A 144179-nucleotide genomic window follows, 5' to 3' on the forward strand; every position below is an offset into this window, starting at 1 on the left:
TGGAATTCAGAGTACAATTCCAGTCTTGAATTTGGTATTCCAAACCATACCACATCACAGGATAGTGGAAGTCCTGTGCTCTGAGATCCTGCAGATGAAATGCCAAAACATACAGAGATAAAGAATTTTGGCAGTCTGAGTTTATTGTTTGTAATGCTGGAGAAAAACTGACTTGTGGAGTGCTGTAGCCTTCCAGAAATAATCCATGTGACCAGCATATTGGCTGGTAACTGGTTCATATTAAAAATTATTTTCTTAGGAGTTCAAAGCAAGAGACACTTGTAGCCAGTCAGTACAACTGACTGTTGTACTTGTAAACAAAAGACTGCTGGAGATTGCTTTGACTCCCAGCTCAGCTGTACTTCACCTAATGAGAAGCTCATGCTGCTTGTGGCTGTTTAAGGCTGGGCTGAAGGTCCTTGTTTCTGAATTTTCAGTTTAGATTTGCGAAGCTCTACTGGGTACTGGGAATTTTCCATTTTCCTCACCTTGTATCTCAAATTCTGCAGTTAGAACATGAGTTTGTGATTTTTGATGGTGTTGTACAGCAGAGTATGTAACTGAGGAGTTACAGGATAAGGGGCTTCTTTAGCCCTGTGTTGAGGGAGGAGGTCATAGCTGAGCTCTTATTACATCTGTTTTGGGGTTAACTTGGTGTAATATGCAGAAATTCTGTGAATTTTATAGCTCATGGGGGTTCTTTATAAAGAACATGTTGGAGGTGAGTTGTAAGCCCTAAAAAGACACTGGGAAGCATGACTGAACCTGTCTGTGCTCTGCAAGAACAGCTGGTGTGTTCAAAGTGCTCTCACAGCAGGAGTTAAGAGGCAGAAATTCCTGTGTTGTGGGGAGATCCATGAGATATGCAATGGATATGTATTTGCCATATGGCAGCATAGTTGGTATACTGCATTTAGCATCTGAGGCATAAACACTTTAGATTACTTCAGTCAAGGTGTTCAGGAATGTGCAGTGTTGCTAGTAGTTACCTACTAAATTTTAGTCCTGCTAAAGCCAGGGCTAGTGCAGAGAAAAAAGCCAGTTTCGAAGTACTGAAGCTGAGGGATTGATCTGATAAATGCTTCAGTCAAACCGTCCCAAGATGATTCTTCTCCAGAGGTTCACATCCACGAGGAATTGCAAAGGACTCTCAGTTGGCCTGAGGGCTGTTTCGTGTGGAGCTGGCACACCTGCAGTCGGCTTCCCCACATCCCCTGTCACTCTGGTGTTGTGTTTGCTGATAGGAACTGCCATCTCTCTTCTGTCAGGCGGGAGGGTGACGTGTTGGCTCCATTTTTTAATTCCCCAGATGAGACATTACCATGCAGTACATAAGGCATAGTTAAAGATGGTTTGGCTGAATGGTTTTATTGGTTTGTTAAAGGGTTTACACAGTACAGTCAAAGAAGCCTGTGGCACTGCTGTGTTTGTGGGCAGGTATTTGCTGAACAGGTGTGACAGAGCACTGGCCTTTGAATTAACAGCAGAGTCTGGCAGGGAGCAAAGCACAGCTGCCAGTGCAGAAACATGGAGACAAGACTAGCACTAATTCATAGCTGTCATGTATAAACTCCAGTTTATGACGTGGAACACTTCCTTTAAGTGTGGAGTCATCTGGAGGTTTTTTCTTTTGGGGTATTTTTTTACCCTCACCCCTGATGGTAACTTCTGTTAGCCCTGCTCTGTGTAAGTGATGTCTTGTACATGCCCTGTGTGCAGGAAGGTGCTCTGGGTCAGTGGGTGTCCAGCCCAGCCCAGGGGGTCAGCGAGGTTTCCAGCTGGCCTGTGCCTCTAGGGTCAGAGCAGGGTTCCTGCTGAGCTTCAGGGCTTGGGGCATGTCCCAGGGCTCTGGGAATTCCTGACTCTAAGGAGTATTTAGGCAGGAACTGTGTGCACAGAGAACCTGGGAAGGAGCCCAGAGATACCAAACAACTGGGCTGAGTGAAATGGCTGCAGTTAAAAATGTTTATTGGTAGTTAAATAGCTTCTTTATTACAAGTGACATTATATGCAGCTTTTAGGGGAGACCTGGTGTGTGCATCCATCTCAGTGTTGCTGTCTGCAGTTAGCATTTAGTTAAATTCCTGTATTTCTGACTAAGCTCTTCTCAATCTTTTCCTCTACTTGCTGATGTTTTCCTTTGTTCCTGAAACTCACCACAGGACATTTTTTGGAGGTGCTTGGTATGCTTAGCTGGGATATGACGTGATATTCAGTGACTGGGGAGAAAATTCTGTGTTTTTTTAATCAGTAACTGGTATAAATATTCTTTAACTTCCAGAAATACTTCATACAATTTCGGCTTTTTACAAGGGTGCAGGTATAAAATTATTACAGAGAAAGACGATTTTTAGCATCTGATGTGTGTGGGAATCCTAAAAATTGCAGGATTTTTTCCTGACTAGTGTAGGAATCATTGTTTTAATTGGTATCAAGCTAGAGAGTAAGTGTTCGGAAAGTGAGTGCAGCTGCAAGCATCGTAAAGGAGATAAGAGGCAGCTGCTTGCTTTGTCTGTGAGCCAGTCAAACCCTTCCAGTTCCAACTCTCCAGGTCAGTACAACTTTTGTTGTTATGAATAATCAATAAAAATGTAGTCCAGCATAAAAATAAGGCAGTCAAATGTTTATTAGCATGATATCTTAGTACAGAATATCATTATTTCAAAGTTTGCATATTATGCAAAGACATTGGATGGATTTTGCAGTGTTACCTTTACCAACAGCTGCATCCCAGGCACTGTGTGGAGAAAGGTAATGCAAATTTTAAATCAAGTGACCTACAATACAGAAAGGGATTTAACAGGTGGGACACTCACACAAGAGTAGCTATAACACCCTAACGTTACTTCATGGGTAAAGTAGACATGGGTCACCTTTTCCCAACACATCAACTGACTGCTGACAAGGGGGTTCGAGTGGTACAAAGGGAAAATGTAAAACTGCTGCACAGAAACCAAGAAGCCTGTTTCTCATTTAGCAGTGTGTACATTAATAAGGGAAAAATCAACCAGCATAAAAATGAGAACAATGATTAACTGCTTTCCATTATTTACCCATCTTATTTCTGTCTTAGCCTTTTTGTGAGTTGGAGCACTTCCCTGGAAAAAAGATAGATAATTTTCTCCAGAACCGCTGAACAGTGGAATTTCATTTCTGGAGAAAAAAGAAGTCAGCATCGCTGCTGACTCCAAGCTGATGATGCTGCTTTCAGTAGTCCAGTTATACTAATCTGAGCTGGAAGAGAGCTTTTCTCAGCTTTTCAGTGTATTTTTGCTATGGTTCAAGGCTTGTGGAAAGGCAATTTTGCCACCAAATGACAGAATTTTTTTAGAGTAACTGATACTTTCATGTCCAGTTTCTTTTGGTTGATTATAGTTTCTTGTCAATATACTGAAATAATTCCCCTTGCCCTCAGGGGTTCTGAGTGGAAAGCTTTCCTTTTATACTATAAATACTTCATTATATTCACAGTTAACACTAAGGCGTTCACACTTCTATTAGTTCTCTCCCTGTTCTTGCCTCTAGCTTGTCTACCTAAAATAAATGTTCTGTTTTGGGTGCTGAAAGGGTTCTTCCATCTTCAGGGCTGGTATCTGCCCTTCAGAACTGGCTCGAGCTGAAATGAAGAGATGAAGTCCAGGTAAGTGGTAAGTAAGTACAAGTCACATGTAGTGCAGCCTCTTATTACAGTGAAATACAAAAAATATCTGAAGGGAAGATAGCATCAGATACATTTATGATATAAAAAATTGTGGGGAAGGTACTCCAGTGTTTTAGATACAGTTTTATCTTAAATCACTAAAATGATATAAAAATGTAAGGTTCTCTCATATTTGATAAAATTCACATTTAGGAGGAAAGGGGCAGCATTATTTCTAAAGTTTATGAGGTCTGTGAGTTCATCTATTCAATGGAAGATCCTTGCCAAGCATGAATTTCTAAGAAATAGTGCAGAGGTAGTTTCTGCTGACAGCCACTTTCTGTTTTGCTCTCATGACTGTCACTGGTTATCAGTTACTGTGTATGAGAAACCCAACCATTACAGAATCTTTCACTGTGTCAAACCCAATTCTCCCTTAGTTTGGTCTGTTCAATTTCCTTCTATTTAGAGTGTTTACATATTTAGAGACTTAACTCATGTCTGTCCTCAAGCCTTCCATTTTTTCCCCAGGACTGTTCTCAACTTGTTCACAATTTAAGCAAAACATACTGTCCAAAACTGGATACTTAACCTAAATAGAGATGTATTTCTTGTCTTAAATATGTTGATTCATGTGTACATTCCCAATGTTATTTTGCTTCTTTAATGGCATTTTCTCATTAACTGAGTTTGTGATCCACCTTCATTCCAATCCTTTTCCCCAGAAATGAGATAATGTAAACTAGCAGCACTAGCTGACTTCAATCATTCAGCTACCAAGCTATTCTAAAACTTTATTTTCAACTGAATAATCTGTGTTCTAGATTTAACAAAATTTGTCTGCATTTCATATTTATATGTTGAAGTGTTGATACAACTACTGGAGCTAAAACCACTCGCTACCTATGAGATGCTACCCGGAAATGTCCTGATCATCCACTGCGTAAGAGCTGAGTGAACTGAACAGCTCAGGCACATACTGACACACAATAGTGCTTCAGCCTGTGGGAGTGTGATGTGATCACTTCTTCTAGGTTTTTATTTCATGGCCAATAAACCCATCTACAAACACTACTCCCTTAATGGGTAAGAAATCAGTTAATAATTATAATTTTTTTAAGGCACACCACAAATAGGTTTGTAGTCACCAAATCACTCCTTTGAGATAGTAGTGAGTTTACAAATGCAAATAAATAATATTTCATTACATATATTAAAAACCCCACCCTTTTTTCATTACTAAGCCTCAGTTATGCATTGAGCATAACAAGAATAAACCCATGTGCTTCATTTCAAGCAAAAGCATAATTAGGTCTTCTGTGTGATTCTGCCACTTATTTGGTGTAAATGTTTCCATTGCAGTCTTTTAAAAAATACAGTGAGTTACTACTTGGGCAAGAATATCAATAATGGAACTCCAGTCACTTCTGGAATGCACAAATTGGCCCAATAACTACAGAAGTGGGAAAAGATTGTAATTATAAAAATTTCAGGCAAGTGCCACTACTCTATTCAGGCATTACATCTTCCTTAGCTGTATTCCAGGAATCCACTTAACAGTGCAATCTGGATGACAGCTGCAAGTATTGATAATCTGGATATTTTAGGTTGAAAAGATAGATAAATTTCATTGTTAGAGACTGAAAAGTACAAAAATAAGTCTCTGAGTATTTTGTGTCTGTATATGTTTTGTTGTAATATGAATCCAAATGCATTATTCAGACCAAAAAAAGATGGAACCAGAAACAGTATCCAAGAAGAGAAACTCCTGGGAACATCACACAGTATTATGCAGGTGTCCTTCTGCCTCTGTTACACAGCATATTAGGACAAAATAAGAAAGGCAGTAGAGAGTGTGCAGTGGATGGGCTCTGGTGTGCTGGTGAGTGAACAGCAGGAAGGGGAGGTTGCCAAGAGGCAAGAACATTTCTGGAAATATGATCTGTTTTGCTCATGGCCACAGTCCTATTCATTAGTTTTATTTTCTCATGTCTCCTTGAATTACAGACATGTAAGTACTGGAGTAATGCAGTCAGAATATTCGAGGTGGTAAAAGAAATGAAACTTACCACTGTGGAGGGACTTCCACAGGGACAAAATTCCGGTTGCACAAATGAACAAAAGCTGCTGCTAAAGTGCAGGCAGCCCCCAAGGCCGGGGAGTCACAGGTGTCCTGTGTACACATGGTGTAGAATGGCTCGGGCTCCACCTGGGCACAAAGGGGTGGGTTAGGGGAGCAGGGGGACCTGCAGGTAAACCCAGGGGTTTGGGTTGTGTCCCCTCCCCTCTGCCTGGTTAGGACCATTCATAAACTTTTATTCCCTTCATAACAGCAAGGAGGTTATTTCTGTTTCCAAATTCTAGACCTGTATCCTAAAGAGCAGTGCAGTCATGCCACTACTCCATGAAGGTCAAAAACCTCCATTTATATTTATATATTTTATACACCTTTTTTTTCTGTCTGGATTGCTGTTTTGATTACTTCTAAAGTTCTCTGCAACTAAACTTCTGTATGACACATAATTAAGACAGTGCTTCTGGCTGAAGTTCTACTTACAACTTTGAAGCAGTTCCCAAGAAGTGAATGTGGTTCTTCAAAGAACACTTTACAGATGTTCTGCTTAGCTGTAATTGGACATGGCTTCTCTTTCTTCGGTACGAGACTGCACTTACTCACCTGGGAAAACATAACTACTGAAGTTGGTGTATTTTGGGGGTTTCTTGCATACATCAGGGTACAATGAGTTCTTCAGATTTCCAGTGTGAGCTGGTTTGAAGGATGACTGGCAGTTCAGTACCCTGCTCTAATGTTTATTCTTCATTAATATTGAGAGGCACCTTGCATATTAGACCTTGCTTCCTTTTGCTATTGATTCTATTATTCACTGAAGGATTTTAGTGTGTAGTTGCTGACGTAGCAGGTAGTTGGCTAGTTCTCTTTTATATAGGCCTGACAGGTCAAAGTTGTTTTACTAGATCTTTCTGATGGAGAAAAAAAAATCTTCATGCCCTTGCTGGATTATTCATAGGTAAAGGTGGTTTTAAAAAAAAACAAAACAACAAAACCACACCACCAAGTTCTTTAAGCAAGTGTAAGTTGCAGTTATTTTAGTTGCGAAGAAAAATGAACTGGCAGTTTACTCTATTCTAAGCCTCATCCTGCAGGAGTCAGACACTCAGTCCCCTCCTGTTGTGCAGCCCTGCATTGTGGTGGTGGAGCTCTGCTGACGTCCGTTGCAGTGTCAGTGCTGACAAAGGCTGTGACAAAGTTCCTGGGAGCCAGCTGCAGTCAGAGTTTACAGTCAGTGTGAGCCCTTCCAATCAATGGTGCAAGTGCAGCCGTTCTGCCCCTAAAGAAGGGCACTTGGAACTGCCCTGCTTCTGCCTGGCACTAAGTTTCTTATTTACTGCTTTTAATTGACTCTTTCATTCAATGTCCCTGGGGAGTTTTGCATTTTTATGAATATATCAGAAGTTAATAGCTGTAGCAATTAAGAAAATTGTGCTTATGATCAGTCACATTGTGACCCTGCCCCATTATATATTAACATAAACATAGGCTGCAAGCTCATTAACTATCTCTGCAACAGCAAGTACAAGACACTTGAAGCAATTCTCTTTTACAGTAAAGTACTGACATAAAGCTAAAAACGAGATTTCTGTTCCCAGAACTCGGACATGTTCTGTGAGATAGGATAAATGGAAGAATCCCAAAATCTTTGTGGTAATAAGATGCTGGTTCCTGTTCTTTTTGTTAATAGGTTCTTAAAATTGGACTTGGCAGGGATTTAGAGGATCCCATCAACATGGCTTGAGAGCATGTTAAGGCTACTTTTCTTGGTTGATTGCATTCACAAATGGTTCTGTACAACTGCATGTTTGTGTATTTAGCTTATTTTCAGCTGATGACAGAGTACATGAATTAAGCAGAGCTATAATTTTACTGGTATAAAATTGTTACATTTATTTATTATACTTACAAGAGTCTTTTTATGCACATCAGTAACTGAGAGCAGCAGCTAACCTTCCAAAAAGGTCTGAATACTTAGTGGTGAGGGGATGGAGAAAAAATTTAGTAGTTACTTGTTTCTAAAGTTTTATTGATAAGATGTAAAATATGAAGAACAAACAGGCTCAACTGACCCAGCTAGAACTACCAGCTCTAAAGAAAACTTCAAACTGTGGCCTGAGTGATGAATGTACAGATTTGGCCCAGACCTATCCTGTAGCACCTGTCCCTGCATTCCAGGAAGAGGTGCTCTAAGGAGGAAGATATCAAAGATACTTGGCTCCAGTATCAATTTCTTCTAAAACCAGCAGCAGCCACCTCTATGGTTTTACCTTACCACCTAGGCCAAAAATATGCAAAGCCTATTTATAGGGAATTCTTGAACAGTTTTTAGCAAATATGTGCAACCTTTTCCTTGGTTAGACACAGAAAAACAATGTAGTGTGCTGCTGTTTTCACTATCGAGCTTTGGTTATCTAAGCCAACCCAGTGTGTCTTACAGTGCACTGTGTGCTCAGCAGCCCTGCCCACTGGAGCCCCTCAGCCCATTACCTGCCAGCTCTGTGTGAACTCTTGCACGTTGTCAGTGAAGGAACCATTAGGCACCATCCATTCGTTTCCAGCTTCATTATCATTGGTACCAAAAAGCCCAGCTGAAATACCTGGGAGGAAATTGAAATGGAGTAAAATAGGAGTTGTCAGTAGGTGCAGGAAAATTACAGCAGCTGTCTCTGGGTTCTGATTATTCTGTCCAGCAGAGCTCAGCTCTATTGTGGAAGAGGGGAAGCTGCACAGCCTGCTTTGCCATCTCGTGTCTCAGCTGGTCATGGGCTTCTGAGCATATCAAGGCATCAGATCAATTCTCTGCTAATCTTTGGGGGGTGACTTTTAGAGTAGTGTGGGGTACAGGGATGGTACACTGACTGCATTCCAAGTATGCCAAAAAACCCTGTGAGGTTTTTGGTCTCCCTCTGTAGTTGTCTTGCAGGTGTGACAAGGTAAGCCTGCTCTAGAGCAGATTCTCAACCAGGGTTTGGAGCTGGGCTGACTGTAGTACCTCTGATTTCTGCCTGCTTTATTGCATTGAATTAACAGTAACTAAAACTTGCTCCTCTCCCTGGAATGGTGCATTCTGTGCTCTATTTGGCAATTACTGGGAATGCCTAGTGCCATTTCCAGGGTGTCTATAAATGAAGAGGGGAAAAGCAAGTGAAAGCACAGATGCTGGTGCTAGCAGTAATACAGATAATTGAGACAGCAAAAATGAGTAACAGCTGACAACAGCTGTATGATTGATACTCACCGTGGTGCCACCCAGCCAGAGTGATAGTACAGAGATCATACTGAAAGTCACAAGAGACAGAAACTCCTTTCTGATCAGATACTTCGATTTTGTTGGTTCCTCGCCTTGAATTCATGGTACTGTTTTCAAGGGATTGATCCAGGACTTGGCAGTTCTCTTCCACAGAGAAGTTATACAGCTTGGATATCTGTTTTAAAATGAGAATGCAGTTTCAAATCTGTTGTAGTGAAAGTTCAGTCACAGGCAAGCACCGTGGATTTGCAAGTGAGATGAGGCCAACTTAGCCCAGAGTTAAGGGAATAAGAACAGGGTTGTGTTAAACTTCTGAAAGAGCAGACAGCACAAAGCATCCTCTCAATGCTGTTTTCTTAGACCATATCAGAGGAAAGTTGAAAATTTGTCATTCACAGAGAGCAAAGAGGCAGCCCTTGAGTTAAACTGGTTGTGTTTTGGAGAGGTATTTTCTTTTTAAGAAGTGGTTACTTTAAAGCCATTGCCTGAGGGTACTTCTGATCTATGTTTTGAGTGTTAATATTTTAAAAACTAATTTTTTTGTCAGTTGAAGATTTTTTTTTCCATAAATAAAATATGTTTGACTTCATCTTCCTACCTTTAGACGTGGATAGATAGTGATCACAGTCTGGTTCATCTCCACATACAGTGATCTTGAGTTCCTAGTTTCTTCATTTAGTATTACAGTGAAAGCACTGTGAACAAAATCCTTGGCAAGAAGTACACTGCACTTTGATGCCAAATCATACATTTTTCCATCAAAAGTCACAAGATGCTTGGTCCCCACTAACATAGCATGATCTGGAGAATGGTATTTCAGAAGAAATATCAGTGACTTTTACACAGAGCAGTAAATGCTACACATACTGCAACACACACAGATTCTTGCTGGCATACTCTTAAAATAATTTCTCAGCTTATTATTACACTGACATTACTACACTTACATTTTAATTAGTTACATTGTAGTTGCTCTGCAACAAACCTTCTCAGAAACAAAACTATTTAATGATTTATTTTTTGTTATAGATTTACCTCAGTGCCATAAAACTTTGATAAACTTGAACTGGGATTCAAAGCTCATTGATTTGTCATTGTGCTATTTGACAGTCATATTTATAAACACAGATACACGTTATACATTCTTATGCAGAAAACACAAGCATATTAATTCTCCAAAATTGTCTCCAAAAACGTCCCTTCCAAACCAGTGCATCAAACAGCTGCAGTCCAGGAACCCGTGCTGATACATGACTCAGATTACTGGGTCACCAGGACCTATTTCACAGCCCTCTGTCATGTCTCTCCGTACTGGGAGGAAACCATTAAAAGGGTTTTCTGGAAAAGCAGTTATCTCTAAGGGACAGTTGGGACTGTTAGTGCATTCCTTCAGCATTTAGCAATTCTTTTACAGGCAGTACTGTCGCTGAAGTTTTGGTAGGGCTGAGCTTGCTCATCTTAGAGGCAGCAGAGGTAAAGTCACCAGTTCCCAAGCCTCTGTACCAGGACACAGCCAACAGGTGTGACTGGTAGCAAACCATAGTATCAGCTGACAGGAGCATATGGGTAAGGCAGATAAATACCACCTGCTGTTTCTAGTCTCAAGAGTAGATAGTGTAAAGAGTTGCAAAATTTGCATGAATATTAAATAGAGCAGTGTTACTGCATGTCAGCTTTGCCCAGAGTGTTGATCTTATACATACCATCACTATATTACAAGAAGGACTATATGTATGTTGATAGGAAAATTTTTAATTAGCAACCATCTCTATGTAAACTCCTATTCCAAATACAATTTTAAAAATAAAGAACTAAGTGGAAATAGACCCAGATACAAAACAAAGCAGCACTTTGAAAGGACTCACATTCAAAGGGGCTCTCCATCATCCTCCGTTTGAACCTATAGTATTCTGCAAGTATGTTGAGATTGTAGAGGTCTTGCAGAGGCCTCATCAATTTTTCTCCAATGATGTAAGTGGTAACATTTGCCAGCTGCAGGGACAGGTCTGCTTTAGGCAGTACTGGCAGCTTTCCTGCCACCGAACAGTTCCTGTGCAATACAAACAGAACACCCCTTATCTGCTGAACTGATGAAATGCTGTTGCTTTATTATTAGAAATGTTGAAGTGAAATAAGAACTGTAGTCTGGTTAGAACAGCAAAACACAACCCGACTCTGGCCAAGAGCTGCACTGCTCCAGGCCCTCTCAGGCCAGTTACCAGTTACTGATGCCTTGTTTGCTGCCCAGTAGCTCCTTTCAAACACAGTGGGCCTAGCAGCCAACAGAAATAAACATTAGGATGTGATGTGACCAAAGCAAAGAGTTGCTGGGTAGCTGTCCAGCACTCTCAGCTGCACACTGACAGGAAGAGTAACTATGCATATATCCTTTTAGAACACTGCCCAGAGCAGGTATCCTGCAAAAACACCAGTTACCTGGGTGAAAAACTGTACAGGTTCAGCAAGGGCTTCCGGATCTTACTCACAGCTCTGGAAAACGTGGCATCTGCCCATCTGAGCACCTGCTGTGTAGCCTGTTGGAGAGTCACAGATTATAAAAGCAGTTTCAGTATGGCTTCAGGGCAGGGTCAGTAATTGCAAATGAGTTCTGAATCAAGTGTGAAATACCACTTTAGTGTCTCTTGCATTCGTCTCATGCCTGACAGCCTCTTGTCACATAGAGGGTTAATATTCAGAGGACAGATTCTAGTCACAGCACCAGGAAATAATGGACAGAAATATATTCTTCCTAAATACCATGATTTAAAGTGTAACAATACTTCACTAAGTTAATGTGCTTCTGTAGCTTGGAAGGGACTGGTATCTTTAATAATATAAATTAGCCTCCTGATATATCTTTTATGCTTTTCACTTCAACTAGAACAACCCTGATTTATTTGTACACTGTTTATTGGAATCACAATTTCTCCTCTCTATGAAAGAAAAGTAAAAGTTACATGAATGACAGATTACTGGTGCTGTGATTTCAACCAGAACTAGTAAAACAACCTCTCCTCTAGCTGGAAAAGTACTCTTTCAAAGCAGGACAAATATTGCAAGAACAGTAAGCTGGCTGTGCACAAGCTTATTATGTGGAAAGATAACTGCACTATTTCCATGAACAAAACTAGTTAAAAATAGTTAACTATTCTGGTGTATCCATAGGTCAAAGCTAAGACTTAAATTTGTATGCCTTGTCTTTCAAACCATTAGAAACGGAGAAGTGAGTTATACCAACCATATCCAAGCCTGCTTTCACAACCTTTAATGCCACCTGGATTGGTTCCATTAACCACACATCTTTTACAATCTTGGGTAAGAAAGCCTGGATTTTCTTCATGAGCTCTTCTGTCTTCTCTTTCCAGACTTCATCCAGTGGCTTCAAGGTTACATCGTAGTAGGCGTCCTTCAAAGTTGCTAATGGCTCTGAAGCAAACACATTAATGAGACAAACCTTAGCTGGTTCGGTACAAAGTGGCTATTCACTTGTTTCCTTCCACCCAACTTCCAGCATAAGTGAAGGAGGAGCACAGAAAAGTGGAAGAGGCATGGCAGTCAGACACATTGTACAGCTATGAACTGAGCCATTTAGCTCTGACCTTGACCCCCTTATAAATAAATTGTTGCTGTCCAAAAGGAGTGTACAGGATGCTCTGCAATGTGTCCCCATCAGTACTGCACAGCCTGCTCCTGCTGAGCAACAGAATAGTTTGGTCACAACTGGTTTCAAGCACTAATATCAACCAAATTCAGCTTTTGAGTGGGAAGAGCCTAGAGCTAAGTGGCCCTAAGCGAGTTTTTATCCTTGTGAGAACTGAAGGTTCTTGCAGCTAATTCCAGCTGACCACATTTCTCAAAGGTTTCAGTATGGGCCACAGTCCAGCTGAACAGTGAATTAGTGGCTACTGGATAGGCTTGGAAAATACCAGATCAAGTGAAATCCAATTAGTACAAGCATTAAAACCTCAAGGATGGATATGAACAGCCCTTTGGGAGGAAAGGTCTGCCAGGGAACTGTTAGTAGAAATACTTCAGTTTAGGAATTAAGGACTCTGTTCTCATCCAATGGAACCCAGCCTCCTGCAACCAAGAAAAAGCCTCACCACTGATTTCATTAGAAAGGTGCTCACACAGAGCCCTCTTAGAGTTTATTGCATCAAGGCTCCGACTCTGTACACAAAGAGCCAAGGTCAGCACTTCCTGCTCAATAAAAATAGAAACCTTTGTGTTGTTCAGTATGTTTTATAGTTTACAATGAAGTTTAGTTTGCCCTGCACTGACATTGTCCCTATTCTTACTTTGCACAGTTTTGCTTACTTTGTAATTCATTCTGCATTTGCTGGACAACATCTTGAATTTTCTCCAGGTAAAGTGGGATCCTGTTTCTCAGAGTGTGCCTGATTCCACTTTGCTTCCACACCTGAGTGACAGCTGTACCCCCACTGTGCAGGAATCCTGCTGCCTTTTGCAAGGCCATTGAAGGCCAGCCAGCTGCTTCAGACAGGAAACCAACATGCTGCACCTACAGTGGTTCCAAAAAAGAAGCAATTTCAAAACACACAGTGATCTCAAGCAAAGCTTTGACTTCATTGTGAGGTAATTCTGACTCTGCAGTGTTGGTGCAGAGATACAGGAACTCCACCATTAAACATGTTTGTGGTCTCTGAGTTACAGGTCAGCACAGGAGTAATCACAGAAGTGTTTGAGCAAAACAGCCTTAGGCAATATAATGATGTTTAATTAACATTGCATGAACACTTCATGGTGTTTTCATAGATCACATATAGATACTTACTGATCTCCTGAATCTCCACAGGTATCCATCAAACTTCTTTATCTTCTCTATCAGTGTGGCTTTCAAAAGGCTCCCAATTTCATTAAGCTTGTTCTGTAAGAAGATTATTAAAACCTTGAATTCATTACTTAAAATTGCTTGTGCTGGATTCAAAAGTTTGTACTAATTTAAATGCTGGAAAACACCCACAGTGGCCTCACATTTCCTAGGGGAAGCTACTTCTGCATTATTCAATGGATAGACAAGGGAACAGAAAAGTCAGATGATAAAAAGCGTTCCCCAAGTAGAGAGTATGTGAAACCCAACTAAAAGTGAATGCACGTTCAGGATTCTAATCATTAGTTTTGTAACCAACATGCTGAGCAGTTACTGGTGCTGTCACTTTATTTACTTGCCCTCCTCAGAGGATCCTCCCTTTAGAAGAGGGTCCTGTATTTTCTATCTCTAGGCATGGCTGAACTTCTTAATTCTCACCGTGGTAACTTTTTATATCAACGTGAAAATAATTAAAACATTTCATAATTTTGCCTGGTTACTCACCAAAATTCACACCTGGAGCCTACACGGAAGGTGCTCCATCAAAATTACAAAATCAAATAATATTGTGAGAAAATCACGCTGCAGTTAACAGCCGTTCAAGGGTCTCACCTCAACCTTAAGAACTGGATCCCCACATCCGTGCGCCAGAAAACTCAAGCTTCCATTAGCAGCTGCTAGAGTCACTTGTCCCACGTTTTCCTGCCTTTTACCATTGATGCTGAGATACGCGTTAATGGCAGCCATCTGTTGCCCATCAGAACAAGCACTGAGTTCCACTCCTTCTTCCAAATCCCCTTAAGGAATGAAAAGGGAGCAACTTCATTTACAGGAACAACACTGACAGACATTGTTTCAAAGCCAGCCTTTAACTACTTGGGTGATCAGAGTCTGAGCGTGTTAGGTGTGGAGGAAAAAAAAACCAAACCAAACAAAACAGAAGATATAAACAGGAGACAATGAGATCAATGTCACAATTTGATTTCTGTGTGGCTTGTCAATGAATTACAAATACAGATTTGCTACTGCAAAGGAAGCAGTGGATTAACGTAAATCTAAATCTCTCACAGGTCACACTGATTTACAGGCCTTTTTTTCTGCATAAGTACTCAATGTCCCTTGTTGCCATGTTGTTTGAAAACTGCTCAGCCCTTAAACGAAAGCTCAGTTCTACTCATCACACACACAGACACACACAGACACACACAGACACACACACAAGTCATTTCTACTCTGATGAAACTGATGAAGCACTGATGAGCATAAACAAAATGCAAAGTTCATGCAGAATCTGGGTTGAGGGGGCTAAGCAATTTCTACAAATTTCTGACTTTAGTGATTCACAAATTATGGTCCTAATCTCAAAAACATTATAGGACTTAGAAGTGAGGACTTGAACCTGAGAGAAACTCCCCTGCAGAAGCGTGGAATGGCAAAGCCATAAGTGAAACAAGGGCTGGGACTGTCAGCAACATGAGTTTGAGATAACTGAGATATCACCGAATTTATTTGGTTTGCACCCAGCTCTAATGTAGCTGAAAATGTGGATGAGCCCCACCTCTTCCAGCTCATTTCACCTCAACTTTACTCATCTAGAATTTAGGCACAACTTGAACCTTTTTTTAGCCTTTTTTCCCTCTCCACTGTCAGTCAGAGCTGACTGCTGTGAGACAATCCCCTGCAGCCAGTGATTGCACACATCCTACTTCACACATCCCAATTCATACAGCTGTTCCAGCATGTGGACAGTCAGTCTCTGGAGGTGCCTCTCTCATTTCTTTATTGAATTTGGAATGTAATGATTATCTTAAACAAGGCACAAAACTTTAAGATGGTGAAGTCAAGAGGAAATTAATCCTAGATTTTCTTACCATCTATTGTAATCATACAAAAATGTCTCCCAAACTCATCTTTGTAAAAAATTTTATGCTTCAGCTTTTCTTTATCTGAAAGACCATAGCTTGAATGAACTGAGCTAGCTCAGTGCTAGAGACACAGCCTTTCTTCCTGTCTCTTCTTAGTGATGATACTGGGAGCCACAGAATAGCTCCAGCTGGAAAGGACCCATAAGGATCATCCAGTCCAGCTCCCTGCTCTTTGCAGGATGACCTAAAACTAAGTCCTATGGTCAGTGAGGTACATACCTTGCAGATGCCCCATGTAGTAGTGAAAACACTCCTTTCCTTTTGAAGCAGCGACTTTTACTTTCTCTTTCTGATCAATAATCCCCTCCACCAGGATTTGGCTCTGGACAGATGAGGAAGCAGCAGTTCCTGTCAGGCCTAGCCAAATATCTTCAAAGGCTCTTAACTGCAGCCATAAAGGAAAAACATTTATTCAAAGCCACCACACAGAATTAATGATCATTCAGAGATGGTGCTCAAATATCAGTGCTTCCCACAAAAGGGCAAGTGGTGAGGGAAATGTTTCCCAGTGTTTGTGTACTGTGCAGGAGTTACACTGACAGAGGTACAAGCATCAGAGTGATTGGACCAGGAGCTGAACAACTGGATAGCACGAGGCTTTGGACAAAATTTTAATGGAAGCAATGAAAGAAACATTATGTCCCAGTCAGTTCTGTTTGAGGCTGCTAATTTGTACAATTTATTCCAAAACACAAAATGTAGCAAGCTCATGCAGAGCAGCTTTTCATCTCCCTCCTCTCTAAAGAGAGAGGAACGGAAAAATAAGTTAGTATTTGTTACTGATTAAATCATCATCATAATTTTGTTAAAGGATGATCTATTGTCTCAGTGCCTGACTACCCACATTCCTGCTAATTGAGAGTTTGGATGGTGCCGACCCCATTAGTTTTTTGCCCCACTCTGTTGTCTCCATCTGCCTCTCCACCATATTAATTTCACAGGAAATTAAAAGCAAATGCAAAATAGTGGGGAAGGGGAGAGAAAAAGGGAGAGATTTATCTCAGAATAAGCAACATATGAGCTATTCTGTGCCTTTTTTAGGTTTTTTTTTTTTCTGGCAAGTGATGCTTTGTGTAAACATTTTATTTTGTTTCACTCTTTCTTCTGATGAGGTGAAAACTCCATACCTCACTCAACAGAGTAGTCATGCTGAAGGGGAGTTATAACAGCACTTAAAATTGATACCCTCCACTAGAAACACGTATTATTTGTGCCAGATCTACAGAGAACTAATGTTGGTGCCATGCTTTGTTGGTCACAGTGCATGGACACTGCCTAACTGTTCCTTTAGAGACAGCACTAAAGAAACCAGGAGTGTTTTGTGTTGCCTGCTGCTTTACAGTCACTGCCTGTGCCTGATCTGTTTGGGAGATAGATGGCAGCAGGCCTTTGAAAACCAAACCCCAGTGTCAGTAAAATAAAATAAAAACTCACTTCAATTTCCAGAGAGTAGTTCTTCACATCAGCAGTGCTCTGATTCTTTATGGATATTCCAATCAACCCCTCATCTTTTCTGTGATCAGCAAGGTGGAATCTGCCCTCTGACTGCAAAATTATGTCATCTTTGTTGAGCTGGTGCTTTCCAGATAAAACAATTACCTGAGTATTCACAGAAAAGGTGTTAAAGCTTCCAAATTATTCCAAACAAATGGGCTCTGCTTTGAGTAGTAAGAAGTTGTACAGTGGCAGCATTCTCATGAAATTACACAAGGAACAAAAACTTGTAGTTTCAGAAACCAGCGCATCCTCCTGTGCTCACAGCACTGTCTTCATTACATCTGCAGTTTCTGTGCTCTAACAAAGCATGTTCAGTGATTACACCCTAAGAGCAGAGGAGCACCTGCAGAGAACTATATTTTGTTAAAATGTCCAATGTTTTTTTGCTCCTGCACTTCTCAGCTACTCTAACCAGACGTTTTGATAAAGTTGGGGGATACATGGGAGGCGAGGTGAATGTTGTCCTGATTTCAACTGGGATAGAGTTAATTTCTTCTCAATAGCTGGTACAGTTTGGGATTCAGAATGGGAATGGGGTTGATTACATACTGATGTTTTGGTTTTGCTCAGTTGTTATCCTAAGTCAAGGAGTTTTCTTTGTGTGTCTCTCCTGCTCTGCCGGTGAGAAAGTGCACAAAAGCCCACCTGGACAGGTGCCCCAGCCTGGCCAAAGGGGTATTCTACACCACAGAATATCATGTCCAGTAATAAACTGGGGGGAGTTACCCAGAAGGGACAAATCTGGGTTTGGGAAGGGGGGTATGGCATTGGGCAGGAGGTGATGAGCAACTGTATTGTGCATCACTTCATTTAGTTTTTTCCTTTTTATTAATAGTAGTATTAACAGTTTTTATTGTATTTTACTTTGTTTTCAATTATTAAACTGTTCTTACTTCAACATACAAGCTTTACTTTTGACTGTCCTTCCCATTCCACAGGGAGAAAGGAGGGAGAGAGGGGGTTGAGTGGCTGTGGTGCTTAATTTCCAGCTGGGCTTAAACCATGATGCCTTTGAAAAGAATGATCCAAAAAGTACAGAGGCACCTGTTTTTGGAGTGACATGCATATACATCCTTTGCATTATAAACAGGTTCTATCACACCTTGGTCTGGGAAAAAGTTTTCCTGTTGCTACAGAATGTGATCTGCTCTGACAGTAAATAAGGAAACCAAGATATGTTTCAGCCACTGGGAACTGGGGAGAGACATTTATTGCAGGTTCCAAGTTCTGTGTTTGTGAGTGTCTACAAGCAACCCTGAGGACCAGCATGCACCTAAGAAAAGTCATGGGTGGGCCTTCAGTTTATGTGTGTAATAGAAAAATAAGGTTACATTACGGTTCAAAAATCTATCACTACCAGCAGAGCAATCATAAAAACCAGCAGGCTTAACCACAGGGGAAGGAAAGCACTTTTACTTCTCTCTAGTTTTCTTTTTGATCACTTATAAGCCAGTTTTGGTATTCTCCAGAAACATGAAATTAAGATACTTCTGAAAGAGGAATAGGAAAGAAAGAACATGGAGGAAGTGAGAATGCTTACAGCCATAAAAGGACCTACAGAATACACTATAGTGATAAACAGAACCTTTCTGCCTCAGTCCATCAAATGACAATGTCTGTTTTTAAGTTATGGATGTATGTAAGTCTTCTGAAGAGTTGCAGCTGAGGAGAACTAAGTCTCCAAATGAGTAACTACATTTCAACTGAAGTAGGTTCAATGTGTTTATGTCAGACTTACATTTGGAAGGTCACAGAACTCAAAGCTTGTGTAGTAATCCAGGCAAGAGCAGTAGTTGGTTTCTATTTTACCCAGAATCTTCTGTTTGGTACATGGGGTCAGGAAAATATTTTCCAGAACCACTTCTAACTGAAATTTGTCAGGATACAAGAGTTGATTTCTCTGCAATGAACCAAGAAAATAAAGTTGAAAAATGACAGCAGAATTATAAACACTCTTTGGAGCCCACTCATCCCATCCCTGGGGTGGCTTTTGGATTAGGCGGCTTCAGGATTTTAATGTAACATTTCCAAAACACAGCATTTCCACTTGACAATGGTTTAGCTTACCAGCCTTGTTACTGGTCTCCAGCCTACAAGTTTTGCAAATTTACGGCACAGGTGAGGCCTTTGGTTTATAAGAACCCTTTTTTCCTTAACTAAGCTCCATTTAGCTTTCTTTCCATATAGAAAAAAACATAAAGTAAAATAATAATACTTTAAAAAAATGGTGCTCTATAGAAGCTTTCTTAAAATCCACTAAGCATTGCATCTAAAACCAAAATAATTTCTCATCTACTGAGAACACCTTCCATTAAAATGGGGAGTCAACAGATACAACTGCCTTCTCTTACCTCATACGTGAAATTGTGTTTCAATTTTTTGTCATCCCAGTTCAAATCCAGATATTCATTAAACAGTGTTGGTCTTTGTTCTAGAGACCCACATGCATGCAGGTTTTCCATGCTTAATATTCTCTGAAGCTGGAAAAGTGTAAAAAATTGGCATGTGTAAGTAATTTTTTTAAAAAGTATATCCTTGGGGAGTAGGTTTCCTGGGCAAAACCGTAACCTGTAAGAACCCCTGGATGGTCTACACCCATGAAACGCTGCTTCAGTCTCTCCCAAAAAAACAGAGGGGCTGACAGCTCTGTCCTGAGGGAAAGCTGCAGCCCAAGTACAACCATGTCTGGCAACATGAAACAGAATTTTTCACAGGGTTTATTTTTCTTCCTCTGAGGCACAAAAAGGTTGACTTCAAGGCTTTCATATAAAAAAAATAAAAAATAAAAATCATTCTGTGAGGATCAAACACAGAAATTCAGCTATACTCACTACACTCATCCCTTCCAAGGGATGCAAGACTCATACCTGGCCTGCAGAGAGAGTCACACAGCCATCCCAGGCAGTGATGTCCATTTTGGATTTATCCTCCAGGCCCAGCCGGAGGTGAGCAGGCTGCCCAGCATTCCCTGAGACCTGCAGCTGAAAGCAGAGAAGGATTTGTCCTGCAGCAAGACTAGAACCAGCAGAATGATTCCCAACCAGTAGAGGAAAACAGATTCACAGTGAAAGCTATCACAGATCCATGTTCAAACTCCATGGAACTCTGTGGTCTGGAAGCTCCAGGGCCTAAGAGAAACACAGGGAAGCTGCACTTCTATAACCAAGGCCACGGAAGGCTTTTGTTACCCTCTCTGGGAGCTGCCTGGGGTCTGTTATGCAAAGCAATTACTGGTACCACTGCAATAATGACCCCACAAGAGAACTTATTCCTCTGAATACAATTCTGGAACATACTGAGGAGTATTGTGCAAACCCCCCTGAGCACCAAAGGGCTTCAGATGAACAAACACTGCACAGCTGCCAGCTTATTGCTGAAAGTCTTCAGCCTCAGCAGCTGCAGTGTCCTGACCAACATTATGCATTGTCAGAGAGAAATTATACTGTAGTTAATATTAAAAGATGATTTGTAGAGTTCCTCCTCCTCTTTTCCCCTATATATGCTTTGCAAGCGCACTTCACAACGGCAGTTTAAAGTGTTTCTAGCCTTGCACATTTTCACATTTGTGTGGCAATTTCCTACACAATCCAAAAATTTACATTTTCTTCACAGGTGTATCAAAGGGTTTCTGGTTTGGTTTTACTGTGGGGGGGGGTTTGTTTGTTTTTCTTGTGTGCTCAGACTAGGAGTTTGTTCATTACTTTATGGACAAAATTTTCCTCATTTTCATTGCTTGGCTGGTTCCTGGGCATTTCTGGGTTCCTCCCATCCAAAATGGGTTAATGCTAAAAGTACAAGGCTGCTGGCGAGGAAACAATGCTGGTGATTTGGACACTCAGTGCTCTTTACATTTTTCAGGATGATTTCTGGTTCTGTGGTTCTCAGGGAGGAAAGGCACACTCACAGTAAATACAGCATTACAGCTCATGTTTTGCAGCCCAGTCTCATGATCTCACCTGCTGGTTGTACTTTCTGCCCCTTCTTTCTGACAGGGAATGCACCTCCAGTTGCTTCAGAGTGTAATTAAATGGGTGGGCAACAGTGGCTCTGTAGCTTGTCCGGTGTCTTCCAAACTTCAGAGAAGATGACACTGATATCTGATCCATATCAACAGATGGAAAAGGAACTTGTGAAATGAAACACCTCTCACATACTGACCTCAAACATGCACCCAGCAAGATTTCCCTATACCTTGTCCTCAGATGAACTATGCGCACAATAAAGTCCTTTCTGAAGAAGTGAGGCAAATTAATGTTCAAATTAGGACAATTTTTGCTGCTTGAATTCCCTGTATAGCACAGCTCAAAGCAGAACTACTCTCTGTATTTTCATCAAATCATGAACAATGCTTAAGTTTGTTGAGGCTTAATTTTGGTCTTACTTTTAGGCACTGCAGGCTGCGCTGCCACAGTTATTAGACAAAGCTTTCAAAGTTAAAGTCTTTGTTTTATCAGAAACTAAATTCTGTTATGTTGTTGAAAGCAAAATATTTTTGTGGTAATTTAGATTGTGGTAGCATTTAGATAGTTGTGGTAATTTAAGCAGAAGTAAAAAATACATTCTATACAACTGCTAAAATAAATGTTGTAATTTTAACACTTTCTAAAGAAATAAAATAATTCCATGCTCTTTGCAGTCACATTTATGTTTATGTGTGGTAGCATATTTTATACATCGTCTTCCATCTTTCCATTATTCAGAAAATAATGTAATACTTATCCAAGGTGCTGCATTTTGGATGTACATGTAAGGATAGCACAGTTAACAGCAAGTCAGAAAAGTCCCCAATTAACCACATCAGGAAATCATTCTACCCTATGTTCTCCTAGTTGTGTCTTTTTCACTCTTGATATTTTTAAAAAATAGACCTGATTTCTTTTATGAAAACAGAGATTGGATTCAACAGTTCCACATCCATCAGTCTTGCTAATAAGGAGAGCAAAAGAATAAAATATAGAAGAGCCACGGCTTTGGGTGAATGCTGTATGTACCCATTTCTGTGTGGGTAAATCCAGGATTATACCCATACAACGAGTTCTTCATCCTTTTCAATCTCAGCTAATGCTCACACTCACTCACTTGTCTTAGATTTTATTTCCTTGTCCATAAGGTGCTTCATGACCTTTGTGCTATTCTTCCCACCTACTCTCAGAGGCCTTTACCCAGTGCTTTGAAGCTTATGCATTTCATTACCTTTGGTTAAGCAGCAAGGTGTGGGATTACGGAAACAAACAGATACTATGGCCTGAAAATACTTCCTACAAGAATATCAATGGCTCATCTTTCACAGTCAGAACTTTTTATACATCCAAGAAGGGGGATAGTTTGCCTTATAGTAAAGTTCCCTAGCTTGCTAAGTGTCTTTTTTAATTAAAAAAAAGCCTCTTCTTGACATTCCTGTTATTCTCCTGACATTTATTTGCTCTGGGCTACTGTACCTTGTCCTTCTCATTCCAAACTACAGTAAGATCATCCCGGTGACTGCGTGCTGAATGTTTCACATACAAGTTGACCCAGACATGTCGTGGAAAAGGGATGGACAGAGGATGGAGAAGCTCCACTACAAAGAAAACGAACAAGGAAGATTTCCCACCAAGAATCATGACTGTTCCCAGGACATTTTCCCACAGGCATCAGGACATCCCTTGGTTCCCAGGGAAACATGGTCTCTGCTCACACACACACCCCTACCCAGCAGCCACAAGGACTTCACTGTGCTGATGTCTGCTCCACATGAGGAAATGTAAGTGAAAACAGGAACCTTCTCTCTATGTACTGGCAGAACAGTAATTACCTGCAATAACCAAAAGATTGACAGCTACACCCAGAGCAACTGCAGCAAAAACAGCCAGGGAAGTAACCTGTGTAAAACTGAGATAGCCTTACACTGGAAGAGGAACAGCTTACAACACTCAAACAGGTAAGTGCAGTTATCTTCTCTATTTTGAGATCATAAAGCCTCAACATAAGGGTTTAACAACTCGAGGTAGCAGACAGTGTGACCAGTGATCCCTTCAGCACCCAGTACTTAAGTTTTATGTTCCATATCCACAAAGCAGAAAGAGTATTCTGAAGTGGACACTTCTAACAGCCAGACCTATAATGAATTTAAAGCAAATAAGACCTTAGAAGCCCTAAATTTGAAACAGTATTGAAATGCTTTGGACATGCATTTTGAAATCAGATTTATGTAGCTAATTTTATTGTCTGCTTTGAACACTTGTAAAAGACTTGAGAAACCTACCCTGCATGCTATGACCTCCAGGCAGCTTTGGGAAGAGTCCAGTGTAAGTGCCTGTTAGCTTTATCTCTTTGCCATCCCACAGGGCAATGTGCCTCAGTAGACGAGTTCTGTTACCTTTTTGGTAAATTGTCATAAACACAAGCTGCCTTGGAAGAATTTTTAACTAAAAATAAAAGAGGGCAAACATTAAACCCCAAGTTCTCTGAGAAGGTAAAACCTAAGTATAATTTTGGTACCACAAAGTCCTTTCTGTAGGAAAGTGTTTTTAAAGGTCTAGCACAATAATGCTCTAAGCCCACTGCTCTCGTACAAGCTACTATTCATTTCTAATTGTCTTCATTTCTACAGAAAGTCATCTTTGCACCTAATGGAACATACATAAACAATTGAGTATTCCCTTTACAACAGTCTTTGATTATTATAGTTTGATTTTCTTTTATCTCACAGAATAATCCTTACAACATAAAGAGTCCCACAGAATAAATCCAGCAGACAGCACAAACAACAATAGGTATTTGTGACATCTTTTTGTATTTAGAGAAAAAAATGTGTGGTACCTACATTATAAAAACTGATTCAGTTGGTAACATATTTTTCTTATTTACTATAAATCCTATGTGAGTGCTCCATCTATAGGAGCAAATAAATATAAGCTCAAACTAATCCACAGTCAAATTTTTGCTCGTGCTACTGGAGAAATGAAGGGCAAAACACCTCACACAGCAGGAGCTGCATTTGGCCCTCACTGCTTGGCAGCCACCCCCTGAGTGCCCTCCCACTACAGCCTGCCTTTGCCATCAGTGGATGGTACCAACCTGGGCCATGGTCTGTGCCACTTCAATGGCATTAGTGATGCTGCTTCCCATCAAAGTTAGCTTTGCTGAAACATTGAAATCCCTTTTTTCCATCCTGAGGTAGAGTTTGCCTTTTGCTTCACTCATATCATAATTAACCTTTTTAAGTACCCATTAATTTAAAATAAGAAAAAAAAAAGGGGGAAAAAGAAAAGACTGGGATTGTTAACATCTTTAAAAACAGGAACATCCTCAACAATAACAAAAATGTTAGAGATACTAGTACTAGAATTAAAGCAGCTTGACTCCTAACACATTCGACAAGGCTACTTTGCAGTGATGTTTGCAATGGATTATTTGCAGATAGTTACCTTAGAAGACAGCTCTGCTGCACAGGGGAAGTACTGTAGAAAGAAGGGATGATTCTGGAGTGCTTTTATACTCAACTCTTCACTAAAGGGAAGAAATGTATTGTTCAACAATATTTCAGAAACTCTTGCTGGCAGCACAAGTTAGCTCCAAGTCTGCCCCAGCTTTCAGAGTTAAAATGGCAGTACCTGCCACTGAACACTTACCCAGCTCCCAGTTTTTGATGCAGTCACACAAAATGACCACTTCTGAGCTCAGTAAAAAATCTGTGTATGTATCCCAGGGACAGAATGTAGCCCACAGGATCAGAAATCACTATGCCACAGCAAATGCATCAGTTTTTTAAAAATGAGAAAGGTAATTTGGAATCTGACTTCTCAAGCACTGTCATTGTTTATAAACTTAGAATTTACAATTATTAGAGATTTTAACAGAACTTACAAGACTTTTAAGTGCCAGGGTCTTTTGCTAGAAACTTAAGAAATACCTGAAATACCCCAAGGCTGAAAATATCATACCTCTAAACACCCTTAAAAGCCTACAATTTTGTGCAGATACAGCCATACTGATACCAGCTTGGAAAACCAAGTCACCATAATTTTACAAGTTTCAACTGTGCCAAAACAATTTAATAAGATTTAAAGTTATGTCAAGTTACATTATATTTTTAAGTACTCGTCTGGTTCAGGCCTAGAGTTTCATGGACTCTTTCACTGTCTGCAATTTGGTTTCTGTGTGGGCAGGCGGAGAGACAGGTCCCAAGCTGTGAGGGGAGGAATCTGCAGCCCTTCAGAAACTCCCTGAGGTTTACAGAGCATTTGGTGACTACTCACTTCATCCAAGTTTTGTTATCCATTTCACCACTGATTTGGTGATTAATACAGTAACTGTTTTCCATGGACTCACAGTGGCCTAGTGACATTTTTTATATTGCTCAGAATGACCCTTTTACCCTTGCTGGTCTTTTTTTCTACTGATGGAAAAGGAGAGGTTTTTGTTTTGTTCATAGGTCAGCCTCAGAGCACCTTCAGTTTCATTTTCAGTCATGACTTCTTGAATTGTCATCTGTGGAGGGGGAAAATAAACAAATCACATGCATAACTTCTACCCATCATTTCACTTCAACTGAGCACAATCTCTTGACTCACTCAAAACCACCATCTTGGCTGAAGCTTATCTTCCAGACAGGCCTTCTGGATGCTTCCTACATGTAAACCAAGAGCCTCAAGAGAGGTCTTCCTTTTTTTGTGTATGTTTCCATAGCTACTCATTTCCATTATTGACAAATATTAGTGTTACTTTCAATGTAACCTTATCTAGTTTAAGTCTAAAGCTACTGGTTCTTGTTATTGTCTCCCATACTCTCATTTTCATATACTAGAAAGAAATCGTATGCTCTTATTTTTTGATTTTTTTGTTTGTTTTTCTGTTTTGTGTTTTGTTTTAGGTTTTTTTGGTGTGTTTTTTTTTTTTTTAAGAAACAGATGAGGCTCCACAAATTTTTTACATCAGGGCATTTTCTTCATTTTCATCCTCCCACAGCTGCTGCATCATCTATTCTCCTTTATCTTGAAAATGCTAAAGAATCTCTCTGGGAAAGATGAGGGCCATTTCCCACACTTCAGTATCAACAATGGTATTTGCCAAAGTCTGTGGGAACAGTAATTTCTGAAGTCCCCTGGTTGTATTCATACCTTATACATGAATAAAGCACCTCAAGAATTGCCATCTCCTTTTTTTTTCCATTCAAACATTTAGAGGATAAAAGACATTAATGGGGAAGAAGCAGTGAAAATATACCTTTCAATAAAAGGTTGGCAATATTCCCTTGAAACACTGATACTTAATATGCAGGTTTAATATTGATCTAATGTTTATGTCCAGGAAAGTGGACCTTTACTCTTGCATCCTAGCTACACGTCCTGTTATTTGAAGAGAAGGTGGTGGATCGCTTGGGAGTTTTTTTCTGTGTACTACCCTTCAAAAGGGAAGGGGACATTTCAACTAATGCTTCTTTCTCCCAAGGGATAAATAGGTACAGCCTTTGTTGATCCTATCAAGTAGTTTGGAATATAAATCTACTTCTGTTTATTCAACACTGACGCATTTTAGGTATTTGTGCTAGCATTGGATTAACCAAGCCAAGGAGTTCTCTAGAAATGAAGGACAGCTGTTTTCTAACAAAAGCTCTTTCTACTTTTGTGAGCCCTATCAGCTGCAAAATGACAGTAAGTACGTGCCTTCCTGAAATTATTAACCCTGAAACTGGGGATTTCAGGTACCTGACCACATTCCTTGGAAACAGACCACTAGCTCTGTATGTAAGAGGATTCAGATAAACTGGGCCAAGTCAGCTCTCAGCTGCACTTGTATATAAACCTGGATTCATTTCACTGAGGCCACTGGAAGTGCTCTGGATTAACGCAAATGTAGCTCAAGTAACAGCTTTCATCAAAAAACAGCAGAAGTTCTGTGGTGCATTACCTTAAGAAAGAAGGGAAGTCCCAGGTGATGGAGAAGTGATATTGAATGCTTCACCTCTGCCATAAGCACAAATATACCAAAGAGTTCCAAGTCTGTGTCAACATCCACAGTCACAGTTACATCTTTCTCATCATATTGGATTTTACAGGCAGTCTTGGCTTTGTTTTCTATATAGAAGGGACAAAACAGTGCCAATTTGAGCAGCTAATTTTTGAGAAATTTCAGTACTGCCTGCATAAAATCAATCCAGACAGCTTTTAGGTTAATATATTCATCAAAGTCATCATTCAGGATTACAAGAACTCTGGTCTGTGGTTGGAGGAGGGCAGAGTTTTTCTGGATGTCCCTGAACTTTGTCCTTACAAAGTCTTGTGGTAACAGAGCTTGTGTATCCACATCCAGTATTAAGTGACAAGTTAGTTCCTGTCAGGAATGTGCAGCTAGAGCTGACTAATCCATACAGCAAACTGCATCCCTGGCCTGCAGCAGCCTCTTCCAGGGAAGAGCTCTGAGCTCTTTTGACCTCCAGCGACTCCTTTTGACTACAGCAGCTCAACAATGCCCAAAGAACATGATCTGAAGACCTTTCCCCACTTTCCTACCAGCTTTTCATTTTTGAAAAGGAAAATACGAGACTGCTAAAAGATAAAAATAAGAGATGTGAATCCCCCCAAATTATTTACTTATCTTATGATAAGACAAAACCCACAGAAATGTGGGTTTTGTGGTGGAAATCACATGGTGACTATGGCTGTCCTGAGAGCAACCTCTCATCCTGCTGTTTTATTCTGAATGGGTGAAAGGAGATGATGCCACTCACATTAGTATTGATTCAGTGCCTGCTAACTTCAGTAATTCCTGCCCTTTGGTGCAGGAATTGCAGTTGTTGAGTTTCCTTCAACATGAATATATTCCCCTGGGGGCACTTAAGGTACCTAGTCATAGTGTAAAAGAGATATGCAGATAGAATTTATGCCCGGGCAAGATTTGAGGGTAGGCTGGCTTCATCAGTTAATCACAGATGTAGTTTCAGAATGACAATTTTACTTACAAACAAGATAGTCTCTTTCTAGGTACTACCAGCAAATCTTACTCAGTTTGTAGCTGTTGAAGGAACAGCTGAAACACCCTCAAAGAACTATTACAGAATAAAAAATCCTGCCAGGAAAGGCAGGTACCCACCTGATTTCTGGAAACTGAAAATCAAGTTGATTGCCTTAGGATAGCCAGATGCCTGGAGTACCTCACTGCTGTGCACACTCTGGCAGAAGAGATCCACTTGGTGGCCAACATAATAGGAGTTAATTATGTATGTGATTGATGTTTCTCCAGCTGCAATGTGCACATATCTCTCTTGAGTAGTGTTTCTCCCTTGAAAAACCAGATCTATCTAAAAAATGATATGGTATAAGTTCTCAAAACAATATTTAAATACTATTTAAGACAGGAGAAAATGGAAGTGAAAGTTCTTTCTAGTCTATACTCATGTCAAAATCTATCCATTAACAAATTGTCTCCTGGCCTTTCATTAATTATCTTTGACTTTCAAGTATGAAGCTCATTCAACTGAATGAATGTCAAGCCATGCCAGCCTCACTGATCCATATTATATTCTCATTAGGTTCTTTTTTGTCCCACAGATGCAACTCCCTTCTTATAAAGAATACTCAGGCTATACCTACTGACAATATTTACCAGATAGTAGGTACTGCAATACTTCCCCTGAAAATAGCACCCAAAGAAATACTTCTTCCAGTATAAAATTCCCATTTAAGAGCTTAGGAGCAACTCCAGTCCCTGGAGCAATGTGCTCAAGCTCTCCTATAGAGCTACAATATCAACAGTACCCACTCAACTAACACAGATCATAATGGAAGAATCTCATTCAGATAGCAGTCAAGGAGCAGCTTTCTCCTTCAGTAGTTCAAATTTTAGGCATCCAGTTTTTAAATATCAGAAAATCTCAGCTTTCATCCTGTACCTTACAAAATGGAGTTTTCATTCAAGTAATGAGCTTGAATTACATAGTTATATAGAACAATAATTATAATTAAAAACAAACAAACAAAACAAAAACCCACAAAACAACAGAAACCCAAAGCTACCTGTAAAGATGATGGGACTCTGGCTTGTAGCAGCCATGGCAAAGAGTGATGGAAATTCCCTGTTATGTTGGTACTTGTTCCAAACTCCTGGATTTGTCCTTCAAGAACTATTAGGTGAGCACCATAAAGCACTTTCAAACTAAAGCTTCTAGTGACTTTGACGTTCAAGATAGCCTGTGTGCAAGAAAAGTAAATTGTGAAAAGACAGAATTGTAAAAGTTAAAGCTCCTGCTGGTCAGAGTTCTTTGGTTGAGACAGTATAATCTCAAAGATGGATCTTTGTATCATTTTATAACCCAACATAGTTATAAATGTCCCTTTTATTTAAGACTTCAACCATTTAACATGTATTCTCAAATATGACCATGCTTTAATGCTATTGAGTTACATGGTTAATAAGTCTTGTGTTTCTCAGATAAAAAAAAATATGCCAAGTAGTCAGAGTTTGGAAGGAAAAAAAACATTTGGAAAGGATCCAGTGAAATCCCAGCAATGTTCCCCTCTGTTCTGTGTGTCCAGGAGACACTGCAGCTCTGTCAGATACATAAATGCAGTGCTTTCCTCTCACTCCACACTGGGAGCCAACCTCCAATCCCAGGCCTGTGCAAAGTCCAGATCTAAGCTCTTCTCCCGTGAGAACAAACAGAGCTTCTGGACTCCCCTCAAGAACAAAGGGAGCACCTGGACTCCCCTTCACCGAAAGAGCAAACGTGCCATCTCTTCCCCAGCTGCTGTTCCCCTTGTGGCCTGGCTCCAGGTTGATAACCTACCTGCAACTCAATCCTGTCTTTTATTTGCAAAGTCTTCAATGTCTCTATGTTATGAGTAAGCTTGTAGTTAAGAGACACAACATCCAACTTCTGGACAAAGTTCAGTTCTTCTGTAATCTGCTCAGTTCAAGTAAATATGACAAAAGTTAACTGTGGCACATCACTGATATGGACTAATTTACATGTCAGAATAAAATTATGAAAACTATTAAACCTTTATGGTGAAGAATTGTCTAATTTTTTTGAAGTCACAACTTCATACTATAAAAGGGGATATGCTGCACCAAGTGAAGATTTTTGATAAGGAAGGTTTTATATAATTTACAAATGTGAGTCATGGATCATTGCTGATGTTAAATTTGTTTCAAGGAGCAATTGCACAGAAGGAGTGGCTGAAAGATACTACCTTCATTTAATTAAGGCCTTTAGAACTAACCCACTAAGTCACTGTGAAGTATTGAATTTGGATTGTTTGCAGAAACACTATTTACCAAATCAGTTAGCTTATTTCAACCTCCATCTCACATACTACTGGTATGGAAGAAAAACTTACTTGTTTGTTGTTCACACAGAAATTAATAAATCCTTTATAGAAGTCACTGTTTTTTTCTGATATCACATCAAGTAACATCCTCATAGGAATGCCAATGTCAGCAGCTTCTTGGATGTTATGGGTTAGCACAGCATCCAACTCTTGCCTTTCCTGTTAATATTTCACAGCATAGAGAGCAAAGCATGTGTAGAACCCAAAGATCAATGCAATAGAGCTCAAACCAGAAATCTGTCTGTCCTACATTTAATATGAATTAAACTCCCACTAGCTATGTTGTGTCTCTGTGGCACAGAAGCATGCAGAAGTTACCAGTTATGGCAGGAAAGTGAAACACCAGGAGGAAACAGATCCTTGTGCATGTTCTCTGCTCTCCTGCTCTGATGACAAGAGAATCCAGACTTGTAATTTTGTCAACAGAAAAACAAGAGATTCACAGCCTTCCCTGTGTTGCTGTCTCACTGAATAAACAAACAGCAGTGTCTCAATTAATCATTGCCTATTACTTTGCAGGGTAAACCACAGTGATGTAAGGAACATCCGATAGAAGTAACAAAATTTTACACATAAAGAGCATAATAAAGAAATGATTCAGGAAGTGCCAGAGCCTATCTCCTATTGTCCTATACATCAGTTGCTGATCATTGAAGGTGCCAGATTTTCAAAGATTTTATTATTTCATTTCTATTCTGGCATTCATTACTAAAGTCTGACTATTTGTTCCAAATAACATAGGTTAGAGAACATTACTCTGTACCTTGTTTACACATTCCAACAGCCTGCAGGGTACTCACATCAGTGACTTTTAGTATAAGGAGTCCTCGGAATTTACTTTCATCAACAGTGATCAGTGTCTGTGAATCTAGGTTCATTTTATCCATCAAAAGGTAGCCTGAGCCATCAATTTTCATTGGTACTCCAAGATCCTGTAAAAGAAAGAAAAACTATAAAAAATCACCACTTTTGCACTTAACCACGAATACGTTATACCCCTGAAACTTAATTCCTAATAGTAACTTTAATCACCTAGCTGTAAAATCAAGTGTATCAGGCAGCAAAAGCACAGAATGTTTCAGAAATCTTGAAAGCTTTTTAATACATTTTATAAATGTTGTCTTTTTCATTTTGAATATGTCTGATTATTTTTGATACATGAGTGAACACAAAGAGAACACTGGACAATGTGGCAGCTCTTCCTGCCTAAATGAAAAGCTAATTAATATTCTATACTTGGCATTGTCCCAGTGACCCAAAGTATCCATAAATTCAGTGAAACCAGACAGTATACAGAAGTTTATTATGGCAGCTCTGTTTTTGGAAAAGGACAAGTATATCTCCTTTTTGTATCTTCAGATTTACTCTGACTTGAATATTGAATCCACAGATCATAATGTGATAATACATCTCTCAAACTTTCCATACACTGAATTTTCTGACCTGACGATTACCTATTTACTTCATTTATTTTTAAACTATTACAGAGTTTGTTTCTCAAACTGCTGAGAAATTTTAACTGCTGATAAAGCCAAAGAGAACTTTGAATAATCATTACTTCTGAATAGAAAAACCTTGCAGAATTCTCAACCATGTTTTAGAAAACACATCAGAGCTAGTACAGCAAGTCCATTATCTGCAGGTACTGATAAACAGAAAATTTGGCATATGCCAAATACAGTGAATGACTGGCTCCAGAAGTAAGATGCAACATTAAAAGAGAATGTTTTTCTTATTTCTCTGTTATCTCTCTGAAATACTTGGATTATTGTCTTTTGACTTTAGCAAGTACAAAGATCCTAGCTTAGATGTATAAATTCAACATTAAATGAGAAAATTCCATACCTGAATTGTTTGACATTTGTTTTCTACAAGCATTTTCCACTGAAGGCTCTTTTCAGGGTCAAAGTCCCCATTCATTTGAAGCTCACAGGCACCCAATTTCATTCCAACTCCAATAAGATATTTTAAGTGTTTCCGTGCAGTGATGGACAGCTCATTTTCCCTTGGGATTTCCTTCAGCTGGGGGAGGTCATGCCTGAATTGAATTTCCAGAGTCATCTTTGGCTTGCACTCTGCTCTCACTTCAAGATGGGCAGTTTTGCCTTCTGTTTCCAGAACAGAGAACAGCTCTGCCTGGCACTTGTCTTTCTGAATGGATCCTGTGAGCCGTGACTGAGCTGGGAAATTGAGATCCTATCAAGATTTAAACAAAAAAATCCTCTGGAATATACAAACAGTTTAAGACAAGTGTGTATTATATGATACAATATCAGAGACAAAAACTACAATCTCCGTGCTGCCATTTTTCTCCCTCTCAACAAGAAATACAGTGATTTTTCCTGAATAGGACCTGATGGAAGATTTAGGGACTGTGCTACAGAATTAACAACTTCTGCATCTTTATGAAGTTTTACATTTATAAAAATTACAAAATACCTGTTTCTTCAGATTGGCAAAGTTAACTAAACATTCTATGCTTCACACCAATCTCAGTTTTCAAACAAATAAATGTACAAATATCATAGGCTTAACAGACATTCTTGCATCTGGTTGTAGAAGGTTTGTTATTTTTAATGATTAAACCTCCAGCTTGACTTACGCAACATCCCAAATGAAAGATTTCTTCCCATTCTGTCAAAGGATTTCAAAAACCACTGAAAAATCTACTATTTTTAATACTTTCAGGGGTTTTCATTCTCTCTTCACTACAACTTTCCTGTCATTTTTATGTTGCCACTTTGTAGTTGAGGAAGTTACTCAATTTGCGGATTTGAAAGCAAAATATAAATGCCTCTGAATAGCTAGGAAAAAAACCCCTAGATTTTGCAGTACTCATTCTTTCTAGTATGGTCAGTGAGGCTAGCTGGAAAAACCAAGGAAATTCTGTTTTGATAAATCCTCACAGACCAGGGAATGTATTTTTGACAGAGCTCAGGCTAATATTGCTGTTCAGCCTTAGAGGGCAGTGTCGGCCTGCGAAGGCAGCAGCCAGCAAAGGCTGAACTGGTCTCAGTCTCCAGAGAGCACCTGGGAACAGGATGTGTGAGACACTGCCTAATGCTGTGACAGGGGTGCCTTCCCAACACTCCAGCACTGGCATTTTAACTAAAACCCGCAAGGCCTTCATTTGATCCCAAAACTTTTTTTAAAAGCTTCCCACAGCTACCTGCAGAAGTTGACATTCTGTTTCTGTTTCCAGTGTCCAGTCAGCTTTATTCTGAACACAGAGATCCCCTCTAGCCCTCAGTCTGCATCTGCCAGCCTGCAGCAGGAAAATGCCCTCTGTGGTGGAGTCTGTGGCTGCAGAAATCAGGACAGAGTTTTCAAAAGGCAGCCCAAGCTGGCTGAGCCAGGGATGTGAGTGCCTGAGCATCCCTTGGAGTGTATATTCATGCTGGCAGGAGGTGTCTATCTGCACATCCACTGCTCTGCCATCACACTGCAGGTTCATTAACAAGCCCACGTTGCAGACGTTCTGTCGAAATGAACCCCCCAAGACTGCAACACGAGGCAATCCCGTCCTCTGCAACAGAAAAGATTACACGGTTTAAAACACACAAAGTAAAGCAACTGTCTTTCCCCATTTGTACCTAATTCATGAGAAAGTATTCCTTCCTTCTGAAACCATCTGCTTTTGGAAAGGACCATACAAAATAACTTGTTTCATAGAGAAATCTGAAATTTCTCTGTGAAAAACCTGAAAAAAAAAATAATAGGGGGGAGGGGGAAAGAAGAATAAATCCTGCAATAAACTTTTCATAACTATTGTAGAAGAAAAAAGTCTTAACCTCCACAATTCCAAACTGAAAAGACATGCTTTTCACTAGATTTTAGGACAAAAGTTTCTTTTAATTAATAAACTATTATTAAGTAATGTTTTTATGACAGCAGCATTAACATCTACCATTGTATTACTCCAAATTATCATCTTCAAATACACTTCCCTGTGCAAGTGCTCTGACTCATTGCTTTGCCAGAACAACTTCAAGGACTAAATTTGTCAGAATGTGTCAGAAGACAGTTTTCTGTAACTCAGTGATCTGAAATACACAGACTGGAAGGATATGAAGAAAATAATCTGGGCTTACCTCTAGACTGATGCACTTGTTTCTAAAAGCAAGTACCCATCCTGTCTCATTGCTTGCCAGGGTCACTTCCCCATCAGCTTCCAAAGTGCAAGGCCCAAGTACAATACTAAGGATGCCCTTGTATTTGTCACTTCTCATGGCTGACACCTTCAGTTGGTTTTCTCTGGCAATTCCCAGAGAATGAAGTAAAAGCAAAGAATGCTGGAAGTCGATTTCTAAACGAGGATGGGTGTTAGTGGTGGCATAGAGCTGCAGGCAGGCAAATACATCATGAAAAGAAACATGTCCAAAGAGGATGACAGTAAAGTTGCTGGTAAATACTGACCCATTCAGTGAAAGTCTTGCTGGAGTCTGAAAAATTACAGAAAACTGTTGTCATGTTTGCTTTCCTGTTAGGTCACATACTGTTTTTAAAAGCTCCTATTACTAGAAGGTTCCCTACACCATTTTGTATTCATCCTACATAATTATAAATGTTGAAACAAATGGGGAGATGGACTCAAATCTTTATTTGGGACTTCCAAAATAGAAATAACATAAAGAAAACCCAAACCAGTAATTAATGGAGTGAAAATATTTGAAAGTGCACACAAAACTTCCAGGAAGCTCAAATCCATTTCCATGTGCCTCACACTTTCAGTACTTAGATTCTCTTCATGGTAGTTTAAGACACTATTTTGCTGACAGCAAAGTTTATAAATGAAGCCAGTACCTCAAAATGATGAAATGCAATTGCACCATTGCAAAGGCCAAAAAGTTTTTTGTTAGCAGATTCTCCGCTGCAAGCAACCTGTTGGTGTTGTCAAAAAAGTACATTCAGAATATGAAGAAAAGCAGGGAGAACTAAAATTCAAAGGAGCAAGTTACAGGGCTGCTTTAAGGATCAAACGGATCAAGGCACCAAAATAGATTTAAGAACAGTTTAGTGTTTAGTGCACTACATAGATTACAATATATGGCAGGATTTTTGCAAACCTCTAGTACACATGGAACGATGTCTGTCAGTCCTCTCACATCATGGTGAAGTGAAAGAGAAATTTCCATGGCAGTGTCAGTGGTTTTCTTCTCTATTGCAATCTTGAGCTGCTCTGTCTCCACTGTGGCTGTTATCCCTGCAGCAATCTTTCTGGAGAAATTCTATGCACAAAAGAAACCAAATCATGGAAAGAAACAAACAACAACAACAACCCAGCAATGACTGGTAAAGGCAGAGTGTGTTTCACTGTGCTTAAACATCACAGCCTGTGTCAGGGCAGCAGCACTGGTTAAACAGAAGCGCAAATTCATCAAAGTAGATACATTTCAAATAGAGATTGTAGTGTCATGCCAGACCTTCTAAATGCAGTGTATCAATAATTCCTTCTGGCTCCAAAACATACTGAGAGCATTCAGTACCCTGAAGGATTTGAGCCCTCAGGCACAAACAATTAAAGCACTGGAACTACTAAAAAGCAAGGCAAAGGAACTGTTTAGAATTCTTTCTCTGCACACCTCTGTGTCTCACCCTACTGCAGTGGTTGAAGCCACCCAAGTATAAATAAACACAAAGACTTGAGCCTTTCAGTGGATGTCTGAGATAGCAAAGTATTTGGACCCTTCTTTTATGGAAAGATAATCTGCAATGCAAAAGAGCTTAACATTCACAGATCTGTAGCAGAAACACAGATAGAGAGAACAGTGGCTAAGCAACACCATACCAGGAAATCATGGTCCATAATGCTTCTGTGGGTAGGAATTTCCAAAGGGAAAGCCATGCTAAACACTCTTCTGCTCTTTAATAGCCATCCAAAAGATGACACCCGGACCAGTTAAATCCAGTACCAGATGCAAGCCTTAGGCCTGCTGGTCCACTTTCCATTTATAGGGGAAAGATAAAACTGGACAAGACATCTGTTCATATGCAGCAAAGCACTTCACTTAAATGAGAACTGAACATAGCATCTCATGTAGTCTAGATTCATCTCCAAGAGCTCAGACGAAAAGTCCACAGTATGACAAGGAGCCAGACACCACCTTTCTTTCACTCAGTAATTTAGTAAATCTCAAACACAGAGCAGCTTCGAAAATAAATATATAGAGTGCACAGGAAAAGCCTGGAGTTATTATATATATACAAATTGTCCTGCCTGAAATTAAACTTGCATAGGCAGAACTCTTCTTACCTCATAATAGCCAGCAGCTTCTAAAACAAAAGGGATCCCATGTTTCTTTATCTTTGAGATGTTGTGCTTTATGCTGACAGATAGCTGGGGTATTGGGAGCTCTGTGGCCAGTCTGTGTCCCTCAAACACAGCAGCAATCCTTTCACTGCCACTCTCCAGGGCTATGGCAATGGTGTGATTTCCTGTGCCATGCTCACACGTGGCAGTAAGAATGCCATCCAAAGGCAACCCTATTGCAGGGAAGGAAGTAAAATCAACACAGCACTTCTGGATTATTATTACAGACTACAAAGAAGTACTACAGATCAAAAGAAGCCTTCCATAGTTTTTCATAAGGAACCAAAGGAACCCATGCAAAATTATTGATAACTTCAGTTCATGAAAACCCACAGCTTTGCTTAGGAAACAACACTTGGCATAAAACTATATTTAGAGGAACTGGTCAGCTTTGATGCTGTGCAAGAACACAGATGTACAAGTGAGAAATAATTTACTCTGAAGTATTTCAAAACTCTTTGAACTATTTCTGTGTCCATTTTACTGTATTTTCTCAACAATATTAAAAAGAATACTGCTAAGACCAGATTACATTTTGTTCTGGTGTGAGCAAACACAACTAATCTGTTTCCACTGGTCAGCAGTCATTTAGATAAATTCACCTTGTTAGACCACACCATCAAGTCCAATTTCCTTCCTACCTGCATTTTTTAAGAAGTCGACATTATGTGTGAAAGCCCCACTGACTCTGCCATGCCCATGATCCATGATATTGAAAAACTCTACAGAAAGAGCCTTCTCATCCACCTGGAAGCTAGCTAGCCCCCTTTTCTTCTCTTTACTCAGCTCCAGGTGTCCTTTCAGTCGTGCCTCCACTGGGACTGCCTGACTGCCATTCTGAATGATGGCAACAGTGATATTGTGCACAGTGGTATTCCCAAACACATTCCTGTTCTTGACATGCAGTCCATACAGTCTTTTGTTGACCATCACATTGATGTTACCTGTAACAGGCAGAAATTATTACTGCAGAGAGACATTCTTGGGACAGAAATAACCACAGTTTTAGAAGTAATGTATAAATTAACCATTACTTTAATACCAGGAGGAAGTAGCAAAATTTCCATTTATTATACAAGATAATTTTGCCTAATCTAGAGAGCAAATCAGTTCAATGTTGAGGGTTTCTCTACTAGTGACTGTATGTGTTTAAAACAAATTACATACTAGTATTTCTGGCAGATGTTTATTCACCAAGCTGCTTGTGCTCTTAGGCCATATACTATACTATAGTCACTGCAAAAGAAAATGTGCAGATGGATTGTGATCTACTACTTGTATAATTACAGGCTAAACAATCCCTCCAGAGCTCTAGAGTGACCTACTCCACCCATGGAGCCATTCAAAGGAGTAGGAGTCTCAAGTGATCCCCCCATTCCAAAAGAGGAAAGAGGCCACCCACTATTTCCTTTAATCCATGAAAACATGAAAAATCCCACACTATGTTATTTCACTGAAAAGAACTCTCAACCCGATGATCCATGGTTCATTTTGCATGCAAAATACTCTGCCCTGCATTATACAGAACCACAGAATGGTTCAGGCTGGAAGAGACTTAAAGCCCATCTTGCTCCAACCCCTCTGTCATAGGCAGAGACACCTTCCACTGTCCCAGGTTGTTCAAAGCTCTGTCTAGTCTGGCCTTGAACACTTCCAGGGATGGAAGCAGCCACAGCTTCTCAGGGCAACCTGTTCCATTATCTGATCACCCCCATAAGGAAGAATTTCTTCCTAATATCCAATCTAAACCTGCCTTCTCTCAGTTTGAAGCCATTCCCCCTTGTCCCAGTGTCACTCCAGGCCTTTGTCTAAAGTGCCTCTCCAGCTCTCTTGGAGGCCTCTTTAGTTACTGGAAGGGGCTCTAAGGTCCCCCTGGAGCCTTTTCTTCTCCAGGCTGACAATCCCAGCTCTCCCAGCCTGCAGGGGAGAGGAGCTTCAGCCCTCTGATCTCTGTGGTCTACTCTGGACTTGCTCCAACAGGCACACATTGCTCTTCTGTTGAGGGCCCCAGAGCTAAATGCATTGTGCAGCTCAGGAAGGATTACATTAAAATTAAGAAGCTTTCTTAAGAAAGATAGCTGCAGGTTAGAACAAAACACAAAGGAACAGAGTACCATTGTGAACGTTGTTTTTGCACTTCAGTAATCCATCCAGAGAAAGGAGATGAGGTATGGCCTTTAATCCAGTAAAAGTGTGTTGGACTCTTCCATTTAGGGACAAAACAAAACCAACTTTCTGCTCCCTGGCTCCCATGAAATCCATGTGAAGCCTATTTTCATTAAGCTTCAAGTCAGAAGACAAAAGAAGTCTAAAAAGACAGACATAATAATTGCTAGTAAGATATTATTATGGTTAATTCAGAATTGTCAAGATACCCCTCCTCACTCAAAGCAGGATCAATGAGAGCAGGGTGCTCAGGAGTGCATGTGGTCAGGTTTGGAGTATCTCCAAGGATGGAGACTCCCCAGCCTCCCTGGGCACTCATGCCAGTGTTGTGAATCAGGCAATCAGATGCCTTGCACTCAGCACACGCCATTCACCAGATGTTTATAAATTCCTTAGTAAAGCATCACAGATTGGCAGACTAATTTTTCTTTCAATTTCTTGAATGCTTTTGGTATGGTTCCTAATAAAAGAAAGAGTTGGAGAGACTTTGAATTGGAAATGAAGCCTTCTCTGTCATGATATGAAATGTCTCTTTGGTGCTGATTTAAAAACAGCATTTGAGAATTCAGCTTAAAAATAATTCTAAGCACCACCATCATTTGAGTTTGGTAAATGAACCAACAATATTTCTTTACATCTTGGTCCTGAATTGAACAGTGTTGGAGAAACACAGCACAGCTTTATAGGGAAACCTGCTGGAACAACAAAAAGCTCCATTTTCAGTGTTGTAAGTATAAGACTGAGACACAATTTTCACATTACCTTCAACAAACTATCCACCGAACTATCTGACTTTCTAGACTCAAGTATACTACACAAAATACCTAAAAGTGAGGCAATGATTCTAGTTTTCATAGTGTTAGACATCCCTCCTAGAAATTGGAACCCTGTTGAAAGACTGATGACAAGTAAAACCTCAGTGAAAATCCACTCCATGGGAAGAAAAAAACTATACAGTTCAGGGAAGTAAGTTTCATTCCATCAGTCAGCAACCAAAGTCTGTACAGATTGCATCCTTTGAGCTTTTGTCCAGAAACATTCAACAGTTTATTTTTGTTTGTATTCTCACTGCAAAACAAATCCTAAACAAATTGTCATTCTAAAAATTTTAAGTGTTCTGTTTTCTTTCCTGTGAACTACAATAAATTGCTCTCTTATGGCTTACTCTGGTATTTAAACAAATTAATACACTATTGGAAGCCCAGAACTGCAAGCAAACTGCAGAGGCACATGAAATACCCTTCTTGGAATATTTTATCTTATTTTTAGTGTTACTAGTAAATCAAATGTGCCTCATCTAAACTGTAGTATCTTCAGATTCCTTTAACTCTTATTTCCTCATTCTCCTTATTCTATCCAATTGGTGAACACTGGGCCCTCTGCAGGAACACTAAATTCTTCACTGCATAGCTTTGTGTTTGTGAAATTTGAAAAATCATTTGAAACTTGGGAGGGTCAAATTTCTATTTCCCACCTCTGTCACCTCAGAGCTTTCTTCAATACTTTAAAAGCCTTATTATAAACATCAGGAAGTGCCCTTTTCCACTGGCATAGCTTGTACTATCTCTTCACTCAAAGTTCTCTATACAAAGTCCTTGGAAAGCAAGTAGAACACATTAACACAGCTTATACCAACTAATGAAATATAAGGACACAAGTATTTCAATGACAGGGATAACATACAAACCAGCATTCACTCAGTGACCTTTCTGCAGCCATAGGGAAGTTGTTACATTTAAATTTGTGTCCCAGAACACTCTTCAGTACCTCAATTAACCAACATTGATTTCTCTACCTTGATGGAAATATTTTGCCCATGAGCTGAAACTGTACTGATTCTGGATTTGTCAGGATTGTCTGATGGAGAAAAGCCCTCAGTTCAACAATTCTGGCATTCCTCCTGTTTTCACTGTTCACATCAACCTCCAGCATCAGCATTTCCCTTCCATCGGAATGAAGGTGAAGGGAGCCATTGACACTGTTTTCACCATAACTCTTCAGGGCTGCCTGAGCCTGCACCTAGAGAAAGGAGAGCACGAGATGAAAGACCTCAAATTATAATACACAATACTGAAACATAAGTTTGGGTAATGATATTGCAGACAGCAAGATGGGACTGGACAAAAGCAGAGAGGGCAGCAAGGAGGAAAGGAGTTTTTAGTTCCCATCTTCGTTTCCTATCATCTAACTCTCATTTTATTTGGCAATAAATTAAGTTGATATTGCCCAAGGTGAGTCTGTTTTGTCTGCGAAGGTAATGGCTAAGTGATCTTCCTGTCTTTATCCCAACCCTGTCACAACAAAATGTGAGCTACATTGAATTTTAAGTACAGTTTAACACGATTTTAAGAGTTTTCTGAATTTCAGCCAAAACTCAAGCCAGCTATTCCAACCCCATTTAGCTATCTAGCCAGAATAAACTCTAAGCATCAAAAGTTAACTGTTTCCCTAACAATTTACACCTCTTAATTGTAGTCATTGAGTGTATGAACTGCAAATCTTCAAGTTCAAGCAACAAGACTGTAATCACCAGGGGACTGACCTGTGAAGACACGTTCTTGTTGATGATGACTTTTACACTCACACCACTGTCAAAGTGTTCCAGTTTAGTCTGCCTGGAAAACAGCTCCCCACTTAGGCCCATTGCTTGTGGAAACTCCAGCTATTTGACAAAGTAAAGTATTAGAACAGAACATCGCATTCTCCCCAACTGCCTCATGTGATTTAGTGTCTGAACTTTTAGCATGAAGTGAGTGATACATACAAGAAGTGTTTGTATCAAATTTTACCAGTATTATCCCAAGATACTGAAAAATATATTGATAGCAGTAAAAAAAGCATGAACAAAAAGGCCAATGTATGCCTTACAAGGGATTATTGACACAAATTATTGAACATAACTGAACCTGCTGAGATACCTACAGTTATTTATCAGGGCCAGGACTCGCTTGGATTAGGACATTTACCAGCATCAAACAATTATAATTCTAAAGACAATATAGTGAAACAGTTACCAAGACATAAAAAATAAAATACCAAAAATTAAAACCATCCATACCTGGAATGAGTGTGTCACATCCATGTGTAAAAGATGTCTAAAATCTGCCTCACTGGATTTGTCCTGATATCTCCCTAGAAAACTGAGAACATCTTCCTTATTCACTTTTAAGACAGTCTCAAGCTCATACTTCACCTGTGTGTTAAGAATGGGAGTAAGCAAAGGGCACTGAGCACTAACCATGTGTATAATGAAACAACAGGGAAGTCTTCCCTACACATCATGAAAAATGAAAGAGTTGCAAACTATTATGTTTTGGTTCAGAATGAAAAACAAGAAAATGAGGAAAAAATAGCTACATTTGGCAAGAAAAATTAATAGATACAGCTAGATAAGGGTGAGAATCCTGAATCCATTCTATCCCAGTACTTGTTTTATTAATAACACTCATGCATAATAATACTCAAAAAAATTATATATGAAGTATTCTTATCATAGATTACTACACAACATATTATCATGCACAGTTAAGGAGGTACCAAGGACGTAATCATCCTCTGAATATTTTGGTTGCCTTAGATGCATGGCAAGGAACTAAAGACCTATAGCAATTGAAGTCTGAAAAGACAAAGTGTAAATAAGCAGGTAACGAACATCTCCTAACTGAATCTAACGGGAAATTTACTCACACTTTGATGACTTAGAGTTAAAATGCACATTTCAACATCTTTGGGAAACATCCTGTAGTTATAAGGATGAATTAAGCCAGCACAAATCTAAAAAGAAGTTTGAGATAAAATGCAAGGAATATAAGTAATATTCAATAAACCACTCATTTGCTGGTTGTTTTGGTAAATCATACTAAAGGAAGTTCCTGGATAACTCACATAGGGGTTTTCAGGTTGGTAGCCAAGTATAAGGGTCTGAACTGTTTCCTCCACCCCATTTATCAAAACTTTTGTTTCCATGAAATAATGTTTTTGCTTTTTGTCAACAGTAAATGTCTCCTGCAGAAGGAAGCTCTGCAGAAAGGGCACTTTAAAAGGATGCCTGGAAAAAAAAATAAACATAGTGTAAAAGATCTTAATAGACAACTACAAAAAGAAATCACAAAGAGTTCAACTTGAACCCAAAATTATCAGTTACCATCAGGTTGTCAAGTACAGAAATAAAACACATAGGACTGGACACTTAAGAAACTAAAGAGCATAATTACAACTGCATACAAACTCCACACGCTAACCTGAATTTTTGAAAGAGTTTCTATCCTGAATTTGGTAAATGCCTGGAAAAGCATTGGGGGAAGGTGCTGCTCCAAAATTCTGACATGCATAACCAGCACATACATCTTCTATACCTGCATGGCCAATACTTCATTTCGAATACAGAAAGTATCCCAAAGCTCCTGGCAGGTTTGAAAATCTTACCTATCCACATCTTATGTTTTCTGTAGAAACAGTATCTACATGCCAAGAATCCTGCAACAGATGTTCAACACTACACAGCTCTAGGAGCAGTTTACTTCTTCAGTGTAATGTTTTATGGACTTTATAAAATATTTCTACACTTTTACTTAGTCAAACCTCTTGGAAGCATGCACAAACCTTTATAAGCAGACACTGGACTGCCTTTACACATGTTAGAATACCTACTACAGCTGTTCATTTACATATTTTTTTACTGAAAGGACACTTCCCAGTGTTTTAATTATCTATGAGCTACACAGTGGTTCCTAAGGCAGCCTGTGCACTCCTGTTGATGCTGCTGTGCCTTAAGAAAGCTGAGGTTTCCCCAGAGGTGATCCAGTTGTCTCTAATCTGAGCATACACTTTTACCAAGGCCTTCAGGCTGGGCTTCAGTAATGGATAATGAAGAGAGAAATTTCAGGGACAGCCAATATGTAGAAGAAGCACACTCATTCTCATCAGAAAATGGAAGAATATTCCAAAATCTAAACAAGACCATTTGTTACATCTTTTAAGAGGATACCTCTGGCTTTAGAATGGCTACATAATGCCTAAGGACTAGGAAAAAGGCACATGGATGGCACAGAGAATCAGATCTGCATTTTGGAACTTCTCACCACATCCCAGTTTGGACACACCATAAATCCTACTGTTTTCAAGAAATGAGGCTATATGCCTCGCTGAGTTGCCAGCAATCATGTCACAGTACATGTGATCTGTTGCCTTTGACAGCTTTGTTCACTGTCATTTAAGTAAAGAGGCCAAAAGCTAATGGAGGCAAATAACCAGCCCATAAATCTGCTGTGCTTGAATAAGTTCAGGGAGCCAGATGGAACAAACAGACTTTGTGCATGTTGTACTTTGTAAAGTCCAGAACATTTCCTAAGAGCATCAAGATGCACATTAAATTTAGGCCAAAAACATTCTTAAAAGACAGAAATAAGAATACTAAACCTGAAATGGAGGGTTGCACGTTTTTGGTAGAGCATCTTCTCCTTCCTCAGCTCTTTTATCTGACCTTCACACTGCAGTATGACAGGCAGACTTTTATAATCTCTCCATACAATCTTCACAGAAATGTTTGTCTTCTTAGGCTGCACTCAGATCATGAGACCAGAACAGGAAAGGATAATTGCATCAGATTTACTGCATTCATATGGAAACCATGTTGTTCAACAGGCTGTCACTTTACAGACCAAACCATTTCTGCTGCAGTTTAAGTCCAGATTTCCATTAATCTCTCAGAGGATTAAAAGTGCCATCAGTAGAAAATTGACTCCAACAGAAGACAAACGCCCCTTAATGTATCACTTGAGTGCCCCCTATTTGCAACAGAAGTGAGCTCCGGTACATAAATAACCAAACTGGATTTTCAAAGCATGGAAAAAACATTTTCAAAGTTATGTTTAAAAAAACCACTTTTTAAGCCTTCCTGCAAGGTGTGAATGGACCAAAGTAACTGATCAAAGTACCTCTTTCGAGGAGAAACTGCTGATTACCCTTCCTGTGCCACAGACATCAAGCAAAGCAAAAATTATTTTAAGACTGGAAGGGATGTAGAGATTAAAATAGCATATAAACCTGGGCTGTTACCATGCTCACTAGCAGGCAAGATATTCTGATTCTCCAAGACAGTAGAATCTTCCACACCTCTCATACATCTGCATGAATTTGTGAGTAATCACATCTTCAGCTCTATTTCTAGTCACGCTGTCTGTCTTCACCCTCTCCTCCCTGGAGGACTGTTTGGGCTCCCTAATAGGAGAGAAGTACTCCAAACTATTCCACACAAGTTTTTGTTTTCTTTTTGAATCTAGATTTACACTGCAACCTGTCAAAACAGACAGAAATAGATGCAGTACTGGAAGGGTTTAAGTTTCAACACTAGCAATAACATCTTTCAGGAAGAGAGTGCAGAGTCAAAAAAATTGCTTTTGTTTTTCTTTCTCACCGTTGGCAGATTCTGATAGTTGGCTGTGAAGTTAAATTCCTGTTTTGTACTCTTTATCTTAAAGCAGAGAAGTTTGGCTCGTTCATTATTCTCCAAATGAATCTCATTCTTCACAAGCTGATTCCACAGAGAGATCATTTCACTATAGCTGTGCAGAACATTCCTCCCAATACGATTAACTGTGGATGCCTAAAAAACAAAGACATTAGTCTGGCTGAGCCAGGACAGACAGCATTCCATTGTGCACCAGCACAGCAGAGAGGTGACAGAATGATCATTTACAAGAACTATTAGAAATGTGTGTCAGCTTCTCCATTATCAAAATACTCCAAATTACCATACAGAGTTCAAAGTTTATTTTATCTCCTCCAAGCAAAGGAGAGACAAAAAGCTAAATAGCTGATGAACACTTTTTTCTCATTGAAGAACCTTTCTTACATTCCTCCATGGCTATGCATGAAGCAGTAGTGACCTAAGGAGGAAAAGCTGGTAAAGGAACATCTTAATCATAAACATAAGTCAAATTCCATAGTGATACAAGTCCAACACATTGCTTAATGCAAAGCAACTATGATGTAATCAGTTTTAAACCTCTACTGCATAGCACTGCCTAAAATAAATGAGGAAGCTTAGAAACCAGAGTCAGGGCATGGTGACAGCACAGAGCCCTGTCCCCACAGCCATACACTCTGTGAAGCACCATGTCACCAACCTGCAGGTATGTGGTATCTGGTGTGTAAATGTGAACTTTTCCTTCCTTCTCATTGTCTCGATCTTTATAGAATAGTTCCAGTACAAGGTTTTTAACAGAGAGAGCTTTTCCAGCTGTCAGCTCAGATGTCAGTAAATAAGCAGAATGCTGAGGCTGGTGCAGTTTGTGAGCTGTGTACAGATAGAGCCATGGGGTGTCTATATTGAATCCACCTGCAAGGGACATATATTAAAGTTGGCAGAAACATGAGATTTCAAACTACCTGGATTCTAACTCCACATCAATGCTTATAAGATCCAAGCGTTCCAGATTTTAAAAGCTAAAATGCTACTATCAACATTTTCTCTTCCAATTGCTAAAATCTCTGGGTTATATATAATGAAATTACTGTCCTTCACTAGTGTAAATGGAACTGCTGGAAGACGCCAGCCAGCCAGGCTGTGATAGGTTGGAGATTTCAAAAACTCAGCTAGACAAAGCCACAACAGATGTGATCTACTGCTAGAAACAGTCCTGATTGGAGCAGGAAGCTGGGCTGGACAACCTCCAGGGTCTCTCTCATCCAACAAACATCTTTATCATTCTGTTACATTCATGCAAAACTACTCAGAAAATCCTGGCAGTCAGTAGCTTACAATGCTTGCTTTTCTAATTACAGACTGGAAATGGCTTGTGGTACTTCACCTTCCCACTTCTTCAGGCCATTTCTGGATGCATCCTTCCAGTGCAGCCCAGCCACAAATGGTACATGGTCATTATACTGCACCTCAAAGTTGGTGCTGCTCTGCAAATACACATGAGAGGTGTGCAAATGCTGCAGCTGGGTTCTATAATTCACTTGTTTTTCCAGGACTTGCATGGTAAACTGGAAAAGAAGGGAAGCAAATTTAAATAAAAACAAGACCCCATTTTCAAGGCTGTATAAGTTACACACACACAGAAGCAGAAGGTCACAGCTTCTGCCTTTGCACATTTGCTATTCACTATGGATTTTCATGCATGGTCTCCAGTTATAGACTGAGTTTTATTTAATACACATTTGTTACAATTACAGGAGATTAAAAAAGAAAAATGCTAAAATAGCCTGAGTTATTATAATCTGCACCCTCCTTCTACATTGTGTCAGCAAAGCAGCATTTATAAATCTCTACAATCATTTTATAGGAGTTAACAATGCAGAAACCTCAGACCAAATTATACTCCAACTTTTCCAGTATCTGCAAAGTTTATCTTCTAGCAAATGTCAGAGATCTCAGTGCCTCTGGGCTAAGACCTCACCTACCTCAAAATTATAAGGTCTGGGTACTTGCCTTATAGTATTAGTACATACCATATTTACAAAAAAAAAGGTTGCAATAAAAAAAATTTCAAAATTTATTCTTAGTCTGTCTGTTAAATATTTGAATTGAAGGTCTTACTTTTCTATTAATTTTCTATTAATTATTCTATCATCACTATTACCTCCATGAAATAGCTAACTACAGATGAACTGGAACTGTTCTTTAAGGCTTGGCTGATCAGCAGTTTTTTCTTGTTGTTTATTTCATCCCAGTGTTTCCCATAGTTCACTTCCATCAGGGAGGAAATCCAAGATGCACACACTTCATGTTTCAGGTGAACCTAAAGAAGAGGGCATTGCCTTTTTGCTGTGAATTCTTTCTCATTCGTGCCCAGCACAGAGAGTGCCTGGCTCAGCACCCACCTGGTGGCTGTAGGTGGGAGCCTGCACACAGTGAAACTGATGGTCCAGCTCCAGTCTGTACAAGCCCTGTGCACCCAGCTCCACCTGAACTTTCTGCTGTGTACTGCACTCGTGGCAAGGGGTTTTTGCCTCTCCTGCTCAAGTTAAATCACAGAATTACCTACTCAAGTAAATCAGAATTAATCTTTCAAAATGTTAGTAGTATAAATCTGGCACTGATTTCAAAGATTTCTGTTTTTCAGAACACCAAAGTGAGATTTGTCTATTTTTATAGCTATATACTTGTTAATTCATCCTACAAATCCAAAGGAAAGTACAAACTTCATTACTTAAACAGAATTTTACCTGGCTGAAGTAAAAGTACTACAAACTAATCGTGATCAAGCTTTGCAGCTTTCTTGGTATCACACAATATTTAGTGATTTTCTGTTACCACCAAGCTCCCAACATCATGACATTGCACGACATTTCATCTTAAAAAAATAATGAACTTCCAGCCCTTCTGGACACTGATAAGAAATTAAAATAATGAATGTGAAGTTCCACCTAATAAGTAGGATTACTTTTTAAAATGAAAAATCCAGAACTTCTCCAAGGAAGTATTTGCTGACTACTTCAGGTAGAATAGTTGTCAAACTGGGTTTAAACTAAAATGTAACTATACTCCAAGTATCTAACTTCACAATTACATAGCTACAGCCAGGCATCTTAAGGTACTGTTTAAGTGTTCAGGGATGTTTTGATTGTTGTTTATAAAATACTGTGATCAGCATGCCAGTGTTAGCAAAATTATGAGGTCATGTCTGTGTAAGTTCAAGAAAACTTTATTATTCATATTGCTACATACTCTGAAGGTGCAACAGAGTTAGCATAAACAATCCCCCTATAATATTTATCATGATTAGCTTCTACAAGGATTCAGCACTTTGATATAACTGTACTGATGTTCACCTGCTTTGTCCCACAAAATTAACACAATTTCTATATTGCAGCCTGGCAAGCACAGTCAGCTGCTTCCTAGAAACCACTCCTCATGTTATTCAGTGCATGTATACAAACATCTGAAAACACGAATTAATTAGGAGCAATTCTCACTAAAAAAGTGATTTTTAATCAAATGATGGATATGCTTGTGAAAAGCCCATTTAAAAAAAAATTGGTTTTATATGCAGACTCTAATAATAAAAACTGAAAAGAGAAACTTGTTCCAAGTTTCAGATCACAGTTTAAAAATTAGCTGAAATATTTCTATTGTGTTCTAAACACAGAGGTGTTAGTAAAATTAGTATTACAGAATACTTTTACTTTCCCTCTTTTTCAGTGTACCTAGGAGTCCATATTTTATCCGCAGACCATGGGACCACAATCCCTCACGCTGCTGGAGAAGAGCGACAGCTTTAACTCCAAGAACACCTGGAATGTGAGTCTCCCCTTCCAATGAGTACTGTCTCAGCTTATCATCAACCTTTTTCTCCAGAAGTGCTACAGAAAGAATTGAAATGATTATGCAGCGGTAGAACTTGAAGTTACTTCAGCTAGTTAAAGAAATACTACAGTGGGAAAAACCAAAAGGGCATTCAGTCCCTCCACCATGATGAACTCCCTGTGTAGTAAACAGATAAAAAGATACAGAGCTGGGTGTTCAGTGTCGTTCTCCATCTCCACAGACAGCCTGCAGACCACGCTTCTCACAACCTGCTTCAAGCTTATTGAAATGCATCCAGTCAAAGCTGCTGTTCAAAGGAAATAAATTTAGACAGGCAGATCTTTTAATTAATTAAGCCCTAACATGTGAACATGTGGATGTCCACCTCTACATGAAGTCAGAGCAAGGCTGTGGCTTTGCAGCAGCACAACTGGTGCAGCCAAGTTCTCAGGTGCTAGGAGTTTAAAATCACACCAGAAACTGGCTTGGATGCAGTCACTGGCAATCCACGTGAATGCTAAGGATGAAAACTTCACCAAAAGATCATTTCCTAAGAAACAAACTGGCCTTCTGCATTCCTTAAAAGTTAGTTCTGTTTGAAAGTACTTATAACCCTATGGCATTCCAGTCAAAATGAGAGCCTTAGACATAAATTTATTTCACTGTATTATTTTAATGTATTGATGTTATACAAATATTAAGGCTCTCTTTCTGACACTTACTCTTGTATTTTTCTCTTAGCTTATTTGTGAGAAAAAAAGACTAAGATTTTTAGAACAGCAGATCTTAAAAGACATTTAGCTACAAATATACGTTTCTGCATTGTTTTGTACTAACAAAAGTGAAAAACAGCTGTTATTTTTTGGCAGGTTTTTGTTAAGTAATTCCTTATATCTTATTTCCTCCACCCTTTCCAACAGTAATTCAAAACAGACTTTTATTTAAAATTTCTTTTATTCTAAAATATACATATTTGTATTAATTTATGCAGGATAGTAATTTTAAAAAGCAGTCTTTATGGATTTGAAAGCAATTTTAGGAGTAAATGTCCAAAATCAAGCAACCCTAACAAATAACGGCTCCAGAACTTGCATTTATATGCCAAATACTTACTGTCCTCTAACCTGAAAGAAATGCAGCATCCTTCAACAAATTATTCAGAGATACTGAAAAAGCTATCTTCTTGCCAAGCTGTTTAGTGATGTTTCCTGACAAAATGATAGGACTGCTTTGCTTTATCAGCTTTACCTCCAGCTGGGTCATGTATCTCTGCTCTCCACTCAGCATCTGCAAATCTGCCATTCCCTAGAACAAACAAACAAATCAAAAAGCAAACCCCAAGCCCCTCAACAACAAAAGTTTTAAGAAAGCAATAGTGTAGACTTGGGTGTTTCAGAAATGAGATGAGAGGTGAAAGAAAATACACATTTTTCTATACATCTAACAACAAGCCTTCCACACTCAACAAAGCCTAAAGCTTGCCATTGATAAATAATGGGGAGGAAGGATGGATTTGTTTTTCCAGTTACACAGAGGTCACAGTGGTGCAAGAGGCTACTTCCTTCAGCTTCTGCTGGTTTTAGGACTGAAATCACTACCAATGTTGCAATATCAGGCCAGAAATTAATAGGATGTTACTGAAAATATTGGCAGTCTCACTGAGATTTAGGTTGAAATTTAGCACTGAGTCTAGCTCAAAAATATGTAATAAGGACAACTGCTAATTTCTCTGATGGATTGCTCACAAAACTGTTTTTCAATATGTGTATTTTCACTACCTTTCTTTTCTGTGCTTTTATGTAAGTATTCATCCTATCATGACAGCTCATGACATGCAAACATACCTTAATGTAATACACATCTTGGTCATCCACTATCAGTTCCAGGTGTCCAACTTGGGAACTTTTAGAAAACTCAATCCTCCCTTAAAGAAAAAGAAAACTGTTTACTTTTTCTTTAATGTTCAGTGAGGCTTTATCAGATTGTATTTGAAATGGCAGATGTTCTTCTTATGAACAATAGATATAGAGTGATTAAAAACATAATAAATACCAGCTCAAAGGAAAAAAATATCAAAATTTGCAAAGGCATTTTGCAAAGTGTCTTCAGAATAAATTAGTAATTTTGGAAGGATATTCTGAGGAGAATAACTGGGAAGAGGCAATGAAGCTGTCTCAAACAAACACAGCTTAGTCCTGGAACTGATTTATGCACTTTCTTTAGACCTGTGCTAAAACTTGTAGGTTGTGTTGTGCTGTGGAGACATTTCAGGAGCTCAGAATGCTGTGCACACAAAGCCTTGCACAGTGGTAAAGCTCCCTTGCAATCCATTTGGAAATCACCAGGATCAAAAAAGAAGAAAAAAAAAAGAATTAAAAAAAAAAGGAGTGGAAAAATCTAAATATGTAATATGGTAGAATATATCAACATAAAACATCATTTTACCAGCATGCCAAAGAAGCTGAAATATGCTGTCTATACTATTACCATTAATTTGTCAGTTTATAGTTCCTCAATGGGTTTGTAGATTTTGTGTTCTATGTTACACTGTGATTGTTATTTTTTATTACAATGCATGGCACTCTCATAGTCAGTACTTCATTGATTTAGCAACACATAACTTCATCTCATAACTAACAGAACACAGCAAACTGGACCAATACGGCAAGTTCAGCATATGTAAAAGATGTCAGAACAATCCACCATGTTCTTTAGCCCTCGTTTCATCAATCCTGGTAATAGCTTTCTTCTCTAATATGACTTTATGAACCAGGTACTGAACTTCTGACTGTGCAAAATATAGTGTTAACCAAGATGCAAACTCCATTGGGAATGAGTGCTACCTAAAGCAGTAAACTGAACAGTTATCATATATTAATGCACTTTCAGTATTAGATTAGTGAGTGAAATATACTGATATTTCTCAGTTAATTGTAATGAAGTTCTCCTAACTGATATTAGCTGGTGATCAGACTCTTAGTTGAAAAACCTACCATCCATCTCAATTTTTTTCTTAGGTTGTATAAATTGGATTCTGAATTTCTTCTGTGGGACACTAAAACTTATATCAACACCAATATCTCTTTTCAAGTCTGACTTTGGAGTCCCAACAAAGAAGTGAAAGACAGCTTCACTTGGGATCCATGAATTCTCCTAAAAGAAAGAAAGAAAGGATAACCACATTATTCATTGGCACACTATTTACAAAACAATCTCTAATACAGAGACAACACATTGTTTATGTGCACTGTTTTGTAGATAAAAAGAGTATGTACCTTCTATCAGCATCAGTAATTTATGTTCAACATATCTTCCCACTATACTGGGAATGAAATTAATAACATAGAGCTTGGAATCCAGAGGGTTGAACACACAGTACTAAGATACACCACTCTGCCACCAGAATGGCAAACTGAAAACTAAAGCCAGAGTCCAGTGTGCCAGTGGTACCTGAGCTATACAGTCATAGGCAGCTTCCACCACATACTGCTGCAGGCCTCTGTCTTGCTTAGTTAATGTCACAGCCACTCTCAAAGGTCCAGTGAGGGGGAAAACCAAACCACTGGCTGGGTCAGGATAGGACATTTCAGAACACAGCTGCCAGCCAATAATCTCAGACACTGATGGAAGACAACCGTTGAACATTCAGTTAGAAGAGCAAACAAAGAAAACACAAAAATTAACTTTGCACTGTAGACCTTTCAGAAATAATATGTGAAAAAAGAAACTCTACTGAATAAAATTATCTGTTACAGATATTTCAGAATTCCTTTCCAAGACAAACATAATAGCTGGACTCACCTTCCTCCCTAGTGCAAGATCTGGTTTCTGTGTGATCTTGGAAGACATCTATATCTTCCGTCTCATCCACCATTCTGAAGTAGAGTTTAGAGCTGCAACCAAGAATTTTGAACAATAACTTAAAACCAATTATGCTAAAGTTACAGCAATATTTAAACAAAAGTCTCAGTTATATTCAAGAAAGTTAACAGCTACTGTTTTTGAAGGTGCCCTTGCTTAATCTTACCTGAAATTAATTATCTCCATAGATTCTTCTGGAGTGTTCAAGAAAACTTTGAGCTCTTTCCCTTTCTTCACCTGGATTCCCCCATCAAGACTAGTAGATGTTCTCATTCCTGTTAACCACTTTAGGCCAGCTTGTCCCAGAGTCCCCACAATTCCCATTTGGACAGAAAGCTGGACAAATGCACTGTTAAAAGATTCATGTACATATCCTTATATGAAATGCAGTTTCTTTTTAAAGCACTTAATTTAAACCTCTTCAATAAATACACAGAATTTGATGCTGCAGCACAATATATTCCATGGTTAAAATCCTGAACTATTTTGTTTCAGAAGTAACTGAAAAGATTGCATGTACACCAACACACACTTTCTAACATGAATTATAATTTTACTGTATCTCCTAAGGAGGGGATTTAAATGCAGATTTGAGCATGAAATATTAAGAAAGAGAAAACAATTAGAACTGAGTATCACAGGGCAAATTTCTTACTGTCTGTACAGCACTAAGTGAAGTTTAGTAATGTATTCAGTATGTACAAAAGCTAAAATAGCCAAGTAAGGAAACACAGGGTTAAATCCTCCATTGGTTTGTACATCCATAACCTGTAACAGCATGTTTGATCCTGAGAAAAATCCACTTGTCACAGGTAAAGCACTCAAAAAATCAACTGCATGCAAGAATTCCAGAGTTTGATTTAGAGGTAGAGAGGAATAGTCAGTTTAAACCAGTACTGGATTAACACAGCAAGAGTTCAAAATCAGACAGGCAGGACAGGAAAACACTGCTGCCCCTACACCATGGCAACCATTCAGCAACAGAAGGCTGATGACTGTTTTTGTTCTTCAGCAATCTCCTAATTAATTAATAGGCATTCACACAAAACTTTCACATCAAGAATTGCTACTTTACATCAGGGACATGTGAAAGGGACACATTTGCAGCAGTTAATACCTTGGCTTGATATATCCATTTAGAAAGAAATTGGACTGCTGTTTGAAATCTGCAGTCCCTTTGATTTTTATGTTGATTGCTGCTGAGGCATTGATTGCCAGTTGAATAGGAAAGCCTGAAATTGCTGGAAACTGCAGTTCTTCAGTCGCCAAACTCATCCTTTTATTAAACTGAATCTCCTGCCCCTGTGATGAGTAAAACACAAACAAAACCCAGAATTTTATTTTGCATAATAGAGTTAGCATTCAAGAATTTTTCCAGATATAATTTTTGACTGCATCTGTATATTGTAAAAGCGTTTTTACCTGAGCTGATCTGGGACATAAAGAAAGCAGCCCAAAGCCTGCCTATGGCAATGGCATGAGTCAGACACCATTCCTACTCCAGTTAAAAAAAAGAATTTGCATTTATGCATGGATGGATTTGAATGAGAGAAGCAAGAGGTAAGAACCATTAGACAGCAGAACAAGTCTGCCTTATGTACCAAATGCTGTTTAAACCAAATATACACTGGTGTCTTTTTAAGAGTTCAGTTTAGAGAAACAAGAAATAATATTTTGTATCTTTTATTTATCTGTCAGAAAGCAGTTTCTCAAGATGTTTACTTTCAAATACAAAAAAGGTTCCTTTTACCTTCAGAAGTTTGACAGCCAACTCAGCCAGATTTAAGGAATAACGTTTCATATGTTTTCTTAAATCTTCACAATCTAAGAAGCTAAGTTCATTTCCAAAGATTTTCACGCTTAGCTCACATTTCAGCACCTTCTTTCTTACTGTTCTCTCAGTGAACTGACATGATAAAAAAAGAAATCAAAGGGAATGGAGTTATAATTTCCTTTCAAACTCCCAAGAAACAATTCCTCAATGCAGGCTATGCTATAGGCTCCCTTTTACAAGTACTTCAGGGACCACTTAAGACCCTGGATTAGTAGCTACACTTGAGCTTCATAGCACACAAGCTGGCTGTCACTATGAACACTGGTCATATCCAGTCCTAAGATGATAGGCAAAGAAGAAATACTGCAATGCATACCCACAAACAGATGGAGCTTTGAAAAATACAATCTCAAAATAACATTAGGGATTCCTTGATTGCTAAATAAACTGCTAGGAAGTAAAAAATTTACATTTTCTCTCCTTACAGTTCTATGATACCACAGCAACACAACATAATCATAAGCTTATTCTCTAAGAAGAAACCCTAGAAGATGAGTCCAAGGAAAGAGATGATCTAATACAAACTAAATGAATCACAGCCCCTGAGTTTTCCAGCTAATACAGCTAAACAACAGTTGAAGTCAATTCTTAGAGCTTTCCTGTTGTGTACATAAAACATAGCTCTCTCCAAAAACGAGTAAATTCACAAAGCATCAATGTAACATCTGACATCAAACTGGGAAGTCAGACTGCAAACAACTGGACTCAGGAACTCGACATCAAGCAGCTGTTTACACTGGCACAGCAGTCAATAGACAAAAGGACATCAGCATAAAAGGGACCAGAGCTCAAAATAATAAAAGGAAGCCCAAAATACAGGCAACATAATTCCATGGCTGAATGTCACTGTTTTGAGACAATAAAACAATCTGAAAAAAACTAAAGATCTGGCTCTTTGCTGCTCTGTATTTTCTGCAGCTGAGTAGAACAAGTTATACGTGCTTTATGCAAAGGAGTCACAGTAATCCAGAGCACCTGTCCAATGTGAGATGGGGCCCTGTGTTTAACTGGGAAAAGTCATTGATTTTTGCAAGATCTACAAATTCAGTTACCTTTTTGACTAACTCATTCATCTTACTGTATTTTCTACCAAGACAATTTTGGTTAGTTTTTCTCAGCTTTGGCTTGCCAGACTTGCTCACAAGATGATCAGTGGGGCTGTATCGCTTCAATGTTGGGTTCCTCTGCTTGACTTTCTCTGCTGTTTCCACTGGGGTTTCTGCCTTGTGGTTTCCTTCATCAGTGTTTGCAAAAAAATAGTCACTGAAAGTAGAAGATTTCGGCCCAAAACGCCTCTCTATAAGAGTTTCAGCATTCTCCAATCGTACACCAACCTAGTGAAAAACATGTAGCAGTGAAAAGTCTGACAGTGACATGTATAGGCCATGGCCAGTTCTAAAGCAGAATATCAAATATACAGCCAGATGTAACCAACATAAAAGATTTGCCAAGCAAGACTACAGTAGTCTACAAAGTTAAGCATTCTACTTCCTTCAGTATTCAATACTGGGTATTTCAGTATTAAATCTTCCCATAAAAATTAGATATGTAAAGCCCAGTCCAAAACAAAAATTCTTTTTCATTCAGGTACTGCAGTTCACTTACACCATGATGGGCAAGAAGGGGATACTGTTATTCTGGCATGTTAAAAACAGTATTTTGGCTGGAAAACACTCACACACCCTTTTCATACTCTGAAATAAGATTCTGTTTGGAAGTTTGCTTAAACAGAATTACTAACACACATAAATCCAGGGTATGTGGCACTGAAAAAAAAATAATTCTGTTTCCTTGCAAGCTTAAACTTGAGATCTGAGAGCTACATTAAATATTTTTTTCCTTTCATGTGCACATTATTACCTGGCACAGCAGATAAAGATGATGGGGTCACAGGTAGGTCATTGAAATGTCCCCAGCACTGGATGCCCAATGGCACTAAAACAGTGACTTCAGCTAACAACAAATGAGTCTATCTCTGTATTAAAGGAATGGTGCACCCGAGCCAATCCATTTTCCACTGTACATCAAGAAAAGGGATCTTACTATCCTAGACAGGAGCTAGAGCAGTCTCAGGAAGCAATGATTTTAAGGTTTCATTTGAATCAACAAGAGCTAAGTCACTTTCCTAGTGCATGGCCCTAGCAGCCTGACAGTGCTTTTATTTTGACTAAGCCTGTTACACAGAGGACTCACCAGTCTGAGGGAACTGTGCTACAACAGTGAAAAGCACATTTTGCTAAAGGAACTGCAACAGGAAAACAGAAAATTCTTTGTACTTCAATATACCAAGTGTCACTTGAGAAGTGGGATAAAAAAGCCCCACAATTAAAAAAATCCATAAACTTGCCTCCAGGAGATTTATAGCCTGTCCCATAAAGTGAACAGTCAAATTTGTCATGACTGATCGTGGTAGAAAAGATGTAGGAGAAAAGACCACTGATGCTTCCATATTTGCACCTGCACCAGCTGCAATGGAAAATAGATGTCTGTCAGCTGGAGATCAGGTCTCATATTCTTTGCAAAATTCATAATTCTTTGGAAAACTGTTACACCACTCAATAAGATGATGGTGAATGAAACATTGTCAATAGGTGAAACTATTTAACTTCTCAATACAGCAAACACATTACTGCAAGTAGCTTCCATTTATTGGAATTCCATATTTACTGGATATTACTGGGTATTATCTCACTAGAATCAAAAGGAAAGCATCTATAATACGTAAGATACAAGAATGCACTGGAGAAAGTGGACAGAAAACCAAGATGTAACTCTGAAAAACATCACTTAGAATTTTCACTGACAACAAATGAACAAATAGTAAAACAGGAAAGAACTAGTTTGACTCTTTTCTTATACCAAGGACAGCACATGAATCAGGAGAAGAAAAAACATCCCAGTCCCCTGTTGCTGCAAAGGAAGTTAACTAAGGAAGGAATTAAAAGATGATGTTCACAAAAATAATCTTAAATGTTCATTGGTTCTTAGTCTCCTCTCACAAGAAGCAAAGGTGCATGGTATCTGGTTTGCTGGAAATACATTTTATATGCTCCAATTAAGAATCAAAGCAGAATCAAGATTACATTTGCATATTTGGATAGTATTAAATAATAAAAATCAAAGTTCTCTGGAGCAATATGTAAAGGGTCAGAAAAGCCACATGCTACGAACTATTAAGTTCTAAAACTCCAGGTACCTGAGTGAAATGTGACATCAGAGTATGAGGAGTATTTCCATGTCTCCCAGTCAAAATCTTTGCTAAGAATTTCATCAGGAATAGAATCTCGAAGGTGCTCCTTCAATGGATCATCCGTCTCCAGGAGCTGAGAGAGATGACTCCAAACAAAGGAGCCCACTAAAAGTCAACAAAGAAAAGCATGTGGAAATCAGAAAAAATTTATAAGAAATATCTGTTAAAAACAGATACAGGAAATATTTTTATTTTTATGCCATCATGAATTCTAAGCCATTCCCCTGACCACAACATAATCCATTCATTTTCAGCATGATTAAAATCAGTCTAATGGACCTACAGCAACATCACTTTATATAAAACAAAAAAGGCACATACAATTAAACAACTGTGTGTCAGAACTAGCATTCCTACATGACACTGTGGAGTTCCAATTTGGCCACATATGTGCTGTGTCATAGGGGGAAAATATTTTCCATATGTTCTGGAGTCTAGTTCCTAAATAGAGGCTTTTTTGTCTCCTGAAAATAAAAAGATATTAGGCTCCAGAGCTAGTTCAATACACAGACACCGAATATTGATGCAACTGCTTTTTTCACAACACAATTTCTTTTTTTCCACATTTTGTTTTCTGAATGTGGAACTAAAAACTAACATGTGCCCTATGCCTTCAAACATGCTTGTTATTCCTAAGTTTATTATATAAATTATTTAGCTGTCACATCAACAAAAGACAAAGGAAAGAAATTAAGATTCTTCATGAGTACTGCATTAAATTGTTTGAAACACACAAATTTTGGATGGACTTGTAGAGCTCCTTCATGAATTGGACAAATTAAAGTTTCTGCATGGAGTCACCAGAAGCAGTCACTGAGGGTACACCTTAACAAGATTTTGGAGGTGGATGCAATTTCTCTCTGTCTGAACTCTGATCAGAGAGGAATGAGTGCCCTCCAAACCACAAGCCACATCAGCAGGTGAGCACAATGCTGAGCCTGAACTCACAATCACTGCAGGATACACTGGTCCGGACATAACATCCTGGAAAATGGAACCAGCTCCAAGGCAGGGCTGGCCAGGATCCAGACACAGAGCAGACAGAGCCTGCTTTCATCTGCCTGCAAACAGTCTTAACAGAGATACCCTTCCCATGTTTGCTTCTTCTTGACAGATGTAAATGCAAGGCATTAGTCCAGAGGTATCCTTCACTGAACCTGGTGAAACCATTTTAGAATACTGCAACTTTTTTTCCTGCCATTTGCTTCTTTCTCAGCTTAACAAAATGCAGTTTTCTGTCATCCATTTGTATTTGTAATGCAGTGAGCATCAAAGCTCTTCCATACAGCTTTCTCAGGAGCCTGCAGTGAATGAAATGCTGCCAGTAGAAGGAACTAATCCTATGAAAAGTCAATCCTTACTGACTATTGCTAAACTAACAGTATCACAACTGCAATATAAAATGTCACAATCATACAAACAATCACTTAGAAACAATTTACAAAGCATTGAGATTAAATAAAAATTTACATAGATTAGTACCATTACACCTGCAAAGTAAATATCACATTGAAGAATTGAATTAAGAACATGTAAGACTTCAGAAGATGCTTGGCTGACCTTGGCTGGATGTTTCTTTCAGCAAAGTGTTTTGTACTTGTTTAAATAACTCTTCATGTGGACATTTCATTACTATATAATAAGCAGCAATTCTTATTTCCACATCTTCGCTGGTTGCTTGATAAAACTGAAGTAATATAGCATTCTAAGAAAAAGACAAAAAAATAAAGAAAATTACTATTCACTTCCCTGGAACACCCCATGTGCACTTTCAGGTCCTGTGGGTCTTTTGTTCTCAAGGAGCTATTGCTATATTTGTAGCTATTGCCTTATACTTGACAAAGACATTTTGTGTACTGTGGATACAAGTGTATGTATATATTGTCTATACTACCTTAACCACAAATTTCCTGAACAAATTGTCACTATGACCTTGAATCCTATACAGACAAATCTATACAGGACTCTGCAACACAGAGCCTCCCTTGCCAGCACAACTGTTAAGGCACTGTCACCACAGGGGAGACCTGTCTGTTGTATCTCTCATGTGCCACAACCAATACACAAATGATGGCCATGGTTTTGTTCACAGGCTGTTAAGATCATTACTTTTGGTCCCAATCAAAGAGCAGGCCAGCAACAAGTTTATTCTGTTCAGTATTTCCTCAGTATCAACCAAGACAATTTCTATGTGAACTGCCAGGAATTAAGAAATAACATTTTTATTAGCATTCAACAGCCCCAGTCCATCCAGTTCAGCAGTTCATTTGTGAGACAACAATGGGATATATGACAATATACAGACTTGTACTTTGAACACGTCTAACGAGCAACACCAAGTTTCACAACTGCAGGACAAGTGAATCACACCAATCCATGATAAATTAAATTTTAAAAAGACATAGAAAGGTGCAAGACCATGTGGAGCTTTTTGTTCTTCTGGACCAGGACTGTCAGCTTTGCCCAGGCCAGTGCACCTGGCTTTGCCATTTTTCTAAGTATCAAGGTATTAGAGATAAACAGGTTTTCAACTTTCTTTTATTAAGAAACAAAATGTATTCTTAACAAAATGTTCTAACTATGGCAGTGTATTGCCAATCACAACAAGCTTCTTACATTGTTATTCTTACTTTATGCTTCAGAGAATGAAACAGTGAAACAGACTATGGGAAAAATCAAGTCCTGTGGGTTCTCAGCCATAGTGCCCACAGACAAGGCATCCAACCAAAGGGCCTAATTAGAAGTCCCAAACACTGCCTCAGTCACTGGACGTGTTCAACTGCAGTGAAGCTCATTACAGGTTTGCTCATCTGGGTGGTTCTACCTTCTCCTCCAACAGCAGAGGGGCTCTACTGGAACATGTCTACACTTGTTCCCTATCTGTTTGCATGTTTTTGAAACTATTCCAACAAGTCCCAAATCTGTGGCAGTGCCAGGAAGCCATCAGTCACCTGTGGCAGTGAATCACTCACCCTGACAGGGCAGGGAATGCGCCGGAAGGCCTGGACAGCAGCGAGGCGGATTTCTATGGGATGGCTCTTCAGGGCAGCACAGGAGCTCAGAGCAGGAGCCAGCGAAGCTGCTGCCAGTCCTGCATTTCCAATGGCTTTCAACACCAGCTGCATCTGTAAATGCAAAGCTAGGTAGAACAGAAAGCTCTCCAAGTGCTGGCAGCTGTACATTGCATTTCATGGCACTAACATTTTATGTGCAAAACTCTTTAAAATGATTACTGGTGATTGGGGAGTTTACTGCAGCCCCTATTGTACTATCTATACCCTGGCTTTACTGGGAGGACAAGACACACACGGACTATGGTTCTATTCTAATGCCACTGGCACTTGTAAGTAGAACGTGCCTTAAACCTGGGGGAATACAAAAACATTCTTAAAAGCTTGCATTGTAACAGAAAAGCAAAAGTCAAATTTTATGTGGTCGAAAAGTTTTTCAAGTACTTTGATATTTTGTCCCTTTTGATCACAAATATTTTGACATTTTAATGATTCAACATAGAGTTCTGGACACAATAACTTAATTAAAATAATAATTTGTCAACAGATAGGTGTTTTTCCCACTGCTCAATGGTATGAAGTTTGCTTCATCAGGAAACCCAAGGCTTTTCCTTATTTCCACACACAAGAACACCCATACTGATAGGTTCTACTTGTCAGATTACAAAATTTTATCAGCTCATTCTAGCAAGGAATATTCATCTACTAAGCCTGTATTCATGGCTGTCTGGAAATGCAATTAATACCATTTTCATCTAACAAGTTCTCAGATCACTAAGGGAACAGAAAAGTAAAGCACTGTATCATGTGCCTCTGTATAACCAATACCTTGCTGAGATGTTCTGAATCTTGCACAGTACAGTTTCCTCCCAAAAATTTCCCAAGAATCCTCATCACACTCTGCACAGCAGGTACAGTATCACAGGAGCTGTGAGCTGAACAAAACCTATGTACAAGAGCTGTTACTCCCAAGAAGCAGCTCTGGCTTGCTCTAGGTGACTTCAGCAAAGACTGTAAACAACCACAGAAAGAATGACGTGTTTCAGTAAAGTCATGAGAATAACTACACTAACATACCACATACAGTAACATACCATTATAAATATATCAAAATATTTACATACTAAAATACAATCTCAACAAAATGACCTGGACAGAGATTTGTCTAAATCTGAAAAAGACTATTACTGTAAAACAAAATTGATGAGCCACCTAGATTCATTACAAATTAAAAAAGAAAAAAATAACATCCACTCACAGCAAGAGATTCAATCATGCCCGAGGTGGGATTAGGAATGAATGTAAATGACCAAAAGAAATATTCTACTTTGTCTTCCTCAACTTCCCCAGAAGCTATGAGGTCTTTCATTAGGACAACACATGCTTCTGTGGCACAAGATGGAAGAGCATCTATTAATGGTTGCCTGTAACACAAGAAAAAAGTACAGGAAATCTAAAGTTACCAAAGTACACAAGAATCACGTAACAAGTACACTGAGACTCAGCTTCTTTCAAAGTAAATAAAAGTCCAGTGGCTTAGCAAATGCCAGATTCTGCATGTTCATGTTTCAGTCAGGATGTGATGGAAGTGCATTGGTGTTTCAAGAACATTAACCAGATTTTCAAGAAAATATTCAGTTGCTTTCTCTGAGAATTAAGCCACATCACATGCCAGGTTTGACTTCTAAAGTCTGAGGTACCTTAAAGCACTGATTTTTTCTTAAGGTGTCTTTTTCCTTTCATGTCACCTGTAACACCAGTAAAAAATTAAAATATTAAAACTGAATTGACTAGCTTTTACTTCCTGTGATTTTTAGACCTTATCTAAGGGGAAAGCCCACACCAGCATGACAGACAATACACATTTCAACTCTTAAGAGTCCTTCTGTAAATATCCTGCCTCCTATACTGATGGAAGGAGACTTCTGCATTAACTAGAAAGCAGTTAAAGTAGATGGGGTAAAAGCATCAGAGAGCAGTCTGCATTGGATTTTTTTTTCACTCCTAAATTTAATAACCATGTCCTGAGTAAAATTAGTCTAAAGGTAATATAAAAAAGGCAGAATAGTTTAATTACTGTCTAATAATGAAGAATATTAGCATGACTATTTATCAAAACATGAGAATAAACTTAACCCAAAATTTTCCCTTTTTGTATCAAATAAAGGTATTTTTACAAACAAACCCTTAATTTCAAACAGACTGATGACATTTTGTACAGAAACCAAGTAGAAGAATTGTTTCATTATTTTCAATTTTGTGAGGGGAAAAAATTCACTGATTTTGGTAATACTGGACTAGTACTTCTTATAGACTCAAACCATTGGATCAGAACTGTTCCTGACTGCAGAGGAGTAGGGCCTTGATCTTTAAAGCCACAGTTCTACAACTGGTATAAACCATCCTGGGATCCAGCTGCTACTGAAAGATGCAGCTCCACCACATCCATACTCCCAGCCTAACATCTGTCTCCTCTGCCCCACAACTACTAAGGGCATTCAAAGTACAGATCCAGGTAAGCTTTTTCACAACAAGTGGCAACAAAAGCTTGAAACCAGCAGAAATGATTTCCATCCAAGCCATGACTCATATTTCCCATTCACTTTGCTTTGGAAACAGGAAGTCTGGATGTGGGAATATAGTGTCTATTATGTACATAACATTCATTCAGTGAGGAGAGAGTATCATCCCATTACAGAAACAAGATCTGCAACACAAATTATTCCTTTTAAATGCTCCAAATTTAACTCCAACATTTGGGCACAGATTTAAAACATTTAAATATTCACAAAACATTTCTTTCCTGTGTATATTTGAATGCAATTACTAAAGGAGACTTACCAGTTGTCTCTGCACTTAAATGATGATCTTTGCCATAATGCTCTTAAGGCCTCAAGAGAAAGATGTCGAAGCTCAAATACGAGAGTCATGAAAAGGTCTGCAGTCTGGAAGTGCACAAGCACAACTGTAATATTCCTGCTGTGCAGAAACCAGCTTCAGAGAACAGAGAGATTATGCCAGCATTGCCACTGATTTACAAAGCAACCTAAGAGTGAACCTTCCTTTCTTCCCTGTGTCCTTATATTCCTTCCTCATTTGCTTTCCTCTCCAGACTGCAAACATACAGAGAAAGGCTTTTGCTCTGGACGTCAGTCAGTCCCTCAGACAGCAGCTCTGAGCGACCACCATGCACACCACTGGCATACAAATGAATAATAAACCAAAATGCAACAGTGGAGTTACAATCGAGAAGAGAAAGTTATAACCTTCTCTGAATTTGTATAGCAAGATCCTGATTTATGACCAGAACTTCTGACATAGCTTTGACATAAATGAAACAATGGTCAAGCTAACTGCGTATTAATCTTAGGTTTATGTGAAAAATCATTTAATTGAGGTTTGGGAAACACTCAGAAGTTTCACTTGAGAACACTTGGGCTGTGAGAAAATTATTTCCTGGGGAAAAGCCCAGGCAGAACTGCCCTTACCTCTGCAGGCAGCACGGGACTAGCTGGAAACAGAGGCAGAAGAGCTGTTCTCTCTCACTGAGAAGAATTGTTACATCAATCAGCAGCTATTTTACCTGGTATTTTAAAGGCTAAATAGCACATGGATGTACTCCCCTGAGACCTGATCCAAAGTTCAAGAAAGAAGATAGGTCTCATTACTTGAAAAAATTAGCAGAATGTTTAATACAGTATCTTGTATGTTTATGTTAACTGAACTTTATAATATGTAATATTATAAATATAATATGTACGTTTTAAACATGGTCCATGTCAGATTCACTTCAGTGTTTTATTCATCTCAGATGTGAAAGGCTTAGACATAGGACTAAATTTCTGGTTCCAAAGAAAACATTTTTCTTCATGTAAAAATCGTTCAAAGTCTAATTCCACTAAGTCACATTTCCAAAAGTTTGGGGACAGACCTACTTTGACTTCCTGACCTTCCTTCCAGGAGCTACTCCCAAAAACAACGAAAACATGGAATAACCCAGTGCCAGGACTAGATTTTAAGACTGCCAAGCCATTTTCAGTAACAAGAAGCTGTATTTCAGTAAGAAGTCTGAGTAATTTCTTACTGTTTTGTTTGATAGGCTGAGGGAGTAAGTCAGCAGATCCAATATAGATACAGTTTGTGGTTTTATTCTTTCGGGATTTATATTCTTCTTAGAAATAATATATAATTTAATCAAATTAAAATTTGTTTTCGTATGTGAAGCCCCACCTATGTATTAATTCTGTTAACATTTATAATTCCATACCTAAAATTCAGATAGATAGACGCATTCCCTTCTATTCTATTCCATTCCATCCCATCATTATCACTAAGGTCTATTTTAAAAAGAAATTACAAGCCTGGACACTATGGAGCTAGTGAAAAAGATTACAATTTATAATAAAATGTCTATAAAATATTCAGAGAACTGTGCTTTATATAACTTTTTAAAAGCATTTCTAAAGCATGGGACTTATGTGCATTTTTCCACAGGCAAATCCACTGGGGGCTGGGGACCCTCACAGATCTCGTCACAAAGAGCTGTGTGTGAAGCTGCAGCTGAGCCCAGGTGGCCCATAAGCTGGAGCTGCAGCACAGGTCAAGATAAAACTGCCAGACTGATGGACTTCCAGCTAATACAGTTTTAGACTGTAAACTGACTTCATTCTGTTTCACACCTGCTGACTAGAAAAGCTCTCATCTAATAACTCCAAGCAAAATTTTGCAGAGAAGCAGCCATTTTTCTTTCTAATAATAAAGCTTTAGAATTAACTGTCTGACCAGGTGGGCTGTTTTCATTTTTTAAGGCTGGCTGCATTGAAATTGAGCTGTCATTGAAAATTCCTCTATTTGTAGTATCATAATAACAAACTGTGTTTAAATCTGACTCCCATTCCCACCTCTGAAAGAAACATAAGAAAAACTGGTTTTCATTCCACATAGAAGCTTGCTTTTCCTTCTACCTGTAGATCTGCCATATTAAAAAAAAAAAGAAACTAGGTAAAAGCAAGCAATTACAATGCCTTATGAGGGGAAAAAAAAAAAAACAAACCAAAACCAACCAATGATGAAACATCATGCCCTGAAAGTAAACTTTTTTGGGTCCGACTGGGGTCCAGGAGCAAGGAAAAGCAAATCTGACATACTCTTGCCCACCTTTCTCAGTGCATCCACAGCCACATTCACCAGAGCTACTGACCAAGCACCAAAAGCTAGGCAGCCACTGGAAATGCAGCCTCAGCAGATGTGGTGTGACAGGCTTCTCTCCAGTCTCTCTCAGGAGCGGGTCCCTTTTCCCCACCTCTTTTTCTATTCTTTGTCAGAAGGCAGCTTGTTCACTTAATGGTCCATTAGCTAATCTACATCCACATTGAAATTCAATCTTGTCTCATAATAGCATTAAAAAATTAGACAACAACTTTGCTTCCTTGGAAATGACACCATCTCCACCTCCATTTTCTCATCCCTATACTGTTTTCCCCAGAGTTGGAGACTTTCCCTTCCATTTATTCTTGGTTTTGTGTCCTGAAAGAAATGCATAATCTCACCTCATTCAGAGTCAAACAATAAAGGGACAAACAAGCTCTACATGCTTAACAGTGCAGCTGTCTCCCAAGCAACGCTGGGGGCATTCCCATAACTTCTTTCTTGGCCCAAAGGATATTTTATTGATTGAAATGAAGGATGATAAAGATTCTCTTTGAAATGTCTTGTCACACAAAAAGAACACCCTGAAACAGTGAAAATGGTTGACAACCAATCAAATCCTTTGCTGGGACAGGCACATGATGAATAATTCACCTCTCTTCTAGGCAGTGGCACACAGACAGTAGCCACTTGTGCTAATCTTAGAGATTTAAAAAACAAATTTCCCACACATGAAGTCAGTAGGCCTCTGGAGGCAGAAGTGACATCCCACTGTTACTGGGAAAAATCATTTACCATTCTTTCAAAGACACTGAATTAAGAGTGTTCCACAGAAGGTAGGATTTAGAGAAAGTTTCTCAGATCTGCTGCAGTAATTTCTTTCTTCAACATTTTCCAGGCAGTATGTGACCCTCTAGTCTGTGCTTAAATGCCATTTCCTGCTGCTGTAACACTGACAACCATATGGAATTAAGCATTATCCTTCTCCAAGAGGCTGCTTTTATTCTTTATTAGCACCAACCATTATTATATGGCTCTCTTAGCCCTCCATAGCCCCCGTCTCCATAGCATGTAGCTAAAAGAGATGGTAGACCTGCTTTTAACTCAGAGATAGAAGTCTATCCCAAATTTTGCAACACCTACAAAGGCCATCTGCTGCTTCCTCCTCAGCCCCATGCTCAGGCTTTTGTCAGGCTGTGGTACCAGGTCAGACTATGATCACCTTTCAACAGGTTAGGAGTTAAGTCTGGGGCTGGAATTTATCACAGCTGACTAAAGGTGCTTCAGCAGCTGTGACTTGTCCTGCTCCACCCTGTGCCTTCTCCTGAAGTCTCACACACAAAACATGAACACCTACCTGTGCTCATGAATCATAGGTGATACTAAGAGAAAGGTGAACACACCCAAGATATCACTGCAGAGCTGCAATCCAGCACTGCACTTTTCTCCAGTCCCCATAAAGCCTCTCCTCCATTCCCCAGTATCTGTGTCCAGCCCAGGGGAAATACAGGCAGAGCTTCTGTTCTTTGACATGGGACTTCATCTAAACAAAGGAAGGCGAGTGCCTTCCATGCTGGCTCTGAAGCTTTCTGTTAACATCACTTGTACCTATGTGCATTTACAGGAGAGATGTTAGTCCCTCTGTACAGGAAATAACCTTGCTCCAAAGTGCGAACCATCTGATGAGAAAATAACCTCAGAGGACAGAGAATATATCAGGAATGAGCTGACTAAACTCATCAGTGGCAAATTCATGGAGGAACCAATGCCCTGTTTAGACCATTAGACCATACTTGTTTTCCAGTAATATCCTGACCAAAAATTACTTAAAGAGTGTTTTCTTCTGTTTTCACATTTACATTTTTTTCCTGGTTTTTCTCTGTAGGAACTTCACTACTAGCAAGAACCACTCTATTTGAAGGATAATGGGATACGAAGTGTGCTCTATTTGCCCTTGGTTGAGCTCAGGTGAAGAGTGATTAAGCACCATCATCTGTTGATCCTTCTGTATTGTACATAACAGGTGCTTTTTATGACCTAGAAGGCATTCTTGATAACCTCTGAATTTCAGAGATAAGGATCTTCATTTCAAACACAGTGACAATTAATGACTGATTCAGCTTCTGCTAGTACCAACAAAAAATACAAGACCCGAGAGAGCTAAGGAGACAGGCAGACCCTCATCTAGAATGATGGTAATCATAAAAAATATTTAAGTCACTTCCTGTTCCACATGACCAGAAGATTCCACCCTGAGAAGCATTCATCACTGAAAATGGCCTAGGGGGCAGAGATTCCCTCTGGACCCAAGCCAGCATCCCCAGAAAACATGATGATTGATAGCAGTTCATCAGAAGCACAAGGAACCTACCAGCCAAGACCCAGAGGTAAGGGCTTCATGTGCAAACTGTTTTGAGGGGATGAGACAATATAAGGGCCACAGAACTCCAATAAACAGCACCAGGGGTAGTACTACACACAAAAGCTGTAAAAGATGTGTTTTACAATACTAAGTATCAAAACTGCTAGTGACAACCCAAACCAGATACTTCTTCCGCTTTCGTTTTTTCACAGAAAAACAAAAATTTGGGACATTTTCTTTCCCATTAATTTAGAACATAGTTCAGAATTGCTTTTGCCCAATATATGTTTTAACTCCTCAGTGCAATTTACTGTTTATATAAGAAAATGACATTTCAAAGCATTTTCTCTTTCTCTAAATCCATATTTTAAAATGTCCAAAGCAATGGAAGACTTCAGTATTTCAAAATTGCTGCACTCCTGGTCACCTCTTATCTGTGTAGGAGAATTCTCAGCCCACAAAGAACCTCCCAAAGAAGCAGAGTCTGTGTGTACAGCTTACCTGGTAACTTGCACTGTGTGCTAAGCAAAGCTTCCACACCAGTTCAGTCACTTCTGCCCCAGTGACCTCCCTCTTAATTACCTCCCTTTCATAGAGAATGCTGGTCACATACAGATCCTCAGAGTACCCTGGAAAAAGAACATAAAGGAAAAATCACACCTCTTGTGATTGCTGGCAATTTACTATGATTATCCTATATGCAAGGGGAAAGTTTCTCTCTGAGCCTTTATTTCTGCCTGTAAGAATCTCCCTAGGTTCAGTACAGCCAAGGGATGAATATGAATGCCTGCAGTCAGTTTGAATTTAAGAGCACAACAGAATAAAGACAAGTGTGACCCAAAAGAAAGAGTCAGAGAAACAAGAAAAAGACACACATGAAAAAAGCCCTATTTTCCATCCATACATCTCTTAGTATGGTCCTGCTACTTTACATTCACCACTTTTTCCAATGTCGTCTAATCACTAGTCCCACACTTTAACCACCAAAAAAACCAGCAGGAGATCTAGGTGCCAAGAAAAAGAAATGGCTTGGCTCTGAACCTCTTCCTGAGGAAGAATCCTATCTGCTTACGTTGGTATAATTATAGACAAAATGTCCTGGAAATCTGGAGGTTCCTTTAAAAAAAAGAACCAAACAACTATTTAGAAACAGACAAATAACATGTTCCTCAACATTTAGAGTTCAACTTTGAAATAATTCCTCAGGCAAGCCACCTATTGACTTCAGTAAAATAATTTTCCTAAGGAGAAACACAAAGGAGAAAAGAAGAGCTAAAATTAAAACAGTTCTCAGACATGGCATGTCCTTAATTGCAAGCCCTAATGGAACTATTTAGGTTCCATTTTGATAAAAACTAGGAGTTGCCCACAGACCAGGGAATGCTGGTCTGCATACAAGAGCACTGGGTATGTAAAATAGATAAAGAGGAGCTGGCTATTAAAGACCGTCACTTTTGGAAACCTACCCAGTTTTGGAGATCCACAGAGTTTTGTTATGGCAGGCACAAGCCCTCAAAGAAGGGACAGCCCAGCCTGTAAAAACATCCACTTTAAATGTGAAAATCATGGGTGCAAAGAGTTCTCATAGGCAAGACAAAGTCACAATATTTTCCTAGGAAACACTCGACTTTAGCAGAAACATGGTTACCTTTATGGTAGAGTGTCTCTGTTTCCACTTGCAAGAGTTTGAGTGCAGACTGTGTCTGTGTCTCTGCCCCACTGCCCTGCTGAGGGAACAGCATCACACGGTCGGACTCAGTGCATTTGGCCTCCTCCAGGACCCCATCCTTAATGCTCTGGGCACATTCCAGCTGGGAGGACAGGATCTGCTGTTCAGACTGAGAAGAACAGACACCTCAGGAAGATCCTTGATGATCTGTGTCAGCCTACCCAATCCTTCCTCTCACAACTTCACAGAGGATTCCAATTCTGGGATAGTGGGAAGTCTCTTGTCTACACCTCTGACAGTGCCCAGCCTGTGGAGATTAATGCACTCCTTATTTTAGCCTAGTTTTTTATCACTGAAAAACAGCTGCTATTAACTATCAGCATCAAATTCATTTCTGTTCACAAAGCCTCAAAGTTAATCAGATATTTTTGGTCAGAAAAGTAGAAAAAAGCAAAAGGCTGGTAAATTTTGAATAGCTACTACAGAAAAATGTAATGTTCACCTAATAAAAATAGTACAAGATACAAGAATTGACTGTATTTTCTGTCAACAGTGGAAACCTGCAAGTCTGGCATTTAGAAAATTTAGAAAACTTCTATCTTTCCAAGTTTTCTACAAAGAATAACTTCATTTTTCTAATGTATTTTTTTCTTACTCACATCTCTCTATTCCTCCCTTCAACAGTCTATTTTCAGTTTACCTCTATAACATACTTTAATGAGAGTTTAATCGAGGTGCCTAACAACCTCTTGCATTTATACTATAATATTCATCAATTAAAATGCAAACTTGCATTAAAACAAATTCTGTGAGTAACAGACATTACAGGGAGAATAATATGCACCATTTCTTTGCTAAGAACTCAAGTTTGGGCAGACACTGTCTTCAAATAAGTCAAAAGCAAGAGCCAGTGTCATTCCCCAAAACTTACTGATGCATGAGGAAGAACAACAGACTGCACAGAAGTCAAACCAGAAGAGCGATGGGAGCAGAGGTTTAAGTCCTTTGTCTTTACAAGAATGGGACCCTTTTGCTGATACCTGGTTGGGCATATTCCCAGGACATCCACCTAGTAACAAACATACACGATTGAATCACACATGCACACAAAAAATACAAGGAGATAGCGTAGGTTATTGCAATTAGTTTTAATAATTACTTTTTTTGTAATAACAACAGAGATCTAAATTCTCCCTAGTAGAACACTGGCTTTGCCACAAAAGCTATGAAAAGGCAAATAATTTTAAAGATGTTGGTCAAGATTATAGTAGCCAGGCTCTGTTGCTTTGTTTAATTTCACTGTGTTATTCTGAATCAGATAATTTACAGACATGTGTTTTTTCATTTCAGATTTTGTGTGCATGCAGGGAAGCATTAATTTAGAAGAGCATTACTAGGCAGAGTAACTTCAGTTACATATGTGTGTTCCAAGCCCTACTGCAGAACATCTCTTTAAACACTGACACACAGCAGTAGCCTGAGAATAAGGCAGTGTTCATCATGCTGAAGGTCAGTCTAGAGACAGCTCTTCGTAAGAGAACTGCAGCCCCTGAGGTGTGTCAGCTGCCCCCATGCAAACACTCAGGTGACAGCAGGGAATGCTGGACTATTGTTTCAGTGTTACACAGCAGAAATTGAGCTTAAGCATTGAAATAATTTCAAAGAGCTCTGAGAACATTGATCTCCCTAAATTATTGAAAAAAAGTTAAAAAAAAATAGTCATTAATTATGTGTACTGTGTTTTCTCCATAGAACAGGTAAAGACCTGGCACTAGAACTCGGGTAACCAAGTAGTGGATTCCAAGCCTCAAAAAGAATGTGAATTACAGGTAATTTTAGAACATTCACTACAAGAAGCAATCTGATGACTGCCACTGTCTGCTGAACCAAGTGGCAAAACCCTTTATTTAGAAGTGGAGTAGAATTAAAACATACAAGAACTAACAGTCACCTCAGAGCATGACTGACAGACTCACCTCCTCAACAATGGCACCAACAGGGAATTCTTGAGCTGTCTGCAGGACACTGAGAATGCCTCGCTTGATGTTCAGTGCCCAGGTCTGTTCACTCCTCACAGGACAGAGCTTCAGAACTTTCCCATCATGGAAAGAAAAATGAAGAGGATGCTGTTCTAGTATTTCCCTGTGATAAAAGAGTTTATCATTTCTTGCTTCAAAGAGTGCAAGTCAATTTATGACATTAAATTCAGATTTTCCTCAACAGAGCTGTTCTTCCACAATGGATCTCTCTCGCTCTGTATCTGCATTCTTTACAGCAAGCCTCTATTCTTCATAAATTCAGCCTAACCCAAGGAGGCCTTAAAAAAATCCCTAAAAACAAATCTTCTCAAGATAATCACAGCATCCTCAACATAACTGTAACAATAAAAGCAGTCCTGGCAAATTATTTACAAGTAAATGTACTTATGGCAATGATTCTTGTTTAATTAAGAGAGAAGTTCCATTTTATGATTCAGGGTATCTTTAGCTTCAGTAGGCATGTCTGAATTGCAAAGAAACTGCACCATGCCTCCTCAGCTGTGATGCACACAAGAACAGTTGTTTCCCAATTGACCCATATTTTCCTGCTCTGCTAGGTGAGCATACTTGGGCTCTATCCCAAACTTATTCCCCAATCTCTGCCATTAGTACACTTCCTAACGGCTTTTGCTATCCCAGATTGAGAGTACAGTGTTTTCTACCTTTCCAGTGAATCACTTTTTAACATTGATTTTCACTCCTAATATAACCTACTTTAATCATATATTTTCCCTCTAAATGGGGAAAAACAAACTATCCAAAGGAAGAATTCCATAGTAGCCCAGTGACCAGCTCCCATACAGGGAGCTAGACAGCTCATCCGCACATTAGATGGGGTGATAACTATTCATCTAATCAATCAGGTCACAAAGTAAGAGATAAAACTTTAATACACCAAGATCTGGATAAAGCCCTTCCAGAAGACACTGGGCACATAGGATAAGGGTTTCAGTTTCTGAACTCCTAGGCAACTGAGCCTGTTTTTGCTACTATCTGTAGAAATTACATGCATGTTCAGAGGACAAGCTAGACTACTGTATATTCACAATAGGCTGAGGCAAATGCTAATAAGGCTCACTTGTCTGAATAATTATTTTGAATAGCCAAGCTTCACTGAATGCTTTCTTTGCTACCTCTCTTTTTTGGCTTCTCAGCAAAGAACAATACACAACTGCTCTTACTGCTATGAACATCTTGCAAGTAACTTCACAGAAGATGTGCCTGTACACTCATTTGAACTCTGATACCGCTGCCCATAGAGAGAACACAAAGTTCTTCCTGATGAATATAAAAAGCAATGCATTTACTCCAAGCTTGCTCTTTCTGACCCTCTGAATTGAATCAATTACCTCAGCTCTCAGTGTTGTTTAAAGGCTGAGAATTCAAGTGCCAGGACAAAGAGGAAGATTACAAGGCTGAGCTTAATCAGACAACAGAACTGCTTTTTTTTTGATGACAGAAGAAGCATCAGCTCTCTGGGAAAATGTCAGACTTCCACAGTTTGAGGAGATCTTTTTGTATACTGGAGACTATACCTTGGCTTGTCAGTGAGAAACACTGACATATGTTATGAATGAGCTACTAAACCCGAAAAACAGAGACGGAAGAAAAGCTCATCGGACAAATAAAGGAAATATAAGTACCCTGGAAGAAAAAAAACCACAACATTTTGCCTTATGAGAATCTTCTAGACCAAGAACCTCTGAAATCTACTGCAAAACTCAAGAGTCCATAGAAGTAATATCTGCAGCCCTGAGAGCTGTGATCTACACGTGCTGCTATAGGCCTGGTGATTTGAACTCAGAATAATTTCAACTGTCTATTGTCCAAATGGTTTTACATACAAAGGGAGGAAAGTTACATTGAAGGAAAACTTGTTTTGACCAAATGGCTCTCAATCTCTCATTTTTGCTTATTGTTCTTGTATCTGGATCATCATTTAAAATACAAAAATAAAAAGAATCCCTAAAACTAAACAGAATATGAAGCAGAGTAAACTATGTCCAGTCAAGCTGCTGCTAAGCCATGTAGTTTCAAAAAAACCCAAAAAATAGACCCGATTAGAAGGTTTTCTACCTTAGACTGTCAATTTCTTTCAGAGACTCCTCTCTGGATGCAAAACTTTTCTTAATCTGTACATCTTGAACCTAGAAGCAAAGATTATAGGCAATAACTTTCATTGTCAAGAGGAACTTGTGGATTTATCACATCAGTTTATCCATACAGAACATTCACATGAACAAAGGCTCAGTGTGGCAACAGAACTGTATTAGCCCCATCTTCAGGTGGCATATCTGAGGCAGTTTCCAGAAAGTTCTTCTATGAAGAAGTTTCACTCATTATTAAACACATTTTATTCAGCACTATTATATCCCTTTCACTGTCAAGCCACTAACCAGTTAATTTTTATCCATGTGCTAGGACAGAGATAACTATGCTCTTTGTTGACCTCATGTATCTGTGTATTAAGTACACACGTGTCAACCCCCCAGCAAAACCAATGAATTATCCCCTCTGTTAACCTGAAGGAAAACCCAGGCAGCTGAAGCTGATTTTTCCTGCTGCCCCTGTAGTCCTAAAGCACCCCACCTAGCCTACCACAGGGGTCACCCCAGGAGGAGCTCTGCAATTTGAAACTGCTCTGTTGCTCTTGTCACTGAGACAGATCTGTTGTGATGAATGGAGTGTTACAAGATTGAATTTTACACTGGGCTAGGAATGGCACCAATCCAGCACATCATACAAGTTTCTCAAGTTCTCTTAAAAATGAGCTTTTTTAAAATTACTGCTAGAGATATGGAAGTGCTTTAAAGCAAACCAAGTTCCTTTCTCCAGTTCTGCACTTCATGTAACAAAAAAGTAAAACTGTTGTGCCACTTAGAAAAGCAAACAATTATTCTCCTAATCTTCCTTTTAAAACTGGCAAATACTTAATTTCACGTTGTGGTGCATCAAAGCAATACCGCAACTCTAATTATGAGATCCAGAATTGAACTGGCTTTTAATTACAAGAAAAACAAATGTTTGAAACATAACAATAATCCCAAAGAAAAATAAGATTCCACATCAGCTCATCCCAATCACTCAAACTATTATGACAATACTTACTTTCAAAACCATGTGGCAATTCCCCAATACTTCAATGATCACTGTGCTCTCCAGAGAGATGCCACTGCCTTTGTAAATATTTCCCTGCAGGAATGTGTTGGTGACTGCTGAATACCTGTAGCTGTATCTAGCTCTTTTGGGGAAGTATGATGCACTGTGTCCTAGCAAATAAAAAAAAAAATTTAAAAAAAAAAATAAAAAAAAGGGGGAGTGGTGTTTTAACCTATTAATCTTCCCCCTCTATTTTTTTGTTCTTTTAATCTTTCAGCCACTGAAATCAGCAAAGCAAAGATATTCAGATTGTTCCCCTCCCACTTGGACTTTCAATTGAAAGAATTGGGTTTCTGAAAGCACCCTGCATGCTGGCTGTAGCTCCTGTAGGGAGGGGGAAAAGACTTCCCCTCTCCCAGGCACATAATCTCACAATTTTCTTCAAGGCAAGAAGTTAATTTCCAAGGGCAGAAAAGCAATGTAATGCATTTACAGCACAATGCTCTTTCAACACCTTTCAGAGAGCAGCAAAGTAGGACCTTCACTACAGCAAGATGAAACAGATCTGTTCTTCATGCCCATGGCTGGGCTTAGTCCCACACTGGTTTAGTCCTTTGCTCAGCTCTAACACTTAGGAGTTTTTCAGAGTTCACAGAATGCAAACTTCAGGCATGTGTGGGCCTGGTAAACCATAGTGGAACTTCTCTGCTATTTCCCTGAATGCTGATCACTCAGAACTATCATCCTGCTCAGAACACAATATCCCTGCAGAAGTTTTCAAATTCCTCTTTCCTTATTATACAAAAAGCCTGAATAAAATCTTGTTTTACTCACCTGCACATTCTGCAAAACAGGAAGCTCCATAACTTAACCTCTCTGAGGATCCTGCAATGACAGGTAACAGAACAGAAAAGCACTGCAAATTTGTGTGCAGCTCAGCACGGACCTGCTGCTTCTGAATTTCAGTGAAATTGCTGAAATCCAAGCATGGTCCTCAAAACAATAACTAAATCCATGACAGTTTTTCTATAAAGTATACAGGCTGACACAATCTCACTATTTCTGTTGCTTTCTCCAGAATGCTGAAGGAAGATGCACTATTTAACGCATCCTCTTCTCCAGGGAGGGTGCTTTCTCACCTGCTCAGTACCACTCAAAGAGCTCAGCAAAGTGCTACACTACAGTAAAAATCCAGACAAAGTGCTACAAGAGCTACTACAAACCTACAAGCTGTGACATAATGCTCTGTTTTGCCAGTGAGAACATTTCTTAGCAGAAAAATTTCTTCTACTTACTCCCTGAAGCTCCAGCCACAACAGCACAGAGTAAAATGATGGTGAGCAACCCTGTGGCCATCAAAATCACCTCCTCAGACCTGAAGTTAACAAAAACACATCAGTTCTACTCTCAAAGGCACCTCTGAGCAAGGCACTGAAAGAAAATTTCCTTCACAAAGCAGGAGCTCACTATTTCAACTCCCCTCTTCCAGCCAGAGGAGGGGCTCTGGCAGGGCAGCCTGCAGAGGGGAGGGGGAGGTTGTAGTAAGGGGGAGAGACAGACACACACATAACCACTGATCCCATCCCCAACAGCATTTCAGCCTTTTTGCATAAGAAGAGGAAGAGAATTTAATCTATTAGAAATCGCACAAAATTGGAAGGAAAAGAAATTACGTATATGGCATCATAACAGAGCAAATGCTCAGAACGATCCCATGCAGTGAATGTAAGCTAAATAAACAAAAGTAAAAGTCATCCTAGCAATCCCTCCTTGATGATTAATCAACCAAAAAGCACATAGGATGAAAGCCAAAGCTTTGGGACTAAAGTGAAGGTGTTTCCATTGGGAGCAAGCAAGTTCATGAGAGGCACTCATCTCACTAAACAAAGTTCCAAACCTCAAATGGGTAAAATTGTGTGTGAATAGCACACAAAACCACTGAACCACCGTCCTACTGGTACCAATCAGGTTTGTACAACACATGAGATACAGACTTTCTAGGCAGTCCCCTCTTCCAGGCCTGGAGCTCTTCCCTCACTTCCCATGTACTCTGAGCCCGTGTTCAGTCTCCACACATAACAGAACTGATGGCGACAGCTCAGCTGCACCAGTGTGCCAACACCTCCCAGGGAAGCTGTGTGGGCAGGTAAACATTTGTTTCCTCCTGCTGCAAGCCCTCTCGTCTAGGCTGAGCTACTGTTTGCTTCAAATAAGAGTCACAAGTAGAAATTTAGATAACAAACCCTGGTTATCTAGTGAGTAGTAGCGACCAAGTCACTGGTACTACTCTCCCCCACTAGGTTTGTGCTGCTATGGCCTCTTTCCTGCACTTACTTCCTCCATCACACAACATTTGCTCATGAAATGCTTACAAATGTCAACTTCTTGAGTGTGCTTTGCAAACATCAATGACTAAAGAAGGTGAGAGAGCAATTCCAGTCTAAAGAGTTAAATACTCCATGATCTAATCTGTGCCCCTCTATCAAAATCCCTGACTAACCAAATGCCAAACTCGGAGTCAGTCTAGGTTTGAAACTGAATTTAAAAAAAACTTCAAATATTTAATGCAGCAGCTCAAATTTCTTAGAACCAACCCAAAGCAGTAACTAAGAAAGCCTTCTTCTGCCTTCACAGCGATTTTTCAGAGTATTCTAACTTTGAAACTTCTTCAGAGATTTCATTGTGGAAAATTACTTGCAGAGTTTGCCATTTTAACTCTGCTAAGCTACTGTCTGGTACTCGTTCTAATTTTAAGTGTACAGCTCATCCGGGCATAGTGTGTACTCCTAGTAAGCAGACATTTAGCTGTTGGTCTACTATCAGCAATATGGACAGAGGCAGGAAAGTTAATAGCTGGGCAGGAGCATAGAAACATGATGAATTTACCAGAAAATTTCTATATTGTGACAATTTTCTTCTTGAATCACTACTACTGCCCAGTTTCCACACCAATATGACTTTAAACTGTTTATATAATAAGATTTTTCAACGTATTTCACATGGCTATTGAAAAAAAAATCTTTAAAGCAAAAAAATTTGCATTAAAGTCAGTAGGAACAACAACACTGAAACTAAAGAGAATTTCTGCTTTATCATGACACTGCTTCAAGTGCAGAGTGTAACTTAGGCTTTGTAAAAGCTTTGTAGCTTCCCATTTCTTAGGAAAGAAACTATACTAATAGAAAAAGAGGAAAAATATCTTATGGTTGGGCTATGAGCATGCTCAAGAATTTGGAAATCTGAGCTTGCTTGAATCTTGACAATTTCATAGGCCCAAGAACAAAGAAATTCACAAACAAAACTCTAGAGCTTTTTTTGATAAAAACATTTCAAACAGTTGTTTTCAGCAGAGCACAGATTTGGGGCAGTTTTTATGGAAACATCTAAATATGGAATTAAATGCCTGAATAGCAGCTAGGTCTTAAATGCACACTGAAGTCAAACTTTTAAGATAAAATATCACGTAAGTGTCCTGTGCACTTGGCTCATGTGACTTCCCTCATGTAGTTGTTGGCAAGTGCAGGATGGAGCCCGAGACCCAACATCTTGTAAGCATTTTTTCCTACCTCACACGAGGTGAGGTTTTTCTAAAAATTCAAACCACCACCCCCTAAACAGGCAGAAAAAGAACCTCCTGAAGAGAAATTTCCAGCATGTTGCTGTCCTAGACAATCTTAAAAGACGGAAGAAAATCTGGCACACATGCTGCAAACACACTGGTTTAATGACAAGAGACCCACGCTGTCTATAAGTCTCAGAAAAGTATTAATCCATTTTAATGGATACTGAACTCAAGTTTGGAAAATGAATTTAATAAAAGGTACCATCTGTCAAACAACAGGGTAAGCCTATCTGTGGACACCTGTCCATTATTGTTGCCAAGAAAACCTGAACTTTTACAAACTGGCAAAGTCTGCTCTGTATAGGCCCCACAAATAATATCAAATTAATATTATTGTAACACTGGCGTTTAGCCCTAAGAGCCTAAGGCAGGAGGGAAGCATCTTTGGCCAGGGTCCCACACCCACCTGTGTGCTCGAAGTCCTCTCGTGTCCGGGAGCTCCGCCTGGATACGGACCGAATCGAGCCTGCGGAGCCCTCACAGCGCCGGGCGGGTCCCGGAGCCCCCCCCTCACAGCGCCGGGCGGGTCCCGGAGCCCCCCCCTCACAGCGCCGGGCGGGTCCCGGAGCCCCCCCCTCACAGCGCCGGGCGGGCCCCGGAGCCCCCCCCTCACAGCGCCGGGCGGGCCCCGGAGCCCCCCCCTCACAGCGCCGGGCGGGTCCCGGAGCCCCCTCCTCACAGCGCCGGGCGGGTCCCGGAGCCCCCTCCTCACAGCGCCGGGCGGGTCCCGGAGCACCCCCCTCACAGCGCCGGGCGGGTCCCGGAGTGCCCCTCACAGCGCCGGGTACCGTCCGGGGCAGCGCTCCGGAGACATCAGCCCGAACGCCCCCCACCTCTGGGGAAAACGCCGCGAAAGCGCTGCGAGGCACCAACGCTTTCCAGGGCGTTTTCCCAGCCGAAGTTAAGCGATGGAGGGGCCACCTGTCCGCCCCAGGGCTGTGGCAGCGGCCGCTCCTCGGCGGACAGTCCCCAAACTCGGCCTCCGAGCGCCGAGGAGCAGCCGAGGAACCCGCGGCACAGCCGGGGCGAGGGCGGGCAGAGCGAAAGGGTCAGCGATGGCTGCGGGGAAACGGGGTGATGGGGCCGCAGCTCCAGCCCGGTGTCCATTTCGAGACGTGCAGAGGAGCTCCTCATCAGACTGATGAACAACAGCTGAGGGAGCTGGGGGGCCTCAGCCTGGAGAAAATAAGTCCCAGGAGGGACCTTCCCTCTCAGCTGCCTGAAAGAGTGGTCTGGCATTGGGAGTGCTGCAATCACCATCCCTGAAAGCATTCAGAAAAAACGTCCGTGTGGTGCTTAGGGACATGGCTGAAAGGTGGAGCTGGAGGTTAATGGTTGGACTCAGTGATCACAGAGGTCTTTTCCAGCCTTAGCGATTCTATGATTCTGTTATCCTAGAGTAAAAATAAAAATCTTAAGCGCTATTTCGTGAACAATAAGAGCATTTTACGAGGCATGTGCCTGAGTACTACTAGTTTTGTGTTAGTTACAAAGACACAGAGCACTCAGAGTAGCACCAGGAGATGGTACTTCAGAGGCTGTGGGGAGCAAGAGATGGTAATTGCTTTGGGTTTGTCTTTTTTTCCCCCCTAATGCTTTTGTTAACCCCTTGCTTCATTCAAATACACTGTGACTTTAAGTCCTAGAGCAGTGTCTGTCATAACCCTGTTAATGTAATGGTCCTCTGGAGCTCACTGAAGCTGCTTTTTGGGGGTAATTTTTTGTTACAAAGACAAAGCTATAGTGTGAAGCAAAAAAGCCAACCACAAAAGGACTTTCAAAAGACCGCCTACTGACTCTTGGTTTACTTTCAACTTGGGCACAGCTACTTTCAGCACCTCCAGACCACACAACTACCTGGTCAGACATTCAATTTTCAATTTCTTTAAAAAATAAATTTAAAAAACAACAACAACAAAAAAGAAAAATAAATGTTAATGGTTATAAGAAGCACTTCCTTTGAAATCAGTTGGTTTCACATGCACCTTTTAGTGTCCTGGTTTGAAAAAGTCCTAAGATGCTCATTGGCAAATTTATTTTTATACTGGATTCACACCCAGCATATAATACATGAGAGTATTCATCTCACACAAAACACATTAAAAGTCATCCTAAAGAAAATAAATTGTAATCAATCATTTTAATAAATCATATTGCCGGATCTTATGAAGCAAATAGGAACACAAAAGTTAATTTGCTACAAAATGCATTCACCTGAACTACAAAAACTTTACACCTTTGTCACAGGACTTGCACATCTTAGTTTTTACGCCAAGGACGACATTGTGTACTCCATTACTGACCTCCTGCTGCTCAGTTATGGATTATATTATAACTGTATTATTAACTAGGTTTGAGTAGACCAATCATTTCTTAAAAAAATATCCTCCTGGTTAGACTGCCGGAAGTGCTTTCACAAACACTGCAATAAATAGCAGCTTCTTCAAACCACTGAAGTTGCTTAACAACTCCCTCTTGCAGGGGTATCAGCTGCCTTTTACTTGTTTTAACAACTTTTATTTTGGATCCTCTTTGCATGACAAAACAAGTTTTATTTCCTTCTGGCTCAAGCCTCATCAGAATTTGAACATTGTGCAAGTTCTGTCTATTAAAATTAGAAGCCTAATGAAAATAACACCATCAAAGTGTAACAAAAAGCAAAGTCATCCTGGAAAGCTCATGAAAGTGGGTGTAGGGAAGGTTTTACCTGAATCTGTAATGTAAGGCTGGAGGATTTCAGAAGGCTTGTGCTTCTTCTTTATGTGAAAATGGCTCGAGTCCATATAGTCTACATTGCTCCTTCTGTAGTTTACCTTTCCAAGGAAAAACTATTCATACAACACTCACTACCAAAATAACCCTGAAGTTGCTTAATAAAAATAATAAATATCAATGCATTGAAACAAACTTGTTTCAGTATTAACCTTGCCTTCCTGTACTTTTTGCACCTCAAAAAAAACCCAACCAAACAAAAATTTAGATATTGAAAGTAGTGTATTCTCACATGATCAGCAGCGATTCTTTCCTACTGAGTGCAGTGATATTTGATATATTTTCCTGGTATGTGAACATGGAGCCATATATCTCTATGTTTAGTTGCATTGCAAGTGAAAGTTTTACCCAACAGTTTGAATTGAAAAAATATTTCTAGTACCCGAGTTGCAGGAAAACAACACATTTTCAGTGTGGCTCTGTGTGGGACAGTTGGTCTGCAAGGCAGACAATGCCATTTATCAGAGACTTGGCCCATCTCTGAAAAATTTCTCCCTGTAACTACTTTCTTCACTTAACATTTTAGCCATCCATGTGTTTGGAAACATTCCAAATATTATCATTTTCCAATTACAAGCACTAGATAGGAAAGACACAGTTTTTATTTTAAACAGAGTCAGTTTTAAAAACAAACAGTAATTTCAACATAATCAAACACAAAGTGCTTTCACACAAAGCAAGTTATATCCTGCATTTGTTTGTCCAAGGTAGGTTTAACAAAGCAGGTTACTTTGGCACAGTCTGTAGATCATTCCATACACAAGAGAACAAACACAGGCTTTACATTTAAGGAAACACAGCTATAGAAAGGGCAGCAGAAAACTGTGCAGAATGCTGAATTAGAAGGAAGAGCTGCCAACATTGTGTGTCCTATTCTCAATCCATGCAAGGAACTTAAAGAGAATCAATGGACTGTGCACATAAATCAAAACATTTCTTTTGGTGTTTTGCATTCTGGTGCTACCACCTCAGATTTTCCAGCCATCACTTTGGAGAGAAAAGGGGAACTAAGGGAATAACAATTGGAAGACTTATCAAATGAATATATGGCAGGATTATCCGGACCAGACTGATGGGGTACTAAAATAATTAAAAATCCTCCCCACCATGCAAGCAAATCCCAAGTTTGGAAATACTGCGAGCTTCATTGCTTCTTTCTGTCTTGCTCTAACAATAAATTGGCAAGAATCACATTTTCTGTGACACCCTGTGGGGAATTCTGCTTCCCAGTAAGGCACAGGACTTGTTCATGTCACCAAAACAGAAAATTCAATGCAGCATCACCCATGCCCTTCAAGAACATGGAGAGCACTATGGTGGTGCACCAGCAGACAAAAGCACTTGTTGGTACCACATCATCAAGATGGAAAACTACAAAACTACCAGCTTTTTATCTCCATCATTCTCTTGCCAGTTAGTAGCTGCTGATGTACATTCTTGTTGCACTGTATTAGGAACAGTGAAAGTATGACACAGACTCTCTGGCTTGGTTGCAAAAGAGAGCAAGTTTTATTCTTCCCTATCTTCTTTTATAGACAGGTCCAAGAAGGTCCAAAAAGGTGAAACTTTCACTGGTCATTAAACCAACACATCACCATCACTGGACAGTTAGAAAAAACACCCCTTGACCATTTCTTGCAAGTAAACAAGGCGAAAAACAACACCTGCAAAGATTGTTTTCCTTCTCTAAGGACTGTTTGGATTCCTCCTTATATTTCTCAGCCCACACTTTCTCAGGCCAGTCTGAGAAAGTTACATGACTTGATTTCACACAAACACTGTGCTACCTGCCTGCTTTCTCGCATTCAGCATCCATACATTCTTACGGCACGAGTAGACCAGAAACCTTTTCCAAATACACAAGGAAACTCTTAAATCACTTGCAGACTGACTCAAAAGCAGCAGCAGTTTAGAAAACATAGTTAAGACAAGGCCTAGAGATTGTACATGATCTACAGAATTACTGGATTTCAAATATAAAGTGTTGGAAGATTCCTGAAAAACTAACTTACACCAAATATTTACAGAAGGCACATTTGGCAAGAACAGTAAATGGAGTATTTTTTTTTTTTTGTATTTATTTTAGATTTTTACATTTACAGATACTAATACAGTGTTACCAACACAGCCTTGTTTAAACGCCTGTCTGCCTTTTTTGGACAGGTATCATTTAGGCTGGACATTAGGAAGAAGATTTTTACAGAAAGGGTGATCAGACATTGGAAAAGACTGCCTAGGGAGATGGTGAGGTCACTGTCCTTGGAAGTACTAAGAAAACATTGGGTGTGGTATTCAGCACCACAGTCTGGTTGATAAGGTGGCATTAGGACACAGATTGGACATAAGGATCTCAAAGGCTTTTTTCCAACCCAGCTGATTTTGTGATTTGGATTCTGTGATATGCATCAAAATGTTGTTTGATCAAGTTGCTTATGACACAGAAATCACCTCAACCTTCAGAGCCTCATTCCCTAATTTTTTGTGATTATCATCTTAAATTAGCATATCCAGCTTAAAGCTTCTAAAAACAGAACTTATTTGTCATTTAGTTTAGAAAAATCAGAGAAACTCCTTGACAAACATTTTACCTTCTTAATAAAAAAACAATAATTAACATGCAGACCAACAACTAAAAGCCTAGGTGTTTTATTTATGTGTTTCAGGTGGAATTCAAGCCTTAAGATAAGGCTGAGGTTTGTTTATGATCAATCAGCTGATTTACATAAAGGAAGTTTTCCAATGTTCCAACCACAGCTCTCTGGACATTTCCACTGGGGTGAAGAAAACACTACACAGACTTTCAACCACCAATAGAAAAGTCTCCAGCCTAACAAAAGCCACTGAACAAATATCTCCTATATGAACATCTTTACTTCAGATTAGAGACATGACTAGACTTGAAACTGGCAAGAAAATTCAGATACTAGATTCAATCACTATTTTTGCACAACCTGAGTGGTCCATTTGGAAAAGCAACCTTCGAGAAGTAAAAAGCCTCTAGGTTTGGTTCTCTTCCAACTATAAAAGTTTTAAAATGAATTCTAGTGCTCATGAAAAGATGACAACAAACGATTTCTTTTTTCAAAGAGGAGCACCTGTCTCTGAGGCAGCTCCCTACAAGTTTGTAAAGAGCGCTGCTGCCGAAGCACAAGCTTAGATAGTCCTCCATACACGTCCTCCTCTTGTTGTGTGCTGAGACTTTACAGACTCAATGCAAGTACAATGTGCAACACGTCTGAGACAAGATTAACTGAAGAACATCACCAGCCTGTTCTGTATAAAGCAAAAAGAGAAACACTCAATTGCTCTCCACTGGTGCTGGACTGAATGATCCATACAGATTAGGTATGCTTTTTACAGACCTAAGTGAGATTCCTCTCAAGCAAATGCGTATTCAAACCATCTAGCAATAAACATTACTTTTTATTGGTTTCCAGTGACAGGATTCACAGAAAAAACAGGAAGTCTCCATGAAGCTTCAGAGAGAGCTTGTAGAGGTGCTAAACAACTTCATCAATCAATGTTTAAACACTGCCTATAAACGTTTGTAAGAACCGACAAGAGCGCTGCACTTCGGACAGGTGTGATCCACATCCTTTAGGGCATCAATGCAGAAGGGAATTAAGCAGCAGCCTAATACACACCTGCAAAGGCAAAAAAAGAGAAAAACACTGCTTTACCACTTTTTATACATGCAAGAAGGTAAAATGTATTTTGTCCAAAAGCCAAGAGTAAAACTGGTGCCATAAGCTTTAGGAAGAACACACATGGCTAAGGACTCCATTACTGTAATGTTCCAGAACTGCTTTAAGGTCCTGTAGGACACACGTGCAGGCTAATTGGACCATGAAGGCTTAGAAGCAAAGTTACACATTAGAGCTAACAAAAGTCAAGGTAAAAGTTCAAATTAGAGTTGACCTACCCCAGCAGGCAGAGACCACCACATGACAGCCAGGTCAATGCTCCTGAGTCATATGAGAGACGTGTCACTATCACCTGGTTACAGGAAGGGCAGCACATCTGAACCGGGCGGTCATAAAACAGTACTGGCTGCTGCACATACACCGTCTGAACAGTAACTGAGCAGAGAAATGGCTGTTTACTCCATGAGGAACAGGAAAAAAAGAGTAGCAATCAACTTCTCTAAACCAGATACAACTGAAATATTCAGGGTTCAAAGCAATGAAATACAAACCAGAGAAATCACCATGGCATTTCCTAATGCAGAAATACACTGCCTTAAAAATAAAGCTGCATTAAAAACTGCAGAAAGCCAAATGATGTTATTGATATCAGTGCACACTGAGGGATTCACATAAATTGATTCACCTTATTCTCTTCAATAGTATTTTTTGGTAGGTGGTGAACACCTGTGAACCAGGATTTTTATCTTCTGACAGTACCTATTATACAGCCACTTGACACCACCTTAACATGAGGTACAGAAGAGTTTTGGAGGCTTACTGGGGTTATTTGCTGGTGGAGGCTGTCCCATATGTGGGGGAGGGTTCATTCCCTTCCCATCTGGCTTCTGTCCAGGGCCAGGGATGGGATAGGGGTGAGGATAGTTCATATTGATTCCTACAGCTTCCTCATAAGAAGGTGGTGCTGATGGGACAGGGTTGCCACTTGGTGTAGCCATTATATCTAAAACATAAAAGACAGAAAATCGTAACAAAAGGCATTATTTATTACGGGCAATTGACAAATAATTACACTCAACTCAACAGCAAGAAGATAACTAGATTAAAAGGGACTTTTACCACCATATTTTTTTTTTTACACTTTGTCCCAGCACTAATTCTTCCTTTATAAATTAAAAATACTAAAGCAGGGAGGTAGGGCATCTTTATTAGTATGCTAAATTATCTGACAGTCTCTAATTCTTTAAGAACATTATTCCTAATCCCTCTTGTTCACCTGAAAAACTGAACAGTATGATAGGACATATGGTAGTTGCTAACCAACATGAGCCTGGTTTGTGGTGAAGTTTAAATATTTAAAAAATACTATTTACCTCTGCTGTAATTTGAAAGAAGTATTTGTACTGAAGGAAAAGAAACCCAAACAAGCATGTACAACTGAACTCAAAGCTTTTACAACTATCAAATATGTCTAAGGTTGCCATTTTTGCTTCTTAGCTACATTTTAATGAATTCATAGTACAACTTTTCCTCCACCAGTTGTTATTTTGGTGAAGAGGATAGGAATGCTGACCATTGCCAACAAAGGACTGTGGTTTCCATGCAGACTTCCTCTCCTCCTCCCCACCTACTCACTTCCCATAGTCTGCCCACCGTTCTCTTCATGGAACAAGGTCTCATGCCACCAGTGCTGACCAAGCATCTCCTTTTTCCCCTTCCTCCTAAGGACCATCAGACAGCTCTCCTAGAGCCACACTCCATTCTGTTGTCATACGCATGATCCTTCTGTACATATGCAAGTCTTTTCACTCAGTACTACCTGGGAAAGGCAGCCTGTATTTGGAATATTAATTCTATGCTATGGTGCTATGAAAATTACATAGGAGCTCCAATTACCCATAGCACTACTATGAATAAAGGAAGGGAAATTGTACTGATGCAATTTGCAGATACAAAGGACAACATGCAAAGAGAAAGAATTTCAGGTGTAAGTATCTGTTTAGGGCTGGTGTCACTCCATCCACACAAAGCTTGGGTGAGACCAGCACACAAATTTCCAACAATGACAGAAGCCTTTCCACTCTCCCAGAGCCATGGAAAAGTCCCTGGAATACTGCTGATTATCTTCCTCACACAACACAGCTTTCATCAGGATTTCAGTGAGGTCTATAAACACTTCTATAAAGAACTTGTCACAACTTTGTTCACTCTTCCAGGTTACACAGGACTAATTGGCAGCACTGGCGGCATGGGGATACACCAGCAAACAACAATGTTTATATATTTCAGGAGTCCCACAGTCTTCCCAGAAGATTTAGCAGAAATGTGGAAAGGTGTATTACAAAGGGAATTGTGTAGTCAGTCAAGTGTGGGTTTTATGGCAGCCCCGTGGCCAGGACAAACACAGGAGCTGGTGCAGAGGAACACATGTAGCTGCAGGTGCTGGAGCAGTAATTGTGGTAAGCCTGGGACAAACACTGCTCCTTCGCATCTTTCTCATACTGACACTGCAGTTTTGGCAGAATGAAGAGGGAACAAGACAGCAGTCTAAGATGTTGAAACTCAGTAAGTTTTTATAGCAACAAGTATTTCACAGTTATACTTTTAATAAACACTGATCTGTTTTCTTTAGAAAAGAGAAGTTTTCTCCTTGTGACTAAACAACAGAGCTGAGTCACGATACTGCCCCCACTCGGTGCGCTGGTTTTGGCTGGGGGTGCAAAGAAGCCAGGAGGGGACACTGCCAGAGCAGCTGACCCCAACTGACCAAAGAGATATTCCAGACCATAAAAGCAGCATGCTCAGCAATAAAACCAGGAAGAAGGTTGTTGGAAGAGAAATACTGCTCAGGGACTGGCTGGGCATCGGTTGGTTGGTGATGTGCACTTGTTCCCATTTGCTTCACTTCCTGGATTGCATTTCCCTCTGTTACTTTCCTTTTCATTACAACTATTAAATTATTAATATTTTGTTATTTTATTTCAGTTATGAAACAGTTCTTGTCTCAACCCATGAGTTATCTCACACCCTTCCAGCTTCTTCAGGGGTGCAGTGAGTGAGCAGCTGTGTGGTGCTCATTTGCCAGGTAGGGTTAAACACACAGCTACTTCTGCTGCTCAGCTCTGCTTCACTGACAAGCTGAACACTCTTCATAGATTTCAAAATTATCATAACTTCCAGCATGAACACTTCTAGTTTTGATATTTACTTATTTTTAAATTATGTTGCATGTTCATTTCTTACCACCAAGTGGTTTTGAACAACCATTTCAATTTAAACATGATCACTTGTGCTTTTTCTGCACTTTCACTTTTTTTTTCTTTTCCTGTAGACAAATTTGAACAGGTCTCGGGTCCTCATAGCACTTTGTAGAATCCCTTTCCTTTTTTTAAAGTTTCAAATCTGTAGCACAAATAACATGTACAAAGTACTACAGTGAATGGTAAAACACTAAAAACCATGTATGTATTCCTTCAAGTTATCTATTAAAACAAAATTTCCTAATAAACATCAAGATGACATTTGGACTACAAAAAAGCCTCTTCAAAATAGTAGGTATTGTAGATGTAACCACAACTTCAGCTTTTCAATTTCATTTCTCTCATGTCCCTTCTGCTTTGTATGTCAACTTCGAAGAGATATTTGAACCATCACTTCATAAAGCCAGTGCAAATGTGCAAGTGTGTTTCACACTCCAAATCTTGAAGATTAGGCTGGGTACTAGAGAAAAAGAAGGTAACAACCCACCTCTCTGCTTGGTATGTAAAAAACCAACCAACCAAAAACCTTTTGGTAATTTGTAAGCAGTAAAAAACTGCTTACAAATTGCAAACAAATCTGTTGTTGCCCTTCCCTTAGTCTCTTGATGAAATCTGACAAAACTTAATCCTTAAATTAAACAATTCCCACGCAGTCCTCTTCACTAGAAATCCCCAATTACCCTCCAACACCACGGGTGGTTTAGAGGGCTCCCTGCACATCAGAGTCTAAGACAGCTACAGGTCAGCAGCACCGAGAATGAAATACAGGTTGAAGGCTTATTTCTTTTAACAACCCAGCAGGATATACAGGTTTATCTGAGCACTCGGATTTTTGCAGTGCAAAGCCCTAACAGAACACCTTCTTGGACCATCAACTTCGTCTGCATAACAACTTCCTCGGTTACCAACCTGCTGAGAAGTATTATCTCAAAGTTGTTCAAATTTCTCAGGCATTTGTGAGAGAGTAAAACCAGTAATTACAACAAAAAAGACTTCGACAAACTATTATTTCAGGAGGAACCAATGGCATTGAGATCACACTGAATTCTATACTGGCAAAGTAGAAATAGTACCGCACGGTGTGTTCTGCTGGCAGGAGAGATTTCAGAGGTTAGCGTCTTACTTTTATCAAGTAATCAATGGTTTCAGAATAATCCTGTGATTATGCCTATCGTGGCTTCCAGTGAGTAACCCCCTCCTCGGGGCAGGGCAGGGCCGGTACGAGAGGAGCTGCTGCCGCGCGGCTCCTGAGAGCATTCCCTAAGGAACGGGCCACCTTCCGCCTGCCACACTCGAGGAAGCGAAACTCCGGCCTCGCTCGGCCCGCGCCCGCATCACCGAGGGCAGGAACCGTCGGCCACGGCCTCCTGCGGACCGTCCCGGGACCGGGACCGCGCCGCTCGGGACACCGCTGGCCCGCAACGCCCCAACCTGCTCCCGGTGTTCAGGGGGCTCCTGCGGGGCGGGGCCGGAGCATTGGAGCACTGGGAGCGGCCCGGGGAGGGCAGCGCTCGGGCCCGGCAGCAAACCGCCCCCCCCCGCCGCCCCGCTCTGCCCTGCCCGCTGCCCCGCCAGGCTCCGGGCTGAGCGGCACAGCCCTTACCGTGCCGAGCCGTGCCCACCAGCCCTCTTCTCTTCTCCGCTTCTCTCCGCTCGCCCGGGTGCAGCCACCGTCAGCAGGGTTTGTCCCGTCCCGTCCCCACCGCGTTTCCTCCTCCCCTTCCCCCTAGAGCCGCGAGCAGGCGCCGCGGGGGTTGCTCGGGAGGGCGCTCCGCTGGCCCGTCCAGGCCCTGCTCCGAGAGCAGCCTCGGCCGCTCCCCCAGACCCACCGGCTCCCGGCAGCGGCGCGGCTGGGCGGGACGGGACGGGAAGGGAAGTGGGGTAAGCCTGTGGAAGTACAGGCACTCCTGACGCATTTCGCAGTCACGGCGATCGGGAACTCTGCGGCTTTCGCCAAGAGCTCACTCAGATTAAACCAGTAATCTTCAACTTTCCCGTCAGCTTCGCAGCCAAGCATCATGTTCTGTAACACTGCAGGGAAATCACTTCTCTAATTCTACAATACCCCTTATATTTCCAGATCGGGTATTTCAGACAAAATACAAGAACAATAAAATGATCAACAAAACTTTCAAGTACAAGATTCGGTGAGTTTAGGTAGGTGCCTTTACAAGCAATTGAATTGGATTCACTCTTTGGAAAGCACAAGTGTATGTCACTCCTTTCTCTGTCCAGCTCTGACATTACACAAAAGTGAATCATGGACAGATCTCTAAATGGACTTCAAAAGGGACTGCTTCACACACTAGTTTGTGTGAATATACCTTAGACTGAAGGGACTTGATAGCCCTTGTGGGTTATCATCAGGGACAGTTCATAAAGCCTTTTGGCTGAAAGCATCCATTAAATCCATTAAAGTCCTGCTTTTGTATTTAAATATTTTCTTGAACCTTGCCCTAAAGAACACACATAAAGCTTCAATTCAAACACGTCCTGGAGCAAGGAGTCAGGTTTTATAGGATGAAAGGAGCTCTTACCCAAAGTGATGATAAACCTAACATGAAGCTCTGCAATCACAGAATCACTGAATCGCCTGCAAGTATGGCTGCTTGGGGATGTCATCAGATGTTGAGAGTACTGAGGACATGAATACTCCAGACCCCTGATTTGGGGGTAACAGGGAGAGGAGTGTGGAGTGTGATTCATTAGCACTGAGATTAGAACTAGACGTAGAGGTGAATCAATTTATACCATTATTAAGAAATCATGTTATACATTGTTCTTCTCAGAAGCAGAACATGAGTAATTTGGGCTTTGGTGCCCTGGATTAACTAAAATTGGAATAATTGTTCTCTTACTGAATCCCCTTCCCTAGGTGGCCATGAGCAGCTTAGGAGCCACAGAAGAGAGAAGCCATGACTGACACATCTCCCGGGGTAAAATCAAGCATGACCTTCAACTGAAAGACTTCTGACTCCAGCTGCCATGCTCTCTCATGTGTTGTGTTTTGCATCACATGAGATGTGATGCTGGCTTCTGTTCCTCCTTGGGGACCCCAATAACATTTCTCCTTTTTGCCCGACTACTGTTTCCACCAAATGTCCAAGTAGGTTAGATATTGGCATATATCTACTGGTATGTGACTATTTCATCTCACTATTCATCTTCCTTCTAACCCTGCTCACCATTTGCTAATTCTGCCTTTCCAGTCCTTTAGCTGGATGGGCGAAAGAAGCATCAGCTTTAGCCAGTCTGTGGCTGACCAGGTGACCACAGCACCTGTGAGCATGTGGAAAATTACACAGAAGTCACAATTAATGAAACGTTGTATAGTGGCCAGTGGAACAAATTGGCCCAATCCAGTCAATGAGCCCTGTGGCCACAGAAAGTAACAAACTGTAACACTTTTCTCAGGAGTATGTATATCCTTGCTAATAAATACTTGTACCATCTTGAGCCAAGCATTCATCTTAGGCAGAATTATCCTGTCCATCAGGTACCATAAAAAGTAATGCCTACTTCTAATTGGTGTTAAGGAGTTTTGTTCCTGATTCTGAGTGACAAGCTTGTAGAAAATTGCCAGCTTTGCTACAGAGAATTGATGAGGCTGGTTGAGCAAGGACATGAGTTGAAGCACTTGCTTATATTACACCTGACTTGAGTGAAGCTTAAGCACTGCATGGTGTCTGGGATACAGTGTAGGCTCCCAGCCCAGTGTCTCAGTGAAGTAGAGAGTGTGCTCACACACTCTATGTACCGTATGGAGACAGGGCCTCAGCCCCCTTATCCATATACACTAACGATTAGAAGTAGAAATCCGGTCCTGTGAGATGTGTGGCCAGCAGGCCGAGGAAGGGGATTCTGTCTGCTCCACTCTCATGAAACTCCACCTGCAGGGCTGCATCCATGGCTCTCAACAAGGGCATGGAGCTGCTGAAGCAAATCCAGAGGTGGCCATGAAGATGTGCCAAGGGCTGCAGCACCACTGCTATGGAGACAGGCTGGGAGAGCTGGAGTTGTTCAGCCTGGAGAAAAGAAGGCTCCAGAGTGACTTTACTGCTCCTTTCAGTACTTGAAGGGGGCCTATAAGAAAATTTGAGACAAACTTTAACAGGGCCTGTTGCAACAGGAAAAAATATGATGGTTTTAAACTGAAGGAGGGGTAGATTTAGATTAGATTAGATGTAAAAAAGGAGGCTTTTACAATGTGGGTGGTAAACCATTGTCACAGTTTTCCCAGAAAGGTGGTGGATGCCCCTGAAAACATTCAAGGCCAGGTTGGACAGGGCTCTGAGCAACTTGGTCTACTGAAAGGTGTCTCTGCTCATTGCAGAGATTATAAATAAATGATACTTAAATTATATTTAAATGTCCCTTCCAACCCACACTGTTCTATGTTTCTGTGATGAAGATGTGCAGTTGTAAAATGTTGATGGGAGTAAAGATGATCAGCAAAGGTGAGATGGCCTCTACTGCCTCTGCTGAGTGGAGGAGGAAGCAATATTAAAGTATCATGGTTCTGTTCTGCCTTTGATTCAACCATTAATCCTAACTCAGCCTGACCAAAGGTAACTGAAACCCTCATTATCCCTCATTTACATGTACATTTACATATGAAACATACACCAATATGCAACTGAGAAAGTGCCTTCTTTCCCCACTATCTAAGATGGAAGTAACAAGTAACCAATTATATTTGACTATAGTCTCCATTTATCTGAAAATATAAAACTGATGTTTGGAATCCTCCATGTAAAGGATGAGAATATGACCCCATTTCATACATGGGTTTGCTCCTCTCTCCGCCCCAAAGGAGAGATGCCTCTTGAGTAAGTTTGGTGTCTCTGTGTCAGACCATACCTGGGTCAAACCAAGCTTAATTAACTGTGAAGCATAACAAAAAGCAGATTTTTTAATTTAGCTTGAAGCTAACTTAGCTTAATTAACCATTGGCTGGTGCTAATGCAGTAACAGTATTTATCAACAGCAATTCCAAATCTGTATTCCTGTTCAATAAGTAGCACTATTTGTCAGTCTGTGATTGTGGATGTTCTTATTAAACACAACCAGACTACAGTGCCAAATTGATAATAACCAGAGATTAAGGCCAGCTGCATTCAGCCCCTCAGATCTCCAATACAAGTGGGGTTATTTTGTGCCAGATTTCATATTCTAATGGAAGAGAGCTGCAGCCCAACAACCTTCCTGGGTTAGGCCCCAGGAAACCCACACAGCTTCCGCGGAGCTGCCACCTGTGCGTTGGCACCCACAGAAGTTCTGTTCCTGCAGCAGACCAGGTGACTGGGTGGGGACACAGCCAGCGCCAGCTCAAGGCATGCACGAGGAAACACGGCTAGAAACTGATAGAGCATTTTATCTCTCCACCCTTCCCCATGAGCTGTGTACCTGAAGATTATAAACATAATTAGTTTTTAAAAAACCATAACAAAAAAGCCAGGCACACAAATACAGCAGGATGTAACCATAAGAGCCCTGCTCTGTCCCCAGTCCCGTGGCATGGTGTGATCAGCAGCCCCACCTGCTTTATTCACTCACTGTTCAGCTTCTCTCTGCTTTACTGAGTCATCACCAGGGCTGCTAACAGCACCGTGGAAATGTACACAGAATACAGTGGATACTTTGTCATCACACTGATTGCACACACGCTATTGCAGAACACCAGCAGATGTCAGTTTAGCCCCAAAAATAATTGCATGCTGGATTTACTAGCCTTTGTTCTTACAGCAGTAAATTGATACACGTTTAAAAGCCTGTTAGCCATATTTTACCTATTGTAATATGTTCTCAATAATGTGTAAAATAAGTAAACCTTAATCTCACCATGAATTTCTTCTGCCCAGAAATCACAGGACTCGCACACATACAAAATAAATATTTTTTAATGTGCGTCTGTAATTTTGCATATACTGATTTGTTGAAGCTAAATAAGAATTTCTATGGCTTCTAATCATTTCAGCAATACTAGATACTTAAGGAGTTGTACCAGAATGCAATTTCAGGCCAATAATCAATGTACAAAGACAGATTTAAAGAGAAGGAAGGTTGATTCATTAAGCCAAATAATCTGAAAGAATGTTTGGTTTTTTCTTCGCTGCTGCAATGGCTGATTCAAATTGCTAAGCAAACAGAACAAAAACTCCAATACAATTTCAACAGTTAGTACAATACTATACAAGTGTTGAAGTTCACATGAGAAGCCCTCAAAGATGACAAGATCCCACATTTCAGTGTAAAATGCATGTTCACATTGCTGAGGTGTCCTCAAAGCACTGGTGTAGGATGAATTAATTTCAGTTTCCACATGGTCACCTCCAACCCTATTGGGCAGAGGAGCAGTAGTTAAAGGAACCACTTGAGTTTAGGGGTTTTGTTGAGCACAGAGTTTAAGGATTTCATCAGCTTCCAGACCCACTCTCTGGTAACTTCAGCACTTTCCAATTGTACTATGCAGACAATACAGTTTCATCCTCTAGATTGCTTCTGCAATAATTAAAACTAAGTACAACCATAATATACTTCCTCTCCTGTATTATTACTGCAAAACTCCTGATCACAAAATACTTCAGCGCTAACTACTCAATCATTAACAGCTTGCAGGGGTAACAGTGCTGTATTGTTTCTTCTTGAGTAAGATCTGTTCAATATAACCAACTCTACCAACATGTGCTGATGTCAAACAGCCTGACATTAGAGGTGCCAAATTCATGGGAAAGTGTGGTGCAGTTTGTTAGTGTGAACGAGAGAGCAGCCTGGGGACAAAGCTGCCAGGAGGTGACTTACCTTGAATGCTAGTTTCCACACATTAGCTTAATAAAAACACAAACAAAAAATCCAAAACAAACAAACAAAGCTATCATAGAGGCTATCAAACCTGCTGTTTGGCCAGTCTGTGGTATAATCTTGGCACAAATCAGCCTTGCCAGCTTTTCTATCTGACCACTGAAACCACTGATCTAAATCTTACAATGAAGCTTCCTGCTATTTTCCTTGAGGCAGCAGCCGGACATGTTCTCATGAAGTGCTTTGATCCAACTCTGGCTCTAAAGTAAGGTATGATCAGTATTCTTTTCTGCATAATTCTGATAGAATATTCACACAGCTGTCATCTTGACACCAGAATTATTGTGATCTAGTTGGGATATAGGCAAGAAATACAGAAATATGTATAGAGATTGAGACTGTATTACTAAAAATTCACAGTTATCCAATAAGGCTTTCCTTCAGGCCTCAAATATCCACTTCTCAAAGTCTTGTTTCTAGCATCACTCATCCATTATGTGCAAAGCTAGATTCCAATAAACGTTTATTTTCTTATCTTCCTCTCACTTTATGAGTTATTGATATTGAATTATGTATTGGTTTATACTTTCTAGTTTTTTTCAGTTAGGTTGCATGATTTAAGGAGAGCTTGGACATCATGTTTAGCATTTCAGTTCCCCAGCTCTGGCAGGACTGCCTTCATTGAAGACACCTCAGTGAATCTCTCAAGTCTCAGCTCAGAAGGGGTCAAGTTCCTGTTACACAAACTCAGACATTATATATCATATCTTGTCACTTGAAACTGGTAGGAAGCATCCAGCCAGGAAGTTTATCATCTGGGCACAAGTGCCATAGCTACAGAGCTGCAACAGCAATGCGAGCATTAACAGTCATTTACCAAACAGATGACTAATCGTGGTGAAATGCAATCTCATCAGCCACTGCTACACAGTAAGAAAACACTTCTCCAAATCTGTGTGCAGCCTTGAGTAGCTTGTTACACTGCATGCCAAATGTTTAGGACACTCCTCGTTTGAAATGAAACCTTTGTCTTTTCAGACTGATCCTTTATCAATCAGCAAACAATTGAATATGCTTACAAAGACTCGAAGACTGTAATAAAGATAAGTGAAGAAAGCCTCACGTAGGCTGGTGAGAGCTGGCTGATCTGCTGGGTGCATAGCTTCTGTAAGTCTTGACTGTATGCACAGCTCCTCCTGAATTTGCCCTGCAGCAAAATCATGTGTTCTGTGACACAATCACAAGAGAATCTACAGTAACTAAAAATAAACTGCTCCTCTGCAAATTTATGGCTCGGTTTAGTCCAGCTCATAAATAACTGTCCAGCACTGGTCAGCAAACACAGTTCCTTATGATTATCACATTGTGCACGACCTCATTAATTATCATTAGAGGCAGCTATTTTAGAACCTTCAAACACTTGCAACACTTGGGTTTAGTCCCAGATAATTGCTTAGTAAGTCATCAGTTCTCTGAGCAGCTTATGTTACCCTCATTTGTATATCTGACCCAGCTGCTTTGCCACTTCCTTGACAGCTTTCAGCACTCCAGAGCTGCCGCCTCTGTGGCACTAATTCTGTTCCACCTGGGTGATGGGAGAGCTTGGTAATGGGCACCTTTCCAGTATCTCTGCAGGACACCTCTGCAGGAACATCTTCCCTATAGCCAGGAATGGCTCTGCCCACCTGTAGGGCAAACATAGCTACCAGGACAATGGACCTTAATGTTTCTTTAATCAGATGGCACTGACAATAGTGACAATTCATCCACTAACTTTTATTAATTAAATCAAACTTAAATTACAGTCTTTTTTTATTTTAAACAAAAAATTAAGTCCAAATTAGATTTTAAGTGAGACCAACAGTTGAAGCTGTTTCTTGTTAGAACTGTACTTTCAGTGTAACAGAAAAATATCACTTTTGTAACCATTATTTTTAAGTTTTACATAACTTTTTTGGGGAACATTTACTGTAAATTTTAGAAAATCAGGCAGTGGGCTGTCTGCAAAGGACTTTTACAAAAGGGAATTATCTCATTCAGCAAGCATAATATTTTCACAGATACTGGGGGGATTAGAGCCTTCCCCATAAAATTAATCCTTATTGCATTTGGAAAGGAATTTTCACTCACTAAAGAATAAGAGTTGTCACTTGCATTCTAACAAGAAAGAATCAAGCTAGTATAGGTCAATAAAGAATATAAATATCTTAATTTCAAATAAAAATATTTGTACAAGTTGTTTATATCTGTAGTAAGACTTTTTGCTTTCAGATTTGCATACATATTTACATACATATTCTGCGGACTACTGACCTGAAAATAAAGAGAAAAATCTGCTTGTCTTTGCTTCACTAGAAGCACACTGAATGCTTTTAGCTGTGGTTATCTGAAGCACTTACAAAATCTCAGTGAAACTCAAAAAACTTCAGCAAGAACTTCACTGAATTCCCAATTATACAGGAAAAGCTAGATGGGTGATAACAACCCTGCCAGGATTGTAACTGACAGTACTGCAGTAGCAATTCTGCTCTTTCAGCAGCTGTGCAAAAAGCAAACAGGAAAATAGCAATGCTTCCCTGGAAACTGCAGGATATACTAGTTAAAGCTGCCCTATTTGAATTTGTAAGATAACACAAATAGGCCTCCCAAGTAACAATTAGAAATCATCATACTATATTTATTGCTTGAATTAGATAAAATTTGGATCTGAGAAACGTGATAGTGCAAGAAGTAGAGCTACAGCACCTTATTAGGACAGTCTATATCAGAATCCTACCAAAAGGGCTTGAGCATCAGCTTTTAGGACTTTCATTCATTTATGTGCTACACAGCATTGGATGTCCTTTTAAATAAAAGGCCAGAGTGCTCCTAGGGTCTAAACCCCCAGAAGATTACTAAAGCTTATAAGAGAAGTATGAGATCTGCACTAAGAGAAGGGGGTGAATGATCCTGGACAAAGCATGCTGCTAAAGATGGGAAGTGCATGAGGCTTCTCATGGGAGGTCCTCCCTGAGGCTGCTGCCCTGTGTGGATGTACCTGGGAGACCTCTGTGTAGCATCAGACTTCATAAGAATGTACCTGCACAATCCATGGCAGGATTTTCCTGTGACTTTAGAATGGTCCATGACGAGATACTTAAACACCTGCACTGCAGTAGTCTTTGACAAGGCTTACAAATGTAAAGGTACACCTTTCACCTGTGCAAAAACTCAAAAAGTCAGCAAGGTATCTGTGCTCTCTTTTCTCACAATACGTGTTTACCTTCTATACAAGGCACAGTAAGTCATTTGCTTATTCCAGACAAAGGCAGGCTTAAGATATACGTTAAGACATTCTGGTTGAGGATGATATTAATTGAAATAGCACCCTGCTACTCTCCTGTGTCTCCATATTCCTTCTGAGTTCTCATGAAACAAGACTGCCTGTGTCTAATAAGGAGTGAGTCAGAAATAACTTTTGAGATGTTTGCTGTCATTCTGATCATTTCTTGTACACCCTTGTATGGACTGTGCACCATTTGTTATCTCCCATGGCATATGTCAGAGTACACTCCTGCTGTAACGTGCTAGTGATGAAGGTTTAGTTACTGTGTGGCAGACCATGGGGTGAGGAACAGAAGGAGCCATGCCTGTAAAAAAACCAAGTGACCACATTGCTGCCAGAAAGCATTCTATGAAACTTTGATTGTACTGCACAAAGAACAGCTGCATAAAAACACCTTGGATTTTTAAAGGATGCACTATAAATACTTTTTTTCATAGCCACCTTGCCAGCATCACTAACAACTCTGCTTCTCACGTCCAGCTCCAATGTGAATATGCCACTAACCCAGCATCCCAAGCTATGGCCAGATACTGCAGTCTGTCCAGCCAGCCCTGGGACAGGCACTCTGAGCTCTCCCAGAGCTGCAGGCCTGGGCAGCCCTTCAGAGGGGATGACATAATGGCTTGCAGCTGAAAGGATCCCTTTGAAATAAGCTGCTTTTTCAGAGCTGTATACAGCCTATTAACTCTGCTCCAGCTTATCTGGAAGAGATAATAACAATGTTCCCACTCTACCATGAATTCCTTGAGTTATCGAAGTCCTGGACATGACAAAAAAAATGGACTGTGTAATTTTAAGTGTTGGGATTACATGTGTTAAAATACATGTTTTTAATCACAGAAATAATTAGGTAGAAAATTTAGAAGTTGAAAGCAGATATATTTATTAATTTTCTTTCTAGGGCATGTAATTCCCTGTCAAACATGCTTAGATAATGCCTTGCAGCCAGAAGCACCACGACATACTGAGCTTTGCTGAGCTTACACGTAAGGAGAGAACTGGATAGTTTGTATCTATGACATAATTGCTTAGCAATGTTTTAAATAATATTTAAACCCTTCCATAAAGTGAAAACCAGGCTTATTGTATTAAAAGCCTTTTTAAACTTAAAAATTCCAGAGCCACAATCTCCTTTAAATTTCACAAAACGTTGGCAAATATCTTTTCTCTGAACACTTTATAGTATGTATGTTAAATTTCAGACCCTGCATTGCTTTCCTCCCACAGAAGACAGCACTGGATTGGATGAGCTGTGCTAGCAAATCCCATGGCAGAAATCTCCAGGATCTCAAGGAGTGTGAATGAGTCAATCCTACAGCAGAGCTATCGGATCCTGTCCTTTGTCCCTACCTCACCAAAAGCAGCACACCATGAGGAATCCCTGCTGCTATCAGTGACAAAAATGTGTAGTGGATAAATATTAGACTAGAAAAGCAACATCTGCTACTAGGCTTGCTTGATATTGGGAAGACATGACAAAATTTTTAAAAATAACTTCAAAGCACCGAAGAGTTGTCTCTTTTCCTACCCACAGCATTCAGCTGACACTTTCAAATATGAAAACCAGAACACTACAGAGACATCTTGTACACCTCTCTGTTATGTTTCATACCACTAGGCTGGTTGTATACAGGTTAATACTTTACCCTTTCCAGATGTTTAGTCATAAAATGAACATTTTCATATGCATTTTCTGAACACAGGAGTTAGAGAACACTAATACTCCATGAAATAGCTAAAAAAAAGCATTTGAAAGCAGAAGGAAGAGCTACACTTCCAAACCAGTACCCAAGCCTAAATAGCTAAAATAACCTCTTCTAATAAACCTATCCACTCTACTAAATGCTTGGTGACCATAGCGAATTATTAGCATGGCTTTTTTAGTGATGGCCTTACAAAAACAGATGATAGCACTACATCCTGGACTGTAGATGAACTAAATCAATTTAAGTCTTACAGATTTTTTTTCCTTAAATGATCAGGTTATTTGTATAAACCCACGTCTTAGTTATGCCATGCAAATGTTTTTGATTCTGCCCAAAACAGCTAGGCAGTATGGCATATGATGAAATCACAAGTCTGCATTACTAGCTGGGTGTACTTTTTAGATTAGAAAAATTACTTAAGCTTTTAATAAAAAATTTGAAGCTTTTCTGGTGTCAGTCCCCATTCACACAATCACTACCACTGTATAGAGTCGTGCTGTAAATACATGCACTTGTATAAAGCACTAGTACTTACTTATCTACTAACAGAACTCATGGTAATGGCAGAGCTCTGCTTCCCCTTCTCAGTCAGTTCAAGTACCTGTTCAGTCAGAACTCACTGTTCATTCCCTTTCCACACAAACAGCGCTGACACTACAGAGCTTGCTGCAGTGCTCACGCTGCACCAACACTTGAACCTCAGGCAATGATCCAGCATGCAGGGAAAATGGTAGTGACTCTTTATTTGACATAAACCTTAAATGCTGGCTTATTTGTTGGAGCCTCTATCTTTGTTACAGTTATTTTTAAGTCTATTATCTGCAGAAGCCATAGCAAATCAGGTAATTGGCTGAAACTGGTTTAGACCCCTAGTCATCCTACCTAATTTCAGGCATCTAAGGCATCTGAACTGTTAATACAGTCACCCAAACTGCACAAAACAGGTGCCCAGAGACAGAATCCTTTAGCAAGTGCTTGCCTTTGTAATTTATAATTTCCTTTAACAAACTCTACTTTGGTGTTTTGTCTAATAAAGGAGGGAGGCGACAGTTTTCTACAGCAGTTCCATTATTTGCAGTCACAACTTACTGTATCAAAGACTGGCAGGTTTGGAAAGCTCTTGAATTCTGTGCTCCAACAAAACGCAGGTGCACAGTGCCCTGAAGAGAGCACACCCAGCCTTATGCTCAGAGCACAGCCTGCTTCAGGGAAAAACCCGAGCGTGTCTGCAAAGAAACAAAGGAAGACGGATGACACTGCCAGTTTTATTCCTGCCAGACTGTAGAGATGACTTAACCACGGGTCTTGTGTTGTGACTCGGCACTTCTTTAGCACCTCCTCATCCTATGAGAAGAAAGAATGCAATTTAAAAACAAGTGACGTTGAATGTGCTGGGCCGAGTGAGATTGCATTCTGGTGTACTTTCAGTTCTGGCCCCTCACTCACACAGGAAAGCTACAGAGTCTAAACTGCAGTTTAAATTAAAACAAAATTAATTATATCCAATCCAGTTCAATCAGTGGAAATCTCTTCAAGGATACTAATTTAATTTCTACAGATTGTCTCATTGCAGTTCAGCTACTGCAGATACTCATGGTTAAACATTAAAAGCTGCTTCCGATTCTTGAAAAATAAATTTCAGTATGATCTGAGTAATTTCAAAATTCTATTTATTTTAAGCTATAGATGTCAATACACCTTCTGGTACTCTAAATGCTCAAAAATTACATGTTGAACAAGTGTAAACAGCTTATTCCTTGCAATAATGAAAATAATAACTGGTGGTTTTTCATTAAAAGATCTTCCAGTTTTTCTGACAACATTGGCTTAAACACATCTAGTGAAGCTGTGTTACTTGACTCACAGACAGTATGGATGACATGAGTACAGAGACTCATGTACAGCATAACTCCAGAAGAATACCTGTTAAAACAGAAGGTATCACAGAAATGGACACAGTTAACAGGAAATTAAAATCTATATATAGATGACATAGCCATATCTGCAGCTTTAGCAGTGGGGATAAAGCTCCTCTCTCTCTCTCTCTCTTTCTCTCTCAATAACATAACATCAACTTGCTAGTTTTCATAATGTTTTTGGTTTTTACTTGATTCTGATTTTGTTTCATCATATTAATTTCAAACTCAGAGGACTGGCAACAAGAGAGGCTAAAAGGCATAGTGAGTACCTTCTTCCTTTTACCAGTGCCTTTGCAAAAGTCATAGCAGATTGTGTCAGGATTCTTTTCTCTCCTCATTCCCTCATTTTGGGAATGAAGAGAAAGATTGTGCCTGATGGCATCACCGTAAATGATCCTAGTGCTGATGGTATTAATGCAGATTTCCACTGGCAAGGCTTTCAAGACTAAAGAAATGCCAAAAAGACCTGCTTCTGTTTCCCTCCATTGTGTTGTTACCCTTGCAGGACTCATGCAAGGCAGCAGCTGCCTGCCCCCCACCACAGGCAGGAATTGTTGGGGAATGAGGAGTGAAAAGAATCCTGACACTATCTGACTAACTATAACTTACTACTTACTAACAATAACTTACCCAACTGCAGTCTTCTTAGCTTTCATCAGGAAAAAGTACTACACAGAAGCCAACAAAGCATTTTCCCCAACTGTAACTGCAGTATATATAAAGCTGTATATACTGAGAAACAGTGGTTTTAGAAAAGATGGCAAAAAAGAAGTACAGTAGGAGATCTGACTAAAGGCGTGTGAGTAGGGATGATATCACACGGAGGTGTAAAACAGGCCTAAAACTGTAACATGGGATAATTCAAAATCAAAGAAATTCAATAGTAACATACTAGACAGGATTATAAATTGGGAAGTGAGCAAATTGTGCCTTTTTCCAGAACAATCACAGGATTTTGACAGGAGGATCATGCACATTCCTTAAGGTTCAAAGGATTTCACCCCAAAATTGGCAGGAAGTGTGGCATCCTTTATGTGATGTCCTGGAGATTCTCTGGGAATCGAAGGAAAATGTATAAATATAACTCATTTCCCCTGTTAAGGGAGTTGTCGTTCAGCAATTCTTGCATCTTATCTGTAGCACTTAATTTCCTTAAGCACCTTTGGATTCTCTTGCAGAAAGAGGGCAGCACAGTAATGTTGGAGATCTAGACGAAATGAGATCACTTTCAAAAACACTTCAGTGAGAGGTTTAAACTCTTCTACTTCATATCCAAAAAGCATATTAAAATGGGGCGGGGGGGGAGGAAAGAGACTACTAAATCCATAATGTACTGGTTTTGCTCCCTATAGGAAAATTTATATCTTGTGTTGAGCCATAATGAGATCTGATGTTAAATGACAAGCTTCATTCATGCTGCCAAGATTCTAATGAGCTGCATTCCCAGCTTTCTGAATGAGGAACAAGATTCCTTTCCCATAGAAAATGCTGCAGAGTGGAGAGGCAGCAGAAACACAGCAGCAGTGGCAGAAGGACTGCATGGACTGCAGCACTGGCCAGGGAATTGGGAAAGCAGTGGAAGAGGAACATTATTCCCCTCACAAAAGAGGCTGTTATAATGCCAGAAGTCTCACAAGTGAGGATTGGACATCCCCACACCATATACACAATGCTCCATTCATTCCTCTGGAAGAAATGAACTACTCTCACCCAAACACAAGACAAAAATTGGATTCCCTACAAGAAAAGCTCAGTGTATGTCAAAGCCTGCACTGTGATAACAAGCCTTGAAATATCAAAAGGCGCATACATTTTATTTTGCAGATAGATTGCAGAAACATTTCACTTCCTACATGAAATGCTAAACAGGACTTTGCTTCCACCCACACACATACATTCATAAAGACTGGTATCTTGTGCTACCTAAACTCCACAGAAAACTGGACAAATGCTACAGGAAAAGTGATGTGTCAATTTATGGTAAAATATTGTCTTTGTAGAGCTCTTCTTCAGCTGTATAGAATATGTCTATAGGAAGAAGACTTGAGGAATAACATCCTTAGAAATTACAGAAGGAGGTCTTGTCTTACTGGCTTTATACATAGACAGTGGTCTCCTATTGTCCATGAGCTGTGCTTTCATTCCCTGCTTTCATGAAACTGAGCACGGTGGGTTTAGATCTGTGGGGATTCTTAAATAAGAGGTTTATTCCAGGTGTGTAATGAATTCTCTGGAGAAGTCTAATATGCAAGTGGAACAAGTAAAAGCAATGACTTCACTAGACATTAGCTAAGATATTCTGTTTCCCTGTTTGTCACACCTTGGCTGGGTATTTCTGGATGTAAAAACAGCTTTAAAACAAACAGGCAAAGAATTTATGGAACAGTATTGCACATGACCTCAGAATTTCTTACAGCTTTCAAACAGGAACTGTTCCCTAATTGTGCTGGGCAATGTGGAGGGAAAGATAGTGGAAATAAACTGTAGACATTTTGTAATATCACTACAGAGAGTGGGAGGCAGCAATACCTATTGCTGCACCTACCCCAAAAAACAAGAGATGCCCATCAGTGGGAATGAGTTGACATCTTCCTTTTTTCCCTAATGTTCTGTAAGTCACTTCCAACACAGCCCACTGACTAGCAACAGCAGATCCACTAGGAATTTTTTTAAGGATGGACATTCTGGTTTTAAAAAAATTCTTCACAACAGCATTTATGTAAATAAATGAATTAACTAATATCAGGATTCAATTTTAGGGTGTGGCAGTATTGTAACCCCTGCTGGAAAATCTGCATTGTGCAGTTCAGTTGCTAATCAGATCTTCAGTTTAATAAAATTGTTTCCATTTAAGGTTAATCACATTTGCAATTTGCTGCTGCCAGAGTTTCTAACTGCTATTAGGAAGGCCTTTCAGGACACTGGGGAATTGCACATTCAGTTCTTGATCTGATCCTATTTTGTGCTCCATCATACAATGGATTGCTTGAATAATTATTTTTAAATAATTCTGTGACTATTCAGCTGGAGTTCTATCTCACAGGCTATAGGGAGACTGGATGCCCTTTGACTACAGATGCAGGACCAAGAACTCTATTTAGCTGCAAAAACATTTATGGGAAGTGAATTTCAAAGCAATAGCAGCATGCTGACAATCTGTGTTCAATCATTTAAATCACTGAAGTACTACCACAAGATGCTCAATTAAGCATTAGTGCCTAAATGTAGAGACTGTGATTGAAAAATTGGAGAAATAGCTTGGAGCTATTTCAAAATTGCAGAAATTTTGAATATATACAAAATAATACAAGTAAATAAATAAGCATCATTTCTGTGCAAGAAAGTCACTATACTGGGAATAGTTTTCTCAAATCATTGTGTTTGGAGCTCCACAAAACTGCAGCATGAGTTTTCCCCTTACACAAGAACTGTGTGATTAATAGAACAAACACAGCTCTCTTCTGATAAGGGTACTTTTGAAATTGGAAATATTTCCTACATCTTGTGCTTTAAAATGTATGACAAAAGCAGAAATCAGCTATGGAATGCTGCTAAGGGTTTGCTCAAAATACCAAACTTCTCCATACCTTTCTTAGTAAAGCAATGATACTGATGCACTTACAAAAAGTAGTTGTTCAGGTTTGGATATACAACTAGTCCTGTGTCAGCAGTGAAATAATCTTCTACTTTATTTTTCTAATTCAGCCTTCAATAGTGTTTTATTACATACACATAACTGTATATGACTGATGCTTTGAAAGCAGTGAGAATACAAATATTTCTACAGGATTGCTAGCTCAGCCTATTTACTGCTGTCTTGCATACAAATTTCTGAACAAGCAGAGTTTATTTATGTTAGAGTCTTAAATTGTGCTATTAGGACATTGAATGTCCTGTGACTAATTAAAAATATTTTTGGTTATTTTTGCAATATAATTTCAAATGTATACCTTTCTCCCTCTCTCCAAATCGTGGAATTAATTTTGCCCTCAGCTGTATCTATACAGTTTCCATATATTAGACCTGTGGTTAGAACTGCAAGGGCCTTATTTTGCTCCACTGAAATCAATACTAAAACAGCAGTTTAGTTCAGTGACAATGTGCACTAAATTAGGCTTCAATCTTTGCTACCTATTGAAAAGAGAGGCTGGGAAATGGGATCTTGCAGCTCCTGGGTGCTCCCCCAGAGGAGCTCCTGCACAACTGCTCAGGTCTTCAGCTTGATGCCGTAATGACGAGAGTATTAGCAAAGACATGGTATTAGAGACAGCCTGCCTCAGAATTCCCTCAAAACGCTTTGAAAAACCTGATGAACTTGCATCCCCTGCACTTAGCTGTTTGATGTACTCAGATATCATCCTATCCTTACATTTGTGAAGTTGTTTTTTTAAAATTTCTTGCCAAGCAAGAAGCTTTAGAAGCTTCATATGAAGTACAGAAAAACTTGACAGAGCTTCACCTCTTTCCCCTTTAATTTGGTTTTACTCTGACAAAGCACTTTCAGTACCTGTCAGGTGAAAGTCCTCATACATTGAACACAATCAAAATATATAGAACAGAATGCTAATGCAATCTTAAAGAGATTAACAAAATCTTGTAAGCACAGACCTTATTGCACTACACCAGCTGCTAGTTTCTCATGCTTCAGAAATTATTTAATTGCCTCAAAACTACTCAAGATTCCTTCTCTTGAGGACAAGAGCCAAATCTCCAGCTACAGCCAATATCAGACTTGCCAGCATAAGATAAGCTTTGTCCTACCTAAAAGAGGCAGCTACCTATAGGCCTCATGATTTGTGCAGTAACTCCAGAATGTTGATGCAAATATAGGAAGAAGTGACAAACTCAGGAGGCAGAAGATTTTAAAAGTGTGGTGAACTAACTTCAGAACTTGGGTCTGAGACATTGTGATGATATTCCAGCCACTGGAGCTAGTGCCAGACAGCAAAAATAGGCAGGACAGATAATGAAAAAATAATCAGTCTTTGGGTCAAAGAGACAATTCTGCTCCTGCCTCAGGCAGTCTGTGAGTGCAGTACAAACACACCAGCCTGGGCTCACAGGGCACTGCAGGCTGCAGCTACACACACTGCCATTTACTGTTTATCTTCAATAATCAGATTTTGGCAGTAGTTTTTTTAAGGCTTGTTGAGTACAAGTACTCTAGGAGTAGAACAAAGACATTAAAAAAGATGAAGAAAAGTAGCTACACTTTAAATTAAAAACTGTTGCAATCAGTTCAAGATAATTAGGAAGAAACTAAGAAAATTGTTTTACCCAGCCTGAAATGCAGTTTTCAATATACAAATGAAGTGTTAGAATTTTATTCAAAGGCAAATGCTATTTTTTTTCTGGTTTTACATTTTTCCTCCACAGAGTAGTGGATTAAACCAGACCAGTGAAATATATTCTCCACAAGATGCTCAGTGGCATTGGCTGTATACAGATGCTGCATAAGGTGCTTATACCACAGGTAAACTTAATTTTTGGTGGAGATGGAAGAGAAACAGACCCAGTAAAGGGAAGAATGTCCCTCGAGCAGCTGGGCATTTACAATGTTATATGCAATTACCCCATGACAACATGTGAATATGCATTTTATCTGAGAAAGATTCAAACAGCAGCAGAGCTATTATTTGTAATTACATGTTCAGTGTCGTAGTACAAAGTGTCTAATTTAGAGTCCTTCATTGTGATTTGATCTTGCATTCCTGCAAAGGTTTATTCACTGAAGCAAAGCAATGCCAGAAGTTAGTTATTTCCAGCTGTGAATGTGAGGGTTATCCTCTTAAAAAGGGAAGCATGCTTTCATATCCTTTGCCCATTTGTGAGATATCCCCTATCTGCTTACAACAGCTGAAATTAGTTACCACTTGCAGCCATAAAGAACTACCAATTACTTTTTCTCTCTTGCATTAAATGAGCTGTGGTTCTTCATATTATCTGAGGAGTAAATTTATACATCTATTTCACAATGGTTCATATTTATACCTTATGCACAAAAACCTGGCTATGATGGTTTGGATGCAAAAATGTCAAACAAGTTGATAACATAATGCACCAGCACTTCTGATATCTACTCATAATTTATAAAAGTTTTGTCTGAAATTTGAAATTCTGATCATTGACAGTCAGACTGGAGATGAGGCTTTCCAAACTCAGTGTGCATTTATCTGTATTCCAGGCATATGATTACACCATGTCCCAGAACAGCCTCCAAACACTTCATAGTTTGAATATCACAGGCACTCAAGCAGAGGCCCATCCTGGATATACCTTGGCAAATTCCAAAGTCCATTGGGGCAGCATTTGCTCCAGAAGCACCATTACAGGTGGCATGTCCTGAGAAGTTAACTTTCTAAAAGCAATACATATTATGATGGATCTATGAACAACAATTAAAAATGAGGGCCTCATTTAAATTAAAAGACGCTTTTAAAATTTTTTTAATGGAAAAAAATGTTGAAAATTTACCCAATAAAGTTTTTTTGCTGAAGATATAATACAGCGAATGCAATTTTTAATTTTCTTTCCACATCTCAAAAAATTAGAAGCTCTTAAATGAAACTTCAACAAGCTGAACAGGTCTTCTGTGACCTTTAGAAACAATTTGGCAAGTGGTTTAAAGGCCTGCCCTTGGCCATGCCATAAATAGAAAGGAGCAGATGAATATATTGTCCCTTTAGGCACTGACTGAAAGCAAAGTGCAGGGCTGATATTACTTTCCACAGAAAGCAAACTACACAGTGATAGTACCAAAAATATACGGCAAACTTTCTCCTTGGTTTAAAAGACTCTAGACTCCTTTGTAGCACAGCAAAAATAGAACAAATATATTGATTCTACTGCCTAATCCTCTGGTCCTAAACTTCAGATTCCTGTAAAGCAGGGCCAGGCAAGTTCTCGGCACCTTCTGCAGACCGAACTTTCTTATCAAGCTCTATGGAGCAGAAAATGCTAATCCGTTCTGCTGGCTGGGATATTTTAGGCAGTGGATGAGGAGAGGGGAGAGAATAAAAATAGCTTTATTATCCTTGTCCTTGAAAGGCAAAAGTGACATAAAGAAGGCTTAAAAATGTTCTATAGATAAATTTAAAAAAATAAACATTTTTTTCTTCCACACCTATATTTTTTTGTAGTTTCTTTTGGGTTTGCTACATATTTTAAGATTAGTCTAACAAGTAATGCCCTTCACAGGAAAGCTAATTCTTTTACACTGGCTAAGTCCAAATTTTCCAGGAGTCTTATGGAAAACTCAGACTTTTTCCTGTGTCACATGGACAATGTCCACAGTAGGCTCCTGTTCCTTCCCCCTCCTTTCTGCTGCCCTTCCCTCCCCTCCATCAGGTTTAAGGGTAGTGATAACTGTATTCAGTCACAGACTGATTAATAACATTTCAGATCTGCTCTTTTGCTGTATTAATGCTGATTGTATTTACAGTTCTGACCTGACCTGAATGACCAAGAGCTGTACGCTGCATATAAATTGTCAGTTCCAGTGCAGTATTTTAGAAACTTATCATCACAAGACAGCCTTTCTTCCAAATTTATAAACTTAGATTAAACCTAGAGATAGATGCTCTCTAAAAATACAAATTAATCACTTTTATTTGAAAATATCAGCATCTGTTGAGACTGCAGCATTAAGGTTTAGTTTGGAACTGGTCCAGGCAAAATAAATCTTTACAGCTGAAGGATAATATGACAGCAGACGTAGATCGAAGCACTAGGAACCAAGTAGTTATTTTTCTGTAAATTACAGAATTTTAGATCTCATACAAGTTCTTTTTGATCTGGACTTCTCAGTACACTTGGAATTAAACATTATATAGACAAGAGAGGAAAGGGAAAAAGTTAATCTTTGAGATATGTTGTTCAAAAAGGCAAAGTCATTACCCTGTAAAAGATGGAATTAAAATAAATTATTGAAAAAAGAACTAACAGAACTACAGAACTGTGTTTGAAATTTGCATTTTATTTTACAAGTTTATCTTTGATTTGAATCATTATATGTTTTAATTAAAAACATCTCCATTGTCTGAGTGCATGAAGGTCTATTGAACACAGTATCTATATTGGTAGAGCCAATATAGCTTGACCTACCATCTGTGTGTAGGGTAGATGGAGTACAACCAGAAAGCACATCAGAACAACACAGCTCAATATTTATTGGATTCCAAGTCAAATCCAGTTCCATTCTTGCACCAAATAGTCTGAAAAATGGAAATGAAAATGGCTTAATAACAAATTAAATGATGTATTATAAGGCAGAATATTTTACAAATATGAATCACCTGTGCTCAGGACTGACCTATTATCTTCACCTCTATTTAGATGAAATTTTTACTCTATTCACCCTGGGTTTTAATTCCTGTAGGAAGGTTTATAATAAAGAGCTGATCAATATAATACATTTATTTAGATATGCTGGTCATTAAGGAATAAGAGTGTTCTGAAGCTTACAATTTATATTATTCACATTTTATGTGGTCATAGTGGTCATCATGTGGTCATAAAAGCATGTTTCCTCATGATACCTATGAAATCAGCATTTGAGTGTCAAGATATTCTTAAATATACACAAGAAACACCAGATACATGTTCACCGAAATGACTGTAGAGCAGTAGGGATACACCTTTCACATTTCATGCCTCTGTTAGTGTTGGTGGACTGCCAAGACAAAACCAGTAAACCTATATTTTGTACTTTTAATCTGAAACTTTAAAAATAAACATTCAGTATATTTTAATGGAGTGTTTTGCACATTTCTAATTTCAATGCAAATAAACATGCTGGCTAACTAACACCTCACAACAACTCCAGGAGAGGGCAACACTGATGGACCAGCTGATTCCATCTGAATTCATGGATGGTCACATAGTGATTGTGTTAGGAGCAAAATGAGAGCATCTGTTCTGCCTCAGTGTTAGATAAGAGCCAAGAGCAATGCCTCCAGCAGAAGGAAAAAAGATTTCTTTGCCATTTGCCACATTTGTAAGAGAGTCAAGTTAAAACATCTCTTGGGTACACCAAAAGGGAGGGATTTTTGCCAGTTTTCTATGAATGAGACCCATTTAGGTCACAATTTCTGGAAATATTTAATAAGAGAATAATTTAATTGGATAATGTACCTATCCAAATGAAAAGAAGTGACCTACTTTCACTTTTATTTCAGGCCCCAAGGAAGGATCACACTGTTCTTCAACACTACACCTGGAGCAACAATCTTTTCTATTCTTGTACCTCCTCAGCAGGGAGGAAGCTGCAGATGCACAAGAACTTGGGAGGGGACTCAGTTGGGATGGCTGATCCAAATGGACCCAAGGGAACTCACGACACACGTCCTCAGGAAAGCATCCTCTGAAATACAGGTATAATATCGACATCTTTGTTGGCCACACAGGCTTCCTGTGACCCTGCCTGGAACTCCCTCTCTCTTGCCAGAAGCAGAGTTCATGGGCTCATCCAAGATGATCCCTGCTCATTGGCAGCTTTTCAGCAAGGAATCAGTGATGAGACAATTCCATAATCCCCAAATGCCTGTGACTAGGGACTAGGAACGCCATGCTGAAAGGCAAGTTCCTTTTAGGTACATCACATTCAGTTCTGGAAACAAAGGTACCCAAATCAGTCACTTTGGAAAATCATTTTCCCTGGACTTTTCAAAACCTGACTCCAGCTGCACATAGGGACTGACCTGAGCAGTTTGAGCTGAGAATTTCTTAATGGAGCACATGGAATGTAGAGCTAATGCCAGATTCTTTTGTATTCTGTGTGTGTGTTTGGGGAATCCCGGCAGTGTCTTTGCACAAGCACCTTCCCCAGTTCCCAGCTGCTGGGACCAGCAGCCACAGTCCTGCATAACCACTCACTTGGACATGAATTCTTCATAACTTTACCCTGTCTGATCCAAACAAGCAGTTTCTACAGTGTCCACTATAATCCAAATTAAAGAAAGCAAAAACTTACTCAAAGCAGTGAACAGCATTATTTAAGAGCTTCTCATCACCCTCCCTTAGTGTAGAGGAAGTATCCAGAGAAATCCTACACTCTTAGAAGACTCAGACCAGAAATCATAAGTTCATACAATGAATTTCTGCCTTTCTGATGATGATGTACAGATTGCAAAGCAGCTGCTTTTCCTAGGATAAATCTGCTCCCCCTGAAGACTTTCCTTTTTTTAAATAAATTTGCTGTTATTTTAACAAGGACAGAAAAAATCCTTCACTGTAAATTCTACAGAGGGAAATGAGAAAAGCTTATAAACATTTTTGAAGGATACATTAAGCAAATTAGATACATAGATCAGATTTCTGGAAAGAAAAAAGTGTTTGCTTCTCTTCATTTTTCATTCTCTTTTTACCCAGAGAGTTTTGATCATGACAAACTGAATCCAGTTGGCTCAGCAGAAAGAAATAAGTCATTAAGAATTTAAATCCTGAGGAAATTCTTCTGGCTTCAAAGACAGTATTATATGTATTGGCACTGAATGCTTTTGTATTGGCCATTATTTGTTTATCATTCAAAATTGCTAATTTTGATACATGTTAATCAGATTGCTTCGGACACATGGTAATCAGATCACCAGGTATTGTTCAGCAGGAAATTATGAAGGCACTCCAACTCCTGTGGTGGACCGGCTGTATCCAGCCACTGAGAAGAAAGGTCAAACTTACACTGACTTACCTCCTGGGGAAAAAAGATAATGGAAAGGGAGATTAAAGGCTGGTAAAAAAGTCTTCCTCAATACTCCCTCATACACCACCATGAGTGCTTGGACATTCAAGCCCAGATGCTGCCTTTATTCCCTTCAGCAAACACTGCTACAGCCCCAGAGGAAGCTGCATAATATTTTATATGTATAACTCAAAGAAGGAAATTGATTAATGAGGTCTAGAGGAATGTGTAGATTTTTTACCCTCAGAACTCAGTCCTTCTTCTGGATTGACTTCTGTGCATTGATTTTTTTTCTGTGCAATCAATTTAATTTTAGAATGCTTCTGGCAGTTATTTTGTTGCTATGGGAGCTTCCATAGTTTCTTTAAGCTATACTGATGTGCTGTTATCTCACTATTCAGGTCCACCTGATAAATCCACAACACTGAAATCACCTTGCTCCAAATGTTTTCATTTCTCCCACTTTCTTTTCCTGTCCCTTTGTAGCAGCACTATAAAAACCTCCCATACACAGTGGGCTTAATACATTCTGAACTTTATTTACTGAATTTTTCTTTACTTTTGTTTTTCCCCTAATATATTAGGGGTATAATTAAAACTATTCTTTCAGTCTTTTTATGCTACTGACTTCCTTCAACAACACTTTTTACTCTGGCAATTTTTAAATTATTCTGTCAAAACCTGCTTGAAAGATCCTTTTTCAATTGTCCTACCTTCGTTCTCCAAAACCTTTCCTAATATACCCCTACCTTATTTTCAGGTCATACTCTCAATTTATGTGCTCCTAGAGCTGATCTGCAGTTTGCTCATACTGAACTGCTCAGCAAGCTCCACTGTTCACCTCTGCAGCCTGCTGTTTCCTTCTTTATGTTTATCATGAACAGAGAGGATTCTTAAAAAATTCTTTAATGGAATATTCTCAAACATTTACTTAAAATTCTCCCATGTGGCTTTAAAAAACAGCCAGTCTATATAGTTGCTGCTGTTGCACCCTCATCACTACATATTGTGCTGATATTTCTTTTCACATCATCCTCTGTTGCTTCCCACTTTGAAGAAGAACTTCGGAGTGGTCATGAGTTTACAGTATTGACAATTCATGTGTGGACCTTCTGAAGCCACCAGAAACACAGCAAATGTATCTGCATTTCCCTGTGGCTAGTTGAATTGCACGGCCATTCACTGAATTATCATCCTTCAATTGCCATATCCCACTTCAGAGCCTTAGGAAGAATTTAATCAGTCTTTCCCACTGAGGCATCAACATCAATGAAATTGCAAAAGCAAATGCTAAAGAATAAAAGGTCAAGTCAGCTAAAGATGACTCACAGACATAGGAAGGGGAATGATAATCCTTGCTTAGGAATTGTCAGTGTATCTCCCTTTCTGCCAGCAGCAATATTTTAGGCCCTTCTTCAAAAAGGGTGCCCTGAGTATGAAAATCTTCCTGCTATTCTGAATGTCTTGGACATGAATTGAATGCCTGTTGGAGCAGTTCCTCGCACGCACAGAACCAGACACTGCACTACAACCACAGGCACATGAGACTGTCTGGCTCACTGCACACTGTTGATCCAACACAGAATAGACACCCTAAAGGTTTCTGGAAACATCATGAGACAGCCACTATTTTTAACCTAGTTACATCCATTCCTCTATGCAGTTACCAGTGCAGCCAGGAAGAGTAAAAGATGAGTATCTCAGTATCCCCTCAAAATAAACAGCCTATTAAAATATAATTATAATTTGGAATTATGAAGCCATACAATCAGCTTCTGTTCAACTTTGGGATAAAAAGTAGTATCAGTTTGATTACTGCCAAAATGCAGAGGTCAATGGCTAGGGTTGCCATGCCAACTTAAAGAGCACTAGCTGCAGAAATGTGCAAGAATAAATTGGTGGATACTTCTGAAGAATCTGGCAGATTGAAATTTTTCTGCTCTTGCATGATTTTCTTAATTTCATAGATAATAGAACTGCTGATTTTAATTTAACAAGCAGCAGTTTGTGTGCTGAATTGAATGTTGTGTAGTCTTTTCCTAGTGCCCATTCAGGTAAGCACCTGTCCAGGGCAGCTGTGGGTCATTGCAGGCAGTGTAGGGTTAGAGACAGAGCAGAACTGAGTGCAGAGCAAGCGAGAGAAAATCAAGTTACTCAACTTCCAACGTTTAAAATGAAAATACCAGTATTGTGTTACTGTGGTAATACTTAAATTCCTCATTATTTTCATCTTACTTTAAGTTCAGTTTCTTGCAGTCAGGTCATTCCAATAACATTTATCTCAGCATTTCTATTCCAGTAGCCTCCTATTTTAGAGGTTTTACAACCCCCCACCTATAAAAATGTACTTTGGACTCACAGTCTCATTTTCTTGGTATTACTTATATACTTACAAATATAGCACAAATTTTATTTTACCCCAATTCCACATTAGTTCACAGGTAAGAAAAGCAGAAGTCTTCAGGATGGCATTGAAACACTATTGGTTGTATAGAGAGGAAAAAACAAGACACAAAAAAGAGAAATAAAAAAGATAATAATACCAAATAGGATGGAACAGACAAATAAATAAGTGGAAAGGGAAAATCTAGCAAATGAAATTTTGTTCTTTACAATTTCAAAAGTGTTTTCTTTTCCAACCATTCAGCAGTCTGCCCAATATCCCCAAGCAATAAGGATCCCCAAGATCTTTATTCCCCAGGGTAGAAGAGAGGACTTTAGGAACAGCTTTAGGAACAGTGTGAGACATCCAGCACTGAACTGGTGGCATGCTTGGTTCCCAGCCCTTGCCATGCATTCAGTGCAGAGTGCACAGAACTCAGGGCAAAGTGCAAGGGGAGAAGGCTTTCCAGAGGGAGATGCATCCCACTGCCCGGAGGGCAATGAGGCTTCATACTTTAGCTTTCTATCTGGCAAAGGCTTTGACCCACTGACAGTCTGCGATATTATGTCACTGAGGATGCCCTAAAATGCCCTGTTCTGCTGCTTCCATCTGAAAAGACATTCAATCTAAACTAAGTCCAAACACTACACATTTTCTGAAATCTGTCCTTTTCTTATGTAGATATCAAATTATGAGAAAAAATAATCTTGCTTGTCATCATATGGAAGATAGTGTGTCTGCATTGTTCCACTACCTAGATTATTTTGGAATAAAGTGCTTAAGAACTATACAAATAATTTGAATTGGCTGTGCAGGAAAATCCAGACTACTGGGTAGAAGTGACAAGAAACAATTATTTACATAAAGAGAAAGACAGATTTAAAAGTCTGAATTTAAAGCTCCTGAGTTGGCTTTTCTTCTTTGGCTTATCAGGATGAAGAGGTTCCAGAAGTGTCTGAAGTGGCCTTGTGGCATTTCCTGGGCTGGTACAGACCCTTTATAATGGTTTTACTTCTCTTTGGTCTTCACATCTCCAATCAGATGCACGTTTCAGGGAAAAGGGAAAGCACTTCCACACTCTGCTCAGTGCAGAGAGGATAAATAAAAGAGGCAGCCTGGAAAGCATTTTGAAAACTGACAGTTCAAAAGAGAGCCAGGATGTTCAAAGCTGTAGAGTCATAAATTAATCATTTTTCACCCAGCACATAAGTGCTATATTTTTACTGTTTCTTCATTTGATGTCAGCAGTCTACCATATCTGTGAGGCACAGCAGCACACAAGTTCATTCCCCATGATAGTAATCTGACACTATTCACTTTGAATCCTATTGCACATTTTAGAAATATACAAATTTCACAGTTTCTTTGTGTTTCCATTTTGTTTGAACAACTGTGGTGAAAAGAAAATAGTAAGTTGTATTTCCCTCCCCTCTACAAAATACTAATCTTGGTTTTTAACTTTCTTTTTCCTGCATATGTTGCTGTTTGCTTTCCTGATTTTGCAAGCATTCAGACCTGTTATGCTGTAGGTATGCGTTTCTTATAGAGCAAATTACTTTCCATAGCTTCTCTCTCACTATTTTAGTAGCATATGAGAGAGGTCAGTGTTATTTTTATGCTTTTTGTTAGAGAGGAAAAATAACTTGCTTTCACAACACTAAAAAGGGCAATGACTGGGACAATTTTATCGTATTCTTCTACTTGAGGCCAAACAACTGGAATCTTGTGTCTGATGTCATACAGAAGAGGGATATGTTCTGGTGTAGAATTATATTGCAGTGGGGTGGATTTCTAGAAGATTTGAGCACACAGAGATCTCAGTAGCTGCCTGGGGAGCTAAGAGAGCTCAGCAGCTCCAAAAATGAAGAGGCTTGGGGTCTGTAGAATTATACAGAACCATTGCATTTGTATTCAATCAAGCCATTTCATTCATATGAATGTGTGCAATAATACTTAACTGAGGGCTCTACACTATCACCTGAATCTAAGTCTTAAGTTAGCAAATCCATCTTTGAAGTCTATGTTAGAATGTTGTGGGGTTGTTTGGAGTTTTTTGGTTTGTTTTTTTTTTGTTTGTTTTTAAACCTAGCTGACATGTGACATATCTAAGAGAAGCACTAGAAAATAGTGTTTATCTATTTATTAATAATATGCATACAAAGAATTATTTATGCAATTGGCCATTCTAATTTGTAACTGTGGAAAAGTCTGACCTCCTTCCCACATAATTCTAATTCACTCTTCATACTTCTAACAACCATGGCATCAGTCTCCTTCTAAATTAAAATGCATGCATTTCTCATTAAGTTACTGCTGTTGAATCTTTCCATGTTTAATCACAGATAGAAGTCATTAGCTGAGTTGCTTAACCTAGCAAAGCAAAAGTCTGAATAAACTAACACATGGTATATAAATACAAAGAGATTCATTATTCATTTAAACATTTTCTATATCAAGTAATATCATGGAGCTACAGTCCCATTTCCCAGAAAAATCAGAGATCCTGTAGTAATCTTTTCTGTCTAGTCTAGAGAGATTAACAGTTAATTAGAACATGAATGTTTGATTAACATTTTCTTAAACTCTTGTTAAAAAGCCAAGTTGTCAACTAGCTAACACGGCTGTGAGTTTAGCACATTTAAAAAAAAAACGGGGGGAAAGTGTTATAGTAATCTGTGTCTTCAAGAGATTTTAATGTGCCCCTATAAACTGTGCTGCTGCAACCTATTTTTAGGTAAAAATTTAAGACCTAGAACATTCAATAAATCTCAAAGACTGTGAATCATATATATATATATACATATATACATATATGTATATATACACATATACATATATATATATGTAGGATGCCTGCCTCTAGAGAGGTCAGCAGGAGTCAAGCCAGAACCTTTAACAGGGGTATTGGAGGCTTCTCCCCCCACAGGCAGAACAAAGTGCATTCTGTTACCGTCCCTCCAGACACAGGAGACTCAGAATGTACCTGGAGGGTCATAAAGTGTGCACCTATCCTGTAGCTTAATTCCACCTAATGATTATGGCCAAGGGCTTGTCACTGTTGAAGACATGACTTGGTCTGTTTTGAAAACAGATTTGCACAGATCACACACACCTGGTAAGTGGGGGTACTCTCCCAGTTCCCAGACCATGGTAGTGGTGGATCCCAAAGGGAACTCCAGTCACTGCACATAATCCTCTGGGTGATGTTTTCTCCTCTCACATCTTTTCATTTTGCGTCTGTCCCCACTCCAGACTCTCATGATGCAAACATGGCTGGAATATAGCTGAGTTATTTCAAGTTTCTGTAGGAGCAAATCACTAAAGTTTTTTCACAGAGAAGCCTGGATACCTTTAACACTTGGCACAAGGTAGATAGAGGCAAGCTTGCTGTTATAGGACATGGAAATTGGAAATTTCTGTTAAATTAGTTTATGTAGAAAACCCAGATATCATCTGTACTTGAATGGGTCACAACATACACAGTCTTCCATGCTGTGAGGAGAAAAGAGCATTTGAAGAGCTTTTGAAGAGTTCTGCCAGCATTGCTTTGCAAAGCTGTGATGATTCCAGCCATTGGTACAGTTCATGTGACTCCTTTAGCTCACAAAAGAACTGTTCATAAAGAACACATCAACAGCAGAAAATGCGGGTGTTGTAGAAGGTATTTTCCAGAAGACACGGATCTTTGTGAGGGAACACCAATTGAAAAGCCTAACAAAAATTCCCATTTATAATAATAAGGTTGCTGATTGAATTTTAAAGCTGTGCACTAAGCTGATTCAGCAACAACCAAGAAAGCTGAGCCAAGAAGGATTTAAGCTGCCAAGTTCTTGATCTCTAATTCTGCTGTTAAGTGTATCTAGTAATTTGGTGTCCTAATTACAGCTCTTTCCCTTTTTTTAATAGGCACTCCTCTGCATATTGGAAGGAAGACATGAAGCAAAAACTGTGAGGAAGTGCAAATGTAGTATCTACAAAGAGTGTAAGTGCCTTAGGTGCATTGGCATGACAAAGCCCCTTTAGAATTTACTTGGATATTAAAAGAGGACGAAAAAAAACACATTTAGAACACAATTATGTTTAGTCTGCCCTGAAAGGTGTGCAACAGAGTAGGAGCAAGCTTCCTCCTACAAAAGAGTTTCATTTTCACAAAAAAAAAAAAGAAAAAAAAGAAGCTAGTTGAAACATTTGATGTTTCAACCGTGTATAGTTTCTGTGTACACCAGACTAGGATGGCTGGCTGCATAGTAAATGTAGCTAAGTGTTTCAAGCTGACTCATCCATGCTGCTAAGGAATCTCTTTGTTGTACCTTTACTTAAACACAGCTCCAAGGTTTCTGTTGGCAGCTGGGATTCAGAAAGCACTGCATATGCCATCTGAAGAAGCATCGTGTTTAGCATCTCTAACTGAACAAAACTGGGCCACAAGCAGTGACCTGGACAGTGCAGAACTGAATAAAAAACCTACTGCTGCTCAGTCAAACAAGCTTTGAATTCTTTCTACTATTCGCACAGCCACCATTACCTTAGCCTCACAAAGTCAGAGCAAAGTTTTTGGTTAAGGCAAAGGAAAAAGGAGGGGGGAAGAAAGACAGAAAGAAAAAACAGGTTTAAATATGGTTTTCACTGTAATAGCCTCTCATGACTTCCACTCATGGATTTTCCTGTTCAGTACAGTAATATGAGTGTGGGCCTTGGTTTCTGTCACTGGATGCTGCTGTGTAGACAGTGACAGGTGGTGGTGTTTATTTTTTATTAGAGTATGTACTATGTAATCAGAATACAAATGTAGATTTGGGGTTGCTTCAGTGGAAGGATAGGTTTGGAGGAAAGCAGAAGACAAAATTCAAATCTCTAAAACTGCATACATGGCCAATAGTAATCTAATACAATAGTAAAGGGGATTCTACGAGAACACATGAAAAGCTTTCACAATCTTGCTGTTAATCTTCTAAAAATGTGAAAATCTCTGTTTTATTTTAAAACAGTGCAGGCAAACATTCCTCTTTTATCACCCTTCTGCCATGCACAAAATTTCATGCAAGGAAAGAAGCCAGCTTATTTGAGGTAACACAACCAGCCTACACTGGAACAAAAGTGTTTCTGCCAGGTCTGCAGAGATGGGAACTAAAGTAAAGAAAAGGAACTCTGGCTACACACTGACACTCCAGCAAACAGAAGTAACTATTACTACATAAAATAGAAATATGAGATCAAAATAATCACACTAGTCACATCCCTATCCAGATATCTGATAACAAGGTCCAAGAGAAGTCACACACCACATAAAGCTAAACTGTTCACAGTGATAACTGTGAACAGATCTAAATTGTGCCCTAGTAATACCTTTCATGTTTGAATACCTACATGTTTTCTTAATTTTTCTGTTAAAAAAAAGAAGTGTACCTAAATCTGGAAGACTATTCCCATAATCCCTTCATGTCTGATATCCTATATGCCACCTGAAGCTACAGTCTTTCCATACAGTGCTTCAACAACAAGTAAAATTGTGAGGAACAATGTTTGGAAAAATCCCCACAAGTTTCTGGGGTGATACTGACATTGCCTCCCAGTGCTCTATATTCTCCTTTAGCTTTTAAAGCATTTTTCTTGTCCTTCAGATATTCTGATCTCTGTTTTTCTTGCTAATATTATTGCCATAGAGTCCTTGACTCTTTAGAAGAGTAAACGAATTAAGGGAGTTGCCCTGTGTTCATACATGTTACTTAACTGCTCTCCTATCAGCAGCATTCACTGTAAGTCCTGTTACTCAGTTTGCCATATCCCACAAGTCCCAATACAGCACGTTGTCCTTGCCAGCACTCACCCAGTGCCATGGCCAGCTGCCAAAATGGGAAGAGCTATAGTGTCTAACTCTGGACAGTGTAGGCTATCTAGAATATCCATCATTAGTATAGCTGCAATAATGAGTCATAGCAGAGAAGCTTCACAGGAAACTCCAGTAGATATGAGATTCTTCAAAAAACAAAGAGGTTTCTAAAATGGAGAGCAGGTATTCAGAGGGAGGTGTAAGAGCATCTAGACAATAGATAGGGAAAGAAAAGAATGTCTCATTCTATTTTAAGGATTATATATTTTCCCACATAGCACAGTGAATCTGATTTCTTACAGCAATTAATATAAGCTTCAAAGAATATGCACTTCCAGTTCTGGAATTCTGAAATGCAGTGGAAGGAAAAAACTGAAATATTTCCTACAAAAGTTGCCTTGCAGGGAGTAACTGCTGACGGAAGACCTCACCATAAGGAATACCATATAGATTTTCTTTTACAGAAAAGTGCAGTGCTGTTTCGAAGCCCTGTACATTCACCCTGGGGAATCTGCAGAGCACTTTGTACTGTAAGAAAGATATCTTGTCATTAATGACTAATGACTAGTGGGTAATCATGCAGCAGAGTCTCTTTATCTGACAGGGCTGCACACATGGATGACTTGCAGCACAATTACCCTACTGTGGTTGCTAGGTGGCAAAAGTAGTGCCGAGAAAACCTCTGATTCTGACAGCATCTGTAAACTGTTTTGTAGGAACAGCTTTACCACCATATAAATTCTGTAACAAAGGATTTTCTAAACTAGAGCTATTCCAAACAAAAGCACCACAAAAATCACATTTATACTGAACTTTTGACATATACAACTGAACCCACATTTCTCAGGATAAAAATTTATAAAAACAGAATTTTCTAAAAGCTAAGTCAACAAAACAGCTAGATCACTAGAGAAAAGGCTGTTCTGATCCTTCCACAGTTTACTGGCACTCAAAACTCTGCCCTCCCAGGACAGACTTGACACTGCTCAAATAAGCATTGCAGCTAATGAAACAAGGATGTAAAATTTTACTTGCAAAATAGTCAAGCACCAATGCCAGCTTCTTGTGCACTGCTCACAATGTAGATTTAACACCTTGGTCTTCAAACACCCCCATCCTTAAGGATTTGCATATGTTGGTAGCTCCCTAGATTCACACCCTAAACTCTCTGACCCTTGCAGCTTTGTGGCCTTCTTTCAGGAAGTGTGCTCCTCACATAGTGACCAGTGCATCCTCTACCACTTCAAATTTCCATTTCATACCCTCTTCATCTCTGCTTCCCCTGTCTAAACTGGTCACAGAATGCTACGAACAATTAAAATGTAGCAAAAAGCACATACTCTGACATTTAGGATTTGACACAGAATAATCCAGCTATAGTAGCAAATTCAGCCCAAATTATGTCCAGCTGTAGATACTCAGACAGAAAGTACACCTAATCCTAATAAAGAGAAAAAAAATCTTTGACACTTAAAACAATGGAAGTAAAAGGAAAAAGGGAAAGTTACATAAAGTTGCAGGAATCTGAAGGAGAGTGAAGGCCTTTGAACAAACACTATCAGAACAGATTATGGCTGAGTTTGTAGTATAGTGAGTAATTTCTGGTATTCAGGAAATTAATCTGAAGATCTTAATTGCAACTCAAACAATTACTCATAATCAGACTGCTGTAATAGTCTTCCCTACCAGTAGATAAAACAGCTCCTTCAAGTATTTTATATTGCCTCTGTTGAATGTCCTGATTACTCTGGTGCAATATTACTATGCAGGGTTTCACAGATTGTGTTTACTCCCAGGAAAACAGGAGTAAACAACTATATCCAGGCAAAATTTACCAGGAAACTTGTAGAAAAAAAATTACGACCAGAGTTATCAAGAGACTAGATGAAGCTGTCTGAATTGATTTGTCAGTTTGGGCTTAGGTTTTTAGATTATTTCCATCTTCCCTTTTTACATCACTGAAACCCCTATTTTGTCTCTAAACCACCCCTAGCTTCTCTCCTAACACCAGGCAGTTAGTCCTAAAGTGGAGTAGCAAATGTTTCATTAGATTTCTATTCTGGGTAGGTATCAGCCATGTAGTGTTTTCTGGTTTCCCCAAGAGCTGACACTTCCAGTTTGAACTGTTCACTGTGATTTGTTTTCAGAAGTGCTCCTAAAATTCAAAGCTAAGTCAGGCAAATTGGCACAAATGTTGAGATAACAAGGGATTTATTTTTCTCTTTGTTATAGTAAGGAAGGTTCAAACTAGGCTTTATCTGGAGAGATGTTTCACTGCAGTGCAATCGGTCACAGTCAATGCAATGCACTGGGGGACACTTTGATTTGTATCATTGCTCTTTCACTGTTTCAAAAAGCACTTGCTGTAAAAAGTAGGACTACGGTGATCAAGTCTAATAAGTCTCTTAAGAAGTTACTCATTTGACTACTCCGTCTCAAAACAATCCTACTCCAATTTGAATGTCTACTTCTACGTGAACATAGCTCAAATACACTGTAAAGCATATGGACCAAATTCAACTCTGTACACTGAAGAGGTAAAAAAAAAAGTGTAAACACAAATTTGCAATCTAAACAGTTTTTCTTTAGGTTCCCCCACCTAACACATCCAATACATGTCTTGAAGACAGGAAATATGGCTCAAATAAGGGAAGCAGTAAACAAGGAGAGGGCTAAAAATCTGGTAGATGTTCAAAGCCATTTTTTGTTTATTTGATCAAATTCACTTAAAATTGTAAACTTGAAAAAGAAAGCTTCAGTTCCAGTGTACAGGATGGAGTACTTACTTATCCATATCTCCGAATCAGCCAAGATCTAACAAGATCCATACATAAACGCTGAAGACTCCTTTACAGGTGGATTTTTTAATACCTGGAAGAAAGAGTTTACTTAATAAAATTAGTTCATGTGACCAACTCTTCCAGAAAGTTGTTAAATCACTCCATTTTACATGAAAAGTTTCTTCATTAATTAAAGAAAATGAAAAGCCCAACCACACACATACTGGTTAGCAATGTCATCTTTTAAGACAATTTGTATATTTTGGTCCCTGCCCCTCCGGACTATCTGCAGACTATGAAAGCATAGTTGCTAAGCCTGTGTTTATCTAGTCTTCCATTTTTGCAGTCCTTCAGCTTCCTACTAAGAAGCCAGTCAGAAGCTGATTGCAGACTATTTGTCCTAAAAAAAGAGACTGCATTTTTGCCACAGGCAAAGCATATTCTGGGCCACACTAGATGACAGAAGAAAATAAGAGCACGCTAGGTTCATCCAGAGTAGGAAAAGGCTGTTACACACAGGAACACAAAATATGTGGGATTTTATCCACGGATGAGAGAGGGAGTGAAAAAAAAACTTTTTTGCCTCTGTTCCCAGTCTTGCAACAGGGAACAGCTTTGTTGTAAATCTCTTTGTGGCAAAGTTAAATTGAAGGAAATGCTGAGCCACTCTAACAAATGTGCTTTCCAAATGTATATCAAGGAATCTATTTTTCAGCATAAAAGAGTTACCTCTAGTGCCAAGCAAACACTGTTCCTGTAAGTGGAGTTTGCTACACTGCCAGATCTTTCAACTAGGAAACCATCACCTCTCCTGTCTGCTACTGATTGGGCCTGCAGCCTAATTACAGAGCAACATTTGAATTTGCTAAAACCTGTCTGGTGTCAAGTTTAAAATAACATGTTTTAAAATGACTGTTGGATGCTAATTAATAACCTGTAAGGATGGGGAACTGCACCCAGATCCACAGAGTAAGCCTGCGATGCTGGCACTTTCTTCAGATGTTTTTTCTCAGAAGGCTTCACAACCGTGGCAGAGAGCTTTAGAAATAACTGCTGCACAAAGGAAATGCTTTGTACCTTGTTCATCAGCTTTCAGGTACAAAATCAGCCTCCAAAGCATGAGACAAAGATGTTCAACACAGCAAATTCATCTTCTTCCATATTTTGAAGCTGTGGAAGTGAATAGGAGATAGCTGCAGCTATCTCCTAGTATTGCAGCAAAATAAAGATTATACTTTTCATTGTGAATATGATATATAGCACTGTTTTCACCTTTTATCATCTATGGCGTTACATATAAAAGCTGTCTTTTCAGGGCAGAATGCAAGGCATCCAGGCAGAACCACCTCTTGTCCCAGTTTACGTTCTATGCCAAAAAAGGGCTACAGCCTTCAGAATCCTAAATTAAAGCTTACACTCAAATGGGTTTTAAACAATCAATTTTCCCTAGCCTGGATTCACAGTCTCTCATCATGAAGCACCACTTACAGCACTAATCAGAATTACAGAATGCATCTTTCAATTATGCTGTCATATAAAAACTATCTTTTGAGGATTTTCTTTTAAATAGGTGTGGTGGGTATTCCTAGCACTAATGCAGAAGTGGATTGATTCTACTATTCAGATATACAGTGCGTCTATTCTTACACTAATCTTAAAAGTGCTTTTACATTTCATGAGTCACACCCATAATTACAAATAGCTGAGTACAAAACCCAACCGACACTTTCTTAAGCAGAAGGCTAAGGAAAGCTGGTAGGGTTCCACAACAGAAGAATGCAAGAAAAGCTTTGAGGACATGTACAGCATGCTCCGGTAGAGGAAGCAAATCCTCGTTTAGTATTACCCTGAGGTTTTGCAAAACTTAAAAAAATTTAAACTTTGACCTGTACAAACTCTTCATATACTTTCATTTTCTTTTCATGCACAGAGCTGGATTAATAATTTCTCATGCTTTTTTTTCCAAGTGAAATAAGAAAACATAAAACCTGCTCAAGTTGCTGGAGAAGGTCAACTTGGTCCCATTTTCTCTGTGTATGTGCTCTCCAATGACCTGTAAGCAAAGGTGCAAGATATCATTTAGACCTCCTCAAACAGACAGCAGCAGTTTGTCCTCTTTATTAATCCCCCTCTAGACCTACAAAAGTGTTCTGTGTGGTCTCTTTCCCTGATAAACTTTCTAGAGGGCACAATGGCTACCAAACACATTTGGCACCAAGGAGTGCTACAGAACAACATATGTTCTGTAATGGAACATATTATAGGTGTAATATGCATCTGCTGCATATTCGCTGTCCTTCCAAGTGCAAATGGATGGAGCACATGGTTTATTTTACTGGTCACCATTTTGGAAGTAACACAACATATGCCCCTAATTAAAGGAACAAATATTGACAATAATTGTTCAAAATTTAAGCATAATGAATATACAAAGAATATACTTAGAGGGCGCAGGATATAACTGACAGAAGGAAACCCCAAAAATAAGTACTTTTAAAATAGCCATGTTAGCAGACACAAGTGTGTGATGTGAATTTACAACAACGGAAACAATTTATTTCTAACAAAAAAAAATAAATACAGACATATCTTAATCTGGTCATTTATTTCTCTGACAGTGGTATAGTCCCTGAAGACAAACAAAATAATCTCTGTAATTAGTAACACTTAAAATCAAAACTGCTGGAAACTATGCTTGGGTCAGAATAGCTCCAGGAGAGAGCCAGATGACTGTGACAATGGCAACTACAACTGCCCCCAGAATTCTTCTGTGGATAAATCCCAGTGAAACCTTATAAGCACATATAATGGTTTACTCTTGAGTGCTTGTGATATGAAAACATCAAAGCAGAAGTGTGTGCTTTAAACCATAGTATACATTTGGAAAATTGTCAAATCTGTTAATGTAAATTATGAATATTGAAGAAGAAATTTTATTGATAACCTTGTAATTATTTTCCAAGGAAAAGTACCTCCTGCAGTAGCATGTTGCATGTTCACAGTTGTACATTACTTGTGCACAACTAAGGAGCAGCAGTAAATAAATAAATAAGAGAAAACTCTTATTTTTTCATCCTTAGCACAGCTGAAAACCATATTACTCAATGGCCTTAACTGAGTATGCTTCAGCAGCTCCTGGTGAAGAACACATGGGGTTCTTTGCTCCCCATGGGTGGATCAGAGATCATTACACCCTTGCCCCTGCTAAAACCCTTAAGGGTTAACTGGGGATGGGTGAAGGTGGGAAAGTAAGAGGAGCTTTTAAGTGATTTTGAAGAATTAACAGCTCTGTACTTTCTTCACAGCAGGCTAGAAATTTCCCTTCCAAGTCTGTGCAGAGCAACCAGCCCATTTACAAAGATAAGAAACTGATGTGAATGAACCTGCTTTGTTCTCTTTGCCATATACTAAATATGAGATGCAAAATGTCTATTAAAACTTTCTCAAAGGCAAAAAGTTTTCAAATTATACCAAAAGAGAATTCCATTCTTCACTTAAGATAAGATTATTGCAGCTATTACTGGATGGCTTTCACCAGTCAGCTTTGTTGTAATTGCATTCATGGTTTTTGTACAAAAGGGCATGACCCTTCTCACTGAAATGGATTGGGACACTTGGAGTGGAGACTCCATCCATGGTTATGTAAGTAAAACAGGCATCTCTGGAGAGATTAAAGTGTCAAAATGAGATTTAGACATCTTATTAAAGTACTGGCCCAAAGGCTACCTCTGCATCTGCTCAGCTGACAGAAGGTTACTGCCATGGCCAGTACTTTGCCAGACAATCCAGACCATTAGTTACCAACAGTGAAAGAAACCCAGTATCTGTGCTTATTCCTCCCCTTCTTTCAAGAAAGATTATGAGCTTTTAAGGTTTAGTAGTGTTTTATCATCTTTTCTATGGTGGTTGATGCATACAGACAGTAGAAACTGATCCTGCACTACACTTATTAGATCCAAAGCTTAAACAGTTAATCTTACATTAAACAATGACTTTTATAAAAAATATTCTTAACTGGCTGTGGTATCTCAGATATTCCATTACACCATACATTTTTGATTAAACAAGCTGCAGGATGGTGTGCTTGGGGCAGTGTATACCACGAAACAGCTGCTCTGCTAATGCTGCAAACTGGCTAGATAAGATTTGGGAGCAGTCCAGAGTTATCTGTCATCTTAGGAAGGTCTCCTGACACACCTACATATATGAAGGGGGCAGTATAGTTCCCAGGTAAAAGATAACCTGTGTCTGGATGGCTCAGAGTGTAAGTAGAGTAGGTGAGGCATCCATGTGGGTACTGGGCCATATTTAGCTATCCACTGAAAGAGAATAGAAAGAGACCATGCACGTTTTTTCATACTTATGGTGGACACTGCATCTGTGGAAGGAAATATTAGTTTTACTCAATAGAAAATTTTAGTGTTGTGTTGGTTTTGGTTAGAATAGAGAAAGTTTTCCTCGTAGTAGCTACTGTAGGACTATGTTTTGGATCTTCCTTGAAAGCAGGGTTCATAATTAAAAGTGAATAACAAAATAGTCATTTGATTCTCTCCCCCATCCTGCAAATGGGCAGCTTGTTCACTGACTGGGGGTAAATCACCAGATAAACTGTGTTGTAAAACAAGTTTTTCTCTAAGTCATGGTGACTTCCAAACTTAATCTTCTGTCACAGTCTATTCCCTGAAAACTAATTTTGCCAGACTTCAGATGAACCTAAAATAAGTTGGAATCTGTGTTACCAGTAACTATACCTCATCAGAGGAGTCGCAATATTCTTTTTTACACCAGTGATGACTAACTTCAGCCGACAGGTGACAAACCCCTGTATTGGGCTATTTCCTAACTGCAGCACCATGGCATGAATTACCAAATATAATGGGTATACTGGGAATGAGACTTCACTGCAGGTTTGAGGCAGACACCCGCAGGCGCTGTCTGCTCGGGGCCACGGACGGAGGGGCCCGTTAGGGCCGTCAGAGCTAACTAACACTGTGGCGGCTCAGGCGTGGCCTCCGCTAACGGCGCCCTTGTCCTGTTGCCGCCCGGTGAACCGATAAGGCGCTTCTTGCGGGGTCACGGAGGTGTCCGAGGGGTTTTATCCCAGCGGGGCTGGGGAGGAGAGCGCTGGAGCTGGGTCAGCGATGTCCAACACCCTCACCCCGTGGCGGGGGCGGCTGTGCCCTCACGCGCTCGCCTGGACTCCTCTCGGGGCCCAGGGCTGAGGGCGGAGCCGGCGAGGGGAAGGAGCGCGGCCCTTCAAAGGAGCCCTTCAGTACAGCCTCGGCTTCCGCGATCCGCCAAGCAGCGTCTGGAAAACGTGTCCTATGGAAAGTGGCTGAGGGAGCTGGGTTTGTTTAGTCCTAACGAGGCTCATGATGGACCTCATCACTCTCTACAACTGTCTGAAAGAAGGTGGTAGTGGGCTGGGGGCCGCTGTCCTCTGCCGTACCCACAGTGAAGGGACCAGAGGAAAAGGCTTTAAGCTGAGACGGGGGCTGTTCGGCTAGTCGGCAATGGAATAGGGAGGTGGTGGCGGTGACACTACCTCTGGTGGTGGTTAGGAGGAAGAGGCGTCTAGATGTGGCTCTGGCTGATGTGGTTTAGAGGTGATTGTGATGGTGCTAGGTTGACGGCTCGACTGGACGGTATTAAAGATCTCCTCCAACCTCAGTGATTCCACTATTCCATGCTTCTATGATTCTCTGGCTCCGTGATTTTGCTCTGTGATTCCGTTCTCACCCCTCGCGGGGCGGGACCCACCGTGGCAGTCACGGGAAGGGAGGGAAGGGCCGCGGGGGCCCCGCCCGTCAGCTGTTGCTGCCCGGGCCCCGATTGGCGCCGCGCGGCGCCGCCCGGCCCCCGGTATAAGGCGGCGGCGCGGGCAGGGAAGGAGCTGCCGCGGCCGCGGCGAGGCCGGTGGGTGAACTGGGGCTGTTCGGGGTGGTGGCTGCGGGCGAGCGATTTGGGGGCGGGGGGAAGCTGAGCTCGGCTCCGTGCGGGGCGGGGGTGGGCTCGCTGTGCTGCGGACAGGGGCGGGGGTTGGTGAGGTGGGCAGGCACCCGCGCTGGGGTCGGGGGCGCCTGAGCTTTCCACACGTTCCCCCGCCCTGGGCGAGGGCCGCCCCTCCTCGCTCTTTGTGTCCGCCGCAGCCCGCGGGAGGGTCTGCGCCTGGCCCTGCCGGGCTCCGAGTGGTGCTGGGCGCCCCGCAGGCCTCGCGTGGGCCCCGTGGGTGACTCGAGGCTTCCCCCAGCCCGGGCGTCCCGTGCCGCCTCGTCGCCTGTCCCGGGGCTCGTCCCCGTCTGCCGGCGATTTGCAGCTGCCTTGCCGTGCTGCAGTCACAAGGCAATGCCTCACGGATCGTCGGCGGCTGTTCGGGTTGGGCGCCGGGTTCCTCTCGGCTGGAGAGGCTCGTCCCTGCTCACCCAATGCAAGGAGTTCGGTACATGCTGCAGGGTATGTCCAAACCGACCTTTATGATGACGATCCGGGAGTTTTTGGTAACATAAGTTGTTCAAACTGAATCTTGTTCCTTCGTCTGAGTATCTGCAGTGTATCGTGCCGTCTCGTGCTCCTTTTCCCGACACAAATGTAGGTGTAGACATTTGTTAGTAGATGTTGCTTTTGAATAAACCTAAAGAACTTGAAACCACTTGTGAGACTCTTGCCTTGATTAGCAGGTTGGTGAAACAGTAAGGGATCTTTCCCCGACAGCTTGTGCCAGAAACCAGTAGTTAAACATAATTATGTCATTGGAAAGCCAAAAGTGAAAGGCACTCAGGATGCAGAGCAGTTAGAGACCAATGTGATCCCTCTCCACAGGGGAACAGGGAGAAGGAAGACTTGCCAGACAAGATCCAAAACCAGTGTGACCTTCGCCTTTCTAATAAGGTGACTCAGAAACTGCGTAGAGGACTCCTGGCCAGAGCTGCTTGGTGCAGGTACGTGACTGATTCCTGGGGTACTTGCTGTCTAAAGCTTTGCGCTGTGTATAAAAACTATTTGACTCTCAGAAACATCAGGTGCTGTGTAGCTGCTGTTAGATAAAGACATTTAAAAAAAAAACCAAAATGACACATTTGGAGATCTACCTTGAATCTAAATAAAAAACCCCTTGTTTTTATCAGCAAATTTAATGTTGGTATCTCAGTAATTTTTCTAACATATCAAGAATTAAGCTGTGTCAGGGGATATATACAACATACTACTTCTGGTAATGGAATGTCAGAAGTGACTCCTACCATGTCAGGACAGACTTTTCATTAGAGCTCCGTGTGTATGTGACACTGACATAAATATCTGGAGCATGACAGATGTTTTGCCAGCCATGCAATTGCCTCTGAAGTCAACATGTTCTTAACACTTTAAGCGTGTTTCCAGTTCTGCATTAACTGGCCGACTTGCCTGACAGGCAGTTAGAGCATAAACCTTTTCCACTTGCTGTGCTGCTGAGAAAGTCTGTCTGCTCTTGTAACTGTCGTCATGTCTGGAAAACATCTTAAGCTGCTACTCTCTCATCTCTCCATCTTGCTGTCCTTCTGTAAATTACCAACTTCTGTGTGGATTGGTTTGGTGCAAAGCTTTAAAAGTGAGTCTTGATTAAGTCTAAGGTACCACTACACCTCATGTGGGAACTAACTGCTGTTGCAGCCAACGCTGTTAGGTATCAGCTTTCATTCTAGAGTGTCTAACAGTTGCCTGAATGTTAAGTTCTTGGAATACTGTCCACAGCTAATTAGCCACAGAAAAGCCTTCTTCTTTACTTCCTCATCAAAACTATAATAAGGGTTGGGAAAAGATGATTTACATTGAAGCCTTCTACTAAATAGCTCCCTGCTTCTAAAATAGCCTCTTGCCCCAGCTTGTGCAAGATAACCTGGCATTATCAGAAGGAGGTGGTATTAACTGGAGTTAGTGAAGAATGAGTGATACCTTTTTTTATGTGTAAGTAGTGAAGCCTGAGCACTGCTGTATTGTAAAGGCCTTACTTTTTGTGGGTAGTGTGGATACACATTTGTGTGCCTGTGGTAAACGTACAGCACTGATCTTCCCAGTGGGTTCTCCCCTTGTCTTCCATTGGCAAGAAGGATGTTACTGTGATGAGTATGCAGCATTCCTCAAAAGGGGTTTTGCTAGCAGAAACAGGAGAAATAATTTTTCACAATTAGAACCACATTGATTACAAGCTGTTGTTGGAGGCTTTTTAACTGAACAGTTTTTACTGATTTTTTTTTTTTTTTAATTAAGCTGAAGGTCATTCTGGTAGCTTTATTCTCATTTCTTTAGGGTGCCCCATTTAACTTACTTTAGGTGGTATACTATAATAGAGTAGCTCCCACCTCCTCCCCTCCATGCCCCCCCCTCCCCCCCCAAAAAAAAAAAAAAAAAAGAGCCCAAAGACTTAATACTTGAACCTTGATCATAACTGCTTGATGAGGACTTCAGTACATTTGGGTGAACTATAGTAAATTTGCTTTTGAAGGCTCTTCCCATACCTTTGGCTTGAATGGTAGCAGTGAAACATGCCTGCAGGCACTAACAATAGTGAATTTAGCAGCATAGTGCCTGTAATAATGAAAAACTTGGTTTAGAAAATAATTCTAGTCTTACACTACATTTGTCCCCTAGCAGCCTTTTGCAATTCTGCTTTTCTGTTTGTCCTTTACTTACAGCTTCTGAATTGGATAATAAAACTTCACAAATGAATTTCTGAGTACAAGCTGGTATTAGGCAAAAAAAAGAAAATAAGCAACTTACTTATGGAAAAATGGTTTCTAGCTGATGTTTTCACTGCCTGATTGCTGTAAGAACTTAAATAGGCTATTTGCAGTTCACACCAGTGATCTGACTAATCTCACTAATGAGTAAATATACTTAGATGCTTGATTTGATAGCAGGGTGGTGGGCAGAGACATAGCTCTACAAGTGCCACCAAATATATATGGATGGTGCTGGCAATTCCTTTGAAAGGAAGATCAGGAATTTACAGCCTCTAATATTTTCCAGTAAAAGTGATCAATGAAGGCAGTGTTGCTCCTGGTATGCTCATAGGGGCTTTTTAGCTCAGGTAGGCTTTAAAGGGAAAGCGAGTCTGAAGTATTTGTGGCCTTTAAACTAATTTAAAGGGAATCTACAGAATGCAATATTTCCCCTATCAAGAAGGGGAATACAGAGACAGCTTCATCTGGATTCCAATCAGTTGCTGGTGGAAAGAACAGCAAGGTTGGAGTTGTGGAGAAAACACCACAATCCCAAGGCTTCTTCAGAAGTTCTTACTGATATAGTTACAACATGCAAATGTACTGTGCTAAGGGTAGAACTAAGGCTGTAGGAGAGCTTTAGCTCTAGCTGTACAGTGACCTAAAGCCAGAAAAATAGCAGTGTGAGCTAGCAACAACACTAGAGCTCCCAAACTACCTAAAGCCACTGTCACGCACTATTAACTAGTTGTTTGTGCCATCTGTACAGATGCTTAATACCTGATTTTATATGGGGTGCTGGCTTGCATGTCTCTGAGTGGGAAGAGGATATGCCTCAAGGAATGATGCCTACACTTTGTCATTGAGAGGTGAAGTTCTTTGATTTCTAAATCGAAAATATTTGGAATTTTAATGGTAAAAATGTATGGATTTGGCCAAGAAAGATCTTTGAGGAATCTGTAAGTTACTATGTTGCACTTGAACTCAAAATTGTCTTTTCAGTATAAATCAGTCTTGTGCATCCTCAAGCAAGATTGCCAGAAGATCCTGGTGATAGAGAGGCTGGTGATGTGCAGTTTCATACTTTATATAGTTGATACCAGTCAAAGACTGGCAGAGGGGTACCATCTGCAATAGTTTCCACTATGAAAAACTATTTTCTAGGTGACAGTAACCACTTAATGTAAGGCTATTTGCTGACCCAAACTGCTGTAGAGGAACAGTAGCTGTCACTCCTACTTGCAATAGTGCAAACTGCAGAAGAGGCCTCAATGTGGCCATGCAGCATCTGCATGAGAAGCGAGGTGAACTATTTACGCTGATGCTGTACTGTTTTGGCTGGATCAAACAGTGCTGCTCTTCAGACATGCCCTGAGGAAAAATGAACTACATGAAAGTCACTCTTAATCAGCCTCAGCTGATTACCCTGTGTTGAGTAAGCATTGCAGAACCAAGGTGATTATGACAAATCATACACTGGCTGCAGTGGGCACACAGCTCTGCTGAGGGTGTGTGGTGTGGTCAGGTTTGGTTTTACTACTTAGGCAAAACTGGGTCTGCAGAACTTGGCTGGTTGTATCCGATACACTACAAGCTATCGATTGCTGTGGTTTAGTGTCTGCAAGTTATGTGACACTGGACTCTAATGACACATGCTGAACTCTGTAGTGGAGGTGTCCTTGCTGAAATGGTCTGTCATTCTGGGAGACATCAGGAAACAAACTTGGTCTCTGGCTTGAGCTGTCTTGGTAAGGATCCTGCACTGTAATTGCCTTGACTCTTGTTGAAATGCAGGTGAGATTTGGTGCAGTGGGTGACACTCACTGTAATCCAGTGGTCCTGGCACAGGGTGGGTTAAGAGTGACTTCTCCTGAGGGGTTTTTGTGTCAAGATGCTGCACTTGCAGCTGAGATTCAGCAGTAATGGTGAAGAAGAGCCTTTCCTGGACCAGGTGTATATGACCCTCAACAGACTGGCAGCCAGAAGATACTCCTATTACCTCACTGCCAGTCAGTGGGTACAGGTCAGGAGAAAAGCACATGTGGACTTAGAACTGGCCTTAAAACCTCTAGAGACTGCATCTTTGGTAGCTGAAATGGCAGTATTGAGCCTTAACCTGATTTTTATAGTACAGAGCTAAGAGATGTTCCTGGGTAGAACTGTCTCTGCTTTAACATCTTCCATGAGTTTGTGTTTTGTTGAAAATCTAGGGTAGTAGGAAAGAAGCAAGTCATTCATTCATTACCATTTATGTCCTAGTTGAAGGAAGGAAAGTGAAGCTATCAGCTTTGTAAACAGTAACTCTGATACTAAAGATCAGGCTCACATGAGTTTTTTAAATAGGGTTGTGAATTTGGAAGGAGAAGTAGCAAAAGACATTACCTGTATATTTTTGTCCTACTCAAACTATAGCAAATTAAGGAAGTCTTGGAGCTCTTCCAGTTTCCTGCTGCTGTCTCTCCTCCAACTACAGCTGCAGCCCTAACAGATTGCCTTTCTCTTATGGTTTTAAAGCCACTAAGAGCAGCAGAAGCTTAAAATGGTATCTCCATCGTGCTTTCATTAGTCTTAAATACAGTGCTACCTGCTTTTTATGAAAAAAAAATGCAACAGATGTTTTATGTGCATTTATCAGCTCAATGAACAGACAATTAATAACCATGTACCCAGCCCTTGTAAGCAGACCAGTGTTATGGACAGACTTACAGTAATGCATTAGCACTGCAACTACCAACACAATTAGCTTACCAATCCTGGAATTGTTAGTATATAAGGATGTTTGTAAATTAAAATTTTAAAAGGGCCAGACACCCAAATGTACCATTTCTGTAGGATTCCCTGAGGAAAACTAAAGGTAGCTGAATTGCTACCTTGTCATGGATTTGAGATTTCACTTGTGATACAGCATTTGTATCAACAGTCTCCAATCTCACTGTACTGAACTGTATGAATTCCATAGAGCTTTCAGTCTTGTCTTACATATCATAGTTAAAATTGTTACCTCTTAGAAGGCTGACCACATGCTATCTCAGTATGTCAGGAGCCAAAACGTGTTCTGTGATTCTATTACTGTGCACAAAGCACTGAGTGCAAGAGGATCACATGCCCTTGTAGACAATACCAGCCACGAATATAATCTTGCTGAGTGCAGCAAAACTGCACAAGTTCATTATTTATTTTTAACCCTGCAGGAGTTTGAAGATGCATCAAGACTGATAGTGAGGACAGAAAAATCTCCTGAAGAAGAGTACAGCCTGAATTATTGGCCATGTCTATCACAGATCACAGCCCCACTACTGGAGTGGTGACTGTCATCGTTATCCTGATCGCTATTGCGGCACTGGGAGCCCTGATCCTGGGCTGTTGGTGCTACCTGCGGCTGCAGAAGCTCAGCCAGTCTGAGGATGAGGAAAGCATTGTGGGTGAGGGAGAAACCAAAGAGCCCTTTCTGCTGGTGCAGTACTCTGCTAAAGGACCCTGTGTGGAGAGGAAAGCGAAGCTAACTCCGAATGGCCCAGAAGTACACAGCTAACTTGGAGCAACACGTGCAGATGGACTATGCTCATGGCATGTGTAACCAGCAGAAGCATCTCAGTACTGTGAAGAACCTGGTCACATGCACACTGCTCATCAGAAAACACCTTGATGAGAATTAAATAGGCTTTGTTTGCAGCTTATGCAGCATGCACTGAGAAGTTGCACTTTGCACCGACTGTATATCCTAATTCCTCTATGGCAGGAGCTCACTCTCCTGGTGTAATGTCCATTGCTGGCAATGGGCACAGGGATATACTGGTGTGAAGAGACTACTACTGTTTTTTGTCACTTGAATGTTTAGCTGAGCATCCTTTTGATGGAGCTGCTGTAATGTGAACTACTTTACAACTGTGAACTGTAAATAGGCTGCCAGAAACTTGCTTTGTGTTCTGTAGCATATGGGAATATGATACAACTGTATATAATACACAGGGGGCCTCCTGAACCACTACCAAGGATGGGACTCCAGACCTTCAAAACCAAACCTGCAGTTAAAGCTTGCCTCTGCTACTAGGTTGAGTGTGGACCATTAAGTCAGAACTCCTTTGAATGGTTTATTGGACTGATGCACTGTACTTCATTTGAAAAGAAGGGATATATGCTGAAGAAGGAAGCACAGGAGCTGCAAGAAAAGAAGAGTTCCTTTAGCTGCAGTTATGTTGGTTAAGCTTTTGGCTGCTAGAACTGAGTTCTTTATGTAGCTACTGCAAGGAAACTGCCATTTTGATGGGTTCCAACCTGGGAACTTATGATGGATACTGAACCCTCAGGGAAAGTCCAGAAGGTTTCCAGGTGTTTGAAATGGCAGTAGAGCAGGCTTCTCTCTTCCATAGGTCTGTGTGCTGAAACTGTAGAAGTGGTTACTTAGCAAAACTGGCTTAAGTGCAAGGAGTATGGATTCTTCCCAGAACCTTGGTTTGTGTACTTAGGGTGTATGTTACCAGCATGTCACAAAAAGGCATTTTAGTCTACAGCCAGCCAACTCTAGAATTCAGTTAATGTATCTTGTATATAACTTTTGATTGAACTGTACTACAACAGGAGAAGTTTCAGTCTTTTCTACTGTCAACAGGAGCACGGATTATTGCTGGTCAGTTTGTAGAAATTTTAAGCTAGCAATGGCCGAATTCTTCCGGATAACATACATTTCCTGCTCTGTGCTGGAGTTCAGCTATAGGAACTGTAAGAAGGTGTTAAATGGGAAGTTCTGGACTGCAAAGGTTTGGGGGAAGAGAAGGAACAACACTGAGCAGCCAATGGCAGCTTACATACTCTAAAACTTTTCATGTAGGCACACATGCTTAGAGGTCACTGGCCTGTTTTCTATTACTTTATACATGGCCTCCTTTGCATACTGATATTTTTTAACACTTAATTGCCTAGCCTTAATTGAGCTCCAGAGGAAGCATTAGACTTGCTTCTTGTACCTGTACATACAGAATAACTTAAAGCCTAGCAAGCTTGCTTGAGAATTTTGACTATATGCAAGACAAGAATGGCCTAGGCAAAAAGTTGTCCCCTTCTTCTACACTAAAATGTTGAATTGTTTTGTTAGTGCTACACTTGCCTTTTTAAAATTGAAAGCTGTAATTTGAAGCAAAAAAAAAATTACGTCAGTAGCAAAAAGCTCCTGCTGTTGCTTCTTGAGTACAATATATGGGGTACAGCTGATAATGTTCTTACCCTGACACATGCTTTTTAAGATACTGCATGTATGGTCATTCCTGTACACGTAAATTGCTGCATTAGAAACCTCTTAAAAGCAAAGGAAAAAGGATTAATTCAGTAAGACTTCCTCTAGTTTTCAGTAGAGAACAGCTCACATGTGGTTGCCAGGCAGTAAGAATACCAGTATACAGAAGTGATACAAAGTGCTGAATTTCTAGAACAGAACAGTTGCAGCAAGATGACTTTGTCCATTCAAGTTTACTGATTACACAGATGAAGAATCTATTTTAATTCAGCAAAGAGAATGCAGTGTAAAGGGCAAACTTCAGAAAGTATGGAAATGTATAAATCAAAGATCTGATTCCCCTTCTAGCAGCTGTAAGAGAAAGCCAGTGAAAACTAACTGGTCCCTATTCAGAGGTGCTGCATACTGCTGTCCCTACAAACCAGTATCCTTAATTTAAATGGATAGATGATTCCAAGTTAGTGCAATAGTAAAGTGCAGAAAGTGTTTTCCGTTCTCCTCTTCTCTTAAGATGGGGGTATCTAATAAGTTGTTCAAGTATACAAAAATATTCCATTTGATTTTTCTTTTTCTAGATCTTGTGGGGGAAGAAGTCTTTATTTACAATGAATGTCAATAAAATTTGCATAAATACCTACCCAATACTGCATCATTTGACTTTGTGTAAGCAATTATTCTGTCCTATTTCCACTACTGTGCTCTGTCTCTATGGTATCAATATTATCAATCCTTCTTTCCTCTAAAGTAGCGGTAGCTGTTGAAAGTGATATATCATTAACTTCAGAAAGTGTTTTCTCAGATTGAATGGGTTCCTTAATTTCATCTTTGCTCTGTAGCTTTCCTCCTCGTGATGCCACCAGAATTCTCAGTAAAGCGTTCTCTTTAAGGAGGTTTTCTGATGCATCAGCTAATTCTTGAAGCTTTTCAGCCATTTCTAACAATTCTTGATTCTTCTGGTTATATGTGGCCTGTAACTGCTCACTGTGGAGCTGCAGAGTCTTGTGCTGCTTTTCCAGTGTGTGTTTTTGCTGCTGTAGTCTCTGCTCCTCTCTCCTGGCTTCAGAAAGCTGTGCTTCAAGCTGGTCATGGGCCTGATGAAGGGCACTGATTTCTGATCTTAACTTCTGAATTTCTCTCTCTAAGTGTGAGATGTGTCCTTGCTGTAGAACTGACTCTTTATGTAGACATTCTTTGGTACAGGGCTCTGACGAAGAAAGACTTGAATGATGTAAAATAAATTTCAGGAGATTGGGAAGGTTAATTGAAAAGTCTTCAGGGAACTTCACACTTTGCTCCTTCCTAGAAGGACATAACAAGTTAACAGTAAAATATTCAGAACGTTAAGGATAATTTTACCTAAGCATCTGCTGTTCAACTCCAACTTCGTATCTTATTTTTCATCAAGTATGGTTAGTACAGCAGTTAAGAGAAACCTAAAATCATGTCATAAAGACAGAGCCCACACATTTTATTTTGATGAATACTTTTCCCTGTGTTCCAGTCTGGGTGCTGTAAGCATCTCTTCATGGGACTGGTATTTGAAGAAAAAAAGTCTGTTAAATCTCAGAAAACAGATTTCACTCTTAAAAAACAAGTATTCATGATCATGGGTTATGAGCTTCAGGTAGATAGGGTAGAATCACTGTGTAATCAGAGCACAGTGCCATTACTATCTGTAAGTTGAAGGATGACATTTCAATGTACCTAAATTCTAATAATATATGTAGACTTAAGTTCAGATCTATAAAGCTTCCCAATGGGAAGTGACTATTTTTAACCAGTTTTCCTGGAAGCAGTAGCTTAGTGAGTTGAAAGCCAGGGCAAGGGAGCAGTTTGCTTTAACATAAGTCAGTTTAGTCAGAAGTAATGCCCTTTTGCTGTCAAAAAAAAACAAACCAACCCTGCTTCTTCTCTTACTGCTTTGTCTTTATGTCAGAGGTGATGAAGGAAGCAAACGAAACAAGGTTTTGCTCTTGGTTTCTGTTGGTGCATGGAACAGGTAAGCCTCCTTACTTTCTGCAACAGCATAAACTGTTACAACAGGGCAAGAGATGCCAAGAACATCAAGTACCAAATTTCTTCCTCAAGACTACTAACCACTAAAAACCAGTAGTTCCAACTGTGACAAATGTTACAATTACTGTGCTTTGTGGACTCTGTGTACACATAGGAGGCTAAACTGTCCTCTAAGGACTAAACTGGAACTCTTTTTGAACCAGTTCCATCTTCAGCATGTTCCAGTATAACACAATTTCCCTTCCTCCTGCAGCATAGCCACTTCCACCTCATTTTGTACAACTGGGAAGCCAGCTAAGAGTTTATCACTATGGATCTGCTCTAGCTTTGCCAGTCAGCATTTTCTTTCCTGAGACAGCCATCAAAACAAGGAGGAAAAGCTTAGTTTGCTTCCCTCTGGCTGTCAAATTCATGACTAGAAGAATGGTAAGTAGCATACATTCAAATATGGGTTAATTACATAAGTGAGAAAAAGGTCACAGAATAAGCCCAAACCAAAATGACTGCAAAGCAAGAAAGCCAGATTCAAGTACAATGCCTAAAGCCTCCTGGTGCTCCTGTACAACAGGGACAACTCTTGTGTCCCTTTGTGTGTGACATTATGTCCTGAGTTGGTTACGATGTGCACCTGGAACAGGGGACTTCCTCCCTTACCAGTTACACTTCCCTCAAAAATGCCTTCTGTAAAATCCACCTCATAAGTATGTGGGATATAAAAATATTTCATTTACCTAAAACTACTTACTGTACATCAGGTAGAAGACAGATACCGTATTTTATCAATAATTCAAGAACTTCAGTCAGATGAGGCTCCCACTCATCAAGATTAAGCTATTTCTGGCAGAGTAAGCACCATGAGTTTTCCTCCCCTGCAGCTTCCTGGTGATGGACCAAGTTACTTTAGCAATTACCATCAGCAGTTGCTCAGCTGAGTATCAGCTCCCATCCCAGATTAATGAATCATGACATGATTTAGGCAAAAAATAGTCTACGCTAAATCAAAATTGACTCATTATATTGCGGTAATGTTTTACTACATTATCATCCATTTTTACTGATCAAAACCGCAGCATGTATCAAAGAAGTTAAAAGGCTATTTAAAACAAACAGCAGAACAAAACATTAACAGCATGTGGTAGAAAGAAACTGAGAACAGAGTTAATTTGCAAAAATTGTCTCATAAGGCAAAGTGATAAGAAGCTGCATAAAAAGCCCTAATATGAGGCACCTTTATATCCAAAATGAATATATGAACTACTCTAAGTAGTGCTACAGGTACAAATACTATTAGATCCTAATTTTCTTGATTATATACATGCAGCAAAATACAAAACACACTGGAGAGGAAAAGTAGGAGTGAAAGCAATGACTAGAGGTGAGGTAGCTTTATAAAACCAGTTGGAACATTACAAAAATAATAAAACTACTCAGTCTTTCCCTCCAGGGACTGTCTAGAGCATTACAGAGACTCAGACTAAATGAGTACTTATGAAAAGAAATAGGGAGATAATCAGTTGGAAGTTGGGGTGGCTCAGAACTGATATAAACAAAACTCTGTATTGGATTAAAACATGAATGGCAAAACTTAAGGCATAGGTTTTAAGATTTTGTGGTAGGTAACTGCCCAGTACCAATAGTCTGAATTCCCATTCACTGATGGTAAGAGCCCTTGAGGGAGAAGGGTGTAAATCTGTGAGTGTTGGTTGGGTCATTTTGTTGTTTTGCTTTTCATTAGAATATGCATGAAGTAAGAATGCATATATGGAAATAAATTACTCTTTGGCTTTTTTCTCTGTTAAGACACATAACCACATAACTACTGCATCTTAGTAAAATGGAAGTTAAAAATGCACAGGGAAAAGAATTACATTACCTCTGATGAGGAAATAATAAAATGGTTGGAAGACGGTCTGTCATAAATTCCCAGGGAAGGTCATTTCGAGTCACATCAATTCTGTGAGGAAAAGACACACTGATGAAGAGAACAGGCAGATGAACAATCTGCATTTACTTGTAAAATGCCATTTTAGGGACTGGGGCGAGGGAATTAAGTATCTGTGAAAGTAAGTCTAAATGTGCTCTGCCAGAAATACATTGTGCGTATGAGTCAGCAGAATTAATTACCAATATTCAAGATGATGACTCTCAGTTTAACAAGCATCTGTGTGGTTTTTCTCTAGAAAAATACATTCAATACTGCAGCTGCTCTCAGCCAGCAATTAAACCCCAGTTGCTCACTGTGTACACAGTACACACATTGTGTACACACCTTCCTTCTGAGATAGACATGCTAAACATGAGACAAGTCATTTTTAGTCATTAATTTGTTCTTCGAGTACATCTCTTAATATTGTCCCCTTGAGTAGTTTTTGGAGTAAATTATTTTGCTTCTTCCAAGAAGAAGCACATTCTTAAAGGAACATTTTTTCCCTAAAGCTATGAGTAGAAAGGAACACTTGGTTCAACTGTTTGTTATTGTTTTATTCTGCATTTTAGGGCTTCTTTTCACAAATCAAATTCTTATTAATTACAAATTATTATTGAACAAAACAGACAATCATATCAGTAATACTGCTGTGAAAATAATGGAGCAAAAGACAGAACTTTGAAGTCTAGCAAGAGAATGGGTGTAGCCTTGGGAACAGCATCACATCTGTGACAATAAAGCCACAATTACAAGCAGAGGATGAAAATACAGATTTTTAATTGAATTATTTTTTTTCATGAGTCATCTCATGCTGACTCCTGGAGTAAGTTCAGTCAGAATCAAATTAAAGAGCAGATATTTTAAGTATTTATGCATTATTATCACATAAATTATTAGGAATGTTTCAATTCACTGAAACATTAATAACCCTGAAAACACCAAAGAAAACAATATATTTTTTTACATGGAAAATATATTTTAACACATATATATTAAAAATATACATTACACACATGTATATATAGATATATAGATATTTATGTAAATTAGTTTTTGCTTGGATAGAGTTAATTTTCTTTATCATTGGAGGTAGGCTGCCTTTTTAGATTTGTGATGAAAATGGTGTTGCTAACAAATTATATACAGATAAAAATAGCACATTACTATTTGCTACAAATAGTTACAAAGTTATGGATTCCCTTCCTGAAATTAGGAAGTTTCAAGGTTAATGGTACTGTTTAAAAACTAATTTAATGGAAGTGGGTAACTACTGCAGTGAGATTGAAAACCACCAAATATATACAAAGGAAAACAAAACAATGCATTCAAAGAAAAGTAATGCAGATGACATTCACATCTATATTGCACAGCTGTAGAGAGAAAACAAATATTTTCTAGGATGATGACCTCAATGATCTTACATTATTCTGGGAAGATGAAATTAGAATCTTTTTACCTTGCCACAGTGAAACTGTCAGGAGGCAAAAGCCGAGCAAGTTGAATGAAGATGTGATTAAGAGAAGCACAGAATCCACACCACTGTGCATAATACAGCAGCAAGACATTCTGGAAAATGAAATGGAGAAGAGCTTGATTATCCACTGGAGGCAATCTGAAGAAAGGAGGACTAGTTTTCACACCATCTAGCATGGGAACTCTTGAAATGTGAAAGAAAATTTTTTCCTAATATTAATGAACTTTATTATAAGTTATTCAATGCTGCTCTCTGACTACTGAGTTAACCCACAAAAATTCTTGGGGAATTCTCTTTTCAAAAAGTCAAAATGAAAAGATTATTTAGTTTGGGATCATTCTTTTTAAGTGAAAATACACCAAACTTTATTACACTTCCCAAGACTCTTTTGCAATCTTAAATTCCTATATATCTACCATTAACTGTATACACTTCATATGGGGGGTAAAAATTATGTCCAGACTTCTGCTTTTTGCCTCTAACTGGCAAAGCAGGGGTTGGGGCTGCTGGAAACCAACTGGAGATACAGACATTCACTGCAGACTTGGAATGACAATGGATATTCCTCTCTATCGTGTATTTGAC

The 144179-nt window shown here is 39.8% G+C and overlaps 4 protein-coding genes and 2 long non-coding RNA genes across 12 annotated transcripts in view; 2 read left to right on the forward strand and 4 right to left on the reverse strand.

Moving 5' to 3' along the window:
• Positions 1-5705: 5705 nt before the first annotated feature.
• Positions 5706-79652, reverse strand: LOC107211146. The gene is made up of 74 exons (XM_033517999.1): positions 79560-79652; positions 76827-76906; positions 76366-76416; positions 75541-75701; positions 74509-74579; positions 72370-72535; positions 71325-71462; positions 70373-70562; positions 69226-69353; positions 64056-64159; positions 62473-62638; positions 62043-62225; positions 61176-61328; positions 59764-59908; positions 58150-58308; positions 57200-57419; positions 56636-56675; positions 56006-56287; positions 54870-55025; positions 54237-54421; positions 53286-53468; positions 53060-53151; positions 52709-52878; positions 52252-52411; positions 51103-51182; positions 50383-50563; positions 49159-49314; positions 47833-47966; positions 47592-47750; positions 46815-46995; positions 46131-46342; positions 45383-45607; positions 44422-44561; positions 42889-43051; positions 42691-42777; positions 42062-42196; positions 41546-41665; positions 40799-41022; positions 38952-39145; positions 37479-37781; positions 36781-37010; positions 35594-35755; positions 35331-35408; positions 34619-34969; positions 33697-34053; positions 32373-32723; positions 31328-31459; positions 30537-30686; positions 29984-30100; positions 29214-29387; positions 28291-28498; positions 27109-27275; positions 25577-25689; positions 24627-24708; positions 24277-24414; positions 23462-23624; positions 22656-22777; positions 21174-21314; positions 20085-20198; positions 19569-19697; positions 18956-19117; positions 17155-17319; positions 15940-16105; positions 14408-14592; positions 13760-13852; positions 13282-13486; positions 12203-12390; positions 11401-11498; positions 10830-11014; positions 9563-9765; positions 8953-9139; positions 8202-8311; positions 6198-6317; positions 5706-5849 (listed from the first exon to the last, which is right to left on the reverse strand). Exons 2-74 carry the CDS (start codon positions 76885-76887, stop codon positions 5706-5708), a joined length of 11748 nt encoding a protein of 3915 aa, XP_033373890.1. The 5' UTR covers positions 76888-76906; positions 79560-79652.
• A 2857-nt stretch (positions 79653-82509) lies between these two features.
• Positions 82510-90684, reverse strand: LITAF (lipopolysaccharide induced TNF factor). Of its 2 annotated transcripts, none has more exons than XM_015643264.3 (4): positions 90433-90684; positions 86390-86572; positions 85848-86004; positions 82510-85569 (listed from the first exon to the last, which is right to left on the reverse strand). In XM_015643264.3, exons 2-4 carry the CDS (start codon positions 86565-86567, stop codon positions 85461-85463), a joined length of 444 nt encoding a protein of 147 aa, XP_015498750.1. In that variant the 5' UTR covers positions 86568-86572; positions 90433-90684; the 3' UTR covers positions 82510-85460. The 2 variants fall into 2 exon arrangements, with proteins under 2 accessions (XP_015498750.1, XP_015498751.1); XM_015643265.3 differs by lacking the exon at positions 90433-90684 and adding an exon at positions 89953-90311.
• LOC107211341 lies at positions 90422-92290 on the forward strand. The gene is made up of 3 exons (XR_001524148.2): positions 90422-90510; positions 90910-90986; positions 91705-92290. It is a non-coding gene; the product is annotated as an uncharacterized LOC107211341 (long non-coding RNA).
• Positions 92291-110558: 18268 nt separating this feature from the next.
• Positions 110559-130059, reverse strand: LOC107211190. Of its 2 annotated transcripts, XR_001524104.3 has the most exons (5): positions 129797-130059; positions 126240-126304; positions 125329-125421; positions 124258-124342; positions 110559-110793 (listed from the first exon to the last, which is right to left on the reverse strand). It is a non-coding gene; the product is annotated as an uncharacterized LOC107211190 (long non-coding RNA). The 2 variants fall into 2 exon arrangements; XR_001524106.3 differs by lacking the exon at positions 125329-125421 and having other exon boundaries at positions 129797-130049.
• Positions 130060-130078: 19 nt separating this feature from the next.
• Positions 130079-138814, forward strand: SNN (stannin). 3 transcript variants are annotated; one of them, XM_015642909.3, is made up of 4 exons: positions 130079-130167; positions 131071-131189; positions 133717-133816; positions 136139-138814. In XM_015642909.3, the coding sequence occupies exon 4, from the start codon at positions 136216-136218 to the stop codon at positions 136477-136479; it is 264 nt and encodes an 87-aa protein (XP_015498395.1). In that variant the 5' UTR covers positions 130079-130167; positions 131071-131189; positions 133717-133816; positions 136139-136215; the 3' UTR covers positions 136480-138814. The 3 variants fall into 3 exon arrangements, 1 of the variants encoding a protein (XP_015498395.1); XR_001524102.3 differs by lacking the exon at positions 133717-133816; XR_001524103.3 differs by lacking the exons at positions 130079-130167; positions 133717-133816 and adding an exon at positions 130329-130704.
• Positions 138392-144179, reverse strand: part of TXNDC11 (thioredoxin domain containing 11) — a 25283-nt gene continuing 19495 nt past the window's right edge. For all 3 annotated transcript variants that reach the window (XM_015642907.3, XM_015642906.3, XM_015642908.2), the window contains 3 exons: positions 143577-143686; positions 142067-142147; positions 138392-139476 (listed from right to left, as the gene is read on the reverse strand). In XM_015642907.3, coding sequence (XP_015498393.1) covers positions 138849-139476; positions 142067-142147; positions 143577-143686 — 819 coding nt within the window. In that variant the 3' untranslated portion in view covers positions 138392-138848. The remainder of the gene's footprint in view (positions 139477-142066; positions 142148-143576; positions 143687-144179) is intronic.

This window comes from Parus major, chromosome 14 (genome assembly GCF_001522545.3).
Source record: "Parus major isolate Abel chromosome 14, Parus_major1.1, whole genome shotgun sequence".
Lineage (NCBI taxonomy): Eukaryota > Metazoa > Chordata > Aves > Passeriformes > Paridae > Parus > Parus major.

What these genes read in the sequence shown, in the direction of transcription:
- SNN (XM_015642909.3), top strand. Translation starts at nt 136,216, where the DNA reads ATGTCTATCACAGATCACAGCCCCACTACTGGAGTGGTGACTGTCATC.
- LITAF (XM_015643264.3), bottom strand. Translation starts at nt 86,567, where the DNA reads ATGGCTACACCAAGTGGCAACCCTGTCCCATCAGCACCACCTTCTTAT. An exon ending in TCCACCAGCAAATAACCCCA is followed by an intron (nt 86,005 to 86,389) that starts GTAAGCCTCCAA and finishes TTCTCTGCTCAG; the next exon opens with TTACTGTTCAGACGGTGTAT. An exon ending in GGTGGTCTCTGCCTGCTGGG is followed by an intron (nt 85,570 to 85,847) that starts GTAGGTCAACTC and finishes TTGCCTTTGCAG; the next exon opens with GTGTGTATTAGGCTGCTGCT.
- LOC107211146 (XM_033517999.1), bottom strand. Translation starts at nt 76,887, where the DNA reads ATGGCCACAGGGTTGCTCACCATCATTTTACTCTGTGCTGTTGTGGCT. An exon ending in TATTTCAGAGTATGAAAAGG is followed by an intron (nt 56,288 to 56,635) that starts GTGTGTGAGTGT and finishes GTTTTTCACTAG; the next exon opens with GTTGGTGTACGATTGGAGAA. An exon ending in CAGCAGAGCTGTCTTCTAAG is followed by an intron (nt 24,415 to 24,626) that starts GTAACTATCTGC and finishes GTACTTAAAAAG; the next exon opens with GTTAATTATGATATGAGTGA.